Here is a 144179-nt window from a genome sequence, read left to right as displayed (position 1 = left end):
GATTTAAATACGCTGTCAAGGGCTGTTACTTAGAGCTGTGCTATGAACAAGTAAATAGCCTTTGGAATGGCGATGGATTGGATAATGCCGTGGTACTTACTGTTCATAAATAATTACTTAATGTGGATAAAAAATTCTCGGTCATATACAATATTACCGTGCAGTATCCGTTTTTGAAAATTTATTTGACATGTAAATGTTATTGCCCATTTATACCTTTTGTGTGATGAAAGAGATTTTAATCTAGAATAATGCAACAGGTGATTAGAAGTAATAGGAAATGATTTTGCTGTATCCTATATAAAACACGTCTCTTTTCTCTGTGCCATCATAAACTATAATAAGATGATAGTGAAATTCATTACACGGTATAATAGAGATTGTTCATTGATAATTTATTAGGCAGAAACATTTACTGATTCTATACTGCCTATAATATATGAATTATGTTGATGATACTCGAGATATACTTTGACGGTATGGATGACTTCACGATGTATAGTTTAAAGGTCCATTACTAAGGGAAAGTGAGTTGGCAATTTTTTTCATAGCCAGTGCATAGACTTCTGCAAGACACTAAATAATGAAGATTGGCAGGTCAAAATTTACAGAAGGTCTTTGGAACTCAAAGAAATGTATGTGTATTATGTTGAAATTTCAATGAATCGACAGAATGACCCCCTAGGTCTTTTTAACTTTCTTCATAGTTCATAGAAAAATAATTGTACATATACTGCGATTTATTTCGAATTTTTACATACCAACTTTCATTTTCCAATAAAATGAAATAGTTTCTGTGCTTTTTAAAAGAAATTAAAATGTTCACTTTCCTTAGTATTGGACCTTTAAATGGATCGTGGTTTTCTGTATTACTGATACCCGTTTATTCAAACCTTCCACAAGAAAGAACAAATGAAACTTTTATCAGTCTACATAGTAATAACGCTATATATATTGTATAATACATGTATATTGTAATTACTGAAAACTGTGATATTATTTAATCATATTTTTAATTGTCTCTTATAACTCAGGGACAAATTACATGTGTATAGAATTGTATGATGTTTCGATATGGATTGGAATTCTGTACTTTGATGAAACTTTAATAAACAAAAAAGAAATAAAACATACACTATGCATGTGCTTGGTTTAACGTCACACAAACACAATTATATGTCATTAGGCGACTTTCCCGCTTTTGATTGCGGGGGAAGAACCCAGGTGCCCCTTCTGCATTATTTCACTCACGAGCGGTCAACTCTATAAACTACCAATATTACAATAAACCAGTTGGATGGCCTCTTCACATGAAATAATTCTACACTCCAAGCGAGATTTTGAACCCGCAGCGTCAATGGGTAAGTGACTCAAAGTCAGCGACCTTAACCAATCGGCCAAGGAGGACCCTACGTAATAACGTATGCTCTCAATTTTTAAAGATCATTTAGGACCTTTGATTTGCTGTAACCTACTAGTATTGTTTAGTTTAACAAGAAATACATATGTAATCTAAAGCAGCCTCCGTAGCTACTTTATGGACTCGTAACCAGGCATAATATACAAGTACGTGGGAAAAAATGAGTCTCTTGTTGCAGATTTGATTTTAGACTAGTTAAACTTTAACGTTACTCTTCGGACACTGAATTAAAAGGCTTGCCCTCTGCGTCATGCACAAAATTACACGACATATACTTTCTGTTATAAATATTCAGTTTCTTTGAGAAATTCTAGATGCCTGTTATTTCTGAGATCTCCAAAATATCAGCTAAATCTATCCATACAAGACAGACCTGATCATGAATAGAAAACGGTAAGAAAGGGTTGAAACACACCGTTATTTTAGTTATGCATTTTTCTTTCCTCTCTTACAGGTTACTTACAGGTTGTGCGTTATGTCCACAGGAAATCACTTAGCAACGCTGCAGCCTTATGTTACCATTACAAAGGTCGAAACAAACTATTTCGTAAAGTGCTTTACCATTCAGAATAAAAGACATTTTAACACACACTTTGAATGTTATCTTTACAATACCAAGATAAATTACTGTCCGCAAAATTAATCTCTCGTCATATGTAACACGTGTGTTTGATATATTTATTAGCGATAATCCCAAATGAAGCTAAGGAATTTTAGACTGCATCTTGCACTACCTTTATAAGCTTTCGTGGATTAAGTTTGCCGACGAAAATATTTACATCAAGGCATAGCAACATTTTCATTACGACATCACATAAAAGGTGAACCCAACATTTACATTCTATCAACATCTAAGACAATATTAAATTTTACATTCTATCAGCGTTGTTGATATATTAGTATTCTTCTAGTGTGTACAAAGATAAGTTAAGCATACGGAAGCCTGAAACCTTTCAGAAAATCTACTTATAACGACGATCAAAATTTTACGAAACCATATAACCTTAGGACGGCCAGCACATATTTATGCAATCTCGCCAGGCATATCTATGTTTTTGACAACACAGTAAATGACGTCACTCGACCTTCAGCTTTTTCCGGAAGTAAATAAAATGAAAGTAGAAATGTTAAACTTGAAAACGAAAGCTGCATTTTTAGGAGAAGAACTCTATAAGACTTGTCTTTCGTTCTAATCCTTTTCATCTACTGTACATGTAATGTTTGTATTTCAATATAATTTTGTATATTTTTGGGAATAAAATATGTTTAAACCAAAGCTGCATTCTGATTCGTAGATAGTCAGGGGTCACGCGCAGGGGTCACCCCCCGTCTAAATGTATGCGCGTGGACTTCTTTTTTTTTTGCTATTGGGGAGCCAATTTTCAGCACTTTATTACGAATTGAAATTACCTGGGCTTCAGTACAGCATGTCAGCTTTTAATCTATGAAAAAATATTTGAGCTCTTGATAAACACAAATCCCACAGGGGTCCGTAACGGACCAAGCGTACATTGATAATTTTGGAACTTCATCAAATCGCTCAAAATGTCATTTTTGATGTTGTCTGAGAGTGTCAGTATATTCCTCAGATGTAAGATATAACCGTGTTTGAGAGCTGCAGACCTAGACATTTCAGAAATATTTTCAAAATAAGTTTCGTGTAATAAATGTTGTTTCTACGGAAGCGTGAAAGGGCCATCAGACGCTTATGCGTTTTAGTACGTTAAGGCTGTGGAAAGGATATATATATCAGCGTTGTCATTTTCTTTGTTCTATAAAAGTCTACTTAGTCATATTAAGAAACTAGGGCATGACGATGTCATGTATTCATTACAGGTCTCCTGTTCCAAGTTTTCAGGCTGAGATCGCATCTTTATGGTAAAAGCTCTCATCTTGATGAATTTCTTAAGTCAGATATTTATGACCTTAAATTCCAATGACGTTACTAAAAAACTTAATTAGCCTATTTTTAGACGAGACATGTCTCAATATGAAATAGAATTCAAATCAGAAAATAGCCAGAGAGGAGTTTATGATCAACGAACAAATGCAGCAGCAGAATTTCTGTGAAGCTTTTAGTTTTAATGACTTCTTCGGGTAATTAGCAAGTAAAAAGGCAACACACTTTACAGGAAATCTACATGATATTGTACAATATAACGTTGCACCCTAGCACCTGTTTAAGCAGAACCCGATTATTGTACATATCTTTAAAGTGATATCCTTAATTCCTAAGGCAGCACTGAGTCAAAATACGGGGTGAAACTTTACGGCCACCATACGGCACTGAAATACTGTTATACAAACTGAGATCATTTGAAAGCAACTAGAACGTGACCAAGCAAAATAATTACAGTCTCGATTTGATCAAAAAGGAAATGAAATGTGCAACATCTCAAACGCTGAAGAGGAAACGATTATTGTAAAGCCTATTGACACGATGACCCAAAAGGATTAGAAAATATATCAATTCTGAGTCCTAGGACGGGAAAACCAAACAGAAATTTATCAGTAAGTACTGAAATGGGTAAATAACACAAGCTTAAACGAAATCATACTTCACTGTATGTAGTCTGTCTGCATTATAAGAATGTACTCAAAACACATAGATAAAGTAAAACAATTAGAGAAACGATGACAGAACAAATAGAACAAAACATATTCTTTAGTTATTTTGCCCTGAGGGATCGTGGGACTTTCCGTTACTGACAGAATCATTTACTTATTTATCTTACCTGCCTTGTTTTGTTTGGATAGTTAGGAAAATGGTAAGTAAGCAGAACATAATGTAAGATCTATGGACATGTTAATTAGAACCTCATTCAGACAAATTCGCACTCATTTTGTTCAATGACGTCACTTGTTCTAGCTCTTAGTAAAATTAATAATGAACACTATTGCAAACGACAATAGGAAACACCTAAATAAGGTGTTAGTAAGAGTACACAACTTATTTGAAGAGCAGAGGCAGACGTTCAGTACAGACTGGGTAAGAATTCGATAGTTAAAAGGGCAATGTAATGCCTGGCTTAGAAACAATCATGCTAAACTACTGGACAGCTCTATGCATCATATAACTAACAATAATTCTAACACGACCAGCAAATAACCTACATACATGTAGAGCAAAATCTATCTCGGGTTATTCTGCAATAAACCACTCGCGTGCAATGACGTCATCCGATCCAGCTGCGTAGCACGGTCGTAAAAAGTAGTTACCATTTTTTCTAACACTGTTGATACTAGTATACCGTGTTAGAATCTAAATAATATGTTCCCAAGTGTGATTTATCGTAGAATAACCCGAGCTTTTCGTTCTTATGCGAAACAATATATCACGAAGGCCTGCCTAAGGCCTTCGTGATATATTCTTACGCATAAGAACTCAAAACACGGTTTATTCTACGAAAAACCACGATTGGGAACTTATTATTTCTTAAATAACATATAACTATAAATGCAGGGATCAGCTTCCACTTTTAAAGGACAATACTTTCTGTCGCACGCGGCCTAAGAATTTCTTGTAAACTCGAATATGGTAAATTTGTCAAAAGATGTTAGCATTTGATGTGTTTCCCTTTTTATTTCCTTACCCTATTACATCACTCCTTTCTTCAATGTCGTCTTATCAAAATTGACTTAGTTACTACATCTGCTGATTAATGATGCGTCCATACAAAATGCAAAATAACAACATTTAAAACTTCATTTGCATATTATAAACGAGGCGACGACACCCGATATGAATCGTCACATATTTCGCATTAATGTAAATGGAATTAGAATATATAACAAAAGGAATATTGTAAACACGCGTCTTCAATTGCCCCCTTCTCATATTTTATTGGTGTTATTTTATATTTTAAAAGGTAATAAGCGACCAAAATCCGTTTAGATGACAGATATCAAAATTACCCAGAGTAATTATTAATTTCACTGGATACAAATATTAATGTGTTCTGAAGCTTATATAAACAGATAAATTGACGTTATGAATAGTCTGAACGTTATAAGAGGTTAAATACTTTTCATAGTTGAGATCATTTTGTAAGAAGAGATAACGCTAGAACAATGTATCTGTAGTCCTAGTTCTAAATAATTCATCAAGAATGTCTCCATGCTATATGTGTACTTAATTTTCTCTAATGTCTAAATATCATTTTATCACTTTGGTCGGGTGCCCGTACCTTCTAGCTCTACCAAAGACAGTAGTTTCTAAAATCTCTCCTTGATTAGGTTACAACACAATACAAGCCTGATTGTATTTTAACGGTGTTGATTTTGTTTCTTGTCTAAATTCCCTGCTCTCCCCTTTCTCTTAACCTCTTTATCCACTGGGTATTATTATCAAACTAACTGGAGAAAGCTCTCTTAATTGTATATCCTTTTGTATCTCTATTAATGTTAACATTATAACGTAAGTCTGAACTAATGGCATGCAAAAAAAGGTTAGAGGATGAAGAGAAAGGTTAGAAGATCTTATAAAAAGAAAGAAATAGAAGAAAAAGTATCTAATGAGTGTTAAACTGATATACTGTGTTACGTAATCCGAATTATGGCTCTCCTACCTGCTATTTAAGCTCCGTAGGGACTATAGGGACAACCTTAACGTCCTGCCTTTGATCCACCCCGTCCTCACCAACTTTCCGGTTTGAAAGGAGACATTGAACCTATTATCATTTGATTTCATTCAAGTGGGAATCTTTTCGTTAAGTCAAAGGCATATGTGCATCATTTGAACTGCCAAAGTATGTACACCCTTGTCTCTATTTACAATACAATCCTTATAGTATCAACTACTTCCACGACATGTTGCGAAGTGCTAAATAATATTAACATGAAAACAGGACCTCTGATGAAAATCAATATGGAAATGTAAAAGTTAATGTCCAGTTGTCACCATTGTACGTGGAGAGAGATAGTCATCTGGAATGAATTGCAAACGCTATAGAAGGTGATTATTATACGGTTTGATAAACAAATGTTTCGTTCTGTATTTTTTATGTAAAAGCTTATAACTGACATTATAAGAGACACAAAATTAAAAATTAGTAAAGCAGAAATAGATACTAATGTTATGCTGCCTTCTATATATGAATTATATTTAAGGTATTTTGATATTATGGCTGATTTGCAATATGGATATGTTTAAGCGAACTGTGGCTGACATCAAATGTTATATCAGATGTCTTGAGAATTTCAGAAGATATTTACAGAATAAACAAAACAAGTTATCAATATTTGTAAGAGTACTAGATTGGATATATATATTAAATATACGTATTTATTAAGTACTAATATGACAGATATCTGCTATAAATCCAGCAAACCTTTTCTTGAAATTTCATAAACCAAAATATGAACATCATGAAATATAATGAACATTTACGTAGACCTGTTCTCCACAAGCTTGGTGCACGGAGAATCTTTTAGTACAAGAGATATCAATAAATATATTTGAATGCAATTACATAAATAATCAAGACTGTAAACTGGGCATCACAAAGCGCAACAAAATAACCAAATGTAACCACATAATGAGAAAACCGACTTCCTCCAAACAATGAATTTAATACATAATTCTTATTCCAATGCTTTGACCTTGTAGAGGTGATGTTTATACAACTAATAACAGTCTTGGTCTCAGCATTGAATGTTCAAATAAATTATATCAATATATTGTATGATAATATTTAAAATGTTACAAGCTGGCAAATATACGTAAACCCGCTTATTGTCACTTTAAACGTTGATAATATTTTTGACGGTATTCTGTTTAAACCTTTTGATAAAATCTATTAGAGTTGGACAGGTATTAAAAAATCTACTATCTTCATATTTACATAAGATATATCCATAGTCATATTTGAAGATGAAAGAGGATTTCAATATAATGCTTCAACTGGCAGTATAGAGACATTTTGTTGATTTTGTAAAATGCTGGGGTTAACGCTAAAGTAGATGCAATTGGTACATGCTTTCTGAAAATAAAGTATTTGAATGGATACCACAATGACACGTATTATTTTGCGATTATTGCTTTCTGAAAAGTATTTACAGTTAATATGTTAATGCTCATTACAAAACAGAAGATTCAGTTTCACATGTTTTCGCTCGTTCTTGTGAAAATCGAGGTTTTACAATGCCTAAGTGTTGTAATGATATACGTTCGATGCCTAACAATTGCAAAACAATAATAATATAGGTACAGAATGGGAAGCCAATATTGTTTCAAAAATGATTGAAATTCGCTATTTCATTACATCATTTATATGAATATTAATTTGTCTATTTTATTTGCTTTATTTTAGTTAACACGTTATTTTCATACGAATTACTAGCTTGCTCTTGCATTATCAAATAACAGGTCATAAATTCTTTTATACTTACGCGCTTAAAGTATTCAAGAATAGGTTAAACATTTCTCAGCGGTGATTTTATCACTAACCGTTCCAAAGGTCTGACCATTGTGTTCCTATGTGTCTTCGTAGTCTTCGCTGACTATAATGTTTTACTTTGTGTATGCATGGTTGTATATACATACATTGCTTTAAAGGCGACGATTTGAGAATGTTGTTCTTTTGGAACGCGGCTTTCACTGCTTGAAATGTTTCCTTGTTTTTTAATAATGACATGAAAATACAAATTCTTAGTTAATAAGAGTTTATCAGGGACGTGAGCCAATGTGCATGAAAAGTTCTTTACAAAATCTGGATTAAATAATTTGCTTTAATTATCAGGGAAATGAGTATTTTCGACACCATATATTTCACCGCAGTCGTCTTCTTTGTTCAGTAAAGGTTGATCTTCAAAAAGTATTGAAAATGTCATGAAATATAACCCATTTATTTATCAATCAATCACTGATTCACAATGCCCAGACCAAAAGGGCTATAGTATACGCTACGATAATAGTTATCAGTCAATAAGATGCTAATTATAGCTTCATATTGACGTTCAGGAGTTGAGAAGTAGTCTTCTTATTTATAACCGTAGAATCCAATGATTCTGCTGACGAAATCAATCATCTTATTGAAAGACGCTAACAAACCATTTATTTGAAATACCGGTAAGAATGAGACAGTACCGCTGAAACAATATGATGTAAGGCTTTTTAAATAAGATTTTATTGTTGTGTTTTGGCGTTTTGAATATATAAAGAAAGAACGGTCATTAACCTTGCAAAAATGAGCAGGATTCTTTTTCTAAAGTAAATGAAATTTACAATGCCAGGTTGAAACAATGACTAGTACGTTGTTAATTAGTTGTCAGTAAATCGAACCAATGGTCCATGAAAGTTAGGCATGTCCTTAAAAGCAAAGAAAAAAGTAATTTTAGTAATTTTCTATTCTGATAAAGGGCCAAAAAAACTAAGTAAAACTTTTATTTCAAGTGTGTCTGTTTGAACTGTGTATGATAGGATAGACTAGACGATGGAAATGATGTGATACTTATCTTTATGGTTATGCAGTTATATTAACAAACGTTGAAGTAATGACTAGGTCAATGAAGAAATGGCGCCATGCTATAAATGGTGGTGGGTTAGTGAAAATACAAACATTGTAGGATGAAGCAATCCACAAATTTGGTCTTTTGGTAAGATAAAAAGACAAAAGGAATTAAGGTTTGATAAGGCACAAATATGTTCTACAGTCAACTAGAGCAAAACGAAAGAAGTCTAAGTGTATATAAATAAAGAATCACTTAGACTTCTTTCGCATTCAACCCTCGATTAATGGTTATATTAAGGTTTCGTTTAATGGAAAACAAACGTTTGTAGGGATAAACTACTCTTACCCAGAATAATAGATATACAGAAAAGTAATATTAAAAGTCAGGCTGGACAACATATTGACAGGTGGCAATTCAATGCGATTTTGGAAAACAATGCAATACAAAGCTCTACGTAACAGTATTAGCTCATTGGCGTTCTGTTAATTCGGAACAATATTCTTACCTTATACGTCCTACTGTTTTCTCTTTTCATAAGACTTAGTTTCGAAATTGATAAATATTATACAATTAATAAAAAAAATTCTCTTCTGAACAATCAATGGATGTTGGACTTTGCTGTTTTCTCCCTTTGTAATTTCCTGACATTACTGCTTTAAATAACGACATGCTGTCATAATTGATGAATTAGTTATTGCACATGCTCATTAACAATGTGCCTATACATAATGCAAGAATGCCTTCTAAAATTACCATTCAACCTTATTTGCATATTATAAATGAGGCGTCGACACCCGATCTGAACCGTCACATATTGTGTTTTTGACGAAATATAACAAAAGAATATTGTAAACATATGTCTACTGTGTACCCCTTTCTCGTGTCACTTCATACCTTGGAGGGTTATATGCAACCTATGACCTTCTATTTGAAAGATAATATTTAAGATATATTATGCAAAAAGTTAATATCTGAAAATATGAACATTTGCCGTACAGTACCAATGCAAATAAAAGAATGAATTTACTTGTGTGTTTAAACATTACTGTTTTTAGGCTAAAAATTGTACACAATAATAATTATAAACGTAGATATAGTGCGAATCTGTAATGCCACTCAAACTTAAAATGATTTGTTTTAACAAGTAGTTGTTACTTTATGGTATTTAATTATTTCTGGAGCTTTACGTACACAGTTAATTAATATTCTTTAAGTAATCGGAATATTTTTTTATTTGATACAATTATTTTTGCGTTCTTGAGCTCATAGCAGATGAAGAGGCTATAAGAATGGTCTATACTATATAGTAGCTTAAATACATGTCATTCTTAAGAACCTTTTGTAATATGAGAGTATGTTGTTAGTTTAAAGCAACAAAATGGCTTTTTACGTAATTATTTTTTAGGTAAATTTGATAGAACCTACTCATTTGCATTATCATGTTACAATTAATAACAAGTCGGTTCTCCCCACTGTTCCATCATCTATCATTACTCTGCCGGTTGTTGTTTATGAGGCACATGCTTTTTCTAAATTAATTAACAAATAAACTACTATGGGTATGCAAAACGCCATTACAACGCTAACGTATACTATAAAATAATTAATGTGCACCACATATTTGAAAGACAATCGGAGAAAGTTTTAAATTGGAAAAAAAATGTCGTTCGAGGATTAAAGTTACTAATCATTCAAAGATGCGCTCTAATCACTGTATTATGGAGGTCTTCCGTTACTTTGATGGTACGAGCACTGTCGGGTCAGAATTTTGCAAGTGGTTGGCTGTTAAAGATAGTTTACCATCTGTACTTTTAAAATGCTCGAAAACAGTCCAATTTGTTCATCCATACAAAAATCTGGGCAAAAGAAAAAGAGTTTGAACGACGTCATAATAGACATAATTAAACATTTTAAGGCATGCAGTGTTTGTAATTCTAGAAACGCCCTCCAGTTTTACCGCCATCAGTATAACAACGTTATCAAAAATGTACTCAACCGAAATTAGCACATGGTTGTCAATCAAAGTGGCAACACATGGTTTGTGAGAAAGTAATCACATAATCATGACAGTGCCACTGGCGGGTGAAGTCTCGACACTGCATCTGTAAATATGTGGAAAACTTGCTATGATAGTTTCAGAAACTACATTACGTTAATGAAAGTCAGTCATTTTTCATGTAAATGTTTCATATTTTTACATCTCCAAATGTTAACGTGTGGCGTAAATTCGGAATACGCGACATGCGAAAGCATTTTTGTGTTGTGTAAGAATTTGTTATTTTGAGAAAAAAAAAACACAAAGACTACTTTGTAAACACAGGTCAAGTACCTAAGATAAAAGAAATGAGCCATGCCATGGGAAAACCAACATAGTGGCTTTGCGACCAGCATGGATCCAGACCAGCCTGCGCATCCGCGCAGTCTGGTCAGGATCCATGCTGTTCGCTAACAGTTTCTCTAACAGCAATAGGCTTTGAAAGCGAACAGCATGGATCCTGACCAGACTGCGCGGATGCGCAGGCTGGTCTGGATCCATGCTGGTCGCAAAGCCACTATGTTGGTTTTCCCATGGCACGGCTCATATTATTGCATAAGATAGAAAACATGATAAGTATTTACCCTCTTGCTGTTGAACTATTTCTTGAGAGCTGTTGTTTAAATACCAGATATAGAACATTACTCCTGTCAATGAAATAAACACATATTTTAGAATCACACCAAACCTGCTGGTTCAGTAAACTTTTAATGTAACGGTCACGAGTTCGATCACCACGCGGATCTTACGTTTTCCATCCGCCGCCCCCCCAGCCCCATCCCACCCCCACTAAACCACACCCCTGATTCAAGTGGGAAGTTATTTTGTGTTTGTGTTTTCATGCACCCTCTTTATTCTATGTATAATAAACGGGCATATCATTAACTACATGTTTTAACACAATGTCGATGCCAAACTTTGATGCATTAAATTTTACATTCGCTTTAATTTGTATCACTTATGGACAGACACAAATATTCACAATTTAACCGACAAAGAAAATATCAAAATAATGAGGACATATATTGGAAAAGAGTTACTTTAACTGGTTTATGACTAGACAATCTTAAACTTACCCAAATATTTACATAATGCTTACTATTCTAAATCATTAGTATGTTTTTGCATTTTTTTTCTTGTGTGATCAGGATATTGAAAGTTATTGACAACAACAACATTCAGTTTCTTGTATAAATTGCCATACGGTGGAACATGCCTATTCTATGAGTTACTGTGTTTTGGAACATGACTGTGCTTTAGTAACCTTTTGGGTAACCTTATAACGTTTTACATTTAAACAACGAATATTTGTAAGTGAACATCCAAGCAAGTTATGCCAATATATTGTGATTTCATCAATCTTAAAAAAATGACAAAAATGCATTAAACCCACTTATTTACAGTTTAAATTACAAAGTCACGTTAAACAGCTAATTACAGTTTTAGCACCTTCATATTTACATAAGAGTTATCCATAGCAAAGAGGACTTCCATTTAAGGTTTCAATAGAAAATAATGGTTCTATAAACCGCTGGGGTTAATGCTGAAGTCGGCGCACTGTGACACGCATTATCATTAGCTTATTTGCAATTTGAAAAGTAAATATTTTTACAGTGCATGTAATAATTAGTTTTCATTAACAGAGTAATATAGAATATAGATGTCTTACTTCTTCGTGGGAAATCCAAAACATTAACAACAGGACCTAATTGTCTAAATGGTGTCAGTTTAGGACACTTTCAAAGACATTTTTAAACTGGTTATTTGAATTATTATCAGATTTGCATCGAAATTATTTCCCGTCAGGAGAAAGAAATAGTTAGCGTACTGATTTATATCGTCAACGCCATGTGTCCGGAAGAGTCACACTTGTCGTTCGAAATGTTTCTGTCCGCTCCGAAAGCTTAAATATCTAACATCAGTACTAGTTTATAATGTTTATATGGTATATTTGAAGTTTAATTTTATTCTAACAAATAAGGTCTCGAATGACCTCAATGCCCTGTGGGACTTTTATTGTTGCAGTTACCTTCAGTTTTAATTAATTACGACAGTAAGATAGATTCCAGTTAAAATTTGATGCATTCCGACGTTTCAATTTAGGATGGAAAGTGTGAAGTGTTTTCTTGTTTAGCAGTTTGTCTACATGCAAGTTTGCGTAATCATTATGCTCTGTTTTACAAATCAAGTTAACACTGGAAATGAGGTATTAATATATCAATGTAGTGCATCATTTTGCACGAAATGTAAACAAAGGATTTAAAATCTATCAACGTTCCTTTCAATTGGTATAATCTGAACAAAAACAAGATACAGCATACTTGACCTACAATAAAAAGCTTCATTTCTGATTTTATTTGCTGCTAAATATATACTAATTATCATTAGGATCAAAACTGTGCGGCATCGTACATTTTACCGTTGCCATCTACATTGTTCTGCAATCGCTTATCTTCAAGTGTATAAAATCGGTTTATATCCTGGATGTAGGATGTTAATTATTTATCTACCAACAAGACCCTGGTGCTAATTGTTCAGCCACAAACGCCTGTTTAAGAAATACAAAAAGCTATATCAATTAGCTTACATGATTAGAGAAATCAATCATCTCCATATCTATCAGCCGTGGATTTCAATAACATTTCTGAGAAATCGATTAGCTTAATGAATGTCGATACATATCTAAGTATGAAATGTCATCTACGTGCAGCATATATACTTTCAGTACAATTTCAGCTTTCTTTTATTTTTCAAATTAATGATTAAAGTCTAATTTATGAAAGATGAATATTACGTAAAATACCAAACTTTGATGGGCTGATCAGCTTACTTTAAATGTCTCAAGAACATGCGAAGGTCTAACCTGATTTTTAAAAGTAGAGCATACTGGTAATCTAATCTGCCTCAATCCCAGGTATATGTAACAAAAGAATGTTCCCAGAAACCAGGTATATCTAACGGTACCTTACGGAATGAATAGAATTAGGTTCCCAATTACCAGTTATAGTAAGGATATATATGTATTCTAATTTAAACAAAAATGAGACACACCAAATCATGCCCAAGATATCGTATTTGCCTTTAAAGACATCGTGGTAAAGTTCTATTGAAACAAGAAAGGCCCCGTAACGCATTTGTGGTCGACACAGAGCTGTGAGTTTTGGAGTATTATATCCTTTGGGTTAATTTAAGAATAAAATAAAATTGTAATTGTACTGAAAATAGACACGCTGCATATTTTTTCGTGTCAGAGAAAGCAGGCAAAATACAGTAAAATTGAAGCTAACAAATGTATCAATTTCATGTCTTCATTTCACTTCCACGCAAAGAGAAATTCATTTTGCTGACAAAACATTTATTCAAATGTTTAAAGATCCATTTAAAACACTTTAAAAGAACTTTTTTGTTTATAACGCAAGATATAAACCTTGGTGGAGGATTCTTGCAATCCACAATTGGAAGCGAATGTTAATCAATTCAAAAGAAAGCTGGGCTTTACATATTGATATCAAGTTGTCGGATGTTGTGTGCGTCTTAACTGAAGTTGATTTCAGATTATTCTTTTCCTTTGGGGCTTCAATATTGTTGCATTAACTTTAGGTATGAAATATTCTTCACTTTAGTCAACAATTTTTGGCTTTATACGTTTATTTTTTCTACGCGATTGAAGTATATCCGCCACCTAATTATCTAATAATACATGTATGTCAAAATTATAAAACATGGATGCAAACGTATTTTAAGACGTATGTGATATCTTGGGTTTGAACTTACACTAAATAGACAGTATAAAAAGACACGAATGTAAATATTACTATTTTTCAAACGAAGAAGGAGTTATAAAACATATTTATATTTTTCTGTTAAATAACAAAGATTAATGCATGCATATTAGTAAAATGTTTACTTTAAAGTGCAAATAAACGAATAATTTTGCATGAATGACATTCATTCAAATAATGTTTTCGCAGCAAAATACATCTATTTCAATGACTTCATCACTTTATCATCAAAAAAGTATCTGTATGTTTCATTTAAAACTTCAATGTAATCAACCATTTGGATGGCGATGTACCCCATGCAATATCTTCTAGGATATACATTTCTCAATTAATTCAGTTTGCCAGAGCGTGTAGACATGTGAACGTAGTCTATGTATTGCGAATAAACACTATTATAAATTAAATGAATATTTGGCTAAACATCACTATTGTAATTCAGATATGGCTTTAAACTTCAATAGTATTTTAAAGGCATGTCTGCGAGAAGGTATAACAAAACCCGATTTTTATGGGGATGTGGTCATGGAAATTTTCCGAATGTATTTTGTAAAGTTTTAAAACATTTTATTAAAAGAGGTTATGACCACACACCGCATGTTTAGTGATAAACCCTTTTACTGTTGGACTGCACGCTCTCTATGTGATTGTATCTAGCAAAACAACGGAGGATTCTATGATATTATAGCGGGGTTGAGCTGTTGTGGCGTGTTTTGTCGGACGACCCTTAAGGGTTTGGTCTTTATGATCTGTCTTCTGCAAAGGCACTGAGTACATATACTGGTTTTAAAGGTTTGCTATTATTCTTCTTGGTTGCATTCTTTGCTTCCAAAGGATCTTTTTACAGATTTTATTGTATATAAATTTACAAGACAATTTTTGTGTCTTCTGATGCCTTCCTGTGTTTTTTTGGGATTCACCTGACAGGAATTACTTATATTTACATTGTCCTGTGACTTTGGAACATAGTAGGGGTAAAAATGAGGTAAGGTGTTCACCATAAAGTGGTTAAGGCCCCTAAGTGTTGGTTTTGCCACTGCCCATATCAAGACGATGCCCCAAAGTGTTCGCTTATTTTTTCGTTTTGTCCCCGGGTGTTTACTTTGGCTTTGTGAGTGTTCTAGTGGTGTGCTTGCTGCGGGGTGCGCTGTGGGAAGGCTGCGTTTTTGGAACGTGGCTTTACCTGTTCCGTTATATGTTTATCCTTGTTTTTTTCTGCTATCTGTATGATACTTTATTTATGCTTTGAGGAAAATTATGAGTATAAAATCATTGAAAATTAATCCATGTTTTGTTAGTAAATGTTGATAAGATATAAAATAAACTTTCTTTGTATAAAAGTGATAGCAGCACCCTTTACGTGCATTAAAATAGCACTTTTTTGTACACTAGTGACTCTTGATATTTTTGCTTGTTTGCAAGTTAAATTTGTTTGTCTATTTGCAAAATAAAATTTCACCAAAAAAATGTCAGTATGCATATGGTGCAACTGAATGGCTTTCCTGCCATGTAATGTTAATTACGTTATAAATACATAATTCAATGACATCTGCCATTTATTTTCAAGTTGCAATATTTGATCATAAAACTCATTCTATAGCATTTTAGAAAAAAATGGCATCATTTTATACCCGTACATCAAGGTGACCCATTACCTCTCTATTGTTGGAACATCTGGTGATATAGAGAATGTTATTTACAGTTTTTCAACGTACAGTTGAAAGTTGGTTGTTTCTGTTGGAAAGAAAGATTTTTTTATCATTATCATTTTCTCTTGCGATCAAGATTTATAGTATCTCTTATAGCAAGTGATTAGAGAAAACTCTTATATAAAGACTGTGTAGGATTCTGGCATGTGCTACAAACGTGATTTTGTTTTCTTTCTTTCTTCCTGCAGAAGTTTTACCCGCCCATACCGTAACAGCTATTTATGCTATTACAGTGCGACTTGCCCAAAATACCACGTATTTTAAGAGACCACTGTCATCAAGAGACCACAATTCCATTTCCCATCTGTGTTGTTAAAGAACAAATTATACTGTATTAAGAGACAAGTTGTGTTATGAGACCTCTAGGGTTGTCTCGTAATGCAAGTTTTACTGTATTTTAAAACGTCATATGTAAACATTTTAGGGGCATAAATGTATTGTGCAATCACGAGAAATATGTCGATGTGGCTTGTTCCCATTAGTGTGTTGCATCACACGAATTATCCTAGCAAATTCACAGAGCTGTGAGGATCATGAGATTGCTCTCTCATAAACCGCGTGATGCCTCTTTGAATAGGTGTTTGGATAATTTTATAATAATATAGTTTTTGTTAAACATTTATTAATGGCGATGAAAATGGAGGGCGTTACAAAAATGTGAATGCACATTTCTCTTTTAATTACCGTAAAACCAGATAGATTCTTGGTTGCAGTTTTACATGAAACATATTTACGTACGTAGTTAAATCAGTGTTGAAATAAATAGTTGCCAAAAGGTGTTACTACATCTAAATTAAAGAATCATATCAGAGAATACATGAGTTTATATAACTGATATTGTTGATATAACTACTTAAGCATTAGTAAAAAACAACTGTACTGAAACCAAATAAGTGTTAAAATCATTACTATCTCAACAAACAAACAATGATAGTTCGCAGCTATAAAAATACCTATAGATGGAGCGCACATATATTCATTTAGTATAGAACCTTACCCGAAGCCACCAGAAGAACTCTACTTAATAATACAAAATAAGCTAATGAGTTTGCAAAAAATATATATAGCATAGACAATACCAACATGAACAAGTGCACTGCAACAAATAAAGAATTGCGATCATAGAAACTGATAACAGACAAGTTAACCGACGATCACTGTCCAGCTATACTTGAGCAAAAAAAAGAATAAAATGACCAAAAGCGATGAGACGTATATAATTTTGCCATACAACTCAGTCAAGAAGACTTGATCGTAGTTTCAGTTTCAGTTTTATTTTATTTATTCCATAAGGCTATTAGCCCATCATGGCATAACAAGCATACATACAGATATGACGAACAGTGAAAACATATATATAATTACATACACTTCTATGTGGAGAAGGTCTGACAAATATTTTTTGCAACCTTTTCATTTAACATAAATGATTTAGATTATGTTAATACAATATTTCTTTTAATGTATCAACTACACTTGTTTATAAAATATTGATATAGTAGACACATTCATTCTGATAAAATTTAAGGAATTATACATTTATAAATTTTGCATTTCTTAGTGAAAATTGACAGTTATGCAGTTGCATAACATTTATACCTTCAAACGATAAACACATTAATATACATATGAACACACAAAAAACACTAACTGTGGCTAAGCGACCGATCTTACCGAAACGAAACGTAAGAAAGGCAACTTATTTTAACATCAATATACTATATCCACAAATTTATCAATCTAACAAAAACATACATGCAAGACAGATACCATGGATAAATTTCTTCAAAACACATAAAATAAAGATAATGAAATAGTCTCAGAATAATTGACTTAAAGATAGTTATTTTCTTTTATACAAAAACGTGATTGTAGTGAAATCTTATTCATGTCTAAAATTTTTATTCACGTGTACCATATAACCTGTCGTTTCTTTTTTGAAATGCTTTATATACATAAATTCCTAGTTTTCTTATATATATGGTATGCATATGTTATATGAAGATACTATCACTGGAACACAATTATTTTTATCTTATCAACGTTTATTAAAAAATGAATGAATTTTTAATGTCTTGTATATTCATGATTTCTTTAAAATATAAATTCCAGAAAAGGTTCAATGTACTACTTTTTATTTTTACTTCGCATCCATGCATGTAACTTTATAACGTACAACTTCACTCTTCAACAATTAACACTAATACATAAAAGACGAACTTGAGTGTTTATGTTAGCGTGAGATCGATGCTTTTTCCTGTCTTGATTTTCTTTACCATGTCACATTAATAATGCAACGTTGACAAAGTTGAGGTTGTGTTAATGTTTGCACTTGCTCATTAATGAGGCGTCCATATAGAATGCAAAGATACCTTCTCAACTTTCAACGTTTCAACCTCATTTGCATATAGCCCCGACACCCGATATGTCTCGTCACACTTTCTGTGTTCATTAAAATGGAAATAAAACATATAACAAAGGGAATAATGTGAACATACGTCTACTATGGTCCCCGTCTCATATTTTATTGATGTCATTATTTTTAAGATTAAATTATATCAAAATATCTTAGAGCAATTATTTATGCGTGCTTTCAAACTCTCAAACAAACAGGTAAAGCGACAATGTTAATGGTCTATGCTTACAAAAGCGTAAGTATTTCTTATATCTGGAAACCATGTGGTAATTAGAGATTATGCTATTACTTGATAATTATCAGTCTTATGTCATTCAATATTTCTACAGAAATGCTTTCATGAAAACCATGTGGTAACTAGAGATCATGCTATTACAATCTAATTATCAGTCTTATGTTATTTAATGTTTCTACAGAAATGCTTTCATGCTGCATATTTACGTAATATTCGCTGAGATAAATCTGATATGACATCTAGACGCTTTCCTTGTATCCCCGGGCTCGGATGTCAGGTTATTGTAATTAAATATAAGTCTCATTCTTCAGTCTTGAATCATAATTCAGGAAGATGATTTTAATGGAACAATGGCACAAGCCTAATTGCTTTTTGACATGCTGGATTAGACGTCCCCATCTTCTGCCAATTGTATGTATATTGTATGTTCTTGTCTTACACAATGTCATAACGCACTGTGGAGCTCTATACAGATGAAAGGTACTCATGTAGTTCAGATTTTATAAAAATGGTTTTGTAACAGAAAATTATTATTGGGAAGGTTGTTGGAAATACTATTAAGGTTTAAGTAATGAAGCATAAAGAATATTTGGAAATATATTGAGACAGAAAAAGACAAATGGTTTCAAACAGCTATAGAAAATTTATTCTGCACTTTCAGGTTTGACAAGCAGAGAGTTTTGTCAACAATTAGTCAAAAAGACAATGGCACATGGAGTAGGTTGAAATATTACTGCCTTAAAACATGAACGAAACACTGAAGTAAGGGTGAACATCACAGCTGCAATTCAGTACAGATTGGATAAGTTTTCTGAAGTTGAAGAAAACAACACACAACAAAAAATCTTAAACAAAACACGTCCCTGTTAACATAAGTTCAAAAAGATCAGAGAAATGCAGACCAGAAGTGTCGGAAATAACTAAAACGTACACTTTTCCTACATGCTATTTGTACCACTATATAGAAATAAATGTAACCATTTGAAGGTCAGTTTGGAAATAATATACCTGTATCCATTGTACAACGAGAGACAATATAAGCAAGAATGAATTTCATATAACCCAAAAGATGTTTGTGTGTCTGTAAAAATCAGGTCTCTTTTTGATTTAACCTCATAAATTGTGACAGGAAAGGCCGTACCGGCGACAGTAACCATCAAAACAAATCAACACCCTTTACAATATTTACAAATTTATTTACATAAGATGATTATTAACAATGAATAGATATGAAAAGAAAAAAAACTGATTATAAGAAAGAAAAAAAAAGAAAGTTCAGTATCTCTAGATACAAAAGTTCTTATAGTCCATTCTAATCTGACGTGACACAGGTCTTTAATGTAATTGTGAACTTTAAGTAGCACAAACAAAACATAGCTTCTAAATTCAGTCCCTTTAAACCGTGAATACGTTGATTCCGTGTTGGCTCCCTATGGTGGTAGGTGATTGCATCCCTGAGCTGACTTCAGAGGATAACAAAAATCATCGTCTTTGCGGTTTACGGCACAACCATGGGACGAAAGCTCTGCGCTGGGAATATCACATCCAGGCGAGTGAAGACAAGTGAACCTCGGGCATTGTACTTCCGGGTTATGACATCACCAGGAAAAATCGTCTGGCGGAAGAAGCTAAAATATATAACATATTGTAAGCACCATAGCAAAACAAATAAGTCAGGGCATAAAACTGCTCCTTTGGGTACACCATACCTCCGTAGGCTCCCATAAATAATACGTGCTACTATTACAAAATATATGTGCTACTAAGTTCAGACGTCACGTGATTAAAATACGTCACTAATTACTTCCATTATACAAAGATTACTTACTTAAAAGACAAAAGTTAAAGTATGAAAAAGATATGAAAAGTATATGATGAAACATTATAGATACGGACATGATAAACTGCAGCCATTATTTACAACTACAAATTAACAAAATTCAATATAAATCAAACGTTACATGATAGTTGGCATCCATATAATATCAAATGCCATACACTAAAACGGACATTGTATGTGTATGCAATAGACTGTCACACAATTTCATATTACAATAATATATACATGGTACTAGACTTGCCATATAAATTTATACATAACAATACAATGCAGTAATGGCGTTCCATAATTAACAAAATGTTTGACATAAGTTTTTGAAACAGTGCTTTACAATTATCACGATACAAATTTCAGTATATATCTAACATCTTATATAAACGAAATGTTTAGACTCCTCTTTCTAAATAATTTACAAAAGTCTGAAAAATTTAATAAATTATCCTGACATACTGAAACTAGCCAAAATCATGTGCCAAAAAGTAAATGTTACAGAATTCTGTAGAATGAACAAAAATTTACCAAATAAAAATCGTAATGCAAAAATCATACAAAAATCTAACAAATAAATTTCTTACCTCGATCGAGCATAAATTTCTAGCAAGAAAATAATTCAGACATAGATTCGTCTATAAAGTCGTAAGGTGGTGTGCGCAAGGCATATCTAGTCCAGTCTATTTAAAGGATAATATCCCGCCAAATACTAAATTTCATGGGATTCACGGTTAAGCCGTGAGCTCCGACTATTGTCATTTTCACGGGATTCACGATATAGCCGGGAAATCTAACTACTTTGGCGCGGATTTAAATTGACAATTTGAGGCCCATTATAGTGGTTTTGGGGATAAAAACATAAATTACTGAAGTTTATAAAATATCAACTTTATTATTACTGAACAGAATTTAATAAAATTTACATGGAAATTTAAGTTATGAAATACAGAAAAACATGAGAGGTATTTTATGCGTGAAATCTGACATTTACCTCAATAACTCAAAAATTTACAAAAAGATGATGCAATACCTGCATTTACAATACAGATAAAATAAGGCCCGTATGTCAATTTGTGACACAGTGAAATCATAAACTTCATTGCGCGGCATTTATGAGATGGTACACTGAAAAATAATAATTTAAAGTGAAAACAGCTACTAAGTTTATACTGACTATTATAAAAGATTTGTGTTGAAAATGCTTGAAATACGCCTATACTTTGATCATATAACTGACTGGAAAAATGAGTGAAGGTTTTTATAGACAGCGAGTGGCTTCACTTGATAGCATGGTTACTGATATCAGAGAGTCATGAAAAGAAACTTTTCGAACATTTATTATTCCATATACACTGTCCATACATTCTGTCCATACATTCATTTTAGTGCTGAATTAAAAGATTTGTGTGAAATGATGGTGCGGCACACATTTCCTTGTGCAAATAATCCCTTTTTGGATAAATTGTATCTGATTTTTAGTTCATACTGATTAAATATCAAACGAAATTACAGATTATTAAACGCTTTACGTTAATGAGACACACCTAAACTGATTCATTATGTCTGCTATTAATTAACAGATGGGGTATTCAATATAATTATTTATCAACTAGAAACAATTGATTAGTCAACATGGTAAAATGTAGATAAAAAGCACAATACATACGCGCATAAATAAAAGATCGAATGAATAGTGACGTTTAAATAGATGTATGGACGATCAGCTTTCCGCTTACCAAACTACTTGAATCATGTCGTCACATATTATACACTGTCTCCAAGATTTTGTATCAAATGTATTCAGTTTTTGGCTACAAAAGGACAGGCAATATTCTGTTTCTTCTTTAGTTTGTTTTTAACGTCGCGCTGACACAATTATTGGTCATATGGCGACTTTCCAACTTTGATAGTGGAAGAAGACCCCAGGTGCCCCTCCGTGCATTATATCATCACGAGCGGGCACCTGGGTTGAACCATCGACCTTCCTTAAGCCAGCTGGATGGCTTCCTTACATGGAGAATTCAACGACTCTAGTGATGCTCGAACCAACATCGGTGAAGGGCGAGTGATTTGAAATCAGTGACCTTAACCACTTGGCCACGGAGGCCCTTCTTCTTTATTCACTAAAACGACCTAAATGTATAGTAATCGACCCAAAAAGTCACGGTATTTTGCAACATTCAACCTTTCTTTCGACATTGAGCACATCCCAATAATATATTCTAATTTCAGATATTTTGAAAATTAAATTAAGAAAAACGCAATAACCCCTCTTACTGACAACTCCAAAATTTATATAATTTTTTCGAATTTCTATTTATGTTTATTTACAAAGTCGCTAAAATCCATAAAAAGCTAAATAGTTAATAACATTTCTACCGCCTTCATATTTACACAAGGCTTGTCAATAATTATACATTATACATTTAGATACAGAAAACTTCCTTTTAAGATTTTAATGGAAACATAGACAGATTTGATGATTGACAGACTAAGTCTTGTTTGGTCCTATTTTTAATTCTTTTCAGTATAAGCCACAACATTATAGGCACTGTATTTGTCCTTTGCACTCTATTATGTGCACACGGAATTTAGCACAACATCAGTGTACCATCAGACAACTTGTTGTCAATATCTAAAGACGGAATTGGGAACCCAATTTGCTGTTGATTGATTTAACTTTATTTTTTCAATTATCAAGCTATTTGTATGTAGCAATGTTTGCTCTCTTTGCTATAAAATGCTGTAAAATGAAACAAACACATAATATAAACTATCCGTCAGCAAAGTTAACCTCCCTTTACATGGACGGGAGAATGATGATATCTGTTTAATAAGTTTATTATGGATAATCTCGATGGAGATCAAGACCCATTTTACAACCTTCACAGGATAGCATAAATAGTATTCTAAATGTTTATTTTCAGTCCTGCTAAAGTTTCAAACTGAAATTAATCCGAAAGGACAAATGCATAAGAGTCATGAGCTTTGTTGCTATTAGTTATATTACTAATTATTCCGTCTGAAACTTTCTAATTAGATCGTAACCAATATTATAATACATACAAGCAACATCATTCATTTACTATCACTTTCCCAAGACGGCTTACAAGAACTCTTAAATGTTTGCTACGATAACTCTTTGAAAAACAGGTACTTCTACAATGTTACAAAAACAAAAGTGATGATTTATAATAATATTAACAAAGACACTCAAATATGGAGGAAATAAAGTAAACAGAAAAGTGGAAACTACACAGGTCGCTCAACACGACAAAAATGAAAATGTTGCATGCTCGGTTTGATAAAGCCTGTTCATGGACGGTAGTGGAAATGCATGCTACCGTCCACGCCCTCTAGCCCCGAGTTGAGCAGAACTCAACATTTGCAAAGGTTAAAAGTACCAAAAACCATTTAAGAGACATCTGCAGATGTGTTCAAACGGCGGTGTACATGGAACTTTCAATGATACACTAGCATGTAATTCCATGAAAAGCGGCGTATGGTCCCAGTTAAAATAATGAGCTTGCCCCAAATGAGAAAACTATGGGCAAAAATAAATAACCTGGAATTTAGAAAGAGGATCTGAGGTTACGGAGCCCGCATATCACAAAAACTGCCAACAGACAAAATTAAAAAGAGGACACCATATTCTTGTCTTAACTTATCTTATCTTATCTTATCGTCTTTTCATCATCATTATCGTTACCATCATTTTCTTACAAAATCGCAACCACATATTGAACATGATTCAAGTTAGAAATAAAAATGGGGACGATCTGATGATCATAATAATGATAATAAATGATAATAATAATAATAGTATTAGTAGTAATAATAATAATTATAAAGGAAGAAGAAGAAGAAGAAGAAGAAGAAGAAGAAAGAAATGATAATAAGAAGAAACAATGAGGAAATGTAACTTAACTTCCTGGGGAGCAAGAGTCTTTTTATATCTCTGAATTATTATTTTACCACTGAATGTAACACTGAATGATATCGGTTTGATTTGGAATTTGCAAGGCCTTGTCTTATGAGGATTGTATCAAGGTTGTTTAACAAGGTTAACGGATTCTATCCATTGGAATCCTATGGAATCTTGTCTTATTGTCTGAAGAGTCCGAAAAGCCACAAGGACACCAAAACCATCAATCTGTTAACCAAATCTAAATAAATCATTAATTTTCATCCTAACCTTTATATATATTACTTTAGAATGCTCTTTGACTAAGATCATATTTCAATCTAGTTTCAATTAGGTAATCGATTCATTCGGTAGCGTTTTAAGAATCTGCTGTGATAAATATCAGGATGGTTCCAGTATCTTATACAAGATGAGGCTATAATTAGCTACCTATCGATTGATTGCTCTTCAACCATAAACAGACATTCATAACGTAGGCAGTTGGCTGCCATAAATTTGTGAAAACGAGAAAACTTCGACTCACAGCGAGTCACTTATTGTCTTCCAAACTTCTGCGTTTTTTGCACTTTCGTCACTGAATTCCTTTCTTCGTCATGATGGTGACTTCAAAAAGAAATGGGAACGTGGTCTTTTTCGAACAACTGAAAAGAAGAAACAGTATGTTTCGAAGCCATTTTCTTAAACAAGTTCTCCATGGGAATGAAGCTCTACAAAATAGAGAAGAGTTCCACAGATTATACCGCAATTCAAAAATGGTACATCTATTTCACAGATCAACAGATACAATTTAAAACTGAAATCACCTTCTACACAATCCAAACTATTGACAAATCATTCAACATTAAATACAAATCTTTGAATACGAAGATACGGAAAAAGATAACAGCGCATTTGAAGAGTTATCTGAAAACGTTGGAAAAATGGAGGAATATGCCTCTTTTGTAGTCGATTGCTTCCTTTGACAGAGAGAGAGGGAGAGAGGGAGAGAGAGGGGGAGAGAGAGCTGCAAAATGATGATCATGAGAAAAATCATTACTTTGTTTCAAATCCACATTTTGTTTAGATCTACTTAGTACTAGGCATGTGTCACAGCGCAAAAATATTGCGAAGTACTATGTATTAAAACAAGGTCAAAAAGATAATCTAAGCAATATGCTTGCAAAATTTTATGGAGCGTCCAGAAAAAACACACGTACACAAAAACAAACAAGTTATGAACCAAACCTAATAACACTATTATTTTTCAACCTTCGCTTCTTCTAAATGATCTTTGACGAAGATGATATTTCATACTCCTTCCAATTAGGAAATCGAGTCCCTAGGTACCGTTTTACGATTGTGCAGTGATAAGTAGGACAAGGAGAGTACTTATATCTTTTACATCAAGATGCATCAACACCATTAACGTGTTTGCAAAGATTTGTACAGAGGTTTCAATCATTTGGCATTATGTCTTAGAGATTAATATGAGGACAAAACTTTAGTTGTATCCTGTTTTTTGTTGAGATGTTTTCCCTGATAAAGTTTAACAAGAAAAGTACAATGCGCATACTGGAATACTTAAGATTCATTAAGAGGATCACTGCTAAATTTATCAAACATATGTCTTCATTTCCTCTCCATGCAGAGAATAATTAATTTTGCTGACAGAAAATTTGTATTGATACTGAAAAGATAACATTGAAGTCCACTTATTAAGATATTCTTTATTTCAAATGGCAAAACACTTTATCACAAAATTTGTTTAGATCGTTTTACAGGTAAAGCAAGACAGCGACGTTGCTATGTGATTCATGCGAACATATCTAGCGAACTGAAAACAAGAAATAAAAAATATAAATAAAAAACATTAATATTTATGACTTAAATAGCGAGTTTTAATCAATTCATTACCCATTTAGCTCTTAGATATAGATAACAAGTTGTCCTAAGTGTCTTAATTGAAGTTGATATTACCTTAGTACGGAGGACAATTGTTACTGAATATGACAATAATGTCTGAAAACGTGTTTTAAACGGCCTTGAAAATAACACGTTATTTTGTTGAGAACTTGACTTGCGAACTTTAATGCATTTATATAAATGGAAGATTTTGTTTTACCTAATTGTATGATTATAGATTACTCTTATGTAAATACTGAGGTAGCAGAATTGTCATAAGCTGTTTAGTATTAATAGATTTAGTGACTTTGTAAATATACACTAAAAGAACACCGGTGAAATTGTATAAATGTCGGAATTGTCAATCAGTGTATTCACTGCAATTTTTAAATTTTTGAAATTACAAGATATTGTCTGAAGTTACTTGTACTTTAAATGCCGAGAAAAAAAGGCTACTATTAGATTTTTTTCTGAACTCTTTAAGGTCAGGGTAATAACATTAAATTGTTATTGCTTTATTAGTTGAGCTTCTCCATCACTAAATGAATTCAATAAGTAAATTGACTGGCCCCAGGAACCCTTGGCACGCGACTTGAATCCTGATATATTGCTCGAGCGCACATTTTACTACCGTATGTACAGCTGTAATTCATCGTGTGAATAGTTCTTTGGAAATTGGAGTACTGCACATAAAGTAACGATTGTTCGAATATCAACGATATAATTGAGCCGCGCCATGAGAAAACCAACATAGTGCGTTTGCGACCAGCATTGATCCAGACCAGCCTGCGCATCCGCTAACGGTTTCTCTAATTGTAATATGCTTTGAAAGCGAACAGCATGGATACTGACAAGACTGCGCGGATGCGCAGGCTGGTGTTGATCCATACTGGTCGCAAACGCACTATGTTGGTTTTCTCATGGTGTGGCTCATATCATTTATTACCGAAGAACTAATAAACTACATCTTGAAAAAACGTTTAGTGAAAGCCTTAAAATAAAAAAAAATGAAGTCCAAAACATTTTGAAGTTTCCGACATAGAGCTCTCGATTCTTCTCCATCTAGTCCTTTGGATTAATATGACATCTGAATAAAAATTTAATTATAAAATTAGAAGACAAAAATACACAATAACATCTGTTCTCATATTTGTAAATTATCAGTAAAACGTTTATGCGACATGCATGCTAAATTCCTAACATTCATTAGGATTATTGCTAATAAATTCATCAAACACATCATGTCTTCATTTTCCTATCCATGCAAAAAGAGATTAATTCTTCCGATAAAACAGTTGTTTTTATTCTACAAAGATAACATTGAAATCTGTTTATTAAATATTTTCTTTTATTTTGAATGCAACGTTGCTATGCGACTCGTGAGATCATAACGCATGAAGTGAGGGATAGAAACATACAACATTAACACCATTGAAAAAGTAATATACTTAAAGCAATTTGGGCTCCCTATTGAAATTAAAAACGTTGATAACATGTTGTCAGATTGTCTACTAATTAAAGCGGAGTTAGATTTTTCTTGGATATTTTTAACTGAAGTTGAGAAGAAAGTCCGAAACAGTACTGGACATAATACAATTTTGCAAGCTTCCGTGAGTGACAAAATGAAGGATCAGAACATTTTTATCCAATATCTTAATATAATGTTTTCTTGAAGTATGTGATATATCATATAGAACAGACGTACAAATATGTGTATGTGTTAGTGTATTCTGTTTGATTTAAGTTAATATTACTGCACCAAAGCGCGCAGCATGGACTTGAAATAAAATCGGAACCATGAACTTTTGTGATGCATTTTACTAACATTATAACAGACAACTGCGCAATAAGGAGTGAGAACAATAGTTTATATATTTTATATAACATGCTCAGGTCCCTTTATTCCTTTTATTATTATGTATTCGCTCTATGTCAATGTATGCATTGTTATTTACATGTATAAAACATGTTGTTATGACGATGAGTATTGTGCTCAAGTCTAAATAAACCATATGTTCTGTTCTGTTCTGTTTTGATAATCAATACATGCTCCGTGCAAATATTTACGTTTAAAATGCAAACATATGTTTGATAATACATGTCATATTTGCATTAAATTAATACTTTGTTAGAAAAAAATGCATCCAATTCATAGACTTCAGCAGTAATCCAGCGGTTCAAAGGGTCGTGAAAATGTTTCTGTATTATCTATTAAAACCTTAAATGGAAATATTTATTATCTAAATGAAATATTATATATAACTCTTACGTATATATGGAGGTGTAAGGATTGCCATTAACAATTTAATTTGAATCGATTTAGTGACTTTCTTAATATACCTGAACATAACACCAGGGAAATTTATAAATAATAGATTGTCAATAAATGGCTGTATTGCATTTTGTTTATTTTGATTTATTTTGAAACTACAAGATATTTACAGAACATATATGCAAGCGCAATGTCATGTGTAAATCCTCTTATTACATCTTTAAGTCTTAACTTTTTAAGCTCATTGCTTTGGTAAGAAATAATACTGTATTGTTACACTGTAGATGGACTGTACAAGACAAGAACTATCCTAGTAGAAAATCTAAGATATGAACAATTCCGCTTGCAGTTTTCTTCCTCACTTCTGTCATCCACAGCAAAACTCTTCAGATGAAGTAGGCAAAAGTCCTTGAATGTGTGCCGAGGAAGGAGAGAGGAAACATGGATTACAGTTTATCGTCTTGCAGATATACATTACATGTGGTGGAATTACATGGAACTACGGGAAGTAGTATACTGCAGAAAATATTCAGACGTAAAGAAGGTCCTAAGTTAATCCATTGTATCAAGAGGGAAAATAAGATAATGCACCAGCTGTGAAGACCAATGACATCCGGTTACAGGCAATGGAAATGGAACACGAGAGCAGGGTTATACAAGAAACTGGTATTCACTGCAATTTTCAAGAAAACACAATCAACTATGACCAAAGATCACAAAACAGTTAATAATTAATTCAATGATCGAACTTACAATTTGCCTTTAAAAGAAAGATGCCAAAACTTCCCGTGAAGAAAACAAAGTAATAGTATACAGTGCTAAGGAGCTTTTTTTGTATGTATACTATTGAAATTGAAAGTGGTGTAATGTTTTCACATGCTAGGATATTTAGAAGTACTATGCTTAAAAAAGATTAAACGATCAAGCTAGCCTTATTTATCATTACCACCAACGTTCCTAAAAGCGTTTTAATTTTCCGACATAGAGCTCCCGATACCTTAGGATTGCGCCCATTGGCTCACTTGTGTCGAAGATAATAAACGCATAATTCACTAATATTTTTGTTTATAAATTTATTTAACGCATGTTTTCATTTTTTATCCACGCAAAGAGATTTACTCAGCTGATAGAAAATTTGTTTGATACTCTAAAGATTATTTAAATGCTCTTTAAATCTGAATGATAAAACACAAAGAAAAACCAAATTTGAGATTTTAAATTCATCGGAACAGAACGAAAGTAATGAAAATCAACAAATTGAGATTCATAACTGAAGAAAGGTAATTTAATTCAGTTTTAAAGCAATTTGGGTTCTCCCATTCAGCTTTTAAATATATATAACAAATTGTCTCATGTGTCTAATTTTGTCAGTCTTAGCCGATGTTAAACATACGGAGGACTGACAAGTATGCCTGAAAAGAAAATTGTTTTTAATGGTTTTGGTGGTAATATAATTTTTAAATTATTTCATTTTTATTACATTTACATTATAAATAATGTGATGTTTGATCTTGCCCACATGTCAGCGTTATACAGCAACAAAAGTAAAATACTTTAAACAGAGGTCTATTACTTAAAACGTAAAAACTGAATGCAAAAGTCTGATTGAAATTAGGAAAAGGGAAACATGTTAAGCTGCAGATCTGGACTTTGTTTACTTCTCTGCAAAACACAGCGCAATGTGGATTCGAAAAATACGTCAAGAACAAGACAGCAATACTGAAATCGTTTGTGATAACTGAACATTGCACTAAAAATGCAATATTGTTACAGTCCAAAATTTTCATGAGAATGAGTGAGAAAATAATTATATTTGCCAGTTTAATACAAGCGCTGTACAGTTAGTTACTTTAAGTGACACCGCTAGAAGAAAAATGCAACAATATGATCGACTTATGCATTACCTCAAGAAGTTTACCATGTCATCAAAATGTTTCTATAATGTCCATTGAAACCTTACATAGAAGTCTTCTTTATATAACTGCATGGTTGTATATAACTTGTGTAAATATTGAGGTGGTAAAATTGTTATTAGCTGTTAACTTAAACAGATTTTAGTGACTTTGTAAATAGACCTAAAAAGAAAACCTGTATAAGTGTACAAATGTTGGTATTGTCAATAAGAGGGTTTACTCAATTTCTGTAATTTATTAAAATTTGTGAACATACAATATATTGACAGAACTTATTTGCTCATTCAATGCCACAAAAGAAGCAAATATAAAAAATACTCTTTATGGACATACGTTTGATATCTCCTACTATGCATAGTACTAATTTATGATAATATATTGTTATACCATATACATGTCGAAATAAATACCTTAGCAACAATAACATATGGACCGGATGGAAAAAAATAATTATAATATAGTATAATAGAATTGTCTGTGTTTTTGGTCAATAAAGACATACATAAATTACAAAAACGGTTGTTACACATTGTATTGGTGTTATCTATTGACGTATGCAGTGTTATAAATTGCCTCTTTCGACACGTTCGATCAGATAATTTTTTTAACATATATGCATTATTATTTTAAAGTGTACATAGTCTTTTAACAGGTTTCAGTACAATGCCGCAGTAATATCTTTTCCAACGCTGGTATAGAATACGCAATAATCCGTACAAATACCTTGAAATTATTTACATAAGAATTGGGAAAATACGTTAAACAAAGATGAAGCTGACCGAAAGTGTAATAGTGCATTTAACCCTTAGATTTTGAATCCAAGATATCTTTAACCTGCTCTCAGACATCAACGACTTTCCCTGGGTTATCCAGTCTATACTGATTTACAGTCTGTGCTTGTCCACTTAGATGTTCATTCTCCACTGTTTGCTCATTACTCTGAGCAACATAGTAGAAGTAAATTATATATCAAGATATGCAGATATGCTATGTTACTTTACATGATCCATTCAAGATGCTTTTTCCTTTTCCATACTGAATATATGTTTTCCATTATATTATCGTCGATAAAAATTATCCAGTCCCATAATCTCTTCTCCATTCCCTTAGCAACAGGGAGAGAGGGCTTACATAGATGAGTTTGATGGGTAAATTACTGATTATTTAGCAATGACCGCTAACGGTTCGGACCTTGCAAGGTCGAATACTTTCTTTTGAAGAAATCGTCCATTTTGATTTTGCAAGGTTCATAGTTCTGTTGACCAACGGAATTCCGTGCATGCAGAAATAAGTAAATGGCGACAAAAAACAAACGAAAATACAAACAAAAAACACCAAAAGTAAGAATAAAATCCTATATCGTCAACGACTTAGACAGTGTATTTGACTTTGACGATTTTCCATACTTAAGTCTGTCTTGTCTTTCCGCTATTCAATAGATTTCCCCTACTAACGTTATTGGCATTTTACCTGATATATATGAAGATGACTCTAATTAACGCCCAGACAAATTATTGCCTATACCATAAAGACACCTACAAAACAGGAGCAGCTGCTATCAGAGAAATAATGAGTCTTTAATACATTTTATAGATATCGTTACCATGTCTTAGAGATGTAGGTTTTCATCATTAATTCGTCGGGATTTGGGACGTCCGTGGTGGTAATTTTCTTGATAATAGTCTAAATCAAAATCGTCGTCACATCCCTTCGTTTACCTTATATAGTGTTGTCTTGAGGGAAACGCTGCACTGTATTGATATATCAATACGTCATCCCCGGTTAATTAATTCCAGGAAATAAGTGACTGATTTGTTATGTGCGACTTGCTTAATATACAGATGTGTATATACAGAATAAGTTTTCCCCTCGACTTGAAGAATGAGGTTCGGTGACAGTAAAATAGTTTAAAGTTTTACCACTGACTGTTCAAATGCGGTGCCCTGTTGTACGGTTGTGCCTGTTTGTTACTTCTTTGCTTTAAAATTGCATAAATGTACTTTGATTTTTTGTTACATTTGCTTATCCAATGTGCGTGTGTATGTACATTTACATCTACCCCTATTTCCACGAAGAGTGCCGTATGACAGTTGAATTCTTTTAAGTGGGTTGGTTGTTTTTATTTCTGTAACACATTATAAGAGATACATTAGTATATGTGTAAGACAGCGTTTTATGAACGTGGCCTTTTTTACTGTTGTATATTTATCCTTTCTCCCTTTCCCAAACACACCACCCTTTTTGTCTACCATTACCTCACCCCCACCCCTCCACACACACACACTCCCTTTAGCTTTTTTGTTTATAATTAAAACGTACATTTTGGATATTTGAAGCAACCCACCTACTATATTTTTCCGTTACAGTTTCTTTTTGTTTCGGATCTGCTTTACGATGCATTGCTCTATGGCTGTGTTTTGGATGCTCTGTGCTTCCGGGAAATCTACTCTTACCTCTTATCCTTTTGTGTATTTTTGCGTTTCCTTTTTAAATATAATATTCTAAACATTTATATGTTTTGACGTTATCTTTATTTTTTGTTTTTGTTTCATTGGTGTTCTCCTAAAGTGTTTATTGTGAAAACACTATATAGATACGTCTGTGTGGGATATTGCTATAAGGAAATACGTTTTGGTGCAAATCTAGGCTGGGTTGACATAGTGTACTATGAACGGAAATATGAAACCTGAAGTGATCGTAGATCATTGAACTTACATTATACAGACAATTAAGCAAAGTAGTGGCTGCGAGAAAAAGTGAGAAAAGTATTTGCATAATCATCATGTGAAATAACGATAAATAGTACATGCTCTGTACAAATATATCCGTTTTCAATATGCAAATAAGTTCATTTTTATAAATGCATAATAATAAACATCAAGCTCTTGTCATCAAATGGGCACTGTCATGTTTGGCAATTTTTACCTATTCGAGGGTCATAACACTAGAGAAACCGGTCCAAAGGGACTGGCTACCTCCCTTAATATGGATGTTATAGAGATTCACACTAAATATAAGTTTAGTTGAGTTCTGAAAAAAAGTACAGTAGTTATAATTGAGTAGATACTGATAATTTTCGTACATTTTACTGATTCAAAGTCCACGGTTCTAGCAATAATATTTCAAACTAAATATTTCGGTTATCAAACTTGACATAGATTTTATAGTAATACATCTTTATAAATGTGGTTGACATCAAAGAAAAATTACTCTGGTTACCGAGCGGACACTCTTTTATTTTGGCAATTTTGACAGCTTGGCCAAAACTCAGGAGAGGCTGATTTTCAATCTTGACCTAGATTTATAGAGATACACCCTTTGTACGAGTATAAGTATGGTTGCCATCAAAGAAATATTATGCCAGTTATCGAGTGGACATTGTCAATTTTGGAAATTGTGACCGGTTTAAAAAGCCAAGGTTTGGTCCATACTGTATATGTTCAGGTCTGAGACAAAATGTAGTTATTGAGCGTATACCAATTCTATTAGCTCATGTCCATAAAGAGTTTTGTCAAACATGGGTGTATAAAAATTGTATATTGTTACACTGTATATGTATTGTAACAAACAAGAAACTATACTCGAATAACATCTGGAAAAATTAACCGTTCCCACTGCAATTTCTTTCTGGTCGGTGTATAACCTTCTTCTATCTCCAGCTTGTCTCTTTCGATTGAGCCTAGAAGAATGTATGCTGTACATTGGGAAAGAGACCATGGGGCACATTTGTTATCTTACTCCATAGCACTAGCAGACGAATGGTTCTGGTTGATGAAAAGGAAAAACTGATAATATAATCCAGAGCTACACACAGTCCGAAGTTCACTCCAAGGACAAAAGAATGAACATACTTAGAATTATATACCTGGGACATAACATCAGGCCTAGACAAGAATTAAAACTGATCGCACTTGTCGCAGATGACACGCAAGCCAGACACGGTCAAAGAATACAAAACAACTAAATTTACAGTGCCAAACGAAGAAAGATGCCAAGTTGTGTAAAATCCAAAGTTATCCAAGTATACATAATTACAGGAGCTTTGCCAAAAGCATTGGTGGAAAGTATTGCGTAATCCCGTCAATGTCGTGTGTCGACTTATCACTGCCAAATCAGTCTCTTGGAGTGATCGGCAAAGACATGAAGCTCGGAAACTCAAAGAAAGACGCAGTCAATTGGTACTGGAGCAAGTGAAAGGTGGAAACCATTTCGGGTAGTCAAACACTATCAACTCACCATAACAACCTGGGCTTACAAGGAATTGAACACTCTGAGGCGGACGGTGTCCACCTGATTACCTCAGTTGATTTTCCTGAGTTGATATGCAAATAATTACTATGACAGATTTCTGCTGTTTTACATTTTATTTTATGGGGTGTAATTATCATTGTTTTCTCTGCATAACATAAAAGTGGTCCAACATTACATCAAGTTATTATGTATATTTCATACATAGCAAGAAAATCTGAACGACTGATTTTTTAATTCTTATCCAAGTTGACCATTTGTGCAATATCATGGTATATAGAAGCTAGACAGTACCATTTATTATTCAAAGGAGTGTTCACTAAAACTTTACTGACGGAGCAGCAAACAATGCAGACCAAGATCAACCTGCACAGACGTGCAGGTTGATCTTGGTCTGCACTGATCGCAAAGGCAAAATCACTTGACTCCAGCAGGCTAAAAGTTAAAGACCGAGAAGAGTATTACACTGTGATGACAGAGTACGTGGACTAATATTGATTCATTAACTTGTTTTTGTTTCTTCTGTATTTACTTTTAACTTTCAGGGGCTTCCAGATCAACCGATAGTGGGTGATAAGATAACATATTTTATGAAATCCACCGTTTATATCAACCATCTGAGCAAGTCAGCCGTAACATCAAAGTATATGTCAGGTATCTACAACATAAATCATGTAGAGTAGGCAGTATAAAATTAGTAAATGTTTCTGCTTAATAAATTTTCAATGAACCATCTCTATTATACCGTGCAATGATCTTTAGAATAATACTGTTATAGTTTATGGATTGATATAAATTGAGACACGATGTTTACATCAAAAGTATTGGAGGAAACATCATTTTCCATCGAAATATACATTATCTATTGTAGTATTTGTAATGTATTCTAGATGAATATCTCTTTCTTCGCAATTGGGATAAAAATGGACATTAATTTGAATATTTCTGACTTCATTATGAAAATATTCACTGTTGTCATGATGATAGTGAACGAACTACATTTTACCTAAATAGTTGATACTATGGTAATTTGTTGTAACCTGAGGCCATGGATGTGGACAAGGGTAAAAGATGGGCTTCATCTATTGTCAGATATAGATTATCTAACATGACTACACAACAGGTATTAGTTCTTTCTTTAAAAACTTAGTTCCCAGTTCCAGCAGTACACCGCGACCATTTAAATTAATTGCCACCAACAGCTCTTTCTTTAAAAACTCAGTCAAGACACGGGAGCTCTACCGGTGCCACTGTATATGTTTTTGGTATACCGCGATCATGTATTGATCCAACGACCTAAACAGAATGGTTTCTATATCAAAACCCAAGACATATTGTTCAATTTCTGCCAGAATGCAACAACAAAGCAAACGAGTAAACCCGTATGATATGCTATTTGATGAAGAGTAAATAATTTTGTTAATGGTCCAAAGAGTTGAAACATATTTGGATAAAAGTCATGAAAGAATGCTCATAATCACTATTATAACAATGTAACATCGGTTGTTATTTACGCAAGATACATAGTTCAAGATACATAGTTCACGTAAAACTGACAGTGTATTTGAAACTTTCAACACATCTGTTAAACTGTAGTTATAACTTTATTTTATAGTGATTGACATCATGCACATAATTTACTGGGCTTATCATCTAATAGAGAACTTATGTAACATGAACATCATGTCATGCCAGAGAAATGTTAAAAACTATCAAAGACTCGTTGAAATTTGACGGATTTAAGTTAACCGAGTTCGTGGCATTCTTTCTTAAATGAAACGTAACAACTTTCAGATGCCGAAAAAAAAAAGACATTTTATTTACTATCTGAATAATGCGTAAACCGTACAGATTGTTGTTGATTGTGAGACCGGCAGGAAGTTATAATGTTCGATATTGCTGAAAGGCACTATGTTGAAGAACAAGATTAAAATGTAATTAAAATCTCGCCCCTATTAAATAGATTATCTAATTTTTGTGTTTGTTTCAGAAAAGGGGTTTTCGCTGAAAACGTCAATCTTGTGAAAACATCCTAGTTTCCTTTTATTCAACGGTTATCCATTTAATCTCAACAACGTCGTGCATCAAGAGAATCATAATGACGTCACTAGCAACATCATCGCAATACACTGTTGTTTAGAAGTAAAAAAAATATATTTTATATATTCTACTACTTTGTACATGAAAGTGTATATCATTTATGCCTTGTTAAGGAAATATATATACCTATGTCATCTTTGATATATTTAATGTCTTTCCAATTTATGAAGCCCAATCAGTGAAATTAAACTTGATACTTGGAAAACTATGGTATATTAGAGTTTTTGTCCTTCTTTACTTCTCCAAAATAAAAAGTCATGAAATTGGAAAGCAGAAAAATCTGTTTAAGGCATATTTTCAAAATTAAGTCATCAGGTATGTACCTTTTTACGTGACGATTCAGAATTTCCTACGAGAAAAGGCATTACTAAAGAACTGTATCTTTCAAAATAAAAGAATACTGTGTGTCATATCATTGGATAAAATAACATATGTATATCCCACGTATTCAGAACACACTGTTCAATACTTATGTCTCTTTTCTTTACTTTAAGAAACGTTCACAAGGATTTATTGCAACACTTTTACGTGACTTATCTTGATTTCAATCATTTTACCGCAATTTTATCAATTAATAAAATGATGTTGTTGTGCCTTTATGCAAGCTTTACTTAGAATAAGTTATGTAATAAAATCTGGAAAGTAGATCCCTCGGAAGCACCGAGAACAAGGCAAACAATGAAAATTGCAGACACGGTTAGATTGAGTCATTAGCAGTAATGGAAAATGCAACACTGCCCACGCCCGCTAGCGCCGGCTTAAGCAGTATTCAATCTTCAAGTCTAAATGATTGAAATCAATGATCCCGAAGGACCAGAAAATATAACAACACTGAGTAATTTAGGTGTAGTTGGTAGAATAACTTGACACCCTCCCACACATATAGTATATGTTCAGATTTTCTCATGCTCATTTTCACTTAAAATTTGAAACATACGTCATGATTCTAACGTAAAATGACTTATAATATACAACAAAGTACTGTGGCGTCTGTTCTGAGATCTTTGACTAAACTGACGAAATGACTTTTATTTTCAAACAATACTGAATAAATGATTGACGTATTTGACCAAACACAAGTATTACTCTAAACCAGTTTATATTTTAGCAATTTTAGACATATGAGCCGTGCCATGAGAAAATCAACATAGTGGCTTTGCGACCAGCATGGATCCAGACCAGCCTGCGCATCCGCGCAGTCTGGTCAGGATCCATGCTGTTCGCTTTTAAAGCCTACTGCAGTTAGAGAAACCGTTAGCGAACAGCATGGATCCTGACCAGACTGCGCGGATGCGCAGGCTGGTCTGGATCCATGCTGGTCGCAAAGCCACTATGTTGATTTTCTCATGGCACGGCTCATATGAAAATATCTATCTACGCTGTAATATCTTATTACTTCCCCTAGCTTGCATCTCTGTCATTTACTGACCATTACATTATTTCCGATGAAAATAATGAGCCTGTATTTAACCTAACAAAACAAAAACATATATTGTAGCGAATATTCAAACTAAAGTACATGAGGACTAATTGATGGTAATTACATTGCGCGTGCAAATCTACAAATACAGTACTATCTATCAAATGAAAACAAAGGAAAAAAAACAGGAAAACATTGAAAAACGCATTCAGTTTGGATATATGAGAAACAAAAACATTTAAAAGACAGATTGTTGTAATTTGGACGCATCGTTTATTTGGAGACAGTGAAGGGAATGTTGTCTTCTAAATATAGTGTAGTAGTTACACTTCCTTAGGAATAAAAACAAAGAAATGTTTTTTGTTGCCGTTACACCATTATAATTAAGGTTACATGGCGACTAGAAGAGGAACACCTCAGGTTGTCTGAATATCAGTTTATATTTGAGGTCCTAAGTGGAACCACTGATCTGACGAGAGCTTCATAATGACATTCAAGGTTGATTGATTCCTACTCGACAAACTTAATCACAAAGCAAAAAAAAAAAAAAAAAAATATCGAAGCCTTTTCGTATAGGATATTTGCTACACAGCACAGTGCGTGCCAAATGGACTTGAACAAAAAAAAAGGAAAGATGAGAGCTTCACTGAAAAGAATGTATACAGATAATTATGTTGCTGTTATAGCTGTTTCCTCTAGTTATATGAAAAGGACTGATTAACAAAGTTTTAGCATTCAGTAAAATAGCAGTAGTTAATAAAATACACACTACATACCCACATTTACTTTTCAAAATTCAAATAAACGCTAATAATGCATGCCACAGTGGCATTATGTACCTATTTAATAGACTACAGCATTAACCCTAGCGGTTTACAGAATCAATTAAATGTGTGTCTGACTTTTCTAAAAAAAACACATTATATTGAAGATCTTTTTGTTTAACTGTATGATTATAGATAACTTTTATGTAAATATGGAAGTGGTAGAATTGTTTTACTATAATAGATTTTAATGACTTTGTAAATACACCTTAACAGAAAAGCAGACAAAATTGTAAAAATGTTGGAATTGATAGTAAGTGTGTATATTGCATATTGTTAATGAAATTACAAATATTGACAGATGTTTTTGCACCTTCAGTGCTAAGAGAAAGGTCATTGCTGATTGCTTCAATCACTATGCTTCAAGGTCAAGACTAATATATCTCCGTTGAGAAACAAATGCCATCTCTGAAATAAATAGTTACACTGCAAATGTCTCAAAATACGTTGGTAACTGCATTGACTTTTGCTTACTCATGGTATTGGAAAATAATCACACAAAATGCATTTCTCTATATATTTGTGATCTGTAGTATACAAATTAGGAATACTTCAGATATTTTGGTACATGTATAATTGGTTAATCATAAAGCGTTTGAACACGAGGTATGTCCACTAGAACAGTTTATTTTTCATATGATATATGTATATATACTAAAGTCCATATTTCTGAGACTGCAATTTACAAATGCGTGTGTCATACAAGAACACAATACGACAAGAAAAAGTATCCACCAGCTTATTTAGTAAACCTTTCGATATAAAATAATATTCCTTAGTTTTATTGGCTGATATTTCATACTTATGTTTACCTCGCCTGTCAATTAGTTTATCGATTTCTCCACTAGCGTTATTGGAATCTTCGGTGATAAATATGAAGATGATTATCAAATCCTTTGCGTCAATATAAGCCAGTCTATTGATTGCTTATACCATAGGCTTTCAAAGGATCAGAAATTAGTACCAGAAAATTGTCAATACTGGAAAAACTGTGTGCGTATATCAACCGAAATTCTGGCATCATGTCTGATATAAATCATTCGGACGATTAGAACACAACCAAATAAGATACAACAGACCCGGTTTAATTCCGTCTTTTAATTATGTTATAAAAATGCACTATGCATCTAGCGCTTTGGTTACATTCTGTCCTGAAGATGTTTTTTTTTCTTTCTTTAAGATGTTTTCATTTTTCGGGTTTGCACTTTCGCTTCTTGGTCAGTAAGGTATGTTTCCGCGGAAATTGCTGAATTATCTTTGTCCAAATAATTTGATGCATGATCTTGTTTAATTGTAGATGCATTTCCCAATTTCTTGCTATAAAGTACATCCATCTGAAAATTAGTACATAGAATTAGTATGTCTGAAATGTAGGTTTTCGTCTTAATTTTTTCTGAAACTGTCTGGATTTCAAACTTTTCACTGTACATAGTATAAATCAATGTGACACATTCTTGATTTCGTTACATATTAAGCAAAAATTATGTATTATTTTTAGAAAGTTAAAAAAGATACAATTTATTTGTTATTTAGAGCTTGTTGAATACAGAGATTTATTTGTTATTTTGGATTGTGTGTAGCGCCTTTTTCAACAGTATTTTAGTTATGTAACGGCGGACTGTAATCTAACCAGTGTTCCTGTATTCTTTGCCAGTATTAACCTGCCCTTCGCAAGTAACGCCCAACTTCTTCTGGACGGCGACTTGACTTCATACACGTTGGCTTTTATTTTTCAAATCGTCTGGGAGTCCATACGTCTCTAACGGATCGAGCTCATTATCCATCGACTCTCTCCCAATTAAGCTGAGCAGGCTTGATTTGAATTTATACATTTGTATATATAGCACTGATAGGAAAGTACTGTAAGAAGAAAAGTCTTTGTATGAAATTTGAATACTGGATTTTGTATGTATACATTAGCTAACGGTATAGTGAATATTGAAACTAGAATGTTTATCATTGATGGACACTGTAAAATACTACGCGCCAAAACATCATCAGACTATAGGAAGGCATTAATTCTCCCACATTGAACGAACACACGCATTGAATGTACACTACAAATCATTAACCTTTATCCAATAGGTGCAAATAACTATAAAATAGAGGAAAGTGGAAGCTTCACAGGTCGCTCAACACGACAAAAACGAAAATGTTGCAGGCTCGGTTTGATTGAGCCTGTTCATGAACGGTAGTGGAAATGCATGCTACCGTCCACGCCCTCTAGCCCCGGGTTGAGCAGAACTCAACATTTACACATGCTAAAAGTACAAAAAGCAATTTAGAGACATCCGCAGATGTATTCAAACGGCGGTGAACATGGAACCTTCAATGATACACGTGTTGAGGCGTGTAATTCCATGAAGAGCGGCGTTTGGTCCCCAGATAAAGTAAAGGGTTTGCCCTAAACGAGAAAACAATGGGCAGAACTAAACAAACTGGAATTTAGGAAGGGGATCTGAGGTTATGGAGCCTACATATCACAGGAACTGTCAAAAGACAAAATTAAAAAGCAGGCACCATATCCAAGGGGTGATTAAACAATACCCAAGGCTATGAAAGCGGGAGTATTGGAATCACCCAGGCCGAAATGGTCATGTTGAGAAACTAAACAGTACCAATAACACGACATAAAAGTCGTGCTGAACGATCTGAGAAGATCGAAATATAACAGCCCTGATTGTATAAGTTTTGTTAAGGTCTAAAAATAAGGCTAAAACTGAAAAGTCCCAAAACACATTTGAAGTTTTCGACAAAAGACCACTCAAATTCCTAGGCATAACGTCTACTGCATTAACATTTTAATACAGTTGTATTGAGGTAATTAACGCACTAATGTTTGCAATGGTATACTTAATCTGAGAGAGAAATATTCTTGCTAGAATTTTTTAGATTCATTAAGACTCGCTTATAAACTTATCAAACATATGTCTTCATTTCCTATCCACGCAGTGAGAAATTAATATTGCAGACAAAAATTTAATCGAAAAAGCAATTTAAAATCCTCGTTCAGTCATTATACAAGTTTATATAGAAAGCATGTTGTCAGAAACTGTTGTGTCATAGTGGTGTAGAGAATTTTGTGAAAGAAATACAACTATGACTGATGTTTGTCTAAGTATGTGACTGGTTTTAGATGTAACACATTAAGATTTCTTGGCTGATTGGTTGTTAACGTGATGGATATTTGCATTACGCCGTAGTTTTTTATTTTATTTTAATTATGTTTCCTTACACTTACGTTCTGTAATACATTGCAGAGGAGATATTAGTCTGTGTGTTTTGTCTTTTTAGATACACGTGTTTTAATACAATTTACGTTTTATACGATTCTGCGTTGATGAAAATTACCTCTTCTATTGATATAGAGGATATTTGTAAGAATGAATATTTTTCATGAGTGAACACCAGATGCAATATTTTCACAAGTAGTATAGCAACAAGAGAAATGAGTGAATGATATTTTGATCTTACATGTAAAACAAACAAATTTTCTTTTTATTTCATATTCTCATTTTATAGTTTCTTACCAGTGAAAAATCCAGATATATTTCACTCTAATATTTCGATAATTCACCGAAAAACATGTAATAAAAACACTTTTATTATTTTGTAATTAATATGTATGAACATATCTATCGTTCCAGTAATAAACTGTTATATTTTTGGTAAGTATTTGGTCACTTATTACATAATAAACGTGTATATACTGACACATTATCTTATATGATTAGTACTTCGAAATATATTCTACCATATGGAAACATAACAATAGATAATATTGTTTTCATATATATGGATAAGAAGTATTGATTGTGTTATTTTTTTCTGCTCAGCTGCCACGGTTTCAGAAATGATAGGTACTGTGCAGCAATTATGCTAGTCTTCTATACAATAATCATGAACTTTTGTGAAATAAAAACATGAAGTTTTCCAGATTACTTTGAATTGCGTTGTTTGGATTAAATATGTCGATGCAATTTCAGTGGTATTGTAGATAATAAACACTGTTGCTTTGTGTTCAGGTGTTTACATTGGTATATTTATACGTAATCAGCTGTATGCATGTTAAAATTCCCAAGGGATCGTCGATAAATTTGTCCAACACAATGTCTTCATTTTCTTATACATGCTAACAGAGGCTAGTTTTGCTGACAGAAAAAATTGTATCGAGAGAACGTTGATAAAAAGGTTTCTATTTCGAAAGACAAAACGCTTTTCATCAGATCTTATAACCAGAAACGCAAGACAGCTATGTTGCCATGTGAGTTTTACTGAATGGAAGCAGCTGATATTAATATTGTTTTTTTTTTTTTTTCAATTTAAAATCAATCTGAGCTCCTCATTCTGTCCTGTATTATTTTCTTTCTCAAATTATTTCATTATATTGTAACGGAAACATAATAATAATAATAATATACAGTTTCTTGTTACACTCAAATATATTAACATAATTATAGTGACAAATTTACACAACACAAAGATCATAAATATCATATACATACAAAATAATTTGAAGCTATCACTTCGTAATGTAATATAGTAGAATATGCATTCAATACGTGAGGTCGAAATAGTTATTATATTGATGGAAGTAAGAATCAATTGTAGATCTTTTATATAAGCGTGGTGTATGTATGTGTTTCGCTTTTCTTCTTTTTGTGCGTGCGTGTGTGTGTGGGGGGGGGGGGGGGGGGGGGGGGGGGGGGGGATGAGTGGGGATGGGGTCCTGTTTAATTCTAAAATTCGAAATGCATATGTACTTTTAACGTAATTGTTAATTATATATTAACGATTTACATGCTTATAGAATGTTTATCATACAAACACTTTTTTATCTACAGCACTATGGAATCTTGCTCACACATGAACAATATTTTGCTGTGCTACTGACAGTACCTTAAAACAGAGATTTGAATGTTTCTTCAAAACTGACGACAGTAAAGTTTGTGTCGTAAAACGATCCTCTAAATGGGAAATAGGTTTCGATAAAAAAAACCTGTTATGTGATTAATTAAATCTACTGCAAAACATAGTGCAACAGGAACTTGAAAAAAATGGATTTGAAAATAATGTCAGACACTGAAAACCTTTGTTATTGCAGGGCATTGAACTGGTGTTGTAAAGAAATTTACGCAATGCTGTTTCTGCTTCTTGATTTTCATAGGAAGGTGTGAGAAAAATAATATCATTATTCAGTGAAATAGCGATAATTAATACATGCTCTGTACAAATATTTACTTTTCAAAATGCAAATAAACGCAAATAATACGTGTCACATTGGCATTCATTAAATACTTTTTTTTAGAAAACAAAAAGTGTACCAATTTCATCGACTTCAGCATTGACCTTAACGGTTTACAGAATCATCAAAATGTGTCTGTATTTTCTATTAAACACTTGAATGGAAGATTTTTTTTTGTATCTAACTGTGTAATTGTAAGTAACTCTTATGTAAATATGGAGGTGGTTAAATTGCCATTAGCTGTTTAACTTAAATAGATGTTAGTGACCTTGTAAAAGGAAAATGTCTAATAAAATATCAGATTCATTACTTTCAGTACTAAAGTTGAAATTTAGATAATATTATTATGGTATGTGTAACAGATTATACATTATACATAAAACACGCACACATAATTATATGTCATATATAAAGAGAAAATTTGACTTTTAAATAAAATAATCTAACACTTAGTATTTAACAATGTATCACACAGGAACATAAAAATGTTTATTTGGTGTTATTGTTCTAGTAAATGGACTGTCCGGATGAGAAATATGGAACATTCTGACTGCAATTTTGTCTTCGTTGCTTGTATGATCTTCTATCTACAGCAAATCTCTTCAGATGGAGCCTGACAGGAGCCGACGAAAGAGTGTTGTGCAAGTGAAAAGGAACAAAACAATGGAACAGAAAAAGCCCGGTCAGCAGAAGGTCTAATTTATTGCCGAGGAAACTAGACACTATATTTGTGAAGACTACCAATATTTTATCACAGGTCAACGGTTTGAATAAGGAAGGAGACATTAGACAAGAAGCTGGTAATTGTTGCAATTCTCCAGACAACTTTCGGGTGAAACACCGGGGAAACATATGAAACATAAAGATCCAAGTATACAGAGCTACAAGAGATTTGCCAGACACGACAGTTGCTTTATAGAGCTACAAGAGATTTGCTAAAGACACGACAGTTGCTTTATAGAAACTCTGAAGGTCAACAGAAAATGCATCGAGTTGGCAATAGAGCAGAGAGCTAGAAACATCCTCCCGCCATCCCCGTCCCGCCACTGAGAGGTGGTGAATGGAAAACACTACCGAACTGCTATAAGGAGAGTATCCAGTATGCATGTAGATAGATGATGACCAATTAGTGACCTCAGTAGACTGCAGTTATTGCCGATTTACTATAGTTTCTATGATGCGTATAACTTTTTCATAATTATTATGTTTGCATCAAGCATAGTAAAATATATTACTTGTAAATAATCTAGTTATGTTTAAAGATAATTTTGAATAAAAATAAAATTTATCCCAAAATGTTTAACAGTAATGGAGTAGACGCTTTGTATAACATCATATTTTTATGCAGAGACGTTTTGATACACGTAAGGATAAAAATGAATTTTGTCTGTTCTTTATAGAACTTCGGGAGACTTCAAAATGAACAGATACTGGTTGGCATAATAACGAAATGACCCTGACTGATATAAATAACAGATGTTTGAAATTTTATGATGTCCACATTTCGTTCAAACTACCGTGCAAGTCTGTCATACCATCAAAATATATGTCAAGTATCTTCAACATAAATCAGGTAGAGTAGGCGGTATAAAATAAGTAAATGTTTCTGCTTAATAAATATTCAATGAACCATCTCAATTTTACCGTGCAATGACTGTTATAGTTTAGGATGCCTCGAAGTAGCAACTCCAATTACCAGTACTAGGCCGCCCACACTGCATTTTGGTTGAAATTATACACATCAGCCGTACAATTGGTAATACTTATAATATTATGAAAATAAAACAATTTGAGGCTGTTTTGTCCCTTTTTACTTTTTTTCAGTCAGACAACTGGAAATATATCAAGAAGCAATATCGTCCCTGACCTTGACTTTGAATATATAGCGGCCATAATCTGCAATCAAGAGGGACAATTCGAACAACCCTTGAGTGGTTAATGGGGAAAAGTCACTAGTATTTAAAGTACAAATTTAAGGACAAACGTCCGTGCATCTATCAATGCTAAAGCTGTTAAGCACAAATTTGGTAACTTGTAAAGGAGGAAAGTGTATCATCACAGTAATCATCAACTTGATGATGATCGGTCATGTCGACATCACCATTACACACATAATCATCATCATCGTCATCATCATCATCACCATTTATATTATCACTATTATTAGTTCCATCTATAACGATGTTTTATTCTTATACAATTGGGAAAATTTCATGGGGTACATACATTAACCATCAGCTCGTCCGGAGCAAGTGTTTCAGTGATGATAAAACTGGTGATAAAATGATGAAACTTATGCTGGTGATCGTAATACAGATGATGACAATGATGTAAGATGATGACCTTTATTGGCATAATTCTGCTATTTTCAAATACACCAGAACGCCTTCCATTCCATAATAATTTTCAATATACACTCTTGTAACGCATTTTGTCGTTACCAAAATTCGGTCAAATTTGGTACTTACTAGCAACTTTTTGTTGCCGTCATTTTGAGGCTTAACGAGGCTCTAGAATCAGGAATTATCGAAGGAAACACTATTTTCCATCGAAATATACATTACATGTTGCGTTACATGTAGTGTTTTTTTTCATCACAGATCGGGTAAAATGGACATTAAATTAAATACTTCCGAACTCATTCGTTTTTATGATGATATTTATAAACTACTTTTGGCACGGAAATTTGGTGCCAAAAGCTCTTTTTGCAAAACTGATGCTAATGGTGTGAAAAATTGAATTTCGACAACAATGCAAAATGCGTACTCAGCTGTATGATTGTACAGCAACTGTATGGTAACATTCTGTCACCATGTATGCACTCTTCAGTTGAAACTATGCTAAAATTAAACATTTGATGCAAACATGAAATAAAATATTTTAATATCGTTTATAAATAGAATAAAGCTAAACGCATTGACATTTAATTTTGGTCAGACATTACATTATTCGAAAAGCTGAGCCCAGCCCCTCAGATTTCAAACGTCTTTAAATTACGACAGAGAATCAACATTTTTCATAGTATGTAATTGTTATCATATGCTGCACAGCTTGTTATTTACATAATGTACAATTATAGTGTCAGCATATTGGAAATTTCCAACCCATACATGAAACAGTAGCTTTAACTTTACAGCATGCTTGAAATTATACCCGTCATAATTTACCGGGCTTATCAGCTCCTAGCAGATTTGTGTAACGAGAACATCATGTCAGAGAAATGTCAAAACTATGAAAGACTCGTTGAAATTTGACAGATTTAGTTTACTGAGGTCGTGGCATTCTTTCAGAACAACTTTCAGATGTCGAAAACGTAAGACAGTTTATTTATTAGTTAAACAATGCGCAATGCCTTACATATTGTTGTTTATTGTGAGACAGGCTGTTGCACAGCTCCATATTGCAGGAACAGACGCTATTGTTAGGAACGAGCTTGTAAAATAGAGAATTTATTTGTGTTTCGGTTAAGAATCAAACTATCTTTCAATGAAAATGTAAACTTAGATAAAACAATTTCAAACTCACTAGTAAAATAAACACTTTCTGTTGTTTTATTGTCTCCTCCCGATGGTTAAAACCTCATCTGTTTAACGTATACTGACGTATACAACGTCACGACGTTACGGGCAACAACATAACATTTCAATGTTTTTTCTCGAACAAAAATTCAATAATTAAATAAACTCTATAGATTACTAGGATTGAAAGTGTATATGTAGGAAACTATGCTCATCTTCGTCTTAACTAAAGTGGTTTTTAATAAGAGTAATGTATATTTTACCATTGTCAAATGTAGTTCTGTTTCAGTGAACGCAAGGATGGTACCTTTTTAACGCGACGAATCACACTTTTACGACGTCGTTTTTAATGTAAGTAAGTAAAGTAAGTAAGAAGGTAAGTGAATTGTTTATAATAACCATTTAAATAATAAACTGATCATATACAGTAAATAAGGCAGCCAACCTCTTTGACCTATATGTCACCCATGTCGATTACATAGATTTGTATAAAAATACAGCAAACCATTATACATGTTTTTTTTTTTTTTCAAATCAAAGAAGGAAAAAATCGTGTAGCGTATCTTATTGATAAAAGAATGTCTCACAGTTTATCCCCATGTATTGTGCATGATAAATATTATGTCTAAATTTATTGCAGTTGAAAAACGCCGTAACAAGGATTTATTGCAACACTCTTACGTGACTTACTTTCATTTTAAACATTTTACCGCCATTTTATTATTAATAATGTATAATTATTACGCAACCAAATGTTTTATCAAAAGCAAGTTATGTAATGGAGTATTTTAGATGTAGTTGATAGAACAGCTTGGCACACCCCACACACAGCCAGTAGACGTTTCACTTTTTCAAACCCAGTATCTATACGTCATTACCGTGCCCATTTCACATGTCTTTTACATAAGAATTAATTAAAATTCGAAGATGGTATCTCAAAATCGTATGGCAGCGTCCTGGTGCCAGCTGAGAGATTTAAATTTGTCTTACGTACGACTTAGTAGGGAGATACTATCTCCTACGTAGGAGAAACTAAGTCGTGGGTAGGAGATACTAAGTCGTACGTAAGTCAAAAAATCTCTCTGCCGGCACCAGGACGCTGCCATAAGATCGTATATACACCTTGTTTCTAGACTCGTTTGTCATATGGGGTGATGGCATATGTTTATGAATAAAAATTCGATGCACTCGTATGACTCTAAACCAGTTTTAAGTTAGAAGTTTGAAGTTAAGGTGAGACGCGAACACATGAAATTGTCTTTATCTTGTTACTTCCCTTAACCTTTCGTCTGTAAAAAATCGAATCTACATTCCCTGCCAGCTATAACGAAATAAAACACTAGATAGTGAATATTCAGACTAAAGTACCGGAGGACTAATTAATGGTAATTAAACTGCGCGTGCAAATCTGTAAACTACAGTACTATCTATCAAATGAGAACAAAGAAAAAACAACAGGAAAACATTGAAAATGAGCAACAAAAACATTTAAAAGACAGATTGTTGTAATTTGGATGCATCATGTATTTGGAGACACTGAAGTGACTGTGCTCCTAAATACATGGTGTACGAGTACACGTCACAGTCTATCACATTCTTATGAATGGTGCAGGGGTGTAGACAGGAGTTTAGTGTAAATGAGGTGTATTTTGAGCATTTAATCTGTTTGTTTTTGTTTGTTGTTTTTGTTTGAGTTTTGTTTGTGTTGAGGTGGGGGAGGAGGTTAAAGGTCTAAACATCCAACTAACAACAAAAAATAACCTGTCCGGGAGGTTGAAACACGCAACTGGAAATAGGCAACGTCGTCTTGGTATGGATTAGGAGACAAAGTAAAAAATAAAATAACATGAAAAATGTGTTTGATTAAGGTCTAGTGTAGCTAAATGTTTTTTCCCATAGAACATAAGGAGAGATTGATAAAAGATATAGTTTAAGATGTGTTAAAATTGACTTGGAGTGTCACAATTTTCTAGTTTCATAACGGAGTGCTTCCATATCTTGGGGCTACAAGCTGAGAATGACCTTCCATATAATGTTATTTTTGGTCTATGCATTTTGACCGGTTCATTTTTACCTGTCTCGATTTCATTAAAATCATTTATAAACTGTACGTATAGCTTATATTTTATGTGGAACCGTGTACTTTAAAAAGATTGTCTATACATTTAGTTCTGTTACATTTAACATATTTTAGAGTTATTTGAGTGCTAGTACCTCACGTGGAAACATTGATGCACATCTGATATATATGTTTAGTCCAACTTAATTAAATATTATCAATAGATATTCCTAACTGTTTTCGAGTTTCTACATGTGGTAGTATTTTTTCAGGCTGGTCTGGATCCATGCTGGCCGCGAACGTACTATGTTGGTTTTCTCATGATGCGGCCCATTTGTCCTTTTGTATAACACGTAAACTGAGGACTGATGATTTACTACGTTTACTGTTATATCTGTACTACTGTTTGAATTCATATGCATTATTTTGCAAACAGGTACCGACTGCCGGTGTATGTAGTTTCGTTCTGTCATCAGCAAATATATCTGTATCACAAGTGGAAAGTCATGTATAAAAAGTAAGAGAGACACCGACTCTAGGACAGGGCGTAAGACAGATACAGGTTCTAAGATAGAGCCTTCAGGAACCCCTGGTTGGACTTTCATCTGACATTCATTATTAGCAACTATACATGCATTGAATTCCTTCATTTAAATGTAACATTTCGGCGTATTGGCCGTTTATGAAAATGATATAAATTCCAATTAATATTTTACAGCTTCAAGGTCTTCCAACAACAAGTGAAATAATTTGAAATCATTTCAGTTGTTGTTGCATTCGAAGAAAGCCAAGATGTACAACATCACTGAGATTTTTTTTTTCATCATTTTGATAATGGTCATGAGGCTGAATCTAGGTCTTTCGAACACGGGATATCGCTTTGGATAAAAACAGAAGAAGAATTAAATGGCTTGAAACTTAAGGTTATATTACTTCAGGTACGACCACTGACCTGCCGCATGCCATATTGCTAACTTCCTGGTATGAAAGAATGTTACAGATTTCAATTCAAATCGGCAATAGTTCATTGAGCACTAATATTTGGATTTATAACGTCTTGTCGTCCTGGTAAAACTGAATTTTGATGTTAGCTGTATTGCCCCAGCACTGTTAAATCAGAATTATTGTTCCGGACAAGGCGTATATTGTCTCTTATACTTTATAGTTATTTGAAACATATAACAGTGTTACTGTACTAGCTGAAACATGATTTGTTAATACACAGATGGAGTACTCTGTACAAATTGAATAACGTATATGTTCTGTTAAATTTGGGGATATCTTGATTTTGAGTGAACTTGTAGGACAAATTTTACACTGAAGTAAGAAATTCTCGGGGAAATAGATTCAGAGCTGGTAAATCATTTTAAAACTTGAGCACCGACAAACATGCACCTGGCTCCGAAACACAAAGTTAACAATAATACATTCACTTGTAGGAAAAGATGCACGAGTCCGAATTAATTATCATAATGATATTGCATTCATAAAATATCTCCCTCGGCATACCGTAACAAGTATTTGATGTAACTGAATAGGTAATTTAAATAACCGTTTTAAGGTGAGTCATGTATTGAAAGGAGTTTTTAAAGTTCATTTGATACAAATATTCACATGGTTTAATGTATAGAAACATAGCAATCACCTGTGATCATATTTGATGTAAAATATGATTTCTTTAGACCTCCCTACAAGCGAATTTTCATCATTTTCTTCACCAAGCATGCCGCTGTTCCTTCATTTGTACGTATTTTTTTCTGATTTTTTTTTTTTGTAGAGGAGTGTGTTTGGAAATGTAAAACATAACTTGCCCTATTTAACATATTTCGACAACCCGCGGCCCATTTAGAACATAAAACCTCGTTTCTGTTTTGTAACAAAAAAGGGTAAGTTTACTTTAACACACTGCAAATTGTAAAATGTTCATATTTAATTCATTCTGTGGAAACGTAAGAGTTAGTTTTATCTTACATAAAGTAGTAATGTACAAGGTGTTCAAAAATTGAAATTGCAATTCCTGTTGAAACTTGAGCTTCCCATGCTTTCAAGGTGTATCTTTTGAAAAACAGATCAGTTTTTTCTTACATAAAGCTTGAAATTTATGGCATATGCCCTATACATACTTTAATTTTTTTCCTTTTTACTTTTTATCCACTCTTAAAAAGACAGTCATAAATCAAAAATAAAAACATATACTTGAACCATGTTTAAACCTGGTATTCTCATGAAAGTAAGTGTAAATTTTCACTACTTTTGTAAGAAATGCAAGGAATTTAGGATGTCTAAACCTCTAACTTTAGTTTAATGTGATTTAACGAAAACAAAAAAAAGCCGGTGTAATCAAGAGATGTTGGTAGAATTATCATTCTTCCCACAGGGATGAAATGAAAATATCACAAACAAAATATGATTTGGAGCTAGTTGGGATAAAAGCCATGGCATTCTCTCTTAATGACGCTGATATAGAAACAACACACTTCATAGATTTTGAGGATTTTATCCTCGTTTATATAAATATAAATTGAATGATTTAACAACATTTACACGTACCATGTAGCACTGTGATACTGTACAATAACATTCAGAAGTTTAACAAAGACACATATATACACTCGACTTTTCTCATATAACATATTTCGTTTGACGAAGATAAAAATACGTTGCCATGGAATGATCGTGTAATAAATGAGCGCCGTCACGTTAAAAGGTCCATCCTGTAGAATGAATTTTGCTGATAAGTGATGTGAAAATTCGTAAATGTACTGATTTATATTGGTTAAGGTTTATGTGTACTTTTAACTCCCTTCACAATTAATCCTAGGAACAGATGGATGTAACTTTTATGAACAGAAAAATGTTATATCATTAATGTGGAAACACTAGAATTTCTTTAAAAATAAGATGGTCCTTTTTGACGTGACGACTCATAGATTTATACCGAATGGACCTTTTATCACAGGTAACATCGATCTATGTACATAATTATAGTGAACTGCAACGATGCGTAGATCGTATATTTGAATTACACTAAGGACATATAAATACCTTACAGACATGTGTGCTGAAAATTCATCCGATGTTGTAACAATATAGAAAATCAACTGAAAATCAACAATTTGTATATCATGAATTCATTTTTTTTTATCCCAATACAAAATAAATCTAGAAAAAAAAACTGATTCTTTTCAATTTTCGTAATATCTGTACAAGATATGATACTAGTAACTCAAAATTAAAAATCATATATTTGCTCTTTTTAAGCTGCATGTACTCTTCTTCTTAAAATAAAAAAAAAATCTTATTTATAAATACAGATTTTAAAAATGTCACTGCTTTAGATTTAAGACAACAATTAAATTCATCTCCGCCCATTTTCCACAAAAAAGGATCATTAAGCTGTCCCCAACATAATATTTACCGCAGTAAATGGTCCGTGAAAACAAGGGAATATTACAATATACAATCGTGTAAGTATAAATGATTTTAGTAAAAAAAAAATACTGTTAAAAGACGTCATATAATAGATTTTCTTCTGGAATACTGGTAGGATAGCGATCTTTAATGGTATGTAATTTATCTTCAGATCGCCTGCATATATTAAACGACTTTTAAGCATAAACTGTAAGCAATAGAAGAGACGTGAATAGTTATAATTTGGAATGGTGAAATTAATATAAAGCACAATTATACAAGTTTCATTTGAATACATTTACAGTGCCACTTCATAAAATTTGTCAATCTTAACTTTTCAAGCTTTTCAAAATTTCAATCGGCTAAACACACATGAAGGTACCTTAGGAGCCACATTATATTAAACAGTCTGAAAAAGATGACATATGACGTATTTGGAAGTGTTCTCCTCAGAAATATCTTAAAAAGTTTAAAAAAAACTTAAGCCTTAGTATTCACGTGTTGGTCGAACCCTCTGCATAAAAACAGTGGGCGTGTTAATAGCAAACGTCAATTTAAGCAGAAATGGTAACCATATCGCATGTATTCTCTTAAGATATACAGAAAAAAAATCAACCTATGTTTAAAAAGGTATGTGACATACGGTTTAGATCCTTTAAGGTTTTCCTTTAATATCTGAGATTTGGGTTAGCCACTGTAACAAAATCTGCAACAATTAAATATTAGAACTAATACTGAATCAAGAGTTCTACAATTAACAAATATAAGGGTTAATTTATAAAAAATATATATCACATTTATGTACTACAGTCATGAAAACTAAATGGCAAGACACATACTTTTAGTTTCATAAGTTAATATTTTTAAGCGACATATTCAAAACAAATTCGGAACTTTTAATATCGCTCAGCTTTTCTGTTCCCACCAATTCTATATATTCTGCTAGCACATACACAATGGTTTTTTTTTCATATGCAACAACCCATCGAAATTTTATAACTCGTTCTTACACTATTTGCTTGAACTTTATATCTGAGATTAATCTCCAGGAACAAGACAAAAATGTTATACTTTTTTTACAAATGAAAAAATTGATACTTTTTTGATAAAACATTCCTCATTTTCTGTACATCTTTGTTCTATTTAAAGAGTTAACTGTTTCCTTTCAAAGGAAACGACTGCACATGAATATCATGTTGCAAATCTTGAAAAGTATAAAAATAAATGATTTAAGGCGTGTCCCATTTTCTCACGGGTACAATGGTGAGCGTTTTACCTGAAAGTATTTCATTGCAAAATTGTCGTTGACAATAACGTAGTTAGTTGCCTTCAACTGTAAGGCAATATAGTCACACTGAGATACGCTAGATTTTTTAGAGGGAGGTTTGCAATCGTGCCCATTCCACCTAACATGTACGAGGATCTTAACTTAGGCCGAAATCGGTGGCTTATACTATCGAATTCCGGCCAAAATAATTTTATTTCTATCTTTATTTTATTCTGTAGAGTCCTGTCTATGTCAAGTTATCAACTTAAACATTTGACCTAGTTGGCCTTGGGCTCAGTAAGTTTTTAAATCTTTTTAATGGAACAATTTCTTATAAATGAAACATTTCATTAAAAACCCATTTTTCGAAATATTCATTTCCCCTAGACGAATAACAGCTATGGCATCCTTAATTCTAAGGCAAAAGGGCATAGGACATGTTTTCTCGGTGTATATTGAACTTTCTTTTTTTCAGTGACGAGAGTTAAACTTGATTGCATTTCAAATCAAAATTACCTCTGACTATACTTTAGTATGATGCCTTCAAATTTATGGCAAAAGTCTCACACTTTTAAAAGGGAGGTTTGCAAACTTATCCATTCCACCTAAATGGTATTAGGCCCTTGCTCAACTTCTACCAACTCCAATACAATATTTGACCAGAAAGACTTTTAGTATAATTTACATAGTCTACACTATTCTACTCTGTATCTATTCTATCTATCCTGAGATTCACATTTTTGAACCTGTCGTAAAATATCGTCCATGCGAGATTTCAAGATTTTGATATTTTTTGCCGGTACTCTTGGAATATATCTATGTAAAGGCTCGTTAGCCTCAAAAATTGATTGTAAGGATTCACTAATGCTGTCAGTTTCGACAAAATGTCTTAAAGAATCTATAGTCTGTTTCTTAAAAATGCACAATGAGTTTAGCAACGATTTATGATACGTGCTATATTTATCTAAAAGCCGGTAACCATGAAATAGTCCCGACTCATTGTCTAAGAACACTAAATTGCCACTGGTTCCCTTCTCGAGGTTATGAGCTGGCTTGCTCATCATTCGTGAATTCCACTGTAAGTTAAACAAATTATTTACGACTCTGTCTAAATTTGCGGTCAGATAGTCGAATACTATCAAGTCCGACCATTGCATCAGCTCACATAACGAGCTACCGTCTTTTTCACTAAACAATTTATCACCATTTAATTTAAATTGCTCCGATACGTCTTTTGGGCGGAGAACATTGGACAGATTTCTAAACTCCGTAGGAATGTATGCAGGTGAGAGACCGTCTATCCATTTTGAGAGAATTACTGGTCTCTCCTCTGACCACATTGCAGTGGCGACTTCCTGACCAACCCTTCTCCACTGGTCTTGATTAGTGTCCGCTAATTGGAGCACGGATGGAGCTACATTGTTTATACCTAGCAATTTGCTAAGATAATAGGAATAAATTTCCCCCTGGATTTGATCAACGTTTAGTCTATACCTAGCACAAGCTTTTTCGGAATTCTGGAATGTTAATATTCTGTTCTGCATTCGTCCACATCCTTCATTCATTTTTACAAATGTTTCGCTTGTGGCTTTAATTTTCCAAATTTCGTGGTCGTCTTTTGAAAACCCTTTTGGACATGATTGTTCAACGCTATCACTCCAATAGACGCCATTTATTACGTCATTTCCACTTGATACTGATTCTTTCCGATAATTGTCAATTTTAATTTTGTCACTGGACCGGTCATTTTGACCCTTGGCTACTTTTTCACCTGTGGCCGCGTGGTTTTTCGGTCGATCAACTGCTTCATTACTATCTATTCTGACAGTGTTAGGTAACTTCGGATCTGCAGCATATGGTTCTTTAAACAGATTAGTATCAGTTGCATTATTTACATTATTATCTAGCACAAGCTTCTGCTGATCTGGATTTACATAAACCACGGATTCGTAATTTCTATTCGGGGGTTTATTTAATGCGTTGAAATGCGAAGATTTTTCATTTTTAATCACTTTATATCCGTTTTGATCCAGATTTTCTCTATTAAAATCTATGTAATCACCGTTCACTAAATCCTCTCGAAAACCTTGTTTGTTCGCTGTTCCTAAAGAATTAACCTCCACATTGGAATTTACATAATCACTCGCAGTTCCTTGTTCACTCCCCACGTAACCAGAGTCAAATTGGGCTACCCTCCTCACACGAGAAAGGTGATGGCCTTCAAAATTGTTCGCCGGCAATGTTTCCGCCGGGAGATGAACAAGCAGGCCGCACAGAAGCCCCACGGTAAATCCTATTCCAGCCATTAAGAAAGCCGTGCACGTCTTCATTACACGTGCATCAGAAATAAATCAAGCACGTCTAGTCCCGTGCATGAAAGACATGGGCAGAAATACAAATTCGTGCAGTATCGCCTCACAGATACACGAAGAAAATGATTTATATTCCACTCTAACAGTACTCGCACTGTTCGTTGTTACTTGTATTAGACGCAGATGTTGATTTTCAATCCAGCTGGTTTAATAATCTGAGGAGAGAAATATGAAAAACATTTATTCTTAAATGCAATGTTTACAAACGAAATCTCTATTAATCGTGCCAATCTAACGCTAAGATGCAAAATGATAATAAACTGCAAGAATACTTACTACCGAATGATGCGTTACATAAACATGCAACACGACTAGTATTTTCTCCTAAATGACAAAAAAAATGTTTCCTGTTTGATGGATATTGCAGACTGGTTGTGATCTGACTGGATGATTGAACTTGTTACTTGATCGATTTAAAACCAGTCAAGACACCACTGTATAGATATATGTATCACACCTCTGTATTGAACTGTTGAGTGCCATCAGTGTCAATTCAAGTCTACACGTAAAATTTTTCATTACTAATTCGCAATTAATTACGGGTGTCAAAAAACTGAACATATATCGAACGTATTAAATATTTGTTTACGACGCAGTAGAACGAATTGACAGATTGGAAAGGAAATTTTAGTGTGTCTGATCAGAAAAGGAATGGTATGTACAAAAATATGTAAAGATCAATTTTTTACCATTACTGATGTTTATTATTAAGGCATGAAAGTAACTGCACATTAACCGCGAGTTTTATGTATATGTGATGACATTCCCTACCTTTTCATGTTAGTTTTGTATCCACATTTGAGCAATCGATCACAATGATTTATAATGTATGACAAATTGCCCGCTCTATCTTGCCGCTAGATAAAGATCGAACGGCAATATACATAATCCGAAAAGTATTTTACATGTAGCTTTGTCCTCAGGTAGAAAAGTGTCCTCCCGTCCTCTATTCAAGTCTTTCGCTGTATCCGTTTAAATCTGACACTCTGTAAAAACATAGAAAATTCAAGTTTAAATCCAGTGTTTATCTTAAAAACTGAAACCATATGTATGTTTACCTAGATGTATCTTTATCACGGTGATGTTAAATTTGCCAAGCTACCGTAGCCTGTTCACCACACGCAAGCAATAATCATTTGTCAGGCGGAGTAGTGCGCATGCGCCCAGGTAAAAGTGGGCGGAGAGCAATTATAATATGTTTATTCATTCGATTTCAGGTAGTTTTATTGATTTCTATCTGTTGTTAAATTGACAGAGTATTTATGAATGATTTGCTTGATATCCGCAAATTATTTTGAAAGTTGAAGTGCATTTACCTATGATGTAGCCACGATTTATGTAAATATTGACCAAATATGAGGTAACAGCCTAAACATTAATTCAAGATAAAGCGCAAAAGCATCAAAATTTATCTTCCATGATATCTTACACTGATGAAAGACGAGAAAGGAAAACAAATATTGAAACATTCCTTCAGCATATTATTTTTATTTATTTTTATCTAAAAAACCGCTAGATTTAGATTTTATTAACACCCAACGTTACATTCACTTATATTCCTGTACATGAATGGGAATAAGACATCGTGCTTAAAACTCTCTCGTACACCTAAAACATACTTCTTTCTAATTAGCAACACCGTTAATAACTTCACAAAACAGAATTAACAATGACTTGAAATTGCTTGATTCATTACTGTTGTTTTTCGAGCATGACTCAAGCATTACTTTTACTATGTTATTCTGTTTGAATTTCTTTACGCATGTATATGCTACATTACCAAATTACTTTAAATATACATAACTTCACAGGCTCTATGGTAATAAAACCTATTTTACCAATCCCGAATATAATTTTATGACCGTTTTACATACAACAAAATATTACCAAGTAATTGACAAATTGGCTACCACAGACATATCGATATTGTTGTTATGTAAAAGTTTAGAGCGGACATAAATTATTAAGCCCAAATTACGTGCCGTCCCATTGTCTTCTAGACTTTAGATAGGTGCGAAAGGAAGAAGTATCTTTTCCTGGAGCGGAATCACGCAATTTTGTCATCAATATGTTGTTAATAATTCATTTATATATATTCAGTAATTGCTCTTATTATACCAAAAGCTCCCGTCTTTCGTGTGTAAATTAGAAGTAGAAATAAATAATTTCCCCCAATTTATTTTTCACTCTATAAAGAACTATCACTTGACCTAGCGCTTTGTATAATCGGACAAAACCATGTACAAAACATGAGAAAAAACTGGCCAATTTTGTGATATAATTCTCCCAGATTTGTTCGATTAATTGGAAGGAATATCGCGAATATTTTGGCATCCCACAGAGTTCAATCAAACGCCCTTCCTATGGCGCCATTGTTCGGGAACAATGTTCCATAATATCTAAATCTGTTGAAATCTGTTTTAATCTGAAATGCCTTATCTCCAAACAAGGATTAGAAGTCCACGAATGGAGGTCAGCAGGTGAAATTGAATAGCCATTCCGATCCATTCTTAATTACCAAAGTGTGTAATATCTAAAGATTTTTTTGTTTTCAAATCATGTCCATGTATTTGAAATATATTATGCGAAAACGACACGTTTAAAAATTCACATAAAATTCGAATTGTTGTAAAATCTAATTTTGTTTTCCTAACAAAAATGCCAAATTAACTTTACATATATTACATTACAAAATTTAATACTGTTCTAAGAGGCAACTATTAAACGTGTTTTGTTTTGTGTGTCAATATCACGCAATAGTGTGATGCAGGGGCGATTTAATGTAACTTAAACGATCATATTTTAAAATTGATACAGTCAAACTTTGATACAGGCACCAGGTATATATATTATCTGTTAAATCTTTAGTAACAGTATCCTACTTCAACAGGTTTCAATCATTTTCTAATGAAACTATATCATAATGACATTGTAATTTTGTCACGGTATAAAATTGAATTTCATTTCATTACATAATAAGATACTTGTGTGCTTCACTTTTTTGTAGTAATACTTAACTATACAAAATATTTGGTGTACATTTGAATTTCAATGTCTTTCGCTATCTTTCTAGCCCGAAACCAGTAATTTTTAAAACGCCTTTCTCAGTCTATGTTAATTCGGGTTTATTTTGGCTGTGTTATAATGAAATTGCATTAAAGGGACTGGCCTCGAGATCGTTCGACAAACAAACAAAAATATGTTTTTAGATATCTGGAAATAAATGTTATATTTCTTAAGAAGGCTTTAAAACTTAATTACTGACAAATATATGTGTTACGGAAACACACGAGACTGCTATTTTTACTACTTTATACAATGGAAATTGAAAAGCGTTTGTAACGCTTTACTCCAGCTAAACTGTCTCGATTATAAATATCTAAATTTTGAAATCATAATTCACTAATTCCACTAAAGCGCTATCGGTTACAACGACGGGAAAATGTCTTTATTGCCGCGGCGGTCCGGGGTTCGATTCCCGACGCGCTCATCATTTTTTTCTCGATTTAGAATTTTAAAAATATTTTAGAAACAAAAACTCATATTCTAATGTTCATAATATGTCCAAACTTCAATTTGAAGGTCAGATTATTTTTAGCCATATCTGAAGGTCAGTGCCTTTTAAATTCTAATAATATTCCGACTTCGCCGTCTACATTAGCAAGATATGTTGTATTTTATGGATACAGGATCGCCATTTCATCTGGGTCTGAACCTATGAACTCTTGGGACGTGTGTGGAAGACATTATACACCAGGCCACCCCTCCCATTAAACCGTGCAGTAACATGTAACTGTTTGTCCTAAGTTTGCTATATAGTTTATATTCCGAGATAAAGCTTCGTTGACGCCACGCCGCACATCTTATAAGAACCACAAAATAGTGCTGTCACACTTGGCCTCCGTTTTACATAGAAAACGTAAGAATAAAAATAATACAAAGACAGATCTGATCTGAATCGTATTTCAATAAATTAAAAATATCCGAGTGGGTTATACGCCAACATTTACCGGGGCTACAACTCCCGTAAAATTATTCTGTGGGTGCAATTTTAATATCATACATGTACATAATTATATGCTATCATGTAATAAAAAGTATATCATGACTCAATTTGTTTATGTTTTTGTCATTAATATTATATACAAAATAATTGCTTTACAATAACGCATGGTTTATTCTCTAAACGTGTATGCTATAATTTTAAAAATACTGTATACCATAATACATAATTACAGCTATATGATCATGGGTAGAGAAGGTAACAATCTAATTTTCCCATGATAAGAACTGTCGAGGAGAGTAAATATGTAGCACTTTCGCGTCTATAAACGAAACAGAATGCATAAACAAACATGCTTCACATTATATAGATGTGTATCTTACATCTGAATGATGAAGCATGACATATGCTTGGCTACAAGGCAGCCAAATTGGCTCATCAGCAATAGTAATTCCTTTGTTATGAGAGGCAGAATTTCTTGTCATAGGGCACTGCCGCCATAAAAAAATCTCAAGATTTTCCCCGCGGATACCGCGAAACAATGTGAAACGTCCCAATGAGGAAATAATTACCAATAAATGTCCTTGTATTAGCAAACTTCATCAGATACATAATGATAAATGTTAGAACATTGTCATTTATACCAATCTAAACTACTGTATGAAAATAAATATAAATACGAGACCAGAACCGCACGCTTTTAAAACATCTAAGATGCGTATTACATATTTAGACTTCTCTGTATATATTTCACATTAATCATTGTCTGTAGAACTGTTTAGTATGTACAATATATTAATAATGTATCTTATGGAACTATGGAAGCCCTTCGTATTTTCTTTCCTTTCGACTGTGATGAGCAAAGAGTATTTCCTGCATAGCATACATTTTGATAGATAAGTGCAATATAAGAACGCCGCTAACTTTGATCAAATAAAATCCACCTCTCTCTCTCTCTCTCTCTCTCTCTCTCTCCTCATCCAACCACCTGTCTACATTACCTTGTACATGCAATTTGAAACACTGATTTAATTTAAACAGAGGCAAACAAAAATTCAATGTTTAAGTCTTTATGCAGAAAAGCTTCAATCTGCAACTTTGAATATATTTAATTTTGTAAAAAAACTGATCATTTCGGGGTTTGATGTGCGGATCCCCAAGGCATGCAATGTGTCAACATTTTGAGATTATGCAAGAAACAGACAAATGAAGCCAATTACTTGAAGGTTTCTTTTCGGATAATCACAGACTCCAATTTTCATTCAACCGGAAGTGATCATGTAAATTTTCTGCGAGACTTCACATGAACGGACTAATCAGCGGGAGTTTAAATTGCGACCTCGGGATAAACCCGCGGAATTTAACGCAATTAGAATGACATCCAAATATTAACAAGGTCGAAATTTGAACACCCGGATGGCGATTTAATTGACCACGAGTCCTTTAGATTTGTCTATTTACCAACACTTTCACCTTTATCTGCCCTTGTTACGTTCTGTGTCCTTTGAAACAGCCGCCATGTGACTGTAAGATAGCCCAGGTTTCCCGTGGTTAAGATTTCACAAGAAGGATCGGTGCACAAAAAACTGTCTTTCGTCTTTGGAAAATGTGTCAGTCAAATGGTGCTATAATTAGTTCTAATTGCGAAAAACAACTTTAAATTGAAATGCCTGTCACATATTGGGTGTTATAAACCGATTATATTAAGTTTATAACCCCTCTGCCAATTATGACATATCTGTGAACCACACGGTTTTATTTGTGTATATTATACATGTTGTAAAGTATCTTTAATTTCATTTTATTTATTGTATACCTATCACAGTTACATATAACTGAATCATAAACATAGTAAATATGTAATCTTTATTTTTTACTGCAATTTAAAATTAAAAAAAAGAAGTCTACTTAAGAGCAGAATTACCTAAGATTTGACTTAAAAAACACGACATAATTGTTTTTTTTAAATATTATTTCATGATTTTATTGAAACGTATTTTGCGGCATCTGAATGATATAAAATATTTGAAATTAACTTGAAAAATAACTAAAAACTTAATGGTCATAATTACTTTAAAAAAAGTAGTCCATATTTTTAAAAATCAAATTTTGATATCGTGTCTTTGCCTAGGGCAAAATCTTTCAAAACCTGCATAAAAATGAAATTCTAATTTAGAAATACGATCTAGCTTCTATCATTTGGCAGAAATGAGAAAAAATAATTAAAACATGAAATTCAAGTGTCCCCCTCTCTCTCTCATTATTTTATAAGTATTACATTACAAAAGAATAAACAGACACGGGTGGGATTTTAGGTTGTTATTTAAAATGTCTTTTTAAATCCTGTGGTTTCATTTATAAATGGATAAAAGTGAACACATAGTAAAGTTTTATATTGGCATTAATCATCATGTTGTATGGGAATTTTGTGAGTTCTATGTAAGTTTGTGTTTTATACGTGAGTGTCTGCGCTGTTGTGGTTTACGTTGTAGGGTAACTGTGATTAATTTTGAATATTCATCCTTGTTGCACTTTCCCCTTCACCCCCCCCCCCCTCACACACACACACACACACACACACATCCCTTCTACAGCCTAACCCTTTCTCCCCACTTTTTCTATATTTTGCATGAAATTAAAATGTACTTGTTGGATTTTTGAAGCAACCAGTCTATAATATCTTTTGTATTGTGGGCCTGCTTTGCAAATGCCTGGCTCTGAGGCTATGTTAGACTGGCATCAGTCGTTAGAGTCATAACATGTAAAGCACTGGCCATAAAATCAATCCTCTCTGAAAAAATTACAATATCTCTTGCCTCTGTTGAGATGAGCCTAGAGAAAAAATAGTTTTCTTAGAAAATATCAGTGTCAGTATGAACATTATTACAGATTATTTGATCTCGACAGACTTTGAAAGTCTAAGGCTATGTTTGTGGTGCTCTGTGCTTCCGAGAAATCTACTCTTACCTGTTATCTTTTGGTTATAGACTGCGGGAGATAAGCTGTTCTAGAGCCCTACAAAAGACACTCCTTCAACATTTGTTTTATTCGATAAAGTTAACTATAAGAATGTATGTAAATGTTGGGTGATATATCTAGTGTTTATGTGGTGTCAAATCTAAGAAACCAGTGGACAAGAAAAAAAGTATTGAGGCAACATCTGCTATTATTCTATAGTAAATACACTTTTCTGGTCTAAATGTAAACAGGATTGTCCGGGTACAAGGAAACAAATGTCCTTTTTATATGGCGGCAACTGTTACTGACCGCTGTTGTCCTTAAAGGTCGTCTGTCAAATCTGCTTGTGTAATTTAAATGTTTTCTTATGCTTATGACCATAAATATCACCTCTTTTTATATTATTATTTCTATAAACTATTTCGAATAGTTTATTAGAACTTTATCAAAATTTAATGTGTTTTTCTGATTTATTTTCTAATTTACCTTTAAACTGCTTGCGCCTACATTGTCTTACGAGAAAATGGTTACGGTAATTTCTGCCGACACAAATCTGTCTTCAGAAGCCAGAATATACTCATAAGAGAAATGATTAAAAAAAGAACAAATTATCTGGTCAGTAGCCACTCTGATGGAACACTAGACTGACTTCAAGTTTCTATGTTCTATTCTATAGCGTTACAGACTTGAATGCAGTCTGTAAGAGTACATGTTAATTTTATATAGTACTATTTTATGTGAATGTGAAAAAATATTAATTTTACCAAATTAATTATTCGATCCAACAACCTACTGCACGACTAAGTAATAGGGTCCTATATAATGAAATTAACGTCCAAACTATCTAAAAAAAGTGTATATCTTTTGGTTTATACATGCTAATAATTAACAGTCTCTAATCATTCATTTTTTTTTCAAACTAGATAGACTTTACTCGATTGATAGCAAATTATTCTTACATGTCCATGCTATCTACTGACAACAGAAAATACAATATTAAAAATGGAGACTTTTATAATGCTTTTAAGCGATGTAAGCTTTATTGACAAATTAATTACAAGTTAATATCTATAACATTCATAGTAACATGTAATCAACATTAAAAAATGTATATTGTATATAATGGTCTAATATTTTTAAAAGACTTTTTAATTAGAGTATTAGATTCATTTTAAAAATGAATACATTTTAACTACTTGTTATGTACAGTTGTTGCATTTAGAGTTTTTTAATTGTATGTACACTTTTTGTATTTTCAGTTTTGTTACATTTAGAGTACAATTTTACTTTTTGCATACACTCTATTACAGTCATTGTTTTTATTACATCTGAGGGTCCAACAACGGTGGTTTAACATCTTGCTATATATCGAGCATCGTCAAAGCACCACAAAACACAACGTTGTTTCTAAATGCTCTGAATCTAGACTTACTATAAGCCCACAACTATGTACCTAAAGCGCCTCATGGAAAGGGCGCTATATAAATCTTGTATAAATATAAGATATACAACTTCTGATTTCAGAGGAAGGCAGGTTAAAGTTAACATTCATTCTTGCATACCAGCGGTACTACGTTTGTCATGTTTATATATGAACCACATCGGACATATGAGCCGCGCCATGAGAAAACCAACATAATGGCTTTGCGACCAGCATGGATTCAGACCAGCCTGCGCATCCGCGCAGTCTGGTCAGGATCCATGCTGTTCACTTTCAAAGCCTATTGGAATTAGAGAAGCATTAGCGAACAGCATGGATCCTGACCAGACTGCGCGGATGCGCAGGCTGGTCTGGATCCATGCTGGTCGCAAAGCCACTATGTTGGTTTTCTCATGGCGCGGCTCAATTACGGTGTACGATAATGCTAGATACAGAAGGAAACTAAGCATTATTTTTTTGGACGTTTATGATATGTGCACGTGTTTACGTGAAATGCTTTATTCAGGTTTATCTATACCTCATTGCTTCTATTTGATTTTAAATAAACAATAGTCCACTGCATATTTTAAATTGGTATTGATCAATCTGTTTTCATTACAAAATAGTAATATATGCCGTAGAACAATGTTTAAATAACATTAATTTTTCTGCATGAGATATAAACACTGAATAGTTATCAAAATACATTTATATTTATATTTTTGTATAAGAGACGGGGCAAAATTTCCCAATAATAGAATTTGTTCGAACTTTGTATATGAACACAGTTTCATAATAGAAAAAAAGAAACAATCATAGATCATCGTGCTTGTTTAGGAGTTATCTGCCCTTAAAATTGGATTTTTCTTCAAATTTGCATATTTAAGGGCAGATAATTCCTGAAGAAGCACGGTGACCTTCAATTTTTTTCATAATTCTGTTTTTTACATGGCACTGTGTTCATATACAAAGTATGGACAAATTGTGAATATTTTTACCCAAAACTGCAGCATACGTCCTTAAATCACTGCCAAAAGAAGAATGTAATAATAAAAAAATAAATAAACAACATATAAAATATGACCTCTTATTTAAAACTCCTTATGTGTAAAACTAATATTTATTATATTATTATATAACATGACAATAATTTTGAATATACAATAACTTTTTGCCCCCTTTTTCCTACTAGGAATTTACTTTAAATGTAGTATGACATAAACTCAATAAAGATTTCAAACAGAAGAATTTATTAATGTAAAAATGGAATATATTTAAATGCCCTTTATCATTATGCAAAACACATAGAGTATAAAATGCGGCTTAAAATGACATAAACGATTAGCAATTTAATATTTAAGTTAGAAATAAAAAGATGAAATTAATAAATCTCGGATTGCATCTGTCAAAATCGCCATAGCTTAGTTAATAAGACACCAGAACCCACTTAAATACGACACCCAATCGCAGGAAAACACATAAATTCATGGACTACGGGATATGTAAGGAAACACGCTCAAATATATAACCAAGAATGGCACTTTACCACATAGAATGTTTATCGAAATAAACAATATAAAATTCGGAAAAAGTATAATTCAAAAACCCTGCAGAAATAAATTAGATATAGCCATAAAAGAATAAAGTTATTAGTATTCATAAAATGAACATTTAAATGATGTACTGCTTTTTTTTTTTAAAACAGCGCCATATTGTTCCGAATTTGCATTATGAGAAAGGGTTTGTTTGGACTCCAACATAAATGGCGTAAATGAAAAAGTTTAGAAAACTGCTAGTTCAAAACGATATAAAGTTAACTTTTTGTACTGAATCGTAGTGGTAAATTTGTAATAATAATAATAATGATAATAATAATAACAATAATATTAATAATAATGGTGTCATGAGATATTAGTGTTAAGCTGTATACCGATGGATTTTTACAATGTCATTTGTTGTCTATAACCTTAGACTGTCCAAAACCGCCGAAGTGTTTATCCAAATTTCAAACACAGTTTCTACAATATGAATTATCAATATGCACATTTACACATTTTTTTTGCGTGTCTAAATTGACAAAATAACATTCACATTTTATTATTTCTAACTCGGGCATAACTGGCTGAACGAGAACCGCTTTCATATTGTCAAAGATTGAATATCGGGACACAATCCGTAAGTATTGTCAAAATAAAAAAAAACATGAAACGTACATTTTTGTAAAGTTACTACAGTTTTGATATTAAATTACTTTTGTTTCTTTAACTCATAAGTTTATCATCAGCCTTGCCACAAAATTTGGTTTAACTAATCTCCAACTCCAACCCAACTGCAGTAAAAGCCCGAAGCTGATTTAAACGTAGTTTTGAGTTCATGGAGTATTATGAAGAGGTCTGCTATTGACAGTTGATAATGACAGGACAAAGCCAGGAGCACAAACCATTATGAAAGTACAGAAAGATGCATCGGACAAGACAATAAATGCACTTTAACAATTACACCCAGAACATTATCCTGTATCAAATAACACTTTATGACTTTTCCAATCATTTGAATGTCTTTGTGTCCACTGACAGTCACTCTTTTCTTTTACTGCGTACTTCGATGAAATGTTTTTCCCCCCTAAAATAATCCAGCGATAACATTTACAACAACAAGAACGCTATAGACTAAATACACTTTCTTTGGACTATATTTAAAGCCCATATCATACTAATAAATACATTTTTTTGTACAAAGTCTAATACGTACGTAGTTTTTGTACAAAAGATAAAGTCTAGGATATTGTCTGTACCGCTTTGATAAAATGAAATTTATAAAAACTACAGCAGCACTTAATACGGTAATAAACAGGAAAAGATCAGTTTTACAACCTTGTTTTTTTGTAATACACAATTTCCCCTACCCAAACATTATCTTATCTAATGACGAAACATTACGACGTTTCCACTCTCGAACAAGGCAATCAAAGTACTTGAAAATGTAATACCTATCAGCAATATTTGAACAATTCTGTACCATAAATTCGACAAAAATATCTAACTCGTAACCAACAGACTACTGTAAGCAAATATTTCCCCCCAATCCAAACACTTGAACATGAAGTTAGAAGAATATCCCACTCAACACTATTTGTTCACTGCCTAACGTTACTTCAGGATTTAACTATAAATACTGCTAATCCGCGGGGTCACCCAGACATTTTGACGGGGGTATCTAAGGTCAAGAATGACATTTTTAATTTACTGAAATTTTATGAAATATTGTTCCCTATTCAGACGTAACTCTACTAGCGGCTACTTTAATCAGCTCGTTGAAAAGGAATCTAAGCATGACATTGCCAAAAGAGTAAAACCTACTTTCCGCCTTTTATTTAGACTAGTTGAAAATAAAACGTTTCGTAAAAGCTCCTTAAAAGCTGTTAATGATTCCGTCGATTCAGAGCAAAAAGTTTGTAATTGATTCTTTATGTAAATATAGATATTCACTTTTTTGCGCTGAAGTGACGACTTACATCTTTGACACTGAAAATGAATATAGCTGTTTAAAAATAAATGCAGAATACAATAAGCAAAACATGGAAGATACGCTAATTTCCAATTACTCAATATAGGTTAAGCTGAACTGGCTCGTTAATTGATAACAAAATGAACATACAACAGATACAGTAATTACAGGTAACAATAAAAAAAATAAGATGAAATAAAACTTTTATTTTCAGTTTTAATCCATTCTAAACCTCATTTACAAAAATAAGAATAACAACAACGAATGATGAAATTTGTCCATGGGGTTATTAATAGGGAATTCTTGCATAAAACTACTTTTTTTCACTGGATCCGCCCATGTATTAACGGGAAAAAAATCGTGTGCAAACAAGGCAATTCATTTGCTGTTAATACCCAAATTTTATTTTTGAAATGCTTTCCCAGGGACGTATATGTAATTCTGCGAAGATTGACATCTGGTATCTGGGTCTTTTTTCTTTCATAAAAACCTCTTCTTGAAGCATTAAAGATGCAATCTAAATCAAAGAATGTTTTACTGTATCAGTAACTAGCGCCAAATGCGCTGCCCCCAACATTGTTCGTACTCGTTTCTTCCCTTGTTTACTCCCCTTTTAGAACTCTGCGTCAATTCAGATTTTGTAGACAACCGTGAATGTTAAAGAATCGCGTGTTTACCTGTGCGATTCTTTGTTTTTAGGTATCATATTTATGATTTTGGTTAGTATCAGTCAGTATGTTTTTATCTAATTTCTCGAAGAATTTATATAAACAGCTTGGAAACTTGACACTACGTTCGTACTCATCCGTACTCCAACTGCGTGTCCGTACTCAATATAACTCGAATGTAAAGTTATTATTCTTGAAATTGTGATCGAGTCCACCAAATTGTGAAATGATATGAACAGTTATTGGTAATTTTATGTTTGTAATAATGAGAGATAAAAAAATCGCTTAAAAACCTTCAGGATGTGCTTTTGATAGTGTTGTTTATTTCCGGGCCCTGGATACGGATATTTAAAACATGTTTACTGTTTCCAAGATCAACTGGAATGGTTAATACGTTAATACACAAAAAAAACGTGTATTATCCCTACATTGAAGAAATGCCTCAGCGGGCAAACCTTAACCAACGAAATTCAAAATTGAGCAAGAAAGAACCACTGCTTAATATTTTGGACCGGTATCTTTAGAACTCCTACAAAACAGTGTAGGGATCGGACACGATGTTGATTCAGGCACTCATCATGTTTTCCTTCAAAATCAGTCGAAACTGGAAGAGAATGTAAATGAAATTACGGCTATGGGAGTGATAAAGTCACGTAAAGAAACACTTGATGGGAAGCAATATCCGATACTGTCATGTCAAACCTTCAGACGAAACAGTTACAACAATACACCAATGACAGGGACAGGACAATGGAAACAGGAACAATTTGAAATGCAAGATAACTGGGAAATCTGATGGCCATAAACCGTGTGCTAAAATACATAAAATATCGGGACAACCATATTAAAGATCTTTCTGAGAGATAACACGACAAAATAAAAACATGAGCAACGGACCAAGGAATATAAATTTAGACAGTGATTAAAATGTACCAATGCACACAGACAATTAAAGAACAGGTACTAAAAGAGTGAGTGCCTCTGAAAGCATGAAAGTTAAAAGAGGACAGTATCTCATAGACAGCGACTTTTTACATTATCATTATCAAATATCAGAAAAGACAGCAGTGGCGATCCAACAGAGTCCCATCAAAGCAGTCCCAAGTTAAAACGAAGACACCACCATAAAATTATTGATACATAAACATTAGAGGAATGAGATAATCATTAAATGTAACAAGGAGTTTAGAGACAAAATTCTTTTACTTTCAAATGTAAAAGCCACACGCTTCAATGTTACTCAATAAGGAAATGCAGCAGCATAGAGGAAATGCGTCTTGTGAAAGGAAATAAACAGAAATGTAACAGAGACAAGAAAGACAGGCAACAGAAAAAATAGAGAAACAAGAGTAAAGATGCTTGCTTCCAATTCACCATTTTGGGATGACAAAACAAAACCCGAAAACACATTTACTCTGAAGGCGGAATAATACGGAAAATGCTTGATATCAGTACATAGATCAACAGAAATCAACATAGTATTGAAATTGCAAAATAAATTTTAGATTAACAGGTCATCTTTTGATGTGTACGTATTCAGACATGGTATAAACGTTATAGAAGATAACAAAAGAAAGTAATTTAAATCCAGCAAATATGTAAGTCCAAAATGAAAGTACAAAACAATATTCTTAAAGGTATTTGTAAATCTTGAATATCCACTTGGAAAACAAAAGATGGCAAACAGAAAGGATAGATGAAGTCATTAGTCTGATTTGCTGTTTGAGATTGAAACGGAACAACATATGTTCATGTAGAATACATCAAAACGACAATAAGAAACTCCATAGACAATGAAATACAATACCAAAACAAGATGATGCACAGCAGAGTTAGACATGACGGTGCATTATCAACTGATGGAAATGTTTCTGTTCAGTATCAGTTTTATGATATAGTTTAACAACAGCTGAACGAACGACTTGATACGAATATGCCTTATTTGTCGATTAAGATAATTGAAAAAAGACTCACCAAGAAATAACATCTATCTGCTTAATATGATCTCATTTCCACATGAAATTTAACAATAACATTCACACTTTAGAGAAGGAAGTTTGTACACCGTTATAAAACCTATATCAATCTATTGCCCAAATATTTTGAAAGATGTGCCAAATAAATATTGCTCTTGTTATTTTGCCTCTTGTCGGCTCACGGTCGGATGAGCGCCGTGTAAAATGAGACGGCCTCATTGATTGGTTGGCAGCTGCCTATTATCTACCCACAAGGACATACAATGGACCCAACTGATACCTGAACCAAAAACATTTAATATGCCGCATAGCTGAATGTTATCTGAGCTTCAATACAATGGGGATTTCGGATTAAATTGTATGAAATAAAATGGTATCCCGATATCTAATTGGTTTTGGATCACCGAACGCGTTTGTGGTATTTGGTTTTACGTATTGCATATACTTATACCGCTTAAAAACTTCAAATAATTTCTCCAAATTTTGAAGATACATGGTAACAAACTTACATAATAAGAGGTGAAAATGTAAATTAGAAACAATGATTTTGCAAGGAAAGGGTGTCTGTCTCTACGTAGTGACTTAAAAGAAAACTATGAATGCTATGTCATTAAAACAATGACAGGTTAAAACCTCGTTTGTCTTAGATTAAAAAGATAAAATCTAATTGGTTTTATCTTGTATCAAATTGTAGATGTAAAGATTGTCCAACTGATTGAATAGAAATTGCACATCAGTTGTATATAACTGGTGATCAAGCAAAACGCAGTACAATGATCGATTAAGTCTGGAATGTTGAAATATATTTTGATGGTAAAACAAGTGTATCTGTCTGTAGCAAAAAGACTATTTTAAACATATCTTAAACATTGCATTTTTGTAGAACATGTTTTTGTCTAGCCAAAGTTCAAATAACAATATATCATTTCGAAATGTTTATTGTATTTCAAGCAGTCAAAATTATATTACATATACGTTGAACATTCTATAAAGACGACAAAATATTCAATGATATTATCATAGCTTTAATAAAAAATATACTGCATGTCGCTGTTTGTATTGAGTATATTGAAATAAAATGATTAATGATTCTATTATAGCATGGGACAAAATAACCTGATTCAAGCGAGCATCAATATATGTATTCAAGATATTTTATGGAATCTAATTTTGTAAATTACGTTAAATGCAGATTACTGAACGTATTACTATAAATTAATAGTACAAAACTAAAACCATTACTATCAAATGAATAGAAAATAAAAAAATGATTTATTAGAATTGTCAAACTGAATTTATGGACAAGTCTCTTGGTGACTGCTTCTGAACGCTAATTTGAAGTTGACCAATGGCAAGGCTATATTCTGACACCGGCCTTAAAACTAAGTTTACATACCTGGGTCAAATAATTTTTACATATCTAAGGTGAGAAGTTTAGTAATCTGTTTCAAGTGTCCTCTCTTTCCCCTTTATATTATTGGATGTAAGGAAACTGTAGGCTAAGAGAAAAGAGAAAGACATCATAAAAATGTGTAATCTAAACATACACTTTCATATTTCTTTTTTTTTTAAAGAAACCATATATCTAAAGTATGTATAAATTCTTGGATTTGATTCAGTCTGAAAATAAGGTGGTACTTTATAGATTAGCATTATATTGTAAAAATGCACAGTGTAAGAGAAATTCTATTTGAATTTGTAAATATGCTATGTATGTACTGTCGACGATGTACTTTGTACAAGTCATAATAAACTATATGTTCTGTTCTGTTCTAAAGCTCCAGCGTAGGCAGAGAGCAACTTGCTCATGAAAATCTGACATGATCATGCATGCCCAGTAAATAACTGACCCAATGGCTTATCATAATGGGGACTCATAGAAAGCACTTGAAATAGTAATCTGTTTGAAGTGTCCTTTCTATCCCCTCATACATCATAGAAAACTGAATTTCCTTGATCATGACAGTGTAACTTTCATCCTATAACACACAACCGTCCGTTGAAATATCCAGCAATGATTGATCAAGAATCAGATAATACTATAAAAGAACCGGAAGTTACTTGGATACTTAGAACTGATGTGTAATATTATCTATTGTAATATTTCTTGCACGAGAATCGAGTTTGTTCATTTATTTTTATTATCAATACCAACCTATTTTTTACTTTTTTATTTGTAAAATTTACAAAATGTAACGTTTTACTAGTGTTGATACAAACTAAAAGATATTTTTTTCTAAACAACAATGTCTAGTTGTCTATCACTACGTTGATATCAACACAATGAGAAAACACAGTTATAAAAGTCCTGAACTTGTATTAGAAATGAAGTGTATGTTGATTATAGTGTCATTCTTTTTGAAAGGGCCTGTCACTTTTGCACATGTGAGACACCTTGTATTGTGTATCAGGCAGGTATAGGCAATCGGTAACCATTATCTAACTAGGTGGTGTCTCACCAACCGGCCACATCTGACCGACTCCCAGCTGTGTTAGAACCTCCGACCTATCGTAACCGTGGTGGATGCTCTAACTACTAGGTGTATCATGGTGCTCTGGAACATTTTTACAGTATGATTCTTCAGCCAGAAGTCGACTTTTATAAACTAAAACTACAATTAAAAAGCAACAATGTATCTTAGATTTTCAAGTTATGCCACGGGTAATGCATGGATATTGATCAAGTAAAACCGACTGATGATTAATGTGTTTGACTTTGGAACAAGTTCCATTTGCGGAAATGAGGAAATGAAATAAACATAAAATAATCTATCGCACGCTGATATCGAATTGTGTTAATGGTTTAACGATATAATTTTTACCTGAATAATTTCTAAACTTATAGTAGTTAGATTAATGAACTTTATAATTTTTTTTGACATTACGGTAATGGTTTGTATCAATACCAATCCCTAATAAATTTCATTTATAAACATCCTGTCATAATGGAGTTAAAAAGGGATAAAAGACCTGTTCTGTAATATCAATTTGTTTAATTAGAAATATAAATTGAATTACATTTGTAATAAGACAACGTTTTTCAGTACCATGTATAAGTAAATGCACCATTTTACAGACCGGTGAAACAAAATCTGTGAAAATATCCTGTGGAAGTGTAGAACGCGACCAAAAATATAACAGCAGACTCGGTCATGAATTTGTAATGTAAATGAATGTTATGAAATGTACAACACCCCTCACACCCCCTAGCACCGGCTTCGAATGTTCTACATGATCCATATTTATATGCATATGATGAATAAGCTATACGATCACAGCTAATGACTTCATCGTAAGTTACGGCCATAACACTCAAAATGTTCCAAACTGACACGAACCTTATTACAATAGCATCACTATAAAACTATATATACTATGCAATTTTAGCAAATACAAGAAAATACGACAATATCTATAACTGTAACACACAATAACTAATTTTCAAACTGAAGCATTCCTTTCAAATGCATTTTTTTTTTAGAAATTCTAGCTCATAATTTAGCTTTTGTTGTTTTTCTTGACCATGTTTCAATATTTTTTAGTTTTGTCCTGGGACACTAAACATTCCTTCATGGTGTGTTCTTTTTTTTATTTTGTCAATATTCGATATATACCCTTGTGTAAAGTTTTGTTTCGTCGTAGATATTTTTTGAACGTTACTTTTCTTTTTGAACTATATTCGGTAGAGACAAAACTAGTAGATCTATCATTCTTTACCCTGCCAACAAAATCCAACCATATCTAAGGGGACTTATATCGCTATATGAAATTTGATTCACTAAATGCTTCAAAGGTTCTAATCTTTTTATTATATTTAGAAAATATATAAACATCTCTAAACAGATAAAACAAAACTTATCACAGAGTTTATGACAACAAAATATATACAATAAAATGCCTTACCCAATATCAATTTGTGAATGAGGCTTAGAACTGGGGTGTTCCATTAACGCAAAAGCTGTATTGCATTTTGTACACAATTCTCGGCTTGAAGGAATGTTGTAACAGTTTCTTTTCTTTTTTTTTGAAAGAAAATATCTGCTTTAATCCTGGGTATTTTTGTATAGTTTAGAGGGCGTAAATGTCTGTCATTGCACATATTAGAGCAAAAATTAATTCGAAGACAGGTATAAAGCTTTTGTGACACAGTTCCCTCAAGCAAACAAATACTGTTTGACATGTAAAAAGTTTTGGGAACAAGGGGTTACCCTGGCTGTAAACTTTGTTTAAAACTGGAGGATAGGCAAAATATTTTATTCCCTTTAGTGACGTATATCTTTTTGCATTCGTATGATATATGATCAGTTTTATTTTATCTGTTTAGAGATTTAAGAAAAAAACAGTTCCATTAAATGTACAGGCTCATATACTTCCTAAATATAATGCAAAAGATAAAAGCGTTTGAAGATTTTAGTTAATAAAATTCTGCAAGCCTAATGCACCATCAGCGCTTAAAAAACCTGAAGCAAAACCATCATAACTGACCGAACAAAAACATAAACAATGTGTGTCTTTTCTATCAAATCTCTTATATCACAGTCTATGTCTCCATTCGACACAATGTTATGACAACATCTCTATCATAATGTAAAACAGGGAGAATAGTTAGGGACAGCCGCGGCATGTCACAGAGCTACAGGGTGCCACAACAGCTATTGTGTTGAAAAACCGGGGTTTATCACTTTACAAATAACGGGTAGGGTTACTGAAAAGAACGGGGTATGGGCTGTCACATTAAGTTTATATTTTATATCAATAACTAACCTAAATTAATTCTTTTTATGAAAAAAGGGCATACATCCTGTCATACTAGGAGTAAAAATTGAACAATAACATGTTCTTTGACATCAATTTGTATAATTTGAAATCCTCAGCTGAAAATGACTTGTGTTTTGAAAAAAAATGACACACAAGTAAATTAAAAGATTTTTGTGAAATATTAAACCTATTGAATAATATAGAGAACATAGTATGTTGGTTCTTTTCATATAAAGTTGTATAACTTTATCCTAATTCAAAGAATAAAAATCTGGCGCAGATTTAAATTATTTGTGCAGATGTTAGATTCGAAATACGGAGAAGAAATAATGATACAAAAAAAGAGAGAGAATTAAAAAAGAAAAGAAAAAGAAAAACCGAAATGAAGTTAAAAGGAGAGTATAATGAATTTGATAGCTAAAAATTCATAATTGACAATTTTTCCAAACTTAGTTCAGTCTTTATCATATTTTGCTTTAAAGTACGAATATGCCGCATATTTTCTATTACAAAAATAATCAAAGGGTGTACAAAGACTCGTACAAAAGCAAAATAAATTTGAAATGAACGTCGTCCCTGGAAATAGAACTAGAAAAATTACGGACGGGCGTAAACCAAGCTGACACTATTAAATATTAGACAAAAAAAAAACACACCAAAGATCTCTTGTTTTGTAAAACAATATACAGACAATATTATTCATCTTAGGTATACAAAGCACAAGATACAAAAATATAAAGGAAAAATATGATCATTAGTTCTTGGCACTAACAGAAGAGAACAACACTGTCAGCTTCTAGCTAATCTATAAGAGAAATCCTCACCTTTTTCGGCTTTTCTTTTTTTTACCCTTTTAACACAACAACAACGAACATATTACGTACTTATAAATTTTTTTTGATTTTAGATGTTATATTTTTGTGAAATCCAAACCACAATTTTATTAATTTATGCAGAAAATAATAGAAAGAGTGTTAATAACGCCCATTAGTCCGATAATATCGGGCGACATGCAACATGTCTCCCTTAAATTCTACTGAAAAAAATCTACTTTTTGTCAACAATGACTCACATTCTAGTATTTAATTGCTTATTTCTTCAAACAGTTTTCTGACATTTTTGCAAAATATCCAGTTAAAATCCTTTAGCTTACCAGAATTATAAAACGTTTAACTGTGAATAAAGGCTTGTTCAATACTCTGAGGTTACACAGGTTATCAGAGGGAAGAAATTTATATTGTTTCTATTTGTTTTGCGATAATTTGTTATTCTACTGTAAATAAATTAGGCGACGATCGCAGTATGTTGGTATTTAAGTCTCAGATCCGGTGGTGACTCCCCAAAACATTTCTGTATCTCCACAGTAGCCTATTGTCATACATTCTTTACATAATCCAATTGCTTTTATTTATTTTTACAGGTCTTTCGGGGTTTCGATCATGTTTTGAACCGAACACATGGGATCTCTGAGAATGTCTGTGTTTACACGAAAATGTTAAACTATTGAGCATTTGTAATGATTATCGTGTCACAGATAAAATAGCTGAGTACAAATAAAGAGATATAAAACGCAATGCTGATTATATGAATGTATAATTAATTGTTTTTCATTCCAGGTGACAAGTATAAAAGATTTTTTTATTTGCAAACTACTTTTTTTTCAAGCATCTAGAACCGCAGGTAAGAGAATATCACCGTGTTGTATAGTTACCATAACAATAGGGTATTATACTTGATTTGTTTATAACGCTAGTCATGGCTTGTAGTATTTAATGTTTGCTATAAAACCAGCAGCTGGAGCTCGTTTGGGATTTATTTCACTCATATTTTGACACATGATTATAAACAGGAAATTTACAAAAAAGTTAAAATCGGAATTCTTAAACAAGCTGCCTTAAACTGACAAAAGAGAAGTTTCCAGTGGATTAAAAGATAACATAACAGGCAATACTAGAAGTCTCGGCCTATCACGAACTTCTTTCGGCTTTATCAATTTTATCTTACAAATATGTCCTATTCTGCTGTATGCCTAATTATAACTAAGTATCAATTTGTTTATGTAATGGTATACCCTGAACAAATCGAAAATAGTTCTGTACTGTTTCAAAGCAGATGTTAAATCTGCCTCATTACCTTGGTGTGGTTTGGCTGAACTCAACATTTGTAATTTGAAACTGTATAAAGACAAAATTGTTTGTACAAACTGCTTAGTCATGTTAGAATATCGCTGCTGACTTCTGAAGTTTTGTTTTATTCATTACGGTATGAGGATAGTTGAATGTCCACTTCAACCCCCTTAAAGAATGCATTTACTTCCAAATGTTTCGTACTTCTAGTTATATAACGACCATTATCCTTAACCTTTAGCCTGCTGGCGGCAAGTGATTCTGCTTTTGCGACCAGTGCAGGTCATGATCAGCCCGCACATCCGGCACTGTCCGCTATTCGGTCAGTACTGTTTTGGTAAGCACCCCTTTTAATAGTTAATGGTACTGTCCAAACTGAAAGATGGACACGTTCATTATAGAAATTTGGCAGGGGTAAGGATTAAGGTGGCCGACCCGTAATGATAATCGGAAAATACGTTTTCTCCTTGTACGATTTCAGTATTCTCCGTTTTTTTTTACAGAAATCCATGCACGAGTTAAGCTATATTTACGTACGAAGAAAGCCATATTGTCCAACACACTTTACAGTCGTGGAAATATTCATATTACACATTTCCAGTGTGTGAGAGGTTTCTATGATTTATATCTATAGTAACCATTTGCTTCGAATTAATGCAGATTTGTTTCATTACTTATCGTCATCAAGTGAAAGGATTAAAGGATAATGTACAAAAATAGCAAGATTATCAACTAACGAGAAACATAAGAAGTTCTTACCAGATCAAATATAGTGTAAATGGTACATCACATTAAATATGTACTCAAACAATGTTGATTATGACACAATGCACTGGATTTATTGACAGAAAAATCTTTCCCAGCCTATGTGTTAAAGTTTATATTCCCATAGCACCGAATATACCAGTAAGGTGTACAAATATTTAATTTCACTTAAAACTTCATGACATCGTAAAATATTTCATTGGTCACAAAATTACAGTAATTTAATATACCTTGTCTACACCTGTGGTGCGCATAAAACGTAATTGATTACGGTTGGAGTATTATTGTTGGTTTTATTTAATTAAAAATATGGGAAATTCACAAGTTCTTTTCGCTAACTGCACGTGTCCGTGCTCTATATGACAACCGGATAGAACGGTAGCATCCATTATAGAACCAATAAACCTTGATGAAAGTGAATAATGATTCTTTAATGTAGTGCATGGCCATTCCATAATCTAATGGATTATATTTTTCGTTCTTAGGCTTTACATAAATGAGTATTGTTATAAAAAAAAACGTGCATTCAATACTTGACAAGTGAGGGATGAGCAGAATGTTTTAATTCTAACTGTTTCAAAATCTTCCGGTAGAATAAAAGGTAAAATCAAGGAAGACAAATTGTTTCAGTCTGCACAGCATATTGCAATAGCCACTGGCACTACAAACAAAACTTCAAACCTCATAAGAACGTATAACAAATACATTTCTTCTTTCCCATCAGGAGTACCAAAATTAACTGTTAATTCTCAGCATCGCACTTTATGCAAAAATAAAGACAACTATGGTAAAGTCTGTATAGTTGTTTATGCTTTAACCAAACTAGGCAATGCTTGACCATAATTTTCACAAACCACATTCTTCACACACGTGGGAAGAAAGGATATCATTCTTCACACAGAGTAACATATTCTCTTACATTTTCTATGAAATTGGAGATTGACCACACATTTTAGGGTGACACTTTTTACATGTTTTGTGTCTAAAGCATATTTACCAGACAGTCACGAACGTTTGTGAGTGACTGAAAAACCGATTTGCATCATAATTAACTTCATATGATGAAAAGAGTAAAACAGCAATAAGTAAAGTATTCAAGCGCATTCATTTTCATATCTAAACTTTATAAGAAATACTTTCAACCAGCATGCAAATCCTTGTTTAATTAACCCGCTTACAGAACACAGTGGAGTTAAGATCTTTAACAAATTGCACTTAAAATATTCGGACAAATCGTGTGAAAAGTGATTTGGTGGAAGCCCATATTTTGGCCAATCGCATTCCTAACATGTCCAGAGAGTGAAGAATATGATTTATGAAAAATTTGTGATCCGACAAGGCTATGTTGGCTATTTTGATTACAGGATTACCTTCTATATTGATACCAGAATAATTCGGTCGGTATTTGAAAGTTTGAGATACACAAGACTTTTGTGTAATATACCGGGCTATTTGCATTTAGTGTTAAAATCATAAAAGGAAAACTGATATGCACTCAATGGACACACTCGGCGTATATTAGTATTCATTTCTCACAGAAGAGATAATAAAACAGCTTTCTCATTCACAAACTACACTTCTCAAATGATGTGGACCATGTTTCAAATTATACTTCTAGTGTACAAACCTTCCCGCCTTGTTAATCTTTAGATAATCCTTTTAGAAGTCTAGTATCTTTATCTGTTAACATGCACAAGTTTCAACTTGAGGCCCGACCTTTGCAAAAACATACAACATTTGAAGTGGATATGAATATGTACATGTACAATGTATACATGTTGATTGAATCCTTTAACTATTAATTGTTATATGTACAGGTTTACATTTCGTTGTTCATATACGTTTATTAGCCACTTTTTGTGTTTGGGACAGGTATGACCATGACGTGTTAAACATTACTTATAAAGCAGCGTCTGTACGGTATAGAGTTTGTATTATCAGAAAAAAAGCTTGCAAAAAATGCGAAACTGAAATCTGAAACTATAGCAGACATCGTTTCCGGATTGTTAGAGAAGTTAGAGAGAGACATTAATCTCATTGCTGCGAATGTAAAGACGAACAGATCATTTCCTTTAAGAAACAACTTCTACAACTTGTGTATGGTATCCATCACCACGAGGATGGGTGTGGGAGAAGATTTGAATGCTTAGCGTCAACGAAGGGAAAACGTTAAAAAAACACCTACACTTAATTTTTTTTGTTAACATTTCTTGTGCACCAGTAGGACAAACATTTTCTTATCACAAGGACCACTGAGCAAGAATATTTAATCCTAAAAGGTCATGTAAAAGGAAAACACAGATATAAAACATTTCGGTTATCATGTTAAACTGTAAATATTTCGGTTATCATGTTTAACTGTGAATATTAATGGGAACACACTGGGGTATGGAAAAATGAAGAAATCTAGGTGCCGATTAAAGGTATGTTAAACCAGTGTACGTCTATCCAGCATCACATTTAGCTATTGTAGTAGTTCTATGCACAGTTCTATGAGGGTGGATTTTATAGAAATGAACATTTTGTACTTAGTGACATCAAGGGTGCAGCTACATTATAAAGACTCATACGCGTACATGGAACAAATGAATAAAAACCTGAAGAAATAGGTTCAATGAATTATATTCAATGCGTTTCATTGATACGCGGAAGAACCTCAAACTCCACTTGTCGTTTAATAAGTTGTTGACCTTCCACTTTCTCAATAGGGAATTATGTAATGACAGCTTTTTGACATAAATCATGCACTCAGACTTTTCACATAATCCCGGTACTGCTCAGTAAGGTATGTGAAGTGGGTATTTTCATTTTGTGCTTCGTCAACTTCTCGTATAACCTTTCGTTAATGATGCTTTTCAAAATATTATGAAATACTTTTTTGTAAATTGGTATGTCATTGAGGTGAAAAAGAGATTGATTGTCAATTGCAATTATAACACAAGTATGCAATGAACATGATATAGAGTTCTTTATACGTATGTGCAATATATAATGTTTAAGTATGTATTTTCAAAGACAAATTTGTCGAATCTCGATGCATCAAGGAAAGGGTGAACCAACATGTATGAAAAACTTTATTCTCAGATTTCATCCAAGACATCATTAGTTTGAAAAACGATGACGTATTCAGTCATTACCAAAATGAAAATTACTATTTTCTATACTTCAATTTATGTTCGTCTTTCAATATATAAACTGAGTATAGCGATTATTACTGGTATTCAGGGACCCTTATACATACGGTATATTAAACTATATGAAAAGCTTACATATTGTAATTGTAATTTCTGGCAATTTACATCTACCTGGCCTACCGCAGTACACCGATAAAGCCGCACCATATGCGGCAAATGAATTGTGTCAAATTCTCATAAAAGCCCATGAAATCGCTAAACATACTCCAGCCCTTCTCACAGCTTTTACCATTGTGTAAATTGAGAATAAACTAACCTTTTTCACTTTGTATGGCTTTCTTTTCATATGGTTATTAATTGATGATAATAATGCGAGGTTCGTGATAATAAATCTCAACATTTATGCACGGGAACGAGCGGTTACCCGGCAACCCATCTATCTTAGTGGAGAATGCGAATTTTATGCAAATTTGAACGTTGTAAAAATTAAATGAAAAATAAAATAAGTCTATTGAAAAAGCTTAGACGATGAATGTAAAGGACGATGGTTGGATGAAAGACAAATTGACACATTTGACATTTCAAATGGTTAAAATTTACTTATATTAAAACTGAAACTAACCATTATACAGGTGATGCATCATTTGATACGAACGAGTGTTATAATGTGTGTTTTTGTTCTACAAAATACTTACTTCAGAAGCGGAATATATCAGCAACTGTCCGATATTAGTATATATATACTAAATAAACATCAACATTTCATACACTGTCGTAATATTTTGTCGAATCGTTATCACTGTCTGACACATATTAAGACTTGAAAATGCCACATTATGAAATTAAGTAATCCATTTGCTAAATAATTCACCTAAAAGAACCAAATAAAGAAAGCTCTGATAAATAATAGTTACTGGTTACTGGAGTAAAACAATATATTGATCATGGCAAACTTGGTTGATGGATATGTGGTAACACCCTGTAATATGGTAGCCCTGACAGCGATGGCGATCGATAAACTTCGGTGAATTATTGATGTAGAAGAAATATGCCGTAAATAAATTTTTCATCAAGAAGCAAATTACTTATAAAGATACTTAAACCCTTACCCTGCTAAATTTCTATAATGAACTTGTCCATTTTTCAATTTGGACAATACCATTAACTGTTAAAATGGGTGATTACCAAAAAGATACTGACTGAACGGCAAACAGTGCAGATCATGATCAGACGGCACCGATGTGGAGGCTGACCATGATCTACACTGGTCGCAAAGGCAGAATATGATAAGAGTTAGAACTTATAGCAAAGTTATATAGATATATAACATTGTCGAATACCTTAAACATCATTTCTAAATTATTGTAAACGCGGACCTAAGTGTGGGTAAGAAAGGCACAGGATAGATGAAATAGTTGTCAACGTACATGTATCAATTAATACTTTCAAACACATTCTTGTAACACAACAAAGTTATCCATTTTACGAGGGAAACGGTTCATTTTTTTTATTTTTTTTATTTTTATTCATGTCAGGTATTTACTAGCAGTATTTATTTATTGTGTGAGGAAGTATTAACTGTCACGTGCAAATCGAAATAAAATGACTGAAAGGTAGATTATAAGTTATTTTGTCCACACTGCTGTTTTTATGAAAATGAGTGCCTTATTTATCATTACCTCTTAAGAAATCAAAATTCAATTAAGAAAGCATCGGATGCAAATGTTTACCATGTCGTGGCTTCTCCATTCACTAATATGAAACTGCGTCCCTAATCATACACCCGATTTTGGCCCGTTTTTAGTTTGATGGACAGGAGCAATTATCCCATATCAGAACTTGTTTAGAAAATGACCAAGTTCGGATTTGTCACTTGTAAACCATAATCGGTTCACTAATCTCATCAGAGCCGATACGGAGGCAATAAATCAACTTTCTGACAAATCTGACAGATATCTGTTGCCATGGAATGGACATGTGGACCAATGTTATAGTAACTGAGAAAACAAGAGTCAAAACTATGTTTGGAAAGGGTTTGTGCTTGTTGACATGGAATGAATCATTTATCACACGCGGTTGTCTTGAAAGCAGTTGATAGGCTGATTAAAGGGAATAATTAACTGTTCAAAGAAGATGTTTTATGTATTTGCTAGTGCCTGTAGACACTTTAAGAATACTTTTGTGTTATGAGAAAAGTTATAGAAAGCGAGAAAACCTTTGTTCATGTTTGAAATGCCATCGGCTAGGTTCATTTAGATGCAGTAATACGCAAAGTGAGTGTAATTCCCAATGTCGTTCAAATGTTGAGTATGTAATGGTAACCTTGTCGGACATTTCGATATATAAATTTTATACGAAGAACAATGTTGAGTATGCATGCATGTGCGACTGTTCTGTTGCCTAAGGAACGTTGTCAAGTAATAAAAAATAGTTGAAAAAAGAATATGTTTGGAAATGGTTAATGTATTGTTATAGTCACATTAATTGGTGACAGAATCATTTTATGTATCCAGTACTCTCCTGAAGGTAGAAACTTTGAGTGGAAAAACTGAGTTATTAAGGTATTCAGTTTAGCAAGTCCTACATCGCATATTCCGTTTGTCCATATATTTTAAATCCATATAAACATTTGTGACCTCTTGACCACATAACTGAATATAACCTTCAGTTGTGAAATTTGAACCTCGTTTTCATATTGTCGTTCCCAACGTTTGTGACAGTTTGGTTGAGCCCCATTAATTTTAGCATGTGCTTCTACTCCGTTGCTGTCTGTCCTAAGACATGTTTCTGTTTTGATTCCTGTCAGGAAAATGAAGACCTTAAATATGTACAATCTGGTCAAGCGGATAAAAATTAATGATAAAAGAAGAGTTTTTAGCCATTAACAGTCATATTGTTGACGACTGTTGATAAACTCATTCAACGACCATGTCCTTCCAACAACAATGCCTATGGAAACTTTAGGAAGCAAAGTGATGACAAGGTGGATATTTTGAAACAAATAAAAATTATGTTTCAATGTACGTGTAGATTCAGATATACATGCCACAAGTCAGTCAAAACTGTTTGTTCAACTCCCTTATAAACGCGCAGAGGTATTTGCAGTAAAGAAGCGTTCTACATAAGTCGTGAGAACTCTCTAGAAAGAAAACAAAACCTTGGTAGCTTGTACTGACAGAAATAGAATATCTTAATTGATACAAATGAATACATATTCACATTTTGTCCAGCAATCTGTTACATATTAGTATCTAGTGTAGAAACGAGAGGTAATTAGCAAAACCTAACAGGAAGACGTGCTGCGAAATGGAATAAAGCAATTTATTTCGTGATCATCTTCTTATTGAGACCTTCTGCTGATTCTCTCTCGTATATTCTCGTGTGATATATTTGTGATGTTTCGTATAAAAATTGCGTGTATAACAGTCGTTGAATCATATGAGATAGAATAACAACATTTAGCGTGCGATCAAAGCTTTAGCAAGATACAATCTTAACCGTTTATACCGCATTTCTGTCATCTAAACTGGTACTTTGATATCGATGACATCAAGGATAAAACACATTTGAGATTTAAATTCGCACTAAAGTTGAAAATTTGTTTTCATTTTTTTTTGTATTATCTTCTAAAACGATGGAAATCTAATGGTAGCACTTGTCAATTTCACACAAGATTTAAAAGTCAGGCAATTATATCTAATTGATAGGAAATGACCTGTGAAAATGGTTAATATTCAATTTGACAGATTTGAGAGTTTTAGCATAACAGATCAGCGACAAGAGTGTTATTAGCGTTGTTAAATCTACGTGTTTTTTAGGATGAATCTCGCTATTTTTGTTTTATGACTGATAGGTTGAAGGATAGAAACCGAACAATAAATTATTAATAATGTTACTAATAGCTTTTTGAGATATGAAAATAACACAACAAAATAAAAGTAGTATATTAGAGCAGGATGTTTCATTTATCTGTGCCATGAAACAGGTACTGTGTTACCATGCATAAAGAAATCGGAATAAAGAAAAATAGGAAAAAAATCATGAATAATATTCAATATTTTGTTGAATTAACGTGGAACAAAATAAGTAGTAACTAACTAATCATACGTTTTTTTTTGGTGTTGTAAGAAAATGAGCAACACTATTCAGTTTCACTTTTCATTAATTTGGGTTTTGCTACATGGCACGAAATCACGTGCCATTCGTTTAGGCCTGACTTAAACATTTTGTTATTATTAAAGTTTTAAATGTGTAACAAAATCAATACTCTTGAGCTCTCATGAAATTACAGGTTTGGATGTTCTGTATTTCGTGTAATTTGTACTCGCTATTTGAGCTTCACCCAACAAAGGATACCCCCAGACCTTGTATTATCCCAAAGGCTACACAGAATGAAACCCTGTATCACTGTTTTATGGTTTCTAAATTCTAAAATATGAGAAATAAATTCTAACGCGGTAAATTTTATATCCTGTGATACGATTTGGGCCAGATTAATATGTTATATGATACCAACAAAAGGATGGGGATTGAAACACGAACCAGTAATTTGTAGGGGTCAAAGAAGGTCTTTCTTCGGATGATGGGGAAGATAATTGTTATATCCGTCTTGAAAATGGCATTGTTAATTCCGCAATTTCTGCTAGAATGAACGCAGCTTTTAAGAAGAAGAAGTGAAGAACAAACGCTTCGAAAAGTGGTTTAAAAATTCTGGTTCTTGTGTATAATAAGCAGCACATTCTATGATGTGGTGTTGGATGCAGAATTCGTTTAATATGATGAATTCACAAGTTAATACTTGTCTCGAACAATTCATAAACAGTTTCCTTTCAGAACGTTTGTTCCTGATCGTAAAAATAAAGAAAATACTAATTATGAAGCTGTATGTCACTGGATCTTGTATCATAATTTAAGAAGTTTTATTTTCAAATACTGTTTCACAGCAGTTTAAGTTTCATACTTAAAATGTTGATGAACTTGGACCCAGGTGTGCATAAAAATTTTGTACATGAAACATTTGAACAGTAATGTAGCTAAATACCAATATGCCCCAAGTTTCACTAAAGTTATGAACAGGAATAATGCACATGATATTTGTAAAAGCGCTTCTGTCAGAAATTGTGATACTATAGAAGTTGATGCGGATATGGACAAGAACATTTAAAGAATAAGAACTGTCAGCAGCATGAGACAAAACCACACTTTACTGATCATTATGTGTGTATGTTTCTTCTGTTGATTTAAATATTTGTACTGGCTTAACTATTAGGCGAGACAGGACAACGAAAATCAAATTTCAGATGGATGCATTGTGTCGTATATAATAATATACTTCATATAATATCTTAACCACAGCTGGGAACACAATTCACAACCACATACGTACAAGGAAGCATGGTTGAAAACAGATGAGCCGCGCCATGACAGAACATTTAAAAAATAAAGTGCATGCGAAAGTGGGATGGCCCAGACTTACTGATCATTGTGTCGTACGGTTCTTCTGTAATTAAATATTGTCTCTTAAAAGCGAACAGACAAGAAATCCAGACTGACTGCGCGGATAGAATTATGCTCTGATATCTGTCCACATGCAACATTTGTTAATCTCAAGGCGCGGTAACGATACTGTATTTAGCGCAACACATTAAGAGGTTATATATAAAATATTCATCAAAAGATTTGTGATGTTGACATGAAACCTTTTATAAGTGCCATCGATTTATAAGGTGTGTTCAAAGCAGGAAACTATATTTTTTTTCAGTATGTGTGCAATTTCGTAATACCATTTCATTGCATGTGCATAAAATACTTCATGAAAGTCTGTGATGATGAAAAAACAAAGGAAATATATCTCAATTACCTTACAATTTAACTTCATTATGACATAGGAATAAAGTAAAACCACACGTTGTAACATCTATTAACCGTAAACAAACTATATAAAATTGCAATAAAATCCCCGTTTCTCATACCGTCCACATAGCATGCCCATCCACGCGATATAACAAAACGTAGTTCAGCACGGTCTGTCATCCTTACCAACAGTATTTTATTACAAGAAAATATTTATTGTCCAAAGCCATTTGCGTTACATCGGATTCTGATCAAAAGCATATCTCATAAATTCGTCAACTAACTGGAGTTATAAAATCATAGAAAATATCAATAGTGTCTTATTGAATAGTGCTTACTTCACAGGTGTGACATCTTTTTATATCACTTTTATGTCTTTCGGTAACTTGTCAGTTTCAGTCGATATGCAAGAAAATTGTTTTTATTTATATGCGTCACTGTTCAAGTATGTGTCAGTGAAAACATTAAATATACTTTTTTTTCTCGAATGATCTTGAAATAAAATGCTGGAGCGGTTTCTTTGAAGTGAACATGCGATTGCCAGTTTCTGTTAGAATATCGTTACATGTAACTACATTTTATTATAATCTCTGGGGACAAAAATATTTAAGATATGTCACACATTTTATTGAAATCTGTCTGGAGTGAATTATTACAGAAATTGATTTACAAATGCACTGAAAATATACACCACAAACCAAATTATGCGTGACTGTAATTGTATTTAAACTCTTACCTGTTGCTGTTGTGCACGCCAAGTTCCATTAATGACACGGACAGTGTGTCTGTACCTTTTCATCCATCTTTAAATCATGCAGGCAAAGGCGCTTTAGAAAAAGCCTTTGCAGTCAGCCGAGAGAACCGATAGCTAAGCCCGTATAAAGAAACTGCCAAGATTAACGTTTAACCCTTTAGTTGTGTCGGAGACTTTATTTTATCATTAACCAAATGCTTTTAATACCTGTAACTACTGTATAATAGCTTCAATTTATCTTGGACTTTCTCCTATCACAAAGTAAACACTTTCTTTCGATTAGGCGACTGTCTTTCTTACAAAAGATCTTTGATAAATGTATAGATCTGCATAAAGCATTCGACAGTGTCAATATAATTCCTTTGTGAACGGGACTCAACTTGAGACAGCCTGGTAAAATAGGTTTTGATGAATAGTGCTTTAAATTCTTCACATACGATACCTGACGTAACTTTACTAGTGGTTCTTAAATAGAAATCTTTCACCAGATGCCAGATCAAACAATTTAGGAATTACGGATAAAGAATTGAAGGCCACAGAACGAAAATAAAATCAGTCAAAACAAATTATACAAGCATTACACAATATGTACGTATCAAATTATTGCAGAACCTATATACATGAACAATGAAATAACTATAATGAAGCATAAACACTGTGTATTGTCCATGTTTACATCTTTAAAACAGATTAGAAACATCTTATTTAAGTTGATATGAATATTATGTAAGGTACAACTAAAATATTCTTATGTTTAATTAACATTCCATATCGTGATCTTTTCTGTATAATTTACACATTACTAAAGTTTATAAGTCCAACATGGCGGTTGTATGAGATGAGTACGGTTCCTTCTTATTAACCCGACATCAAAAGCATGTAGGTTTCTAATACTATTTTTTATTTTCGTATGAAACATGGTCAGATTTAAGTCAAGTTGCATTTAATATGTTGCAGATTTGAAATTATTGGCAACAACAGTCAAAATAAGTTTATAGATAAATTTCCGCATTGAAGTTCATTTGCCAGATCATTTCCTGATTACAGCTTTAGTTCAAGATTAGAAAAAAAAATTCTTTACGAATTTAATGCTGAGAAAAAATCATTTAAGCTTGGATTACTTTATAATGTTAAAATCTCTGCGCGTAATAAGACAGGGTTACACATACATTGACACCAGAAGAAATCGTGTACACTTTATTTAGTTTCTAAACTTTCCAAGTGCTGAGTCACATTATTTCGCTGTAACATTACTGTGACCAGAGTATAGGTTTGTTACTTCAAAAATGCTTAGCGTCTGAGAAAGATTATAAATAATTTAATAAGGAACTGAACATTTCTTTATGCAAATTTCAAATATGTGTAGAGTTGCTCAAACTTATAATAATTTCGTTTGGGGAGAAGAACGCCAGACAGTTTCGTGTCTTTCACAAAAAGGTTCGTCTTTGTCACAGCCTTCCGAAACAGCATTAAGTTGTTATGTTGAGACAACACAAAGGCTCATAAATTGTTCAATCTTTTGAAATATTAACGTTCAGAGAACATCTCTGAATTATTAACTTTCTTAAACGTCACAAGAAAAGTCAACGCGTTCATAAATAATATTGTAGTACTTTTCTTTCAGTGTGCGTTTGTGTATTTTTTGCAAGAATTTAAAGAGTTTATTATTATATCAGAAATAAAAATGGAGCAAGGTTTTCTTTTCATCTTGTATAACTGCTTTACTTCCCATAAAAGACAAAAGTCTAAATTAAAAAAAAAACATATTTAATTTATTAATTTATGAACGGGGATTCAGCCTGACTGAAAACGCATAGGTTTAACTGATAAGCATCTGGTATACACTATTAAGAGGGTCTTAAATTCTTAAAATATGTTTAATATCGGAAATAGGTTGTTTGAACAATAAATTTGAAGAATCGCTTGCTGGCTATGTAGCATGTTCCAACCTTACTGACGCCATAGATCCTGTTTTTGTAACGTTACAGACATGCGCCGGAAATACGTGGAAATATTAATTAAGATATAAACTTGTCATCTGAAAGAGTTATTGGCCTTTAGGTAATTAATAGTTTAAACTAAAATGGTAAACGCATTTTATCTTTTTTTTCCCAATCATTTCACAATGACTTAAATATGCACGCTAGAATTCGGGGCGAAATTTTTCCCAATAATAGAATTTCTTCAAACTTTGGATATTTAAGGACAATAATCTAAGAAACAAAATAATGCAATAAAAATCATAAGTCACCGGTATTGAAAAAGTAATCTGCCCTTGAAAATTGTATTTTCCACAAAAAAATGCCATTTTCAAGGGCAGATAACTCTTTTTCAATACCAGTGACCTTTGATTTTTATTGCATATATTTGTCTTTTTAGATGATTTTCCTTCAATATCCAGTCTGAAGAAATTCTATTATTGGGAAAAATTTGCCCATCTCATACACAGAGACTCTAGCGTACGCCTTTAAATATTGGTATCGTATTTTCACTGTCCCCATCAAAAATGATTTTAGACTGAGAAATCACGAAAGATTAACGCTGTAAAAACAAGGACAGAAAAAATAAAAGGATATGCAACATCCTAAGAAAGCAGCAACGCATACGACACTCGGTACGGCAGCAGGCGAGCACGTGCACACAGACTGAGCACTTGCTACATGATTGCAATAGTAACAAAAAGCAGTAAAGATAAACTGTCCATACATGTTCTTGTATTATTTCGAATGTTTACAGTAGATGGAGACAACAGTTACTTTGTGACATTTTGCAAAATCAGTATCAGGATCTTTTGTACAAACACAATAAAAATACACTATGATTGATAACGAGTGATCAGGTAAAGGGAGAAAACACAGGATTTATACAATATTGACATCCGAAAATGACTTTTCTTCCTTTGCAGTATTTACATGATTTAACATGAAAATGAATTTTAGTTAAAGTTTTTTTAGTCTATAAATGCACAATTGTATCTATTTGAGGACGTTTTATCTGTTCAGTCCATCAGTATTCATTAACAAGTAAAATTTCAGAAAAGGTGAAAACTACGAAGAACATTTTAGAACTTTCTAGATACTGTTTCGTTTTTATATCAGAAGTCTTCGTTTATATATTCGCTAAAAGTTTTGGAGTCAGTTTACATTAAAAATTGTTTCAAAAATTATTTTGTGTAGTTTTTATTTTTCATCTGGAATATAATTTAACGTTTCAATTTGAAAAGGAAAGCGTTTTCAAATCAGAACTCACAATTAGCAAATAGCACAGATTTCAAAACTTGAATTAGATTAAACGAAGGATCTCACAAGGTTTTGACTGAGAGAACTTTTTGTTTTTCTGTTCTGTTCCGTGCAAAGTTAGTCCAAAATATATTATTCTACAATAGTTTCAATATCGGAAATAGACTGAGCTATAAATTTCAAGATATTTGCATGGAGTTTGCGTAGTAGTTTCAAGATATAAAACTGATACGGGATAATTTCAATGATTATTAATGCAGAAATAGATTCTACCTATAGAAGCTGCAATGTCTTGTCTTTAAGATAATATTTAAAATCATTAGGCCTCGATTTATGGCAGATGTCATATTTTAAACTGAAAAGTCTATTAATGAAATCCATAATTTAATCCTAAGAAACTTATTAGGTTTATACATTTTAAAACGTTTAATCAGTTTTAAGTTTCTCCACGCTTAATTACATCACCATATCTAAAAGGTTTTTCCTCATTTTTCCTCATTAGCATGATGCTGTCAACCGTTATGAACATTCACACATACATTTAAATGTAATATATATATATACATATATACGAACTTACATATAAACACATATAACGATGATGATGCATTGTAAAAGCACGCAAATTCCACTAAGGAATAATGTTCATACTTTCTCTTCTTTTTAAGTACTTTTGAGGTGGATAGGTAAAGGGAGAGAACACTAATATATAATGTTGTCTTCCGATATTGAAATATCTCCCTTACGACGCTGTGAATAATGATATACGTTATTCATTACAGTGTGGTAAAAGTTTAATTCAGTAAATGAATTCCTACACGTGAATGCAGGTTTGATATCTGACTCCGACCTATAATATACTGTTGGTTAAGCTTATATGCCTCAAAAATAGTAACTATGCAATTTTGTAGTGTTTAACAAAATTCGGACAACATTTAAAACCGATATAATACTACGCAAGGTAATGTGATTTGAATGGAATGCATTTTAATATTTTTGTTAAAATTGTTATCATCATCATGAAGTTCTTTGCCATCACCGCAATTATAATTTTATCACTACACTCATCATAATCATCACCACCGCCATCAACATCATCGCCATCATCATCACCACCGCCGTCAACATCATCATCATCATCACCACATCAACATCATCGTCATCATCATCACGACCGCCATCAACATCATCATCATCAACACCGCCGTCAACATCATCATCGCATCACCACATCAACATCATCGTCATCATCATCACGACCGCCATCAACATCATCGCCATCATCACCACCACCATCAACATCATAAAAATCATCATCATCACCACCATCATCATCATCGTCGCCACCACCATCAACATCATCATCACCACCACCATCAACATCATCAAAATCCCCCCACTCATCATCATCATCATCATCATCAAGATTCTCCCTTACACCAAATACCCTTAACCACCTATGAACAGTGGCTTTTGGACATATAAGTGTTAAATCCTCGCAGAAACTACTTAGCTGGTATATTCAGAGAACAACGCACTAAGGACCTAATCCCCCCACCCCAACTCACCTGTAGCCTTCATATCTACGGTAAAATAGCATCAGTGTATACGAACGTTGTGTGTTAAAACGCTTGTAACTCAGCTATAACAGAATCATTTGTGTTGAAATCTTTAATGTGCATGATTATTGAAACCTACATGTTTTAAAGATTCTACCTTTATACTCCTATGTGAAGCAAAAGACACTGGAATAATTCATAGGACGATTATTGTATGTATAAACAAGCGTTTCATACATGTGTGCATTTCAAAATCTCATCTTCAACTGGAATTCCTTGAATCCTTTCAACACGAATAACATATGCGTGCTGTCACGTTCAAAACTTTTCTTTTTATACAAATCGAACACAAATTATGTAAAACAACAAATATCCAAAGACATTAACATTATATATGAGTCTATTTTCACATAACAAATACATTAAAGTATAACTAATCAAACGCACGTAATTTTATTTCTTGATAGTAAGAATAACTGCAAACATGTAAAATGCATATCGTACATCCACATGTTAATTTTAAATCAAAATTAAGATTACTCATACGCATATTGACTGTACAAAACTTACAAAAACAAATGAAACCTATTTTGTTTAACCTGTCAAACTGAATGGTACATGGGGTTTCTGCTTTTTCAACAAATGTTTGCACGTTTTTCGTGGTCTAAGTCAGATAGATCAACTCACTGGTTCACTCGATCGACAAACCAATTCGTGATCTAGCTATAGCAAAAAGAAACTGATTTTTTAATAACAAGAATACTATTCAAAATAAGATTGTTGTCATTTTTCATTAGAACTGGCCAGAATAATATTCAACAGATTAGAATTTTGCAATTTACGATTTAATCCTTGCCGTGTTGCTGTATATATATGACTTTAGTTTTGGTAGATTAATAAGGTCATTGTTCAGTGGCATGGCAACATTAGCACCTGCAATCATATCTGTAATCACGTTTTCTATAAATAACATAAATAAAAATAATAAAGGAACCTAGACAGAGCCCATAAACATAACCGAGGAAGAATCAACAAAAGGAATTAAAGGAATTCAACCGTTAAAATACTTCTCATATACTATCACATCCTTATAGTCCTTCAATACATAACTATATATTCAGCAACATACATTTCTTAGTGCGTCTGCAATAAAATCCTAATACACATATACACACCAACTTGTTTTTTCTTATATCATGCATGAAACGGCAAGTGACATGTAAATTTGACCTTTGTCTATTTTGATTCAAACCCGCCTTCTTCATATTGAGACAACTTTATCATTTGAGAACGTAGATGATAACTGCTGCGATGACACAAGCCACAAAGATTGGGTAAAGGAGGATAAACACTATAAGTCCAGCTGAACCATTTCTTCCACTGAAGAATGTGGAAACATCTAAACCTCCAAGAAAAGTATTTCCGATTAAAGCTGAGCTACGAACACGCCTGGATAAATTCTCCACACTAAGGCCAGTAGCTGTTGCTTTCTTGATATTCTCATTAACTTGCTCCTCCAGCTGTCTGTAATTGCTACAATAGCTCAACATACAAAGGCAAAACTCCTTAGCAAACTCTACGCAGTCATTCAGGAGGACATTGTAGCGATGTGGAGCAGCTCTCAAGACGGCAAACTGAAATGCTTTTGGTTTGACATTCATAAACTTGCCAATGTGGTATGCCTTATTGATTCGATTTCTAATGTCTTTCAGCATGTTGAACTCCTTTCTGATTTTGTACAGCTTCAGCTGTTCGTTTTCAAAGCATAGCTCAAACTTCCAGCACAAGATATCCCCAGGCAAAACAAAAGGGTTATCTTGTGGAACATCTGACAAGAGCCCATGAGGATCATTAATGGTATTTGGTATGCAAAGAATAAAAGCATGCCATGCTTTGTTGATGCAGATAAAAACGTCAAAATCTGTATCCCCATTATGCGTCAACTCCGCGATGGTACTGTTGTCTTTTCTTTTGAATGCTTTGACAACCTCGGGGTCAAGGTCTTCCACGTTGTTTACATGGTATGCTAATGGGTCAATTAGTTTAAATGTGCCTTCTACTGCCATAGCTTAACCTGAAATATATTAGCATTTATTTATCTTCTGAAGAAATAAAACATATGCATAGATGTACAATAAATTGCCACCTTACCATGAAGTGATACTATTCCCTACCGTAAGATGTCTTATTGTTTTGGATCGTTTGCATATTAATCCAACCCTGTGAAAAAGTTGGCTTACATTTGGTCGATGGTTCTAACGATGTCCCTATCCGTATCTAAAATGATGCTCGGACGGGCACCTGGGGTCTCCACCACCAGCAAAACCTGCCATATAATACACTGAATGACAAGCACATTTCATTGGCGAATAAGGATAAGTCTTTATAATAAAGTGATTCGGATTCGGAGGTCAGAATTCAGTCCCTAAAACGAAAACTTGCCAGATTTAAAGGTCCGAAACGAATGGCCAGAATTCAGGAATCGCGTGAAGGAGAAAGAAACGTGTTTCTCCAACGTTAGACAAATCTGGAAATGCACAAGGTCTCGCCCGAAGAAGGAAGGGCCTTATAGATCAGGCTAGCAATACAGGTCTTAACGTAGGTTTGTAGACTTTTCATGATAAAGAACCATCAATTGTTACAGTAGTGGAAATCTAATTCCATGTCCAGTCTGTATACTAATTTACAGGGACTTTTAAACTTAAGCGATAGTCGACACAGTGCTGAATTCGAAGTCTCTATAATTTCCGACCGGTTATTCAATTTTTTGAACGATACAGTTGGAATAATTAAAGAAATCACAACGAGTACGACTGGACATATCCTGAAAAAAAGAATGGGACCTGTTTATATGAAATTAGTTGGTTTCAGCCTGAAAAGAAAAGTATATGTAGCCCCAATCCAGGATGACATGCTTTTAGGACAAGGCTTTGCACTAAGGTTATTACCATGAAGTGTTTGGACATGGTCACTTGTGTGATGGTTTCCGAAATGACAGTTTGTAACATACTGGCCGAAAAACCCAACCGTCACGTCCGCTGACGAATTTACTAGAAAATGCAAAGCTATCTCATAGAAACTGGACCGAGTGCAGTTATCTCATAGACAGTACACTATTCAGCTATTTTAAGAAATGTTTTAGTGAAAGGATCTGTATTTCATAACAAAGAATACATGTAAAACATAGAAGGCCAAAATATTAAAAACACCTACCTTTTGCCAGTTAAACCATACATAAACTTGTATTTTGGGATTCCCTATATAGTATTTATTTATTATGTACACGTCATGCATATTACATCCGGAAGGCGATTAATATAGGATTGGTAAATTGTATTGTTCAAGACAAGAAGCCAGCCTATGTGAAAAGCGTATATATATATAAAAGTGAAACATGAAAATTGTATGCTTTCTATAACGAGATATACCCTCTTTTATCTTCACAAAATACAGGTTAAATATTGGGTGTTATTTTTCTTTCTGCGAAATGACAGTTTAAAGATCATTATTCATCATACAGTATCTGGCTTAAATATTACCTTTACAATAGTGGTTTTATTCCTATAATATTCCACAACTACCATGTATCAACTCCTTCATATTTCTCTCAACTAGGTGTTTTGCAACCTTACACTTTGATAGTTATAGTCCAAAATTCTTAGGGATATTATGTTACATGTACATATCACTATTAGTTATAATCGATTTGTTTGCACCACTTGCGCCGACCCTGAAAGAAAATAACAATACAAAATGCTACCCGTGTACTTGCAATTCATTGGAACCACAACCTTGCATCCACAAAAGGAATGTTGTCAACATTGTATAGAAAATCATAAAGTTGAAACAGGCGTTAACGTAAAAAAAAGACATAAAAGAGGCATTATTCAAAAGAAAATATCCCCAAAATGTGTGCATATCCAAGTGGAAGATGTGTACTTAGTTTTCATTGAACTTGATTCAAACTGTATACAATTTTCAAATGTTATGTTAAGTCCAAAAATAGTTATCGGACATTAGTGTCCCTAATGTGCGCATGTCCAGTTCATGATGATGTTAAGCCAGTTTTATTTGCATTTGGTGGAAACTGTAGAAGCAGTTAAGTACACAATGTATAGATGTAGATGTAATATTGTTTAGTCCAAAAAATGGACATAACTCAAAGCATAATAATCAGACATAAAAGCTCCGACAATATGCGCATGTCCACATCATGCTGATGGTGTATAGCAAGAAGAGACAGAAACAATTTGGCGACAAAAATGCGTTTCAGTTGTATTTCTACACTTGCTATAGATCATGGAATCGAATGTATTTTGGTAGTTTTGGCGATATCAGGGACTGGGCTGGGCTCCTTGTTTAACAATTTACACACGTTTGACAGTGTTTCCTCGGCTAGCAGACATAAGTTCTATCTATTGTTTTCTAACAGTTTGCAGTGGAACGCCATAACGTTTGATTTAAAAAGACATAAACCTACATAAACCTACATATGTATTCAAAAGTGATCTGTACGCAAGTGTTATAACCAGTATGTATAATTGTAGTAATGCAGTCAAAAATGTATATCAATTCTAACAAGTAGAAGACAAATGGAGAAGAAACGGCAATTTTGCTGGCCGAAAACTGAAAGGACCTTATTATATTTCCATTGTATTCTGCAGCAACCTCCAGTACAACAAAACTATAATTAACTATAAATAGTATCATACTGTCACATTGTTAAAGGCGTTATCATTGGCGTATATAATTAATTTTCAAAGAAATATGTTACTGTGGCCTTGTGCGTATTTATTTCTCTTAAAACATGATCTATTCTCACTCCTACATGGAGAAAACAATAATTATTTCAGATACTTTAATTATAAGTCAATGAATTTTACAGTATTAGCATTACTGCAGTTCAAAGACTTTAACGTTGTCATTGTTACCTTCAGTAACAAATAAAGTATTCATTTGTTGACTAAAAGTTATTGACCGCGGTTGAATTAGTCCATCTGACGGTTTTACTACGGTGCCAACTTTTTGTCCATTTTGCCTTATTTGCATAACATTTCTTGATTCATATGCACAAACAAATACATTCCCTTTTTTGTCTGTGCAGACACCCATACCATTGACCAAATCAGAATCAATGAAATTATTGCAGTGTTTCCTTTGTGTAACTGTATCCAGTGTGACGATATTGTTATGTTTGTCACCCACATAAATTCTATCTCAAGAATCACTGAAAGCAATCTGGCGACACTTGCTGAACAGATCATTTCCTGAATTGTCTCTGGATATCGTCTGTAACAGCGTGCCTGCCATGTCGTATATGTAGAGTGATGTGCTATTATTAGTTATCAGAAGTTTGCTGTCTTTATAAGCAATGCCGAAACAGTAATTGTCCAGTTTAATGTCATGTGTTAGTTTCATCGGATTACGAAGGTTAACGAATTGGATGGTATTGTTATTCAATGTCACAACTGCTTCCTGGTTATCAATGCAACATACACCACATGGATTCGACGGAAGGTCACAGTAGTCCTCTACCGAAAGTTTGCTAATGTCGACACGTTTTAACTTTTTATTGTTGAAGTCAGGTAGCAGTAGCTGGCCTCCTTGTGTTAAGCATGACCCAAATACAGTGCAGGTCAATGTGTCACTTTGTACTTTTATATTCATTTCTCTGGTTTCCTTGACTGAGTAGACTGTATTGCTGTTAACCGACCCAAACGTCTTCAGTTCTTGTAGAAATCCCAAAACACTTTGGTCAGCGACAAATGATACCTTGGCATGTGTATGTGCATTGAAGGAGTTCATAATATCGTCAGTTCGGGTAATTGTCTTTTGTGCTGTTTTTATAGAAACAAACTGCTGAGCTACATTTCCGTCGGATTGTTTAATGTTGTCCGCAAGTCGCTCGAGGCTTATAATCTGGATTTCTGATTTCTTTATCTCCTCTAGCAGCATTGCATTCATTGTTTGGTATTCCTTTTCCACTTCTTTTATCGATTCCTTTTCCATGTTTCGAATCATCGTTTCCATTTCTGCTCTAAATGCTTTTATTTCATTGACTGCATCCGTTTTTGATTTATTCATCTCTTCGAGAAGAGCTTCTCTGGATGTTTTTATCTTCTCTATCGCTAATTTCTTCTCCCGTAGGTTTTGATGAGTTTCATCTGCGTCCGTCTTTTTAAACCTAGTTTCGACAACATCCGATACGAGCTGGACATCTGTGCAGTTCCTGTAATATTAAGTCATAAATGTTTGTTCGACAGAACTGTTTTTATTTGTAAATAATAGGTGAATAATAGACATTCGTTAAAATAAACACTCTTTGAAGTAAGACGTAACATAATAGAGAGTTTGAGATTTCAACCTTCGCCTTCCCCTTCAACGTCTCTCATATATATATGGGGTAAAACGTCACCGATATGCGTGTATTTTATTTATATCAGACGTTGCTACTAAAGTTTTCCATGTAATATCAAGTAAACCTAAGACTTCGCTTTATTACTATGTGAAATAAAAAGCTTAGTTTCAGGATTTCTGCTTATTAAGTTATTCGATTATCCATATGTGTAACTGGACTAAATTTGATGCGAAACACTATCATTAAGTATAAGAATAATGAAGTTTTGTTTGGCTAATGAATTTAACTAAATACATTGAACTGAACCTGGAAGTATGAAGTAATCAACTGATTTTGAGAAACTTTGCAATTTTGTTCAAACTTCTACGGCATATTTGTGTCCTCAGGCGGTATTGATTATACCAGATGGGCCTTTTTGTCGCAAGAAGTGAAGTTTTGAACGTCCGAAGATGTGATATCACGAAAGTCAAAACTTTAGTCTTTGTACATCTACTCTGTCCACATACTCGGCATCAAAGACTGAAATCTGGGTGGAGGCACATGGCATGACAGTCATTTTACTTGAAAAATGAATGATAACGCGCGATTATCATTTGGTGGAACATTTTGTTTTAACTTCCAAAAAAAATCAATCCGTTTCTGTCGGACACTTAATAAGACAATTGCGTTTTAATTATAAACATAAAAAGGTACTAGTAAGACGGATTTTTTTTCTGAAGTATCAGACAATTTCAGATCTATGATATTATGATGCGAGAAGTTTCCTGTTAGCCGTATGGGATAGCTACATTCTTTACATGCACGGACCCAGAGCCTGGCAGAGGGGCATTGTGGGTCAATCCCCCTTTGATTCCTACATTTTACAAAGAAAATCCGTCTTGAAACTCGGTGTGACTACCCCCCCCCGCCCCCGCACCCCCTGAATGGGTGACCCCCTCTTTAGAGTTGGTGTCCCTCTAACCAAAATTCCTTGATCTGCACATGCTTTACTTATGAAATAGTATATTCAAACAAATACGTGTATATGCCCACATGTTATTTTGTGCGACAATTTTCGTTTCCACCTAGCAGTTCGTGACACATGGTGACTTGGCACGATTATATTGTGCTGTCTGAGAGTTTGGCATTATACAGAGTCAAACTGAGTGTCATGATGCCATCACGTATGATATCACGAGAGTATCTTACATTTCTTTCAAATCGCTTGTTAAATGTATTCATCAATTGTGTATATTGGCTCATGTTATCAACATATCTTTTAAAAGGTTAGATTTTCAACAGGTACAGTCTACAAGTATAACGCGTCTTTTAAGGAATTCGATGTACAAAGTACCAGTTCAAAGTAAAAAAACAAACTTTAAAAAAAACTATGAAATACTAGTCAACAGCCTTTTGTTGATGCTTTATATCATATATTTAACTTAACTTCAAAGAATATCGAGAAATGCATTTGTAGTAGTTGGTGTCTCATGTTTTTGTTTAAAAAATATTAACTGTATAATATCTTTCAAGAACATCATCAACAATAGAATACGTTGATATGATTATCATTTTTATTTCCTCTCATGTATGATTTACAATCGTGCATTGTATACTGACATCATTTTATATAAAATGATTTTTTTTTGTAATCGCACTAATATCCAATCAATGCGATGATTATGTTAATTAAGAAATAATAAGTTCCCGAACGTGGTTTATCGCAGAATAACCTGAGGTTTGAGTTCTTATGCGGAAGAAAATACCACGAAGGCCGTACGCCTGAGTGATATATTGTTTCGCATAAGAACGAAAACCTCGGGTTATTCTACGATAAATCAGACTTGGGAACATATTATTTCGATTCTAACACGACATAATAGTATCAACAGTGTTAAAAAAATGGTAACTACTTTTTACGACCGCGCTACGCACCTTGATCGGATGACGTCATTGCACGCGAGTGGTTTATTGCAGAATAACCAGAGATAGATTTTGTTCTACATGTATGTAGATTATTTGCTTGTCGTGTTAGAATTGAAATGTTTTTATTTAATTTTCATTTTTAAAACCTCTTGTAAAAGTTCTGCACTTTCGGACAATTGATATCAAAATGCACGAGAAAAACGATCATAATTACAGATAAATTGAAAGGGCGGATTAAAAGAAGTAAGGTTCATTCTAAAGTTTGAAATCTCAAGGAATTTTAATCGAACTTCAACTTCATACGTTAACTTCGCAAGAGACGTCGAAGGGGGAGGCGAAGGTTGAAATCTCAAACTCTCTAATGTGTAGTAAATAACTTTACTGTAACACTTAATAAACCTAAAAATTCTTTCAGACGGGTGACAATATAATTTGGAATTTGGCATACATTTAAAAAAAAAAATTGTTACTGACAGGTCGAAGTGTTAAAAAAATCATATCATTCTAATCTCTTTACGAACTCAACCCATTTTTGAAAAGTCACAAAAAAGGAATTTGTTTATCGCATATCTTAAAAGAGCAAATTTCATAGCAAGAACGCCTATCATAATAAAACAGAAAATCACTGTTATTCTACCAAATGCAAGAATATTAATCTGTGAAATAAGGATGAACTTTATTAAGACCAACTTTAACAAGAGCTGTCCGTAAGGCATCGCGCTCCACTATTCGCCTATTTGACAGTAATATAAATTTATGTCTCAATAAGAGACCTATACTTTAAAAGGAAGATACACCGAGATGATGATGGTAAAGATATATTTCGAGTTTCAATTCGTTATCTTATATAGTACAAAAGTCATGTCATGTCTAGAAAACGAAACTTGTCAAAGAATTAAGTTTGAAAGGGGCATAATTTGGTCAAAAATACAAATCAGAGTTATGGGGATTCTTACCGCACATGCAGATGATGATGATAAAGATACCTTTTAAGGTTCAAGTCATTATCTTATATTGTACTTAAGTTATATCCAGAAAGCGAAGATTGCCAAAAAACTTTAAGTAATTCTGTCAAAAATACAATTAGAGTTATGGGCATTGTAACCACACGTGCAAATGATGATTATGAAGAAATATTTTTAATTTCAAGTCACTATCTTTTAAAGTACCAAAGTTATGTCTATAAACGAAGCTTTTGAAAAAATTAACATGAAAATAATTTCCAAGTATAAGAACTTGATGACCTTGACCTTGGGTATAATGAGACCAGCCCCTGCACATACTTTGTTTGTATGTATGCTGAACAATGTTTATGTGAGGTTACAGTAAGATATAAGCAATGGTAACAAAGATATGAGAGAAAAACAAAGGTTGCCGAAAAACTTTTACCTTAAAAATAACCTATAGTAAAGTATAACACCTTGGTGATCTTGACCTTGGGTTTAATAGGCCTAGCCCCTGCACATAGTTTGTTTCTACGTTGGACAAAGTTTATGTGAAGTTACAGTATGATATAAGCAATAGTTACAAAGACAGATCTATATCAGAAAAACAAAGGTTGCCGGAAAACAAAGGTAACTTATCGTTGCTTTACTATTAATCGAGCGCAAAAAAGGCAAGAATATTACGGCAATAGATACTATATAACCTGACTAGTTTATGGTATTTCATAATATTAACGTACAAATTAATGTAAACTATGAATTCATTATCTGTTAACGTCAGATAACCATTCAATATCAAACTATACATTAATACAAACAAATTATGAACAGGCTGCCTAACAAGTTTCTGATAATTGTTCAACTGTGTTTAAATCAACAAGCAAAAATCAGGCTATATTAGATATGAACAGATATATACCTGTGATGTAGCGCCATACAGCTTGTACATCCAACAAGGTCATGATTACAACAATACATGTCCAGAATCTTTATCTCGTGTATGGTACATATCTCTGTTGGAACACTTGGAAGATTTGTTGTCAAAGTCACCGTCTTGAAGCTTGATTTATCGAGCAATTTATGTCCTTGTATAGCAGGAAATGCTTGGTGCATGTCAACACACGACTGACAACAGTATCCTTGACATTCCACACAATATTTCCCGGCTTCTCTTTGTCTGTTGATTTAAGAGCAAGATGAACATTTAAAGTTAAAAATCTCATCAGAAGTTTCTTCATACCCACCCGACGCCATTTTGTTAGAGATGAGTCGGCATTATTTCTCCCGCATTGAGTGTGCGCACGCATTGAATGTACACTATTAAACCTATGTTAAACTGTAATACCTTCATACATCCTATTGGGGCGATTTGTAATTGTGGCGGTAGTACGTATTACTTCCTCTTTCCTTTCTAAAGTGGTTTACACTGAAGAGGCCGTGCTTAATTTATGAGTTTATTTTATTAGTAGGACAAGAATATAAGAATAGAAAGGTATATTCTCACTTATAAAGTAATCTTACTTTTTAACAAAAATGAGGAATGACCTAGCTTTAAAACCACATTTTTTCAAAAATATATCAGGCGCGTAGCTGAAGCAATTGTTGTAGTACGCAGAGGGTGTTTAGTGGGATCGTGAGTATACTCCCTTTGGGGTTTATTCAAAGCAAAAGGAGTAAACGGATACCTTATTATTTCCTTTATAATTTTCATGCCAAATGTATTTAACTGTGTAGCAAATCTGCATGTAGGCCCTTGTACAATTGTTAGTTAATCGCTTTTAGTTCCCGAAACATCCTTACTGTAAAAATACAGAACCAGTTTGTTATCCTTGATAGACCTCTTGCCACAACACTACTGGAATTAAATTTAACAATGATAAATTCAATGATTCGTAAGAAGGTCCCCTGGAGTATACTAATAAACTTTGATATTGTGGCGGTTGAGTCCAGTAAGTCCAGGGGTGTTCAAAGCTAATCCGTCTTAAAATTATGTTAGGGCTATGTTGCAAAGTAACTGTTAGTTACCTGTATTGGTAAATAAACAGTGTTGATTGCATTGAGGACAACTGCCACATTATCAAAATTTATTGATACAACTTAACAAGAAATATCTTTAAAAATGATGGTCGGCGAATTGTAATAAGGAAAGAAGTTTATGAATTTTCATCTAACATTCATCTTTCATCTAACATTTTTTAAATTGCAAAACTAAACACCGCACTTTAACAATTTAAATGGTTCTCTTTTAATTTTTCGCAAAGGTTTCGTAGGGTTGCAATTTTGTTTCGTTTATCCTAAGACGAATAATTGCAGCAGTAGTTTGATGAAGATTCATGAAGCGATTCATGAGAAGAGGTCATTAAACGTGTTTATATTTTTAGCTAAATTGGTCCCTATCCCCATTTGTAACAAAATAGCAGGAGACCATACGATATTGTTACACATCGAGTTTGATAAAAATCCATTACATTTAAGTGGTTAATGCGAAGAAAGCCATATCTACTTTTAGCTATAGTGGTCCCTAATAGGGCCCAAGTTCCTATATAAATAAATTTGGAAGAGGACCTTATAATGATGCTCCAGACCAAGTATGACAAAGATCCACCAAGCTGTTCATGAGACGCTGTATAAAGGCATTTCTAGTTTTAGCTCTAGCAGCCCCTAAAAGGGGTTAAATGTCCCAGCTGAACAAATTTGGCTGCGGGCCTAATAAAGATGCTACAAATCAAGTTTGATTAGAATACATGAGAAAAAATCAATTAAAGGATTTTTTTATTTATTATTTTTATTTATTTCTAAAATAGGCCATCTGATCCCGCTTTAACAAATGCATATTCGCTATTCATGAATCTTTGGACAATGACGTCACACTTATAAAAAGTGAAGGTCAAGCAAAACATACAATTGTAATTATTTCAATATTTCTGTTTCAAAAGCAAAGTTTAACCGTAGTCATATCACATAGATAAACTGTATGCAGCGTACCTACATTTCAGCGTAATGAGATTAAGTCATTATATAGCATATATATAATAAAACAGATTTCAACTGAGTTCAATATTTGCATACCAAACTAAAGAAAAATATTCATATATAATAAATCAGTTAAATAATTTATAACGAATATATCAAAGCAAACAAGTAATCATTTTAATTTGCAATCTGAATAAGTCACAAAAGCAAGAAACCTTTTCATATACAGACGACAATTGTAACAAGGAAAATCTTTTAAAAAGCACTTCTCTACATAAAAGACTCTTATCACACCCTTATCCATGTGATACGCAGACCGTATTCAGCTCTTTCTTTAATTTTATATATGTTGGTATTTGAACAGGTTTTTATCATATTTATCAAACTTACTTATCATTTTGAGATATATCAATATTCTTGCTAAATATACTGAGCCAAAGTTAGCTTTAAAACTGTGAACAGCGTCGTATAGGATAAACGCTTTGTCTACTTTTCACTCAGCGTAGCACAATCAACAGAGTGAAAGAAATTGACACTCTCGTCCAGTCAGGCAAAGTGTTGCATAAATCTTCCATTTTGATAAATTATCTATAATGCGTTATCAAGTAGTTTGATTTGCAAACTGAAGTCACGTGGCATAGGTAACGAAAACGAATTTAGACGGCGTCGCCGAAAAATAATTAATACACGCAAAACACTCGTGTAAAAAGCATTTCCAGATAAAAAAGAGACATTACAATAAAACTTGTCTGGATCATAACAAGACCTAACGTTATGTAACAGACCTTTCTGTGTTGCTTTCCGGCTTTGGTTATCCTACTACTAGTAGTTGTGTAGCGACATTGTGATTTTTAATCTGACTTACAAATCAACACAATATAAATTAAACTTGTAGGACCGCGTGCACAGTAATACCTTTTACGTGCAATATCAGAGATTTTCCTATATCATGTGTGTGTAAAGAGATGGTTGGGTGTATAGTCCGTAAAGTAAACAAACATGTTTGTAAAAATGGACGGATCCAAACGGAAGGTGAAGAAGCATTTTATAGAAATATTAAGATGGCAAAATACAATCCATATCGTAGCCATGACCAGCCTATAAACCTGGCCAGTCTGTTTTATAAGTACAACAACACGGTTGACCCATTTAAACGAGTTGTATTGGCAATGACAAACTTTAAAAATATGATTTGATAAATTATATTCGAGATGTAAAATTTGAAATTATACAAACGCGTCTACATTGGAAAGTCGACAAGTATATACACAATGTTTGTTAAAGACGCGCCTCAAAATAACTGTAGTCTTTTGTATTTCCATGAAGGTAATTATACATGTTTTGCACGAAGAAAATGAGAAATAACAAGTACCTAGTTACAAATTGATAGTGACATATAAAAGCCAAGACAATGTGTTTAATGTTTTAATATAGTATTTGATTATTGTAGTACAAAATGTAGTATGCACAGTGCCAGAATAATTTGTATGTTTGATATATTGATAATGTTACGCATAAGCACAGATAGTGCTTGACTCCCTTTTCATGCTATCATTGCTATAATTATTGTTGAATTGCTGTTTTTATAACAGGATTTGTGTCATTTGTGGCTAATTTGGGTTCATTATGTTGATCACACACTATGTCATATACAACAGTTAAATGGAACCAGATATTTGTTAGAGCAAGTACTCGTTGTAAAATACTATGTATAAATTTGGACCAATCAGAAACAAGTTCTATAAATAGCATGTCTGCTGAGGTATAAATAGGCAGATGGATGACAGAAAGAGAATTCGGTATCCAGCGATCGAGGAAGACACATAGAGGATTCAACTAGTAATTTATCCCAGTACCTTGATAAGGAGGTTATTGCAACTACCCTGTCAGGGCGGATAAATTATCAAAAGTAAGAGGTTTGAAGTTCATAGACTAAAAAAGAGTTGCAGGATTTCAAGAAGGTTTCGAGCTTTAGGGCCAGCGCATAGAATATTTACCGTAACGGTAGTTGAATGCTTTAGACAATAGCAAATATAGGTTGAGCAACGGAAACCTGAGACAAACCTAGAGTTTGGTACTCTACTGAGATAGTAGGAAAGTTCCAGCTTATAGACGGTTCAGTGTTATTGGCGAAGTACAGCCAATGCATAGTGGATATACCTATAAGGTAGTTGAATGCTACATGTAATAGCATATAGGCGCTGAGCATCCAGGAGTCAGGGCAATCATACCGAGTTGTAACTTCAATTAAGAGGACAGAGGCCGAGCATCTATACAATAGGACTCGTATGTTGTTGCTTCAAAGAAATTGTCTGACAGGAACTTCAACAAAAAGACCAGTCAAGTATAATCTCCAGCCTATAGGAGTTTGAGCAAATTATTGTTATTTGAAGATTGTTAGTTTGAAACACTTAGTGATTAGCCTGATCCCTGAAATTATCCAGCTCATAATTGAAATCATTTGAGAATCATTGGTACACGAATCATTTAGGCAAGGTAGCCAGAGGAAAATTTATGTATGAGATATTTGGTCTCACCAGCTATACGTTTTAATAAGGGTCATTCTATATCGTTTGTCAGCTAGTCTAAGACATAGTCACCTTAGCGGCTGGACCCATTTCATTGTTCAAGATACTAAAGGCGTAGGCACTTCCCTGGGTCATATAACTCGTTTCCTGACACACAGTACTAAACACATTAATTCAGGGAAGGCCTAAATTGTCCACCTGTCATTTTGTAGAATAGCTGTATTATACCAGTATTATACAAAATTTTATGCTTAATAAAATAATAAGGGAACACCTTGTCCAAATAATCAATATACTTTTGGAACATTCGACATCAGGGAAACATATGAGTACAGGTTTACTTTACTGTATATAGAAGGTAACCTTTAGCCTGCTGGTGGCAAATGATTCTGCCTTTGCGACCAGTGCAGACCAGTCCGTGCAGGCTGAACGTGGTCTGCACTGTTCTCTATTCAGTCAGTAGATTTTCAGTGAAAACCCCTTTGAATAATAAATGGTATTGCCCAAATTGAATGATGGACCAGTCCATGTTGGAAATTTAACAGGCTAAAGGTTAATCTTGTCCCTACAAATTCAATTATTACCTGTTTACATTCACCGCTGTTTCAAATCGAGCATATGTCATATACCAGCTAGTTTAAATACTTAAAAATGCAATTGCCGTTTTAAGACTGGGTCAATATTCGCATAATTGTGTATGTAAGAAAAATCCTAGACCTTAAATGTCTGGCTATTTTAAAAAATGTTGTGTAGTGAAAGGATTTGTCTTTCACAACAAAACATATGTATATAATATAAAAGGCCAAAATAAAAAGAACATATTCCTGTATTGCATGCTTTGCCGTTCTCCACCAGAATAACAAATGTGTATTTGGGATTCCCTGCAGTATTTATATATTATGTTTGTTTTTGTTTGTTTGTTTTGTGTTTTGGATGTAACGCCGGTTTTCAACAGTATTTCCATTATGTAACGGCGGGTAGTAAACCTAACCAGTGTTCCTGGATTCTGTACCAGTACAAACCTGTTTTCCGCACGTAACTGCGAACTTCCCCACATGAATTAGAAGTGGAGGACGACTGATTTCAGCTACAATGTATTTTATCAAATCTTCACTGAGAACATACGGCCCGCCCGGGGACCGAATTCGCGACCCTGCGGTCTATAGGTCTGCGCTCTGCGGGCGAGTTTATTTATCATGTACACATCATGCAAATTATATCCGGAAGACGATTTAATAGGTAGGATTGATAATTGTCAATAACTGATATTGTTCAAGACAAGAAGCCAGCCTATGTGAAAAGAAGATTTATTTTTTTGCGATAAAAACAAAAAACTTGAAAAATTTATGCCTTCTATAGCGCGATATGCCCTCATAAAATTTGATTTAATTTAGATTCACACAATACAGGTATGTCTCATAACAAAATATAAGTTACTTGATAAATTGATTAAATAAAGGGTGTTTTTTTTCCTTAAAGCGAAATGACAGTTTAAATTTAAGGTAGTCTCATGAACAGACTCGATCAAACCGAGTCTGCTATTATTCTTTTTGGTTGCGTTCTATGCTTCCAAGGGATCTCTTTACATATTTTATTTTCATCATATAGTAACTGGTCTACATAATTTTTATTACCTTTGCCTAAATATTACCTTTACATTAGTCGTGTTATTCGTACAACTACCGAGTATCAACTCCTTCATATTTCCCTCAGGTATTCATGAAACTACGTCTTTTCCGCTAAATGTTATTGTAACCTTACATTTCAAAAGTAACAGTAATAGTCCACAGACAGTTTAATGATAATAGAATAACTTGTTATCCTTATGAAAATAAATGAATTTCTCGTAATAACTGTTGATTCTACGGAAGCGTGAAATGGCCATCAGACGCTTAAGCGTTTTACTACGTTACGACAGCGGAAAGGATATGAGATATTTGCCCATGATTAAAGAGATCAGCGCATTTCAACCTGATCATATCATATCTTTAGAAAGACAGTAACGTTGCCATTCTATTACAAATACTCACGGGTTACCAGTAATTCACATAATTTTCGTTTTCGTACGCTTGTAAGAACAGACTTTATTCTACACTTCCGGATAAATGGTGTTTCGCAATTATTAATGAAATAAGGTTAAAAGCAGTATCAAAATGTGAGCCCATCATGAAAAAATCACACGGGAAAGCCACCGTGACAAATGAAAATTGGTTACTTCATTGGAGCAAGAAAGTCAGAGGTCAAACTTATGTTATCAATAACCAGGGAAACGGAAATGTTTTAAAATTAAACAGGATACGGTATTTTCCTGTGTCATGTACACTTTAAGATATTTATACCCAAAGGTCAAAGGTTATGTTAATTCTTAGCAATGAAACAATATTCGATAAATAGCTTAGGTAGGCTAAGAAAGACGTTAAATTTCATAGGAGGAATGTCTTGTATATGTTTGTCAAGGGCAAAGAGGTCAGTCATTGTTACGCTTTTTTGTTATTACAATACAAAACATTTCAAATTTTATTTAAAGTCTGTCGATATATAAACATAGAACTTCTGTATAGCTTTCTACCGATAGCTAAAAGTTACTAAACTTATTCTATATACATCACTGCAGATTTATTTTAAAATGTGTTGTATACTTTACATCGAAATTTTCACCATTTGGGATAGAATAGTTTTGTGGTGTAAGTTAACGAAAAAATTCCTATGCAGACAGAAAGGTATTTCGCCCACATGCTGAGGTGCAGTACGAGTACGTTTTTTTAAATTCATGATCAAAACACTCACATCAATGTATATACTAAACTTTGAACTACATACAGTTCTATTGAATAACAAACCGTGAGCTTAATCTGTCCAATGATCGTAAGGGAAGTTGGCATGAGTTTTACAAACGTTGTGAAATAACAATTAGACCTTATCACAAACATGCCCCATGACGTGATTAACTGAAAATATTGATCTACATTATTGTTATATATATAACTCAGAGATTTCATACTATTCACAATAACTCAGAGATGTCTTCTTATTCGCAATTCCTTTTGAATAACATTGTTGTCACAAAATATTGCAGATATGAAGCTAAAGGCTGTCTTCGTTCTGCGCCGGTAAGTTGAGGTTTTTACATTTCAGTTTCAGGACGTATATGCCATTTCAGATAGTCTATTCTGATTTTATATTAAAGGTAAAGTTCTGTTCTTGTGTCGTGTGCTTTCTCTCTTTGCCATCTATCAATATGTCAAGTTTCATGAAATTTACTTTAACTTTTTCATAATATTATGATAGACTAACAGACAGAAAAGCAAGCGAGAAAGCGGTTCTTTCTTTCATATAAACTACGACCATTTCAGATATGTTTTACACATTTTAGATAACTTTACATTTTACTACATCTAATTATCAAGGAAATTTCATCACAAACGGACATGGAATAGAAAGAAAAATGGGTGTTATGCAGTTCCAAGTTCCCTAGTGAAATTACTGCCAGTGTGGTCTGCTACACTAAAGGACACACATACTGGCTTTTATCCGGATGTGAAACCGCTACTTCCGGTTTCGATTGATAAGTTGGAACCGCCAAATGCATGTCCAATTCATGATAATGTTAACCCTTATCTTGCTGGACACGATTGATTCTGCCTTTGCGACCAGTGTAGATCACGATCAGCATGTACATCCGTGCAGTCTGGTCAAGATCTACACTGTTCGCCACTCAGTCAGTATCATTTTGGTAAGCACCCCTTTTAACAGTTAATGGTACTATGCATTATAGAAAATTAAGAATGTAAGGGTTAAGCTAATTTCATTTGTAGCTGATGGTATCTGTATGAGGAGTTGAGTACACAATGTAAAGATGAAGTTGTTTAGCACAAAATGGGCATTACGCAAAATATAATAATTAGACATAAAAGCCCAGACAATGGACGCATGTCCACTTCTTATTGATGATATAGAGTAAAAATGGATAGAAACCATTCGGCCAAATTTTGTTAGCGGAAAATTGCGTTTCTGTGGTACATCTGATGTGCTTAAGATCATGGAATCGAACGCATTTTGGCAGTGTTCTCGATATTAGGGACTGGGCTGGGCTGTGCTCATTGTTGTTGTTTTTTTACAATTTACACACGTGGGACAGTGTTCCATCGGCTTAAACATTAGTTATATCTAATTTTTTCTAACATATTTGCTGCAAAAGGCTGGTCAACCCGCTCCAGATGAATAATTGAGAATATTGTTAAAATTGGAACACAGTCAGAGATAAGAAGGCTCTGTACAGTTATTGTTTATAAAAAAAGACTGATCGCGGTGGGCCTTAGAAGTTTTATAGTGGCCCGTCCTTGAAAATCATATGCAAATAATGCAGTTTACATATAAACATGAAGTGTAATGATTAAGGTAAGATTAATGTAAGCAAATGTTATATTCATTACGTATAATTGTAGTTACACAATGTTTATTGCATTCATATATCCTACAGCTTTATCTTATACCTTCCTTTTTTTAAAACAGTGATGTCAGACTTTTAATCTTGAACTGCACAATCGAGTTTTGCTGGCCGAAAACTGAAAGGCCTTATTATCTTTCCACTGTATTGTACAGCAACCTCCTGTACAATAATATCCATGTATACTTGATAAAAATAGTATCGTATTGTCACATTGTTAAGGGTGTTTTTGTTGACAGACGTTATCAATTTTTTAACAAAATATGTCACTTTTGTGTTTTTTTTCCTCTTGAAATATGATCTTATCTCACTCCTAGAAGGAGAAATAAATGTCCATCATATTTCAGATTCTGTTACGGCAAGTCAATTAATTTTACGGTATTGGCACTACTGTAATTCAAAGACTTTAACGTTGTCATTGTTATTTTCGGTAACAAATAAAGTATTCATCTCTGGACTAAAAGTAATGGACCATGGTTGTATCAATCCATCTGACGGTTTTACTACGATGCCAACTTTTTGTCCATTTTGCCTTATTTGCATAACATTTTTTTATTCATTAGCACAAACACATTCCCTTTTCTATCTGTGCAGACGCCGATACCATTGACAAAATCAGAATCAAAGAAGCTGCTGCAGTGTTTTCCCTGTCTATCTAGAGTGACAATTTTGTTTTGGTAATCACCCACATAAATTTTATCTCCAGAATCACTGAAAGCAATCTGGCGACAATGGGTGAACAGATTATTTCCGGAACTGTCTTTGGATATCGTCTGCAACAGCGTTCCAGCCATGTCGTGTATGTAAAGTGACGTGCTGTTGTCAGTTATCAGAAGTGTGTTATCCTTATAAGCAATACCGAAACAGGGATGGTTCAGCTTTATGTCATGTCTTAGTTTCATCTGATTGCCAAGGGAGACAAACTGGATGGTTCTGTTATTCAATGTAACAACTGCCTTCTGGTTATCAATACAACACACACCATGTGGACCAAAGTGAAGGTCACAGTAGTCATCTACCAAAAGTTTGCCAATGTCGAAACATTTCAACTTTTTATTGTTAAGGTCAGGTAGTAGTAGCTTGCCTCCTTGTGTTAAGCATGACCCGTATACAGTACAGGTTGATGTGTCACTCTGTACTCTAGTATTCATTTCTCTAGTTCCCTTGACTAGGTAGGCTGTATCGCATAGGACCGACCCAAACGTCTTCAATTGTTGTAGAAACTCCAAAACACTTTGGTCAGTAGCAAATGATACCTTTGCATGTATGTGTGCATTGAAGGAGTTCATAATATCGTCAGTCTGGACAATTTCCCTTTGAGCTGTTTTTATGGAAACAAACTGTTGAGCTACATTTCCGTCTGATTGTTTAATGTTGTCCGCAGCTCGCTCGAGGCCTGTAATCTGGTTTTCGGATATCTTTATCTCCTCCAGCAGCATTGCATTCTTTATTTGGTATTCCTTTTCTACTTCTTTTATCGATTCCTTTTCCATGTTTCGAAGCATCGTTTCCATTTCTGCTCTAAATGCCTTTATTTATTGACTGCATCCGTTTTTGATTTATCGAACTCATCGAGAAGTGTTTTTCTGGATGTTTTAATCTTCTCCATTGCTATATTCTTCTCTTGTAATTTCAGTTGAATTTCATCAACGCCCGTCTTCTTAAACATAGTTTCGACAACATCCGACACAAGCTGGACGTCTGTGCAGTTCCTGTAACATTAAGTCACAAATGTAAACAATGGATGAATAATGGATATTTGATATAAACACTTTATGAAATAAGCTGTAATATAATGTGTAGTAAATAAATTTGTATGTATATGTATTGGTTGGCTTGACACATAAAGTATGTGCTCTTCACCACTGTACCCATGAGTCATGCAACATCAAGTTGTATTAATGAAATGAATGAACTGGCACGCAGAAAAGTGCCGTTCAAATATTCCACATTAAATGCAAATACAATCGGCCGTGTCCAACTGTTTAAAAGCAGTTTGGTTAATTTTGATTAATCAAACGTAAAATTATAATCACTCCCAAACATCCTGTATTAACACACCCGGACATGCAAAATAGTAGCCCGACGAATTCCCCGGAAATACCACCAGATAAATTCCCTTGCGAAGAATTAATTGCAAGTTAAGGCCTTTACGCGCGCACAACGCTCCTTGCCTATCTGGCTCAAATCCGAAAACCCCTAAGCAACATTGTTTACATGTCTTCATCGAAGTTAATATCTTCCATGAAAAAGTGATTATGGAGATTTTTGTACACCACTTGTTTTAAATCATTATTCATTTTGTGCAAGAACCTGGCCAGATCCTTATTGAAAGAGGCTATCAGTTTAACCGTGCAATCACTTTGAACATCGTAGATGATAAGACAAAAGTGTTTGTAGTAATTGTGATGATCATCCAATCTGCCTTCTGTTCTTAAAATTTTTTATATGCGTCATTGGTTACTTGCATTTGTTTGAGATCAAAACGGGAGCTATTTGCCATCCAAAAAACATCTTCTGAGTCAACAAGCAATCTATCCATCCTTATATCCATGTGATCATAAGAATGGCACACCTTATCACTAAGAAGCAGTCTTGTTATATCCTTGACCCAATCCATGTTCTTATGATAAAATTAATTCAAGTATTGAATAGGTATTACTAGTCTGTGTAATCAACCAAGATTGATGCACGTTCCGCATATGACGTATTATCTTTGAAAGCCGATACCCTATATATAGCAGAGGAAAATTATGCCGTAATTCTGCTCAAAACTCCACCAAAATATCTGTCCGTCCTATGAGTCTCATAAAACAATTCAGGTGGCGGGGCCACTCCCGAAATCCGAAGCCACACCAATCTTTATCAAATCCTAGGACAACAACAGAAATCCTCTCCAAATTGTGACAAAGCGACATACTTACCTTAACACATGGAGTGAAACCATTCGGGCACCGTGATAGAAACTATGAAAAACAAATCTCCGAATTTCGAGCACATACCAAGATTTCGTCCGAATTCTGATCAAAAACTCCCAACATTTAAGCAAATTTATCGACTAAGAGCCTCCAGCCCACTTATCCTCCTAGATCTCTGGTCACACCGCATGATCTCCGTCAGCCAGCCGAATTTATTGATTCCGTAATAATTAAAGAGGGACCCGGCATGAACTATGAAAACTAAGCAAAAAAAAAAAACAACCACAAGTAACCATCTCCAACATAGTACAATACATGATCTGGTGTCCGAAAAGTACACTATACACCATGGAATTTTCACACTGTCGTATGTGTTCATGTCCTGTTGTATACAGTGTGTAAGAATCGAAAATTTTACAATAGTATGCAAGGTTCATGTCACCAAATGAAACAAGTAGATAAATGTTGAAATACACTCTAAAGCACTCAGAGACATACTATAAAATATACCAAGAAACATACAAAACTCCAAGGTAAACACCGGATCGGGGGATGGGGGAAACCATCTCCGCCCAAAAATAAACCAGTATATCCAGACAAGCGTACAAGATTATTTTATCCAATCAAATGTTTCAGTTACCAGAACAAGAATGAAAGCTTATGGTATTACCAATTTATAACTATTATGCTAATATCTGTCAATACCAAACACACGCCGCTGTTGAGTCCATCGAAAAACAACTACCTGAATAGAACCAAGCAGAAACGTGTCGAAACACTCTCTAAAACACACAGATATACCGTAACATACAACTAAGCAGACATAATCATCAGAGCAATTTCCGGATCTAGTGAAACCATACACATCGTAGTAGGGCCCCCAAAAAACTCAGACAAGCATCCAATGTGTAGTAAATAAATTTACTATACGGTAGTATGTTTAGAGCATACATTTCTGTTTTTCAAGATTAAATAATCTCGTGCGTACGACATCTTATCTCGAACACACTACACCTTATCTCGTGTGCACGACATTATCTCTTGTGCATGACATCTTATCTCGAACGCACGACATATTATCTCGTGCACACGACATCTTATCTTCAGCGCACGACATCTTACCTCGAGCGCACTACATCTTCTTCGTTATCAATACAACAAAGATCTCGTGCACTGGAGAAAAGATGTCGAACTCTCGAGATAAGAAGTCGCGCGCACGAGATATGATGTCGTGCCTTCGAAAAAAGATGTTGTGCGCTCGAGATAAGATGTCTTGTGTACGAGATAAGATGCCATGCGCACGAGATAAGATATCGTGCGCTCGAGATAAGATGTCGTGCGCACGGGATAATTTAATCTGAAAAAAATAAGTGCATGTCCTAAACATACCACCATATTACTATCACAAATGTTCTAAAGCAACATTTAAGAAAGCGGGGGCCTCCGTGGCGGAGTGGTAAAGGTCGCTAATTTTGACTTACTTGCCACACACTAATTTGGGTGCAAGCCTCACTCGGGGCGATGAATTCTTCATGAAAGGAAGCCATCCGGCTGGCTTAAGAAACGTCGTTGGTTCTACCCAGGTGCCCATCCGTTATGAAATTATGCACTGAGTGGCACCTGTGGCTTTACCATAAAAGCCGGAAAGTCACTATGACCTACAATTGTGTCGGTGCGACGTTAAACCCAACAAAAAACTTAATAAATTGCAAAAAACAAGTGTTAATATAATTTTGAAATTAAGCATCCGTGTAGAAAAAATATGTTATTATAATATTGACAGGTCGAAATGTTTGAAAAAATTAAAGTATGAATCATATTATTCTAATCACTTTACGAACTCCACCCATTTTTGGAAAGCATTCGTTTAAACGAGTGAATTTCTTATCAAGACCACCTATCATACTAAAAAAAAAAAAAAAGAAAAAAGAAAAAAAAAACACCGTTATTCTGCAAAATGCATGAATATTAATTATGTTATGTATAATTGACTTTTGGCTCTATTCGTGTGTGAATTAAGGATGAAACTTATTAAGAAAACTTTACAAGTGAATACTTTATTAAACAAGAGGGCCATGATGGCCCTATATTACTCACCTGTTATCATTGCACTTAAGGACAAGAAAGTCAAAAAATCATAATCAAGATCAATCAAAAGAATTATGAGAAAATATAGTTGAAATTTTCTTAAAGTTACTTCAAATAAAGTTATTTTCAAATCAGACAAGTAGTTTCATACAAGAAGTTTTCTGTATAGCCATATGGGAAAATGAGCCCCTCCCCCGGGCGGCCACTTTTTCAATGAATCAAAATTATTTGAAGGAATTTGGTAGAGGGTCGCCCAAGAAACATTTGTGTAAAATTATTTTGAAAACGGACCAGCAGTTTCTGACAAAAAGATTTTCAAAGTTCCATATAGGCATATGGGGAAAATAAGCAAAACCCCTTGGGGGCCATGTTTTTCGCTGAATCAAAATTATTTGAAGGAATATAGTAGAGGGTCACCCAAGGAACACTAGTGTTGTGTAAAATTGTTTTGAATTCAGTTTTCTATATATCCATAAGTCCAAGCGACAGGAACTACAAAGGGAAGAAATTTAACCAAAAAGAAAGAAAAATCTAACAAGGTACAGATATGTCAAAAATACACCTAAAAATTGGAGGTACCATCCATGTTGTACCACAGAAAGGTGGTTTCGGTTTTTCCCTACAGCCGGTAATATAAAAGTTACTAAACAATCTATTTATAGTAATAAATAAGGGAAGTAGGGAAGTAGTTAAAAATATTGTAAGTGAACAAAAGAAGGATCTGCCAAATAAAAAACAAGAGCACTGCACTGCAACGCAAATGCAGATCAATATACACACAAAACAAAGTCATATGACCTTTGACCCCTAAGTGTGACCTTGACCTTGAAGTGAGCCATCTGAAACATGCGCTCTGCATCTCTGATGAGCTGAACATTTGTGTCAGGTCTCTTTGAAATCCTTCAAGGGGTTCAAGAGTTACAGAGCGGAAGGGAAATTGCAAACCAACAGACAGACAGACAGACAGACGGACACCGAGGCGATAACATAATACGTTCCTTTGGGCTTTAAAAAAGGAATCGAGATCTTATGGTGATACAAGTTGTGTGCAAGTTTGATTAAAATCAAATCATGAATGAAGCTGCTATTGTGCAGACAAGGTCAAAATAGCTAATTTTGGCCGTTTCAGGGGCCATAACTCTGGAACCCATTAAGGAAGCTGGCCGGTTCAAGAAAGAAACCAAGACCTTATAGTGACACAAGTTTTGTGCAAGTTTGATTAAATTCAAATCATAAATAAAGCTGCTATTGTGCAGACAAGGTCAAAATAGCTAATTCTGGCCTTATCAAGGGCCATAACTCTGGAACCCATAAAGAAATCTGACCAGTTCAAGAAGGGAACCAAGATCTTGCGGTGATACAAGTTGTGTGTAAGTTTGGTTAAAATCAAATCATAAATAAAGCTGCTATTGTGCAGACCAGGTCAAAATAGCTAACTTTGGCCATTTCAGGGGCCTTAATTCTAGAACCCGTTACGGGATATAACCAGTTCAAAAAAGGAACCGAGATCTTATAGTGGCACAGATTTTGTGCAAGTTTGATTAAATTCAAATCATAAATGAAGCTGCTATTGTGCAGACCAGGTCAAAATAGCTAACTTTGGCCCTTTCAAGGGCCATAATTCTAGAACCCATTACGGGATCTAGCCAGTTCAAGAAGGGAACCGAGATCTTATGGTGACACAGATTTTGTGAAAGTTTGATTAAATTCAAATCATAAATGAAGCTGCTATTGTGCAGACAATGTCAAAATAGCTAATTTTGGCCCTTTCAGGGGCCACCACTCTGGAACCCATAATGGAATCTGGCCAGTTCAAGAAAGGAACCAAGATCTTATAGTGATACAAGTTGTGTACAAATTTGGTTAAAATAAAAAACATAAATGAAGCTGCTATTGTGCAGACAAGGTCAAAATAGCTAATTCTGGCCCTTTCAGGGGCCATAGCTCTGGAACCCATGATGGGATATGGCCAGTTCAAGAAAGGAAACAAGATCTTATAGTGATACCAGTTGTGTGCAAATTTGGTTAAAATAAAATCATAAATGAAGCTCTTATCTTGCAGACAAGAAATTGTTGACGCAAGCCCAATAGCAAATTCTGACCCTTTAAGGGCAATAACTCTAAAACCCATGATGGGATCTGGCCAGTGTTCGAAAAGAACCGAGATATCATGCCAATACAAGTTTTGTACACGTCTGATCAAACTTGCTTGCAAAATGTGGTCTCTATCGTGTTCACAAGAAATTGTGGACGGACGACGGACGGACGGACGACGGACAAAGGGCGGTCACAAAAGCTCACCCTGTCATTAAAAATGTTGCGTTAGCAGATTTGCATGACCATTTGGGAGCTTTTGGTAAGGCCATACCGAATTGATTAATAGTTCTTCGGAAAATTTTCAAAAAAAATGGGAGCGAGCGAGCGATTTTTTTTTTCTCAATTTTGATTTTTTCAGAGGCGGGTAGCTTTTACATGGAGCGAGCGGGTATTTTTTTTTTGCAGTTATGATTATACATGAAGTTAACATTTCTTTAAGAATAACACAGAACTTAAACATTTACAGTGTGACTTAGACAGTAGATAGTTTTTCTGTATGTTTTAAAGACTACATGAATGGTTTTGCAAATAAATTCTTGCTAAAACTCACTGAATCACTTTGTTTTTATTTTGTATTTATAATTACTGAGGGATGAGTGTCTTATTTTTAATTTTGATTGTTCTACATTAATCTGAAGGCGTGCCCATTTAACGGCAGAGGATGAGGAATATTTAAGACAAAACAGGCACCCAAGTGGAATAACATATCTTCTGAAACCCAGTTAGATGGCTTCAACACATGATCAACTTTGTGCCCCTAGTGAAACTCCAAACGGTAGAGGTGAGGGGAAAGTAATAAATCACTTAACCAATGAGACCAAACGGAGTTGGGCACACAAATGCTTCGACATTGCTCGAATCCATTGGAATAATTTCTTAACAGATAAACTTAGCTTAAGTTTTTGTGGTAGAGGTTCATTTCAGTCAAAAATGATAACAGACGGACAAAAAAATGATCCCAATATGGCCACTCTTTAAAAGTGTTATTTGTTGTGCTTTGATTGACCAAGAAATTTTGAGTTGGGAAGGGCTGTTTTTTCAGATTCTTTTTTTCAATCAATTCACAGCTAATTAATATACAAACAGGGAAAATTGGGGTTACAATACGACAGAAATTATTTTTTATATCTACACAACTTATTTGAAAAGCTAAACATTTTTTTTAAAAACGAATATATGCATTTTGATAGAATATCTGACTGCCGTACTAAAGAAGTTACGTTCAAAACGATTTGGGCCCGAGACAATTAATGTGATGGATCAGTCAGGATCAGACACTGATAACAAATGGTTTGAAAACTTTATCTGAACAATATTTCTATGTTTGATCCAAATATTTTCAATCTGAATCCCCGTGGCCGTGCACGTCTTACAAGTCGGGCTTTGTTCTTTTCACTGTATAATTTGAACAATCGTAGAACGTGCCTACTTCATCACCTACCGGCACATCGAAGGCCATGTGTGGCACTAGCACAGACACTTCAGATTTAAAACAAATGATGAACAACTCCATAATTCCTGACTTTTTGAGTTTGTGTCATCAGCTACATGTATTACGAACGCTTGGATTCCGATCAATATCACTTTGACGCATTAAAACAGCGATAAAACCTGTTTACCGTTATCATTCCGGACCGCGTAATCAGAAAAAAAAAAATCGGCGATTTTTATGTACGTGCGGGCGGGTGAATTTTTTTTTCTTTTTCTCGGGAATGAAATCATTGATGCGGTAGTTCCGACGAACGACAAATCAATTTAGTATGGCCTAACGGAGGAATACCTAAGGTGACACTCCGGGCATTTTTTAAGATATGAGCGTGCCCTGGGTAGAATTGCCGGCCTTCCATAAGCCTACTTGACGTCTTCCTCACATGGAGAATTATATATTCCAAGAAGAGTTGGCAGCCCACATTGATGAGTGGCATGTTATTACAAGTATGCGACATTAACCACTCGGCCGTGGATGCACCTAATAAATAAATAATCCCTCTATATTCGAGATACAGGTTAATACAGTTTAAAGTATCACTTCATTTGTACATGTTGAGTCCTGCTCAATCCGGGGCTAGAGGGTGTGTACGGTAGCATGCATTTCCACTGCCGTCAATGAACAGGCTCAACCAAACCGAGCCTGCAACAGTTTCGTTTTTGTCGTGTTGAGCGACCTGTGGAGTTTCCACTTTTTCTATTTTCATAGGTTAATTAAATTACACTTAAGAAGCAACTTATCGTATATGATAAATTGCTGGAAATAATTAAGGTGAAGCATTTTATTCCTTTGAAAACTTGTAAAAATTGATTGAATTGAGCTTTTATAGCACATCCAAAATCGAAACTGGAAAAACCGAGATTATCGCGCCAAAATAGCGCTATAATAATGAAAGTGTACATGAACTATCAGTCTTTATATTTTTTATTTAAATTTAAGTTTGTTGATCTTTTCTTCGTTTTTTGTGTTAATCAAGCGAAATTCACAAACCGAAACTAATCTGCATATGTAATAATCGTATACGTATAATTAGTGGTACAAAGGCAACTTACCGTTGATTCGCTATTAATCGAGCGAATTCGTTAAAGTTTAAGACTTTAGACGGTAGCCAATATATAATTTGACTAGCTTATGGTATTTCATATTTCTAGTACTACATACAAAATATCAGGTAAACTATGAAGTGCCACTTATCTATACTTAATAACGTTTGTTATCTATTAATGTCAGATAAACATTCACTATCAAATTATACTGAATGATATTGAAGACATTTCTACTGTTTCACACAAATTGTGAACAAGTTGCCTAAATAATTTCAGTGTCTAAATGAGCTAGCAATGGACAGAGTATTATTGTTATATCTTTGATGTGACTTTAAACTTTTGAAAAGCGCTCAGAAAATATATATCAATTTGTGATATAATTAATGTGTATATCGACATATTAAAGAACATATATATACCTGTGGTGTAGTGCCATACAACTTGTACATCCAACAACGTCATGGTTACCACAATACATGTCCAGAATCTTTATCTCGTGTATGGAATATATCTCTGTAGGAACACTTGGAAGGTTTGTTGTCAAAATCGTAGTCTTGAAGCTTGATTTATCGAGCAGTTTATGCCCTTGTATAGCAGGAAATGCTTGATGCATGTCAACACACGACTGACAACAGTATCCTTGACATTCCACACAATATTTCACAGCTTCTCTTTGCCTGTTAATTTTAGAACAAGGTGTACATTTAAAGTTTAAAATCCCATCAGAGGTTTCTTCACACCCACCCGTCGCCATTTTGTTAGGTGGACGAGTATTACTTCCGCTTTCGTTTTTAAAGCGGTTTATACGGTACAGACCGTGTTTGAATATTAAATTTAATTCTATCAAATGAACAAGAATATAAGAAAAGAAAGACACACTGAAGGAATCTCAAAAGGTTACATGTGTCTATTACAATGTATAATGCATTTAGGAACCCCCCCCCCCCCCCGATATTTTATCGGCATAAGACACTATGTAATATTTAAACCATGGAGAAATGACCTAGTTTTAAAACAACAGTTTCTAAAAATAGATCAGGTGCGTAGCTGAAGTCTTTTTTCGAAGCTACGCAGAGGGTGTTCAGTGGGATTCGGGGGCACCCTCCCCATGATCTTCTTTTTGGCGTTTATTTGCAAAAGCAGTCAACGAAAGCCTTATTCTCTCTTTAATAAATTTCATGTAAAAATGTATTTTACTATGTAGTGGATCTGCATGTAGACGCTGGTACAATTTTCAGTGAATTGTATTTAGTATCCGAAATATCTAATATCTTCACTCTAAAAAATACAGAACCAGTCTGCTATCCTTGACCGATCTCTTATCATTATGCTTGTGGACATTATTTGGATTTCTATTAATTATACAAAATCTATGACCTAGGAGTTAAATAGTCCTAGATTCAAATTGTGTATTAGAATCATTTTGTTAAAAAAACAAATTTAACAATGGTAAAATGAACTATCCGTAACAAGGCCCTTGCAGTGAAACATATCAAAATACTTGTGTTATCAAATCGAATATATAACCGCCATTACAGCAATATTTGTATAATAAAATTTATGTAACGTCTGGCGAATCTTTGATCAATGTTAGTCCATTCTAAGGACACTGTCTGATTGCAGTAAACATTAAAAGTAGTGAGGTTGTGGCAAAACATTCGTGCAAAAAAGATTTTCCCGATAAAAAAAGAAACATTAAAATAAAACTGAAGTCGCCATATGACCTAAAATTGTGTCGGTGCGACGTTAAGCCCAACAAAATAAATAAAAATAAAATAAAACTGGACATCAAACAATTCGTATGTTATATAGCAGACTCTTCTGTGTTGCATTCCGGCAATGGAGAAAAGTGACCACACACCCTGGCGACACTGTTATGCAATATGTGTCCTACTGAAAAATAAAACCTAATATTAATTTTCAATAAAATAAAATCAATGTCTTTTAACGCAAAAATACATTTTACTGATGAATGTAAATATCAGACCTTTTAGCATTTTATTTATCTGGAAATCAAGAAATAATCAAATTTGATATTGGTGAATAATGCCTTATCAAATTGTTAGAATTATGGACATGAAATGATAAGGTTCAGTTCCATTGAAATGTCTAGAACAAGTCTTATCTTCTTAAATAATAACAAAATGGCCATGATGACCCTAGATTACTCAAGTGAGTTACATCGCTTGCTTGAACAGTTTTGGTAGATGGTTATATAAGGAAAGTATCTGTGAAATTATATTGAAATAGTGCCAGTGTTTTCTGACGAGAACATTTTAAAAGTTTCTACTAAATACATACGCGCGGGTAAGGTGTGTGCTTGTGTTTTGGGGTGGAGGCGGTTAAGGCGGGATGTGAGGTAAGAGGTCGGATAAATAATTATATACGATACTAAAAGACAACATCAAACAAGAATTTTTTAAAGTTTCCTCTACATGCATGTATGGAAAAGTGACCGTCATGTTTTTGACGAAGAGAAGTAATTTAAAACAATTTCGTTGAGGCTCATACAAGTGACTGCATTATCTATGATCCTTTTCGCCCTTCGAGACCTTTACCTTGAAGACAACAAGGATTATGTGCAGTGCACACCACAATGCGCTTATTAATATTTCTACAAAGTTAAAATAGAATTGCATTAAGGTAACAAAATTACTTCCCGAACACGAAAGTTGAATATTTTAAAACCATTTTGAATTCTCCTGACCATTAGATTGACGACTGGTCATTCCATGTTCTGCGCACCAACTGTTGTGGATATGTTAAATTTATCAAAGTTAAAATAAATTTGAATGAAAGGTAACCACTTTAAGGCATTGACCTGAAAATGCATTACCAAAATACCATTTTGACCTCTCCTTACCTTTGCATTCAAGCTATGTTACGCCTAAAAATGGTAGCAACGCAATTTGGTAGTGACTACCAAAAGACAGACTTTACATTATTAGAAACAATAAACGTTATACACATACAGCGTATAATGTACTTTAACAAAAAACGCTGATGCATGGCCTGTAATGTTGATGAGGTATTTTGGGCAGAAACTGAAAACGTTTTCCTAACAAATTATTCAAACAATCTGTGGCGTGAATAAAATATTTGTTTCGAAAAGATATCATTTGATATTAGTTCACTGGGACACACTTAAAACATACACTATTTTTGAGTTGTTAGTTTTGAGAAATTACAAATTAGCGCCTTTTTTGATGAGACACCCAAAGGTCGCCCGAATATCTTCTAACATTTAGCGTCCAGCTACATCCCTGCAGTGCACTTTAGCTCAAAAAGTTTTATTTATTTTGTGCAGCCAAGTGGTCATGGGAATTGCAATTTATCAGAATTCATAGAAGTATTATAGAATACCTTTGTAATAGGAATTAATTTATTTACCTTTAAATAAAGAATTATTTTAAACAGATGCAAGTTTCAAAATCAATTCTGCAATGCAGAAATGATAGGTATATTGAACATCTTTTAAACAAGCAAGCCGTGCATGTTAAACAATGATGACATCTGTGTATTTACTTATAAAAAGTTATGGTTCTGAAATTTTCCATTTTATCATCGTATGTATTTATCATTTCTTTCAAAGAATCGTTTTAAGGAAACAACTTGTTAGTATCCGTACATTGCAGATTAATCTGTTTAACATCCATATGTAGTTCGCTCAGACAACTTTGCCTGATTTTTACAAGCTCTTTAATTGCTATGTGATATAATTCGTCCGTTTCTTTGACACTCATCCATATATTTAACTTAAATGCATGGTTCCACAGTCTCCAAGCATAAACAAGAGCTGGTGATGCGATACAACTATCAAAAACAAAACACAGTGATATTTCTCACCATCAAAGCTGGAAAAGTCGTCATATGACCTAAATTGTGTCGACGTTACTCTTAACCCAACAACAATAAAATAAAAGCGATACGGACATTTTTTTTTCAAATAAAAAGTCTGTATATTTCATTCGTTGGAAATGTTATTGTCTATATATATTTTGCATTCAATGTGTACAACAAATATCAAAACTATATATAGGTATATAAGAATTCCATACACTGACATTTGTTCAGTGCAACATGAAAACGAACAGCAAGTTTCAGAGTCACTGTATTGGTATGGTTAGTTACGATGCAGACTGTCATAATATACAGCCACGTATGTACAAACGTTTCAGATAATTTTAAAATAAGTGATTGATTTTGAATTACACATAAGGTAATTTACACATAAGGTATATTTACAAAATACGTTTATTGTTATAATGTACCAGAAAATCACAGTTAAACAGGAATTACACTTGCTTATGTAATCTTCTGCATACTTGTAATCTTTTGACATTTTATTAAGAAAGTCATGTTATCATGTCTCGATTTATGCTATTTGCTAATATTTTTTGTTATATTTTAAACTGAAAAGTCTATTGATTAAATCGACAATTTAATCCAAAACACGTTAAATCAAGTTTGAGTTTTTCTGGGCGTATTTACATCACTACATGTTTCCAGCTGTCATGAATATTCACACCTTCACACATACATTTAAATGCAATAAAATTAAACTTTCGTGTTTATATATTTGATCATGAACTGTAAAAGCACGCGAATTCCACTTGGGAATATTTTTCTTACTTCCTCATTTTCTTAACTACATACTATGTACTTAAAGTTAGAAAACTTGGCTAGTTATGTTTTGTACCAAGTTGGATAGGAAAAGGGACACCAAGTATAATGTTGTCTACCGATATTGAAATATCTCCCTTAGTTACGTTTATATTTCTTATGAGATTTGTAACTTTGTTATAACAGGAGGTCGAACTATTTGTTATTCAGTGTGGTAAAAGTTTAATTCAATAACTGTGTTGCTGCTCGTGAATGCAGTTTGATTCCTGGCTCTGACGTATTTCTAACTGTTGGTTAAGCTTATACACCTAAAAAATAAATAGTAGCTATGCAATTTTGCAGTGTTCACCAAAATTCAATCAACATTTAAAATCGATAAGGTATAATGTGATTTGTGAGCGTGGTTTGTTACAACGCTATAACAGAACCATTTGTGTTGAATTATTAATTGTGCGTGGCTACTGAAACCTTCTAAATGTTTTAAAGATTCTACCCTTGTACTCCTATACGAAGCAAGACACTCGAAAAATTCATTGGATGATTATTGTATGTATAAACATGTGTGAATTTCAAGATCTCATCTTCAACTCCTTTCATCACGATTAACATATGCGTGCTGTCACGTTCCAAACTTTTCATTTTTACAAATCGAACACAAATTATGTAAAACAACAAATATCCAAAAACTCCAATTATTTATTAAAATTATATATGATTCCATTTTCACATAACAAATACATTAAAGTATAACTAATCAAACGCACGTGGTTTTATTTCATGATGGTAAAAATCACTGCGAATAAGTAAATACATATCGTACAACCAAATGTTAATTTTAAATCAAAAATAAGATTGCTGATACGCATATTAACTGTACAAAATTTACCAAAAAAACCAAATAAAAACTGTTGTGTTTAACCTGTAAAACTGAATTGTACATGGGGTTTCTGCTTATTTAACAAATGTTTGCCCGTTTTTCGTGTTTAAGTCAGATAGATCATCTCATTGGATCACTCGATAGACGAACCAATTCGTAATCTAGCTATAACAAAAAGGAACTGATTTTTTTAATAACAAGAATATATTCCAAGTAAGCTTGTTGTCATTTTTCTTTAGAACTGGTCGATATACAACAGGTAAGAATTTTGCAATTTACAATTTAATCCATGCCTTGTTGCTATATATATTACTTTAGCTTTGGCAGATTAATAAGTTTATTGGTCATCATCGTCATCATCATTATCATTATCATCATCATCATCATCATCATCATCTTCTTCTTATTCTTCTTCTTCTTCAGTATTCGCCTAACACTAGAAGAGTAGACTCGCGATTTGATTAAAATACTGTACATGCGCAGCCTTAAGGGACAACTATTTACATCTAAAAGACTAAGTCTCTCTTTGTACACAGTTTGAAAAACTAATGAAACGAAGACTTGCATTTAGAATGTGTTGATAATTCCTAAAACAACCTTTGTACTTGCCATTCATTCTCTTTTTGCATGTCATTTGTTAATATGTTATGGAGACAGATGATAAGCTGTAATGCTTAAATCTAAATAAATATTCTGTTCTGTTTCTGTTTCTGTTCAGTTCTTAAAGCCCTCTAGCGTAGGCTGGTTTACGGCACACTGAGGCAGACGGTTCCAAAGGACGTGGCTGGGAAGAAGTTATGCTGGTAGGCAGATTTGCTACAGGAGATTTGTTCAATGACATGGCAACATTATCACCTGCGATGATATCTGTAATCTTGCTTTCTATAAATAACATAAATAAAAACAATACAGAAACTAAGACAGAGCCCATAAACTTAACCGAGGAGGAATCATGAATATTAAAGTAATTCAACCATTTAAAGTACTTCTCATATTTTTAACATCTTTATATTCCTTCCATACATAACTATATTCAGCAATGTCCTAATGCGTTTGCAGTAAAGTCCTAATACACATAAACACACCGACTTGTTTTTTTTCTTGTTTGATGCATGAAACGGCACGTGACATGTAAATTGGACCATTGCTTATTTTGATTCATCCCGGCCTTCTACACATTGAGACAACTTTATCATTTGAGAAAGTAGATGATAACTGCTTTGGTGACACAGGCCACAAATATTGGGGATAAACACTTTAAGTCAAACTGAACCATTTCTTCAACTGAAGAATGTGGAAACATTTGAACCTCCAATTTAAGTATGTCCGTTGAAAGCTGAGCCACGAACACGTCTGGATAAATTCTCTATACCAAGGCCGTTGCTTTCTTGATATTCTCATTAACTTGCTCCTCCAGCTGTCTGGCATTACCACAATAGCTCAGCATACAAAGGCAAAACTCCTTGGCAAACTCAACGCAATCATTCAGGAGGACATTGTAGCGATGTGGAGCAGCTCTCAAGACAGCAAACTGGAATGCTTTGGATTTGACATTCATAAACTTGCCAATGTGGCATGTCTTGTTGATTCAATTTCTAATGCCTTTCAGCATGTTGAACTCCTTTTTGATTTTGTACAGCTTCAGCTGTTCGTTTTCTAACGAGAAAATGCAAAGCTATCTCATATAGAAACTGGACCGAGTGCAGTTATTTCATAGACAGTACACTATTAAGCTATTTTAACCCTTAGCCTGCTAAATTTCTAAAATGGACTGGTCCATTATTCAATTCTGGCCATACTGTTTATTATCCGAAGGGACGTTCACGGAAAGTTTACTAACTATATAGCGAACAGTGCAGAACAAGATCAGACTGGACTGGTCGCAAAGGCAGAATCACTGGCCGCTAGCAGGCTAAAGGTTAATAAATGTTTTGTAGAGAAAGGATCAGTATTTCATAACAAAAATAGCTGTATTAAGAATAAAAAGAACACATACCCTTTGCCAGTTAAACCACACGTAAACTTGTATTGCATAAAACTACCATTGTAACATTATAATCTTTTCTTTCAATGTTTTATTGTAATGTGAAAGGCAAAACATTTTCATGTTAATATGTCTGTCCCAAAAAAAAAAAACAATTTTTGATACTTAATGATTTTGGATGTTTGTATTACAGGGTTGTATATCGGAAATGTTTTACCATCTTGCCATGATTTTGATTTTGATATAAACTGGATACATGTATTTATCATGCTATGCTAAGATTTTATGAATAATAAAGATTCTTGTACTATTCACAATTCCTTTTGAATAGCATTGTTGCGCACAATTTGCAGATATGAAACTAAGGGCTGTCTCCATGCTGCTGGTCATATGCGCCGGTAAGTTGAGTATTATATATTTCAGTTTGCAGACGTATATAAATGCCATTTCAAATTGTACAGCCTGACTTTATATTAAAGGTATAGTTCTGTTCTTGTGTCATGTGCTTTTTCTCTTTGTCATCTATCAATATGTCAAGTTTCACGGAATTTACTTTATCTTTGACCATTTCAGGTATATTTTACACATTTTAGATAACTTCACATTTTCCTACACCCACTTTTAAAGGAAATTTTATCACAAACGGACATGAAATAGAAAGAAAAATGGGAGTTACGCAGCTCCTAGTTCCCTAGTAAAATTACTGTCAGTGCGGTCTGCTACACTAAAAGACACACATATTGGCTTTTAGCCGGATGTGAAATTACTGTCAGTGCGGTCTGTGACAATAAAAGACACAAATATTGGCTTTTAGCCGGGTGTGAAACGCTACCTCCGGTTTCAGTTGATAAGCGCATGTCCAATTCATGATAATGTTAACCCATATCATGCTGGACACGATTTATTCTGCCTTTGCGATAAGAGTAGATCATGATCAGCCTGTACATCCGTGCAGTCTGATCAAGATCTACAATCTTTTAACAGTAAATGGTACTGTCCATTATAGAAAATTAGGAGGGTAAGGGTTAAGTTAATTTCATCTGAATTTGGAATCTGTACGAGGAGTTGAGTACACAACGTAAAGATGAAGTTGTAATATTGTTTAGCACAAAAATGGGCATTACTCACAAACATAATAATCAGACAAAAAAGCTCCGACAATATGCGCATGTCCACTTCATATTAATGGTAGATAGCAAGAATTGATAGAAAAAATTCGGCCAAATTTTGTTAGCGGCAAATTGCGTTTCTGTAGTACATATGATTTGCTATAGATCATGGGATCGAACGCATTTTCGTAGTTTTCTCGATATAAGGGAACTGGGTTAATTTCTTTTTTCTTTTCACAATTTACACACGTGGGACAGTGTTTCATCAGCTTGAAGACATTAGTTATTATAACTAAATTTTTGTTATGGGTTTGCTGCAGGAGGCTTACAAAACACCCACTTTTACAGCTGGACAGCCCACTCCATTTAAATAATTGAGAACATGGTTGAAATTTGAATACAATCAGAGATAAGAAATTCCTCTACGGTTTTATTACTGTTTATAAAAAGTAATGATCGCGATGGATTTCAGAACGTTCTTTTAAATCGCATGCAATGAATGTAATTTACATACAGCCACGATAAATAGTTTAAATAAAGCCTGATATGCACTGCTTAAGCTATGTTTTAAAAAGACATATACTTACACAATTATGTATTCAAAAGTGATATGTAAGCAAGTATTATAATTTATAATTTATATGTATAATTGAAGTAATACAATTTTTATTCTATTCATACATCTTACATCTTTATTTTTATACCCTGCTCTCTTTAAAACAGTGATATCAGACTATTAATCTTGTACTTCACAATCGAATTTTGCTGGCCGAAAACTGAAAGGACCTTATTATCTTTCCATTGTATTCTGCAGCAAGCTCCAGTACGCCAAAATTATACTTTAAAAAAAGTATGATATTGTCACATTGTTTAAAACATTATCGTTAGCATAAAATATCAATAGTTAATAAAATACATTAGTTTTGTGTCGCGTTACTTTCTCTTGAAAACATGTTCCTACACTGTACATGTATCTCACCCCTTAGGGAACAAATAATTATTCAGCATATTTCAGATACTGTTAATGCAAGTCAATAAATTTTACAGTATTGGCATTACTGCAGTTCAAATACTTTAACGGTGTCATTTTTAAATTCGGTAACAAATAAAGTTTTCATCTCTGGACTAAAAGTAATGGACCAGGGTCGAATCAGTCCATCTGACGGTTTTACTACAATGCCAACTTTTTGTCCATTTTGCCTTATTTGCATGACATTTTTTGATTCTAGTGCACATACAAACACATTCCCTTTTCTATCTGTGCAGACACCCCTACCATTGACCAAATCAGAATCAATAAAGTTGCTACAGTGTTCACCATGTCTGTTTAGCGTGACGACATTGTTCTGTTTGTCACCCACATAAATTTTATTTCCAGAATCACTGAAAGCAATCTGGCGACACATGGTGAACAGATAATTTCCGGAACTGTCTTTGGATATCGTCTGCAACAGCGTTCCAGCAATGTTATGTATATACAGTGACGTGCCATTGTCAGTTATCAGAAGTTTGTTATCCCTATAAGCAATACCGAAACAGGAATGATCCAGCTTTATGTTATGTGTTAGTTTCATCTGATTGCCAAGGGAGACAAATTGGATGGTACTGTTATCTAATGTCACAACTGCTTCCTGGTTACCTATACAACATACACCAACAGGACTACAAGGAAGGCCACAGTAGTCCTCTACCGATAGTTTCCTAATGTCGACACGTTTCAACTTAGCATTGCTGTTGTCGGGTAGTAGTAGCTTGCCTCCTTGTGTTAAGCATGACCCGTATACAGTACAGGTTGATTTGTCACTCTGTGCTCTGATATTCATTTCTCTGGTTGCCTTGACTGTGTAGGCTGTATACCTATTGACGGACCCTAACGTCTTCAGTTTTTGTAGGAATCCCAAAACATTTTCGTCAGCAGCAAATGATACCTTTGCATGTGTGTGTGCATCGAAAGAGTTCATAATAGCGTCAGTCTGGGCAATTATCTTTTGTGCTGTTTTTATGGAAACAAACTGCTGGGCTACATTTCCGTCAGATTGTTTAATGTTGTCCGCAACTCGCTCGAGCCCTATAATCTGGGTTTCTGATTCTTTTATCTCTTCCAGCAGCATTGCATTCATTGTTTGGTATTCCTTATCTACTTCTCTTATCGATTCCTTTTCCATTTTTTGAAGCATCGTTTCCATTTCTGCTCTAAATGCTTTTAATTCATTGACTGCATCCGTTTTTGATTTATTTAACTCTTCAAGAAGAGCTTCTCTGGATGTTTTAATCTTCTCCATTGCCATATTCTTCTCCCGTAATTTCAGATGAGCTTCATCCGCGTCTGTCTTCTTAAACATAGTTTTGACAACATCAGACACAAGCTGGACATCTGTGCAGTTCCTGGAACATTAAGTCAGAAATGTTTGTTCGACAAAATTGTTTTCATTTGTAAACAAAAGGTGAATAATAGATATTCGATATAAACACTGTATGGAATAAGATGTGATATAATGTGTAGTAAATAACATTTACTATCACAAACACTTTTACAAATCTGTTAAACCATGGGCTTCTGTGGCCGAGCGGTAAAGGTCGCCGATTTTGAAACACTTGCCCCTCACAGAAGCGGGTTCGAGCCTCACTCGGGATGTTTAATTCTTCATATAAGGAAGCCATCCAGCTGGCTAACGGAAGGCTGGTGTTTCTACCAAATTACCGGCCTCTGATGCAACAATGCAAGGAGAGGCACCTTTGGCTCAACCATAAATACTGGATGGAAGGTCGCCATTTGACCTATAATTGTGTCGGAGCTACGTTAAATACAAGAAAAGAAACTGAATAAATCGCAAAACTCTATCAAAGAAGTGTTCATATAATTTCGAAATTTAGCATCCTTGTAGAAAAAATACATTTTTATTGATAGGTCGAAATGTTTGAAAATTTTAAAGTACAAATCATGTCATTCTTATCTTTTTACGAACTCCACCAAATTTTTGGAAAACATTCATTTATCGAATTTCTTTAACGAGCGAATTTCATAGCAAGAACACCTATCAAGATAAAAAAAAGAAGAAAGAAAAATCACTGTTATTCTGCAAAATGCAAAAAAATCAATTATGTCATGTATAATTGATTTTTAAGCTCGAATAACATGTGAAATAAAGATGAATTTTATTAAGAAAAACTTCATGAATACTTTATATCAACATGTTGTGTTAGAAAATTTGTTAAAAAGTGTGTCATCATTTGAAACTTATAAATATTTAACATATCTGCTCATTTTAATTGACCTTTAGATCTGAGTTAGTACTTGAACAGCTATTGAACAAACGACAGTTATTAATCTGAATGGCGTAGTTTTAAACTCCAATGAACACTGAAACAAAACTACAAGGACAAGAATGTGTATTCAAAATGATAGTCGCGTGATTAAAAAACACAGTTACGTAGATTAAAATTAAGGTAATTCGGTTACAATTTTTGTAAAATTAAATGTTTGTTTTTGGTGAATTAAGAGCCACTTGGACAAAATTCAGGTCTAAAAGCGACTTTCCAGCTTTTGGCGACACTCAGGGCATTCTTTCAGACATGTGCGGGTACATGCATATGAGTACAGACCTTCTTTAAGCCAGCTGGATAGGTTTCTAACAAGAAGAATTATATACCACAAAAATGATTTCGAATCTGCATTGGTTTGTGGCAACTGATTTGAAGTAAACGACTTTAACAACTTGGCCATGCATGCCGTCTAAAAAGAACTCTGATTTTTAAAAAAAAAATGGTCTTTTGTATAAAACTGCTTTACACATGATTTTTTGGGAAACTATTAATGTCAGTTACATTGTATAAAAAACAATGTAAAAGAAAGTGTAAAGGGTCTGGCAAAGTTTTTAAATGATAAATAAAATAATCTTTCTATAATTAATCGAAATACAGGTTAAAGGTTGATTAAACTAGAGTTGTCACAGGACTGACGAATTATACCCCCACAATATGGCCTTGTTACAGAACTAAGCCTCTGTCAGAGCTGAACTTGCTTGACCTTTGACCTTTTGAACTCGAAATCAATAGAGGTCATCTGCTGGTCATGAGCAACCTCCCAATTAATTTTCGTGATCCTTGGCCCAATCATTCTGAAGTTATTGTCTGAAAACTGTTTAAATGTTTCCGGGTCACTATGACCTTGACCTGTGACCTACTGACTTCAAAATCATTAGGGATCATCTGCTGGTCATGACCAACCTACCTATCAACTTTCATGATCCTATGCCCAAGTGTTCTCAAGTTATCATCTGGAAACCGTTTAACTATTTCGTGTCATTGTGACCTTGACCTTTGACCTACTAACCTCAAAGTCAAACTTGACCTGTGTTTTATCATGTTAAACTTGTGTACAAAAATGTATGATCCTAGGTCCAAGCGTTCTCAAGTTATCATTCGGAAACCGTTTAACTGTCCTGGGTTACTGTCGAACTTGACCTGTACGCCATGATGTTACACCTGTGTACCAAAATGTATGATCCTATGCCCAAGCGTTCTTAAGTTATCACCCGGAAACCATTTAACTGTTCAGGGTCACTGTGACCTTGACCTTTGACCTACTGAACTCAAAGTCGAACTTGACTTGTATTTTCTGATGTTACACCTGTGTACAAAAAAATTATTTAAACCGGTCAAGCCTTTCATGAGTTATTGTCCGGAAACCATGAAAACCAACGGACCGACCGACCGACAAGATCACTCCTATATACCCCTCCCCCCTCCCCCCCAACTTCTTTTTGTGGGTTATAATTGCAATTAAGAAGCAATTTGTCGTGTATGATACCAGCATTTGCTACAAATATGGTGATGATTTAACATGACTGAATTAGATAAGCGCATCCATACCGAATTAAGAAATACCCAGATTACCTCGCTAGGTATACATACCTATAGCGTTCTAATAATGAATGTGTACATGGATTACAGGTATCGCACGGTATTATAACGTTTTGAAAATGTAAAAGCAAAAGCATAACATAAGGTTCAATCCATACACAACCACTCCTTCCTCATTGCACGAGCAATAATGCGCTCCGTTTCGTTCTTTTTTCGCCGAGATTCTTAGACTCGTATAACTTTTTATTTACAACTATTTAATTTCCAATTTTTCAATAAGATTCAACGAAGACTTCTCAAGTAAATTAATTTATTTGTGACTTTTACACTAACTGAAATGTGTCGTTATTAACACGCAATGCACCAACGAGTCAGCTACTGATCAAAGTTCGTATTAGTGTATCGGTATCTTTATATTTTTCATTTACATTATTTAAGTGTGTTGTTTTTTTTTCCTTCATTTTTTTCGTAACAGAACGCCTTCCACAAACCGTAATTAATCTGCACATGAACTAAACGTATAAATAGTGATACCAAGGTAAGTACTCGTTACTTTACTATTAATCGAGCGCCAAAATATAGGATTTAGGGCAGTAGATATAACTTGACTAGTTTATGTTATTTCGTATACATACGAAATATCAGGTAATCTATGTAGTGTCGATTTAAAGCTATCCTTTAGTTACTTGATTTCGTTTTTTATCTCTTAATGCCTGATAAACATTCAATATTAAACTATATATTGTTGCACACAAATTGTGAACAAGCTGCCTAATTAGTTTCTGATAATTGTTCAACAGTGTTTAAATCAGGCTATATTACCACGTCTTTGAACGTGACATTCAACTTTAGCAAAACGCTCAGAAAATGTATATCAATTCGTGGTATAATTAATGTAGATCTATATCGATATATCAAAGAACAGATGTATACCTGTGATGTAGCGCCATACAGCTCGTACATCCAACAACGTCATGGTTACCACAATACATGTCCAGAATCTTTATCTCGTGTATGGTACATATCTCTGTAGGAACACTTGGAAGGTTTGTTGTCAAAGTCACCGTCTTGAAGCTTGATTTATCGAGCAGTTTATGCCTTTGTATAGCAGGAAATGCTTTGTGCATGTCAACACACGACTGACAACAGTATCCCTGACATTCCACACAATATTTCACGGCTTCTCTTTGTCGGCTAATTTTAGAACAAGGTGTACATTTAAAGTTAAAAATCTCATCAGAGGTTACTTCACACCCACCCGTCGCCATTTTGTTTGGCGGACGAGTATTACTTCCTCTTTCGTTTTTAAAGCGGTTTATACGGTACATACCGTGTTTAAATATTAAATTTAATCTTATTAAATGGACAAGAATATAAGAAAAGAAAGACACACTGAAAGAAGCTCATCAGGTTACATGTGTCTATTATAATGCATTTGAGAAACCCCTCAATATTTTACCGGCATAAGACACTAAATGTAACAATGCAATCTTATTTTTTAAACCATGATGAAAAATGACCTAGTTTTAAAACCACACTTTCTAAAAATAGATCAGGTGCGTAGTTGAAGTCGTTTTTCGAAGGTACGCAGAGGGTGTGCAGTGGGATTCGGGGGTACCCTCCCCATGATCATCCTTTTGATGTTTATTTGCAAAAGCAGTAAACGAAAGCCTTATTCTCTCTTTAATAAATTTCATGTAAAATGTATTTTACTACATAGTGGATCTGCTTGTAGGCCCAGGTACAATTTTCGGTACTATCTTCCCTCTAAAAAAGTACAGAACTAGTCTGCTATCCTTGATCAGTCTCTTATCATTACGCTTGTGGACATTTTTCCATTTTTATTAATTATACAAAATCTATGTCCTAGGAGTTAAATAGCCCTAGATTCAAGCCCGCCCGCTTAGCTCAGTAGGTAGAGCGTTGGTCTACCGATCGCAGGGTCGTAAGTTCGATCCTCGGGCGGGGCGTATATTCTCTGTAAGATAAAAGACATTGTGTTTGACATTATTCGTCCTTCACCTCTGATAATTCATGTGGGGAAGTTGGCAGTTACTTACGGAGAACAGGTTTGTACTGGTACAGAATCCAGGAATCCACTGGCTAGGTTAACTGCCCGCCGTTACATAACTGGAACACTGTTGAAAAATGGCGTTAAACCCAAAACAAACTAACTAAGAAATTGTCTATTAGAATCATTTTATTTAACCGTCATTAGAGCACAATTTGGCGAATCTTTGGTCAATATTAGTCCATTCTAAGGATACTGTCTAATTGCAGTATACATTAAAAGTAGTGAGGTGGTTGTAAAACGTTCGTGCCAGAAAGGTTTTCTCGATAAAAAAGAAATATTCTAACACGATCTTCAGCAATTGCTATATAAACATATAGCGAAATCGCCTATACATGAATCTACGATAAAATATGGTTGGCTGTTACATTTCATCCCCTATGATTGTGGCATAAGAGATTCTACTTCAGTTCCATTACATACAAATTATTTCAGAGCCAAACCGGTTGAAAACAGCATTTCAAAAACATAAATATGATAAAAAGTCATACTGACTTATGTGTAGGACCGTAAAACACCGTAAAATACGTTTCGATCTCTACGAGCGAATTCAATTAGCTTAATTAAGATTCAGCGGTGATGTCATAAATGTATGACATAAAGTATGACGTCATGAAGGTGTGACGTCATATAAAGGTAACATCGTAACTTGTAACACAGGGTCAACTCGCCTAATTTGATGATTCTCTTCATAATTAGTTTGCGAGCTGTTAGATTACTAAATTATAAATACTTCTCAAAATTCTGATAAAAAAAAAAAAAAATATATCTATACGTTCCATTTGCTATGCAACTCTTTCTAACCATAGGGGGCAAATTGTAACAGCGTATCACCCGAATGACGTATTACGTTGAAAATGTAGTACTGTAAAATGCGAATTATTTGCGATGTTAGAATCGAAATAATAAATCTGTTCCAATAATTTTATCAATTAATAAAACATGGGCAGTCGTTTGGATGCGAATGATTAAATCGCTCGTGCTACGCACTCGTGATTTAATTATTACGCATCCAAACTCCTGCCCATATTTTATTAACTGATAAAATATAGGAACAGATTTATTATTTCTATTATTTCTTAATTAAAATAAAACTGGTCTGGATTCTTAAACATCTAACAATATAACAGACCCTTCTGTGTTGCTTTCCGACAATGGAGAAAAGTGCCCGCACACCCTGGCGACAATGTTATGCGATATGTGTCTTACTGAAAATTAAAACCTACTATTAATTTTCAATAAAATAAAATCAATGTCTTTTAATGCAAAAATACATTTTACTGATGAATGTAAATATCAGCCGTTTTAGCATTTTATTTATCTGGAAATCAAGAAATAATCAATTTTGATATTGGTGAATAATGCCTTATCAAATTGTTAGAAATATGGACATTGAATGATAAGGTTCAGTTCCATTGAAATTTCTAGAACAGGTCTTACCTTCTTCAGTTATAACAAAATAGCCATGATGACCCTAGATTGCTCAAGTGAGTTACATACGAGAGGGTAATGTGCGTGTTTGTGTTTTGGGGTCGAGTCGGGTAAGGTGGCATGTGGGATAAGAGGCTGGAGGAATTATTATGTACAATACTAAAAGACATACTTTTAAGTTTCCACTACATGTACAAAGGAAAAGTGACCGTCATGTTTTTAACGTAGTGAAGTAATTTATAACAATTTTATTTGGGCTCAAACAAGTGACTACATTATCTATAATCCTCTTCACCCTTCCAGACCTTTATCTTGAAGACAACAAGGATTCTATACAGTGCACACCAACTGTTGTGGATATATCATATTTATCCAAGTGTAAATAAATTTAAATGAAGTGTAACCACGTTAAGGCATTGACCTGAATATGCTTTATTCCAAGAGCATTTTGGTCTCTCATGACCTTCGCGTTCAAACTATGTTACGCTCCAAAATTCTTTGCAATGATACATCTGATTTGCGAACGATCCTTGAATCGAACGCATCATTAGTTGTAATGTCGATATCAAGGACAGAGCTGGGCTCACTATTTGACATTTTACACACAGGAGACAGTGCTTCCCTGACTAGAAGGCTAATTATATCTATTTTTTTAACGGTTTGCAGTAGAAATCGCATAAAACACCACTTTTACAGCTGGACAGCCCACTCCAGATGAGTAATTGAGAACATTGTTGAAAGAGACTGTATAGTTTTATTATTGTTTATAGAAGACAGAATGATCACTGTGGACTTCAAAAGTTTTATAAATCGTGGCCAATGCATTAAAGTGCAGTTTACATATAGATATGAAGAATGCCTGATTGTGCAATGTTTAAGTTATGATTTGAAACGACATAATTATACACCAAAGCATTTAAAAGTGATATGTATGCAAGTATTATAGTCATTATTTATAGAGGTAGTATTACAATTTTCATCATATTTATGTATCGTACATCTTTCCGACTCAAAGTGAACTATCTTTAAAAATTCTACGTATCACACAAAATGCTGCAGTTACTACTGGAACTTATAGCAGTAACGACAGTATTACTGTTGAAGCTGCATGTTTACTTTAGGCATTAACGATGATACGTAACTGATGTTTTCAACGTTATTTTTGCATTTCCAAAGAGATTTCAAGTGTAATATAGTAAAGACTTTACATTATTAGAAACAATAAACGTTATAAAATAACGCATATAACGTACTTGAACACAAATGCTGATGCCTGGTGCTGTTGATTTGTTTTTGTTTTTTCGGGTCTTAACACAGTTTCCTACCAAATTTTTCAAATAATCTGTAGTGTGAAAAACAATTGTTCCGATAATATATCATTGGTGTTAGTTCACTTTGACACACTTTTAAAAGCATACACTATCTTTGAGTTATTTTTGACAGATTACAATTTAGCACCTTTTTTTTCGATGAGACACACACAGGTAGCCCAAACATCTTATAACATTTAGTGTTCAACTACAGCCCTGCAGTGCACGTAAGCTCAAAGTTTTATTTATTTTTTGGGGCAAGTGGTAATTTATCAGAAATCATAGAAGTTTTATAAAAAGTTTTGTAATAGGAATTAATTTACTGACATTTTAGATAAAAAATGTAAATATATGCTAGTTTCAACAACAATTCTTCAATGCCTTAATTATGGTTACAGTTTTTAAGAAGCAAGCCGAGCATGTGAATGTATAACAGTTACTATTTAGCCGCTTTTAACTAGTTCATGACATCTACGAATTTGCCAAAGAGAACTAAAGGTTCTGAATTATATTCTGCTGTCTTATTTTCGTATGGATGTTTTATTTTCTTTCAAAGAATCTTTTTAAGTAAACAACTGGTTTGTATCCGTACCTTGCAGGATAATCAGTTTAACACCCTTATGTAGTTCGCTCAGACAACTTTGCCTGATTTTTACAGGTTCTTCAATTGATCTGTAATTGCAACGTACCTACTATCATTTTATCGTTCTTTTGACACTCATCCATATATTTAAGTTAAATGCCTAATTCCACAGTCTCCAAGCATAAACAGGAGCTGGTGATAAAACTGATGTTTCCCACTTGCTACTTAGAGCCTACAGCTTTGGGACATCCGAGGCCGAATGGTTACGGTTTCTGACCGTGCATGAAACAACACAAGGAGAGGCAGCTAGAGGTCTTCCTCCATCATCAACAGCTGAAAAAGTTGCCATATAACCTGAATTGTGACGACGTTACTCTTAACCCAACAACAACAAAATAAAATCGATACGGAATTTATTTGTTCAATTTCATCATTTGTCTGTATATTTCATTCATTGGAAAAACTATTGTCTATATAATTATTTACTCAATATGTACAATAGATATCAAAAATATTTATGTTTTGAAGATTCTACCTTTGTACTTTTATGTAAAGGAAGACACTCGAAATATTCGTCGGACGATTAATGTATGTATATAGAAGCGTTTCATACATGTGTGCATTTCAAAATCTCATCTCTAATTCCTTTCAATGCGAATAACATATGCGTGCTGTTACGTTCAAACGTTTCACTTTTTACAAATAGAATACAAATTATGTAAAACAACAAATATCAAAACACTTCAATTATTTATTAACATGATTATTCCATTTTCACATAACAAAAACATTAAAGTATAACTAATCAAACGCACGTGGTTTTATTTCATGATGGTAAAATCACTGCGAATATGTAAATACATATCGTACATGTTAATTTTGAATATATTAAGATTGCTTATATGCATATTAACTGTACAAAACTTACAAAAACAAATGAGACCTGTAAAACTGAGTTGTACATGGGGTTTCTCCTAATTTACTACATGTTTACTCGTTTTTTTTTTCGTGTATAAATCAGATCAACTCATTGGATCACTCGATGGACGAACTAATTCGTAATCTAGCTAAAACAAAAAAGAACTGATGTTTTAATAGCAAGAATATATTCAAAGCAAGCTTGTCATTTTTATTAGAATTGGTCGATTTTCAACAGGTAAGAATTTTGCAATTTACAATTTAATCTATTCATTGTTGCTATATATATATTACTTTAGTTTTGGCAGATTAGTAAGTTTATTGCTCATCATCATCATCATCATCATCATCGTCGTCGTTTTCTTCTTCAGTTATCGCCTCACTCTAGAAGGGTATACCCGCGATTTGATTAAAATACTGACCATGCGCAGCCTTAAGAGACAATTATGTACATCTAAAAGACTAAAAGTCTCTCTTTGTACACAGTTTAAGGATGTTGGATACATTTCAGGCCAATTTGTTCTACAGTTAAGAATTTTTTCATACTTTGCATTTTTTAAAAGATCTTTAGTACTATTTCATATAAAAGAAAAAAAAAAAAAAAAACCGGTAGGCCCACCGACTGCCCCTTTTCATTATATCGGTCATTTTCTACACACACTGCCCGAGACAAAAGTGAAATTTGAAAAACCTGGAAAAATTGGGGTACATTTCAAAACACAAACTATATTTATCAGTTTGTAAAATAATTGTATTTCTAACAATTCAGTTTGAATATCCCTATGAAGTCAGTATGAAATTTTAATGATTTTCACATAATACTTTTTTACTCATTTTCACAAGGCAATATAATTACCCCACCCATTTTTTTTCCAAGGGGACCAGTACTTGTATCAGTCCAAAGATAGCATAACATTATTTCTACAATTAAGATTTTGAAATACTTTTTGTATAATTTGGTCTCAAAACTGCTTCAAAATAAGGGTAATAAAATTGGGGGTCACCGGACATATAAGAAGATATTCTGTATTTTATCATGAAAGTAACCAAAATTTTGGAATATTGGGGTTTGCTGGCAAATAAGCATAACAACAAATATTTCATGAAAAAAAACGCCTAAACATATAAACATGTTGCAAAACATAATTTTAAATAACAAAATAGTTCCAAACCATTTACATCGATATTTCATCATAAAAAAACAGATGTAAATATTACCCCACCCACTTTTTTAAAGTTAAGTATGAATTATATAGCATTGTTAACACTCCAGCATAAATATTACATAACAATCTTCACCAAAGTAAAAAACAATATGCATGGCTACATAATCTGGAATGTGTTGCATTATGGGGATGATCCGACCATATATCAAAGTAATGCGCCCCTGATATAGTAAAAAATAGCAATATTTACCCATTTTTTACAACTGTATCATTTTTATTTAAAGAAATCTTGAATAAACCTAAAAAATTGTCTAAAATAGACAATGTGTACAGCCATGGGGTCTTGCAAGACCTAGATTTCGGGCATTTTCAGACTAGTAAGTCCAGATTATCTGTCCC

General features: G+C 33.6%; 4 protein-coding genes across 8 annotated transcripts; all 4 read right to left on the bottom strand.

The window, feature by feature from the left end:
• Window positions 1–52763: 52763 nt before the first annotated feature.
• Window positions 52764–89377, bottom strand: LOC128556160 (extracellular serine/threonine protein kinase four-jointed-like). 3 transcript variants are annotated; one of them, XM_053540175.1, is made up of 3 exons: window positions 89237–89377; window positions 58104–58318; window positions 52764–57487 (listed from the first exon to the last, which is right to left on the bottom strand). In XM_053540175.1, exon 3 carries the CDS (start codon window positions 57288–57290, stop codon window positions 55677–55679), a length of 1614 nt encoding a protein of 537 aa, XP_053396150.1. In that variant the 5' UTR covers window positions 57291–57487; window positions 58104–58318; window positions 89237–89377; the 3' UTR covers window positions 52764–55676. The 3 variants fall into 3 exon arrangements, with proteins under 3 accessions (XP_053396150.1, XP_053396149.1, XP_053396148.1); XM_053540174.1 differs by lacking the exon at window positions 89237–89377 and adding an exon at window positions 79508–79654; XM_053540173.1 differs by lacking the exon at window positions 89237–89377 and adding an exon at window positions 71863–72021.
• A 4769-nt stretch (window positions 89378–94146) lies between these two features.
• LOC128556159 (uncharacterized) lies at window positions 94147–104590 on the bottom strand. The gene is made up of 3 exons (XM_053540172.1): window positions 104179–104590; window positions 97592–100281; window positions 94147–96126 (listed from the first exon to the last, which is right to left on the bottom strand). The coding sequence occupies exons 1-2, from the start codon at window positions 104370–104372 to the stop codon at window positions 99270–99272; spliced, it is 1206 nt and encodes a 401-aa protein (XP_053396147.1). The 5' UTR covers window positions 104373–104590; the 3' UTR covers window positions 94147–96126; window positions 97592–99269.
• Window positions 104591–113032: 8442 nt separating this feature from the next.
• On the bottom strand, window positions 113033–123625 carry LOC123552613 (E3 ubiquitin-protein ligase TRIM33-like). 3 transcript variants are annotated; one of them, XM_053540171.1, is made up of 2 exons: window positions 123265–123625; window positions 113033–114919 (listed from the first exon to the last, which is right to left on the bottom strand). In XM_053540171.1, the coding sequence occupies exons 1-2, from the start codon at window positions 123597–123599 to the stop codon at window positions 114739–114741; spliced, it is 516 nt and encodes a 171-aa protein (XP_053396146.1). In that variant the 5' UTR covers window positions 123600–123625; the 3' UTR covers window positions 113033–114738. The 3 variants fall into 3 exon arrangements, with proteins under 3 accessions (XP_053396146.1, XP_045198291.2, XP_053396145.1); XM_045342356.2 differs by having other exon boundaries at window positions 123265–123619; XM_053540170.1 differs by lacking the exon at window positions 123265–123625 and adding an exon at window positions 122091–122553.
• An 8236-nt stretch (window positions 123626–131861) lies between these two features.
• Window positions 131862–137713, bottom strand: LOC128556158 (uncharacterized). The gene is made up of 2 exons (XM_053540169.1): window positions 137235–137713; window positions 131862–133823 (listed from the first exon to the last, which is right to left on the bottom strand). The coding sequence occupies exons 1-2, from the start codon at window positions 137627–137629 to the stop codon at window positions 132494–132496; spliced, it is 1725 nt and encodes a 574-aa protein (XP_053396144.1). The 5' UTR covers window positions 137630–137713; the 3' UTR covers window positions 131862–132493.
• Window positions 137714–144179: the final 6466 nt, after the last annotated feature.

Source organism: Mercenaria mercenaria, chromosome 4 (genome assembly GCF_021730395.1).
Source record: "Mercenaria mercenaria strain notata chromosome 4, MADL_Memer_1, whole genome shotgun sequence".
Lineage (NCBI taxonomy): Eukaryota > Metazoa > Mollusca > Bivalvia > Venerida > Veneridae > Mercenaria > Mercenaria mercenaria.
Note: the sequence above shows the minus strand (reverse complement) of the source record. Positions and strands in the feature narration are given on the sequence as shown.

Excerpts from the sequence above, each read along its gene's own strand:
- LOC123552613 (XM_045342356.2), bottom strand. The coding sequence starts at position 114,721 with ATGGAAACGATGCTTCGAAACATGGAAAAGGAATCGATAAAAGAAGTA.
- LOC128556160 (XM_053540175.1), bottom strand. The coding sequence starts at position 57,290 with ATGAAGACGTGCACGGCTTTCTTAATGGCTGGAATAGGATTTACCGTG.
- LOC128556158 (XM_053540169.1), bottom strand. The coding sequence starts at position 137,629 with ATGTACCGTATAAACCGCTTTAAAAACGAAAGAGGAAGTAATACTCGT. Across the intron at positions 133,824-137,234 it reads TGTATGGCGCTACATCACAG|GAACTGCACAGATGTCCAGC; the intron begins GTATACATCTGT and ends TTAATGTTCCAG.
- LOC128556159 (XM_053540172.1), bottom strand. The coding sequence starts at position 104,372 with ATGCACCAAGCATTTCCTGCTATACAAGGACATAAATTGCTCGATAAA. Across the intron at positions 100,282-104,178 it reads TGTATGGCGCTACATCACAG|GAACTGCACAGATGTCCAGC; the intron begins GTATATATCTGT and ends TTAATATTACAG.